Raw genomic sequence first — 144,179 nt, 5'->3', positions numbered from 1 at the left:
AGCATGGAGGGGAGGAAGCATGAGAGATGAGTGGAACCTGGAGGGAAGCGACAGGCAAGGTGGGGCCACAGTCTGCATTCACCCAACTTTCCCAGATGGAGGAGTCATGCACTGCTTATGCTTATGCCGGCAGATCAGGTAATATCTCACACCTCTTGGAACAGCAAGGAAGGACACTCTACATAATGTTTGGCCTAAAGTTGTGTGAATAGCTGAGTATTTGATTCAGTACCTAAGCCAAAAAATAGAAACAAAATTTTTTTTGGTTGATCTGAAACAAAAAATTGTCAATTTTCTCCCAGCAAACTGAAAAAAATAAAAATATTGTTTCAGATTGACCTAAATGCTTCACTCAACCCGAACTGAAACATTTAGATTAATTTGAGAGCTATAGGGATTTTAACCTTTTAAATTAAATTGAAGCAAACTTTAAAACAAAACAAATGATTTTGAATTAAAAATTAAGATATTTTGCAAAAAATGTCAAAATAAGACATTTTTTCTCATTTTTAATTAAAACAATTTGGAAAATTCAGTATGAATTTGAAATATGGAAATGAACATGAATTGTTCAATATGAAAACAGAAGCATCAACACTGCTTTTGTAAAAGGAAATCACACCTCGTCAATCTATTAGAATTCTTTGGAGGTGTCAAAAATGGGAGTAATGGTGATCCTGTCAAAATAATGCATTTGACTTTACAGAAAATCTTTAACAAGCTTTCTCACCAAAAACTCCTAAACAAACCAAGTAGTTATGAGATAAAAGGGCAGATATGTTCATGGATCAGTAACTGGTTAAAAGATAGAAAACAAAGGGTAGAAATAAATAGTCAGTTTTCACACTGGAGAGAAGTATACTGTGGGGTCCTCAGGGATTTGTCCTGGGACCAGTGTATTCAACATGTTAATTAATGATCTGGAAAAGGGAATGAACAGTTAAGTGACAAAGACTGCAGAGGATACAAAATTATTCATGATAGTTAAGTTCAAAGCTAACTGTGAAAAGTTACAAAGGAATCTTGTGTGACAGGATGACAAAATGACAAATGAAAGTCAGCATTAATAAGTGCAAAGTAGTGCACAGAGGAAAAAATAATCCCAACTACACATATATAATGATGGGTTCTAAATTAACTAGTTGAGAAAGATCTTGGAGTCACCATGGATGGTTCTTTAGGAATCTGAGCTCAATGCACAGCATTGGACAAAAAGGCTAACAATATTTGGAACTATTAGAAAAGGGACAGAAAATAAGGCAGAATATATCATAATGCCACTATATGAATCCAGCCATACCTCGAATACTGTGTCCAGTTTGGGTCACCCCATCACACAAAGAACAAAGATGATCAAGCACAATATAGGCACCAACTCAGTGGGTGCTCCAGCCCTTAGAGCATCTACAGAAAAACATTAGATGGTGCTGAGCACCCACCGGTAGCCAAGCTCCCCTTCCTCCCCTTTCCCCCACCAGTTGGCAGTCCCTGCCAATCAACTCTCCCTCCCAGTGCCTCCTGCATGCTGCAGAACAACTGCTCTGTGGCATGCAGAAGGCCCTGGGAGAGAACAGAAGGTGAAACAAAAGGGCCCAGAGCACCTGGCCTCTGCCACTGCTACTATGGCAGTGGCAGAGCTAGAACCACAGGCTCTTTAAATCTCTGCTGGAATGCCTCATGACATGCTCTAGGCATCATTAAGCATGCCTGGGGGGCTGCCCCCCTTCTGGGGTCACAGAGCAGCCCTCCTTCCCCCCACCTTGTCCAGGGGCCCAGCGAGGCTGTTGGCCTTGCTGGACAGAAGAATCTAAAAACATGAATGATGTGGAGACCAGGATTAGAGAAACTGTATTTACACTTTCCTATAATTCAATACAAAACCAAACCAAACGGGGGTAGCCGGACAAAATGGACAGGCAGTGGGTTTAATACAAACAAGAGGAAGTACTTTTTTGGCCTAATGGCAAAACTAGACAAGTTTATGGAGGACAGGCCCATCAATGGACAACCCTAAATCCCACGCTTGGACAGCCCTAAGCCTCCGACTGCCAGAAACTAGGAGGGAAAGCTGGGGTGAATGACTCCAACTGCCCTGTTCTGAACACTGCACTGAGGCTCTGGCATTGGCCACTGTCAGAAGTCAGGATATTTGGGCCACTGGTCTGATCCAGTACAGTCTTATGTTCTTCAGATGTTTCCATTGATCTACAGATGCAGTTTTCTGTGGAAAGAAAAGCTTTGTCTAAAAAATTCCACCCAGCTCTATTTTGGCCTAAGGGAAGGTGCCATGAAGCCTAGTCTCCCATTTCCCACTGACTGATGGTTATTCAGTGGCATTCACAGCCTTTATTACTGACTGAGGCTTTGCAGAAGCCAGGCACCTCTCATCCCCACCTTTTGCAAATGAGGAAACTCAAGGAGCTGCGTGAGGTCAGGCCAAGCAGGAAAGGAAATAGATAGACCCAAATCTTAACCACTTTGCCACACTGCATAGCAGAAAGAAAGTGCTTGGCCAGGGTCGGATTTCCAATTAGGCACAGTAGGTATGTGCCTACGGGGTCCTGAAAGTTAAAAGTGAGTTAAAGGTTAAAAAGCGAATACTTAGAACTCCCCTGCAGGCAGCTGGGTTCCTGGTGTGGGTTGGTGGCCACCCAGCATGTGGGGTTGGAGCAGGCTGAGTCAGTCTGCCTGGAGGTGCTGTGGATTGCAGCTGGGCAGGGTGGCTGCTGAAGGTGCTGGTAATATCCCAGCCCCTTCCCAAACATGACCACTCTCCGCCCCTACCCATGGCAGGGAGGGATAGGTGGTGGAGTGGCTGGTGCCCATTTACTTGCACAGGCAGAGCTGGAGCAAGAGGGATGGAAGACACCAGAGACCGGTCACCATGGGGAAAGGTACAGTCCCCCCCTTGCAGCTCACCTGGGGCAGATGGGCGGTACCCCAGCTCTGGCTGGGAGTGCCATGCACAGGAGAGGGTCTTGTGTGTTCCTGTGTTTATACTTCTTTTCATTTCGTTTTTTGAATGGAAAACAGGAAAGTCGGTTGTAGGCAGGGGAGGCACTGAAGATGCTATGCCTAAGGGTGCATGAGGTGTAAATCTGGTCCTGCACTTGGCTACCCTGTGAAGGCTAGGACTATAATAGAGTTTAAAGAGAAGCTGGATAAATTCATGGAGGTTAGGTCCATAAAAGGCTATTAGCCAGGGGATAGAAATGGTGCCCCTGGCCTCTGTTTGGTCAGAGGCTGGAGAGGGATGGCAGGAGACAAATCGCTTGATCATTGTCTTCGGCCCACCCTCTCTGGGGCACCTGGTGCTGGCCACGGTCGGCAGACAGGCTACTGGGCTACATGGACCTTTGGTCTGACCCAGTACGGCCGTTCTTATGTTCTTATGCTAACCACTGCTCCAAGCACTAGACATACTGCTGTCAGAGCCAGAAACAGAATCCAGCATGCTTAGTGCCCAACTAAGTGGCAAAGTGCCATGTCTCCCTCTAGGAGTTAGTCCACACTACAGACTAATTTTGGTATCAGTTACTGGGTTAGCTCCAGGGGATGTAGTCTGTCTGTGCTGTGAATATGAAGATCCTGGAATGAAACCCTACTGATAGTCAAAGCAGCAGGCAAAAATATTATATGGCCATGTACCTGAAGTCTGTCTGTCTCATAGTTCCCACACCCTAAAAGCACTGTAGTGCTGGTGTTTCCCAGCCTTTTAGTGCTTGACTTTGCAACCTTAACAGGCTTTGAAGTTTGAAAGTAGTGTTTCTGATGCAGTGTATGCGCATATGTCTCAACACCCTCTTCAATTAGCATTTGTTTGGGGCTAGCTGCTCGAGGCCTTGCTCATGGGCAACGAAGCTTTTCATCCACAGTTCTGAAATCAGCACCCGTGGGCAGGGAGCCACTTTTCCTCATGTGGGTTGGATATTGAATGGCCCCATCACCAACTCAGCCCAACTTGTTCACGAACGGGAAGACTTTACAGAGGGGGCCAACAATTATACAGCATATGGAGACTGGAGTCCCTTCGCTATCCCTAGGGGAAGTTCCCAGGTCAGGAGTGGGAAATGCTGGAAGGGCAGGGAGGAAACTTGCCTTATTGGAACCCCCCAGGACTTCATTCACTGGGATTATCAAGCCCGTGCCTTTCACCAGCACTAAATCCATACAGTTCTTTAAAGGGAAAGTGAGTCTATGCAATTTTTTGCACTATGCAAATTATTATGTTATATAATTAGCATACAATACCACTCATGGAGCTGCATGAAACTCTGCAGCTATGGAACTGTCTGATAGCTTTGGAAGAAAGCAAAGCAGAACAGATCCTCTTCCTAGTCGCCCCTCCCCTTCCTGGCCTAGCAAAGCCTCCGGGAGAGCCTGCCATAGGAAAAGGGGAGGGGAGGCAGCCAACCTGGTCTGGTGAAGGTTCCACAAAGAGTGTGCTGCCTCCTAACTATTGCAGTAGCTAGCACACAAAATAATTTGGCTGAAGCTGAAAATCAGGTTTGTCTGGCACTCATCCATATATCTATTCACAGCCCATCTCAGTGCAAGCCTAGGTTGTAGTAAATGCAAGAGAGGGCTCTTGTTAGCTTCCTCATAACCTTTAAAAGTATATACATTAATGGCTGGACCAGAGAACGTAAATTGGGATCTTCTTCTTTCCCATCTGAAAGCAGAAAAACAAGGGATAAAGCAATGAAACAGAAAAGCAGCAAACTCAAAACGGATCAAATGATTTTTTTTCCCATTCAGTGCATGATTAGACTTTGGAACTCATTGCCACATGATGTCATGGAGGCCAAGCAAACTTCAAAGAGGGATCAGACAGTTTTGTGGATAATAAAGTATAAATAGTTAATGATGGAAAAGAGATTTGGAAGGGACATAAAAGTTTTTTTGGGGGCAGATTACCCTACATCTGCCTACAGTTGAGTCCTTCTTGTGACGCATCTTTGCTTATCACTGTCAGGGACAATGGATTAGATGGACCATGATTCTGTTGCAGCCTGGCTTTTCCTCTATTAGCAATGCAGGTGTAGTGGCCTTACATGGAAAAAAAAAGAAGATTGCTTGTGCTGAAATCTTAACCTGGGCTTGCTTTGGACAAATACATCCAGCGCAATGCTCACATGGTGATCAATTAGATCATTTAATAAACCATCTCATTGTGTGTTGTTTTATGTAAAGCATTTTATTTGTGCTTTATTTATTGTACTGTTTTGTCTTTCTTTAAGCTCAAACAATACAAGTCACTGGCGTGCTGTTATTGTTGCCTCTAGAATGTTTACTCCTAGCTCCCTTTAGGACCTAAAAGGATGAAAACTGCATCATAATTGCCCAATTAGTCCTAATGCTGCGTAGTGTTGACTGTTTAGTTACCACATATTGTGTACAGAACTAATTGTGGTGAAAGCAAATGAATGGGAAGGAAACAAACAAGCTACTAGAAAATAATTACTTGGAGTGTTTCTTTTTAGTACCTGTACAGCAGATTTCATTATAGTCAACAGCTTCTAAAGCTGCTTGAAATAGTGGTATTTGTCATTTTCATAGAAACTTGATAATGACATTAATTTATCTTAATGGTCTGTTCTATTGTTATAAATAGTAAAATTAGCTTAAATTGTCTTGCTTTTGCTGGTTTTGGATGGCTCCAAAGGGCCCCACAACAGCAGATGAGTAGATAATTTGGTGTGCTTGACAGATTTCCAATAATTTGTTATGTGGAACATGAGTAATGCTAGTACCATTAATGTTCATTTTCCTCTAAATTCATTACTGCCCTTTTCCCTTTTATCTTTTTTAATGTCTGGGCCATTTTTCTATATTTCAAGTGGAGCCACAAAGCCTATTCATATTCAGCTACAGTAGCTATTAACATTCTGCACATAGTGAACATCCTGTAGAAAAACAACTCTTTATGAAATGATGAGGTTTGTGGCTATTTCTGATGGAAAGCAGGCAAAATGGGCTGCTTGCTGGTATTAGGGATTGGCTATAATTATGTCAAATGTAATTTTAAAGAAATTTAAATGTTTTCATTTTTATGGCAAAGGTAAAACACACTTCAAGGGGATTCTAAGAAGGTGTAAATGGATTAATAAAAACTGTTCTTCTCCTTTAATATCACTCCAGTTTAAATTTCTTAGAGAATGTTAGGCAAGGCTATTTCTCATGCAATGTTTTCTATACAATTTAATTCTAATTAGTCCTGGGAAAGTATTAACATTAATGATAAGTTTAGGTATATTTGCTGACATGATAACCATCAGGACAAATGGGAGAGCATTTCAGCAGTGAAAAATTATTTACTTGCTTTCCCTACAGCTGTAATAAGCTTTTATCCGTTTGCTGAGCTATAGAACCATCGGAAAAAGGGAAGAAAATAGATACACTTGTATGATGCTCTCTCTCACACATGCACGGAGCAGAAACAAAAAAAAAATACTGGAGCTGGCCAGTTATTACAAAAATGCCACAAGCTACATTCTTGAACCTTGTCATTAATTTTCCTTAAATATTTACAGCAGTTCTTTTGTTATCAGTACTCACAGAAAAGGAGCATCTGTGTGAATGTAGATTTGCAAGAAGGCCCAAAGCTAGTCATCTTGATATCAATTTCATTTTTCCTTTCCGGATTATAAAGGCTCCAGCGATGCTTCTGAAAGCAGAAACAAAGCTGTGTGTCTGAGGTACTCAATGCATCCACCAGGAATAACAGGTAGCAAACAGTTCAAGCAAATAGTTTTGCAAACAACTAATCAAGCTGAAAGGGTGTTTGCACCTAGTGTCCATCAAACAGATTGGAATCAGGAACAATGGGTAAAATTAAAGTCTGTTCATGGAAGATTCACAAAGAGACAAAAGGCGATTTGCTACTAAAAGTTTGCTATCTCTCTCTCCCCCTACACTTGTCTTCGTAGAGGCTCCTGAAATAATAAAGTACTTAGTCAGAATTACCAGACCTTGTATTTATTTGCACATTATTGTCAGTGCAGGTGTAAAACTTGTAAACCAGAGAATGAGAAAGTGAACATCTAGGGGAAATCCTAGCCACTTACTGGTGGGTCACAAAAGCTTCAGAAGAGCAGGTTAGACAGATACCTACCAGAGGTGGCCTAGATAATACTTAGTCCTGCCTTGAGTTTAGGTGATTCTATGCTTAACCAGAAGTCAGTTATCGGATTGTCCTGTGGAGTTATCTGCAGGTTGCTAAGCTCTGTGGCCCTGAGCTAAGAAAGTATCCCTAATCAGCACACTGCTTCAGCGCATACTTCAATTTAGCATGCACTTAAGTCTCCGGGTATATCTATCTACACTGCAGCGTTTTTCCGGAAAAACTATACTTACATCCACACTGCTATTGTGTTCTTTCGACAGAAAGTCGAAAGGATGAAGGAGTTTTTCCGACAGCAGTAAACCTCTTTCTATGAGGAAGAAGCCTTTTTCAGAAAAAGGCATGTGTGGACGGAGAAGAGGGAGTTCTTTTGAAAGAAGAGGCCTCCAGGAAATAACACAGGTGCCCTGGTGGCCACTCTGTCCATACTAATCACAGCTTAAATGTGAGATAGCATCCAGTCAATGTGGACGCTATCTTTCAAAAAAGCATATAGCTTTTTCATTGTGCTTTTGCTGTGTGGACGCGCTCTTTCAGAAGAAGTTTTTTCTTAAGATCTTTCCTGGAAAAGCTTCTTCCAAAAGAAGCCTGCAGTCTAGACTGTGGCCTCCTTGACTTCTAGGGGGCTTCTGTGGCTCCAGATAACAAGGAAACCTGAGTTCTGGGTATAGAACTCTGAGACAAGCACCTTAGGTGTGATCAGCACTCTGGATTGAGAGACTCCAATCACACCAGAAAATAAAGGGGTGGTCACTCCCTTCCCTGGATAAGATACCATGAGAGCTTAGGCATTCTGGTAGTCAAGTTACCTTCCTTTCATGGTAACTGACCCTCAGAACCCATACCTTTCTTTCTGAAGAACTTTGGACTCAGAAAAGAGATGTGAGGATCCTCATTTGCCTTGTTTGGGTCTTCTTTCATTTGGCCCAAGCACAACAGCACTGGATGTCCAAGTCTAGGGCAGTGGTCCAATTGATTGCCTCAGATAGCACCGAGTGCATGGCAGAGACACCACCACAATATGATGGTTTGGAACAGTTGTTGACCAGATTGTCCAGGCTGATGTTCCATTTCTCCAGTCACACATAGGATTGTGTGCTTCAGTCCCTGTTCACGGAGGAGGTAAGAGCGTTTGGCATGTGATGTGCAAGAGTGGATCAATATGGAACATGTTTTCCGTGGGAGGAGAAAAGTCACTAGGTTCTCCAGTTGGGTCCTCAATGTAATGCTTGCTCAGGACATTGGCATTTCTCCACTTTGTTCACCAATGTTCTTCAGGGAAAATCCTGAGTTTTTGAGATCATGTACTGAAAGCCAAAATGGTTTTTTTTTTAGATTTTAATCAAACTCTCAGTATGTTATTTAGGTTTGTGTGTACTGGTAGATCCTCATTCCCTGGAATGGATGGGATTCCTGAAGAATTCTCATGTTGTGACAAATCTGAGGGGAGTAGTTGTGCACCAGTATGGGAAGCCACGATCGTGGCACAGATTTTACTGCATTTGTTTTCTGAAAGCCCCTGTCACAGGATGCCAGCTTTAAGCTTTGCTCCTTGGTAATGTTTTATCTGCTTGAAGTTTGACACTAAAAAGTACACGGAAAGAATAGCAAATATGCATTAAAAGAGCAAGGGATTTTTTGTGCACAGCCTTTTCCCTTGTGATAAGAATAAATAGATTTTTTTAAAGCATCACAATCAATATGATAAGCAAAATATGCCACAGAGTGCAGGTGAAGCTTTCCTCATCCTCTTCTTCAGGGATGGAAGGTCATGCATTAATGATGCAGTAGACCAGAGATAAGTTCATAAAATATTTACCTAAAATAGCATGTGTCCGTCTGACTGTTCATTTATAAAATAATAGCTCTGAAGAAGCAAGCACAAGCTACAGACCTTATTCAATTTTGTTGACTTTGCTTAGAGTCCTTTACATTAGGTTATGCGTTATGCTAAGGAAGATGCAGCATGTCAGTAGCATATAATGGAACATGAGAGAGAAATAATTATAGGGTCACCCATGAGAGCTGCTCTAAGTAAAGGTCTCTTAGTATTTCCATTAGACATTCCTGTTTTGGTGCTTTAACATGCAGCTGTAAAACTTAGATTTGGTCTGAGATTTGCTACAGAAGACCACAAGTTTGTTTTATTCATCATTCCAGACGCTGGTTCAGAAAAGAGACCAACTAGAAAACGTTTCTAAATCCACCCTGGCATAAGACATTGTAATGACGAGCATGTCATGGTTTCTTGTGTCATACCAAAGAGTAAGAACGCAGACCTTGTATCTGCATCATTAGGATCTACTCTGTCAATAAGCCACCGAGTCAGGATTCCAGAAAAAAAGGAAGCCACAGATAGTCGTTGACACAGTCAGTGTCTATTGGGTCAGTGATACCCAGATGAAAGAGACCCTAAGAGTAAATGTACACAATAGACCATGACAGCTGTGCAGGGGTTTTTCTTTCTCTCAGTGGAAAAGCTCAAACATTGTAACATCTTAGATAGACACTCCAAAGTTGTGCTGCTGTTCTAGCTATTTATTTTATTCCCAATGAACACATAAATACAATTAAATGTAAAGATAGAACCGAACTTGGCAGTGCCCCAACAAGAATGAAGTTGTTCCAGACCCCTCAAATGGGTCTCAGTAGCCCATGTCCAGCTATGTGCCTCTATTACAGGTAACAGCATCATTTCCCCTATCTTTATATTTGGGAGAGGGACCAGAAAATGTTGTCTGTTCTTTCCCCCTCGGCTACATCTGCACTACAAGGTTTTTGCACAAAAATGGCTGCTTTTGCGCAAAAACCAGTGGAGCGTCTCAAGAGCACCTTTGTGCAAGAAAATCGACAGAACAGAAGGCTTTTGCCGGTAGAGTTATTCCTCTCCCCATGAGGAATAACTCCTTTTTGTGCTACAGCTCTTGTGCAAAAAGGCAGGCGTGGATGCTCCGCAGGGGTTTCTTGCACAAGAAACTCCTATAAAAAAAAGCACAGGTGCTCTGATGGCCATTCTGTGAATGGCCATCAGAGCTTTCTTGTGCAAGAGCATCCATGAAGTGTGGACGCTCTCTTGCGCAAAAGCTCATTGCTTGTGCGATGCGCTTCGAGGTCTGACACGCTTTTGCTCAAGAAGCTTTTGTGCAAAAACTCTAGCGCAAAAGGCTTCTTCTGCTAAAACCCTGCAGTGTAGACAAAGCCCTCTTGTTCAGCCGAGAGCTGCAGTTATTATCAATGAACGTGCAAATTCATCCACATATCACTGTGAAACTGAGAACTGATGAAAACAAAACCTAGCTGTATGTGGGTGATAACTGCGCTTGCTGATTCTTAAGAAACTCTCTTTATGGAAACTGTTTATAGCCTTCTGCAGTTTTGCAAAATACACTGGAAATTTTCAAACTGTAGGCCCCTCTCAAAATTTCTGAGCCTTGTCACACTGACCCTCACTCCTGCAGAAATTTTCAGCTGTCCTTGTAGGGGGACATGCATTATTATGAATTTGTATTAGTGTAGCACTTAGAAGCTCCAGCCATGAACCAAGATTCCACTGTTCTGCACAAACTCACAGCAGAAAACCAGACCTGCTGTCCCCAAAGAGCTAACAGTGTAAGAATGGGGCAAGAGACAACAGATGGAAACAAACAGACCAACAAGGGTATACTTGGAAACAATTGGGCAGCTGTGGTCACTACAATACGCAGTGTTCTCAGCATGCTGATGGCTTCACTTTTGTCTGTTTTTCCGTAGGCCTCATGGCAAAGGAGGAGTTGAAGACTGATAATGAGGCAACTCTAAAGCTGTTTCTTGGGAGCTCTTCCCAAGCTTGAGGTGCAGCAAGAGAGAAACCACAATGGTGCTTGTTTGAAAATGTAACAATTGGTTGATGGAGACTAATCAGAGGCCATGGTTGATCTCTTGATAGTGAGTGAGAGACATCAGTGGGACCAGGATAGGCTGAGAAAGGCCTAGACAGTGAAGATAAGTTACTTATATTGGAGGAGATGGAGAAGAGGAACCTGTGAGGGATGCAAAGCACTTTGATGTGGCCAATGTGACAAGCTAGGGAACTGATCCATTTTGGATGGATACGAGTGACGCAGGATGGGATTCGACTGGAGGATGTTGGGGATGACGAGAGGCGGGTTGAGCATTATAATGGCCTGGATGGATCAGAAAGGCCATATCTTAGAAATGTTTATGCAGAAAGAAGCTGCAGGATTTAGAGACAGTCTGGATGGGAGGACCTAGAGACATTGTGGGGTAAAGATGTTGCCAAGGGTACAAATCTGAATGCCAGGGAGACAAGTAGTGTTGTCCACAGTGACTGAGGGATGGAGAGGGGCAAGCAAGAGGAGACGCAGCCGCTAGCATGTGGAGACCCCCTGCTCTGCCTCTCTCAAGGGCTGCAGGGACATGCCAGCCACGTTCAGGAACAGCAATTACCACTGGGATAATGACTCCAGCCACGGCAGGTTAGGCATTTGAGAACTCACTACTCAACGAATTACATTTAAGTGTAAGAGAGAAATGAAAATTATGAAAATCACAGACCAGTCCAAAACCAAAAATAACCCACTTTTCAAGCAATAAAAGGACTAACAACAACCTACCACATATATGTTGGGTCAGGAGATGAGAGGGAAAGACAGCGTGTATTTGTGAGAATGACAGACACACATACACACACAGAGTGTGAGAGTGACAGAGATTTGCATTGTTAAGCTCCCTCCACTCTCTTCTCTCTGTGTGGAGACAGGGTACAGAAATGGGGGGGAGGGGAGGAGGGACACCCTGACATCAGCACCCCACTTCTCCCTCCCAGACCCCGCACAGCAAACAGAAGGCTCCCAGAGGGGCAGCTCCAAGGCAGAGGGCAGGAGCAGCATGACATGGGGTAGAGGGGCAACTGAAGTGCCAGCGCTTGATAGCTTCCTGGCCAAACCAGTCAGGATAACCTGTCAGAGGCTCCAAGATCTACCAGTAGATCCCGATCTACTGCTTGGTGACCACTGCGTTAGACCCTATAATTTTATATGTATAGTTGGGATTATGTTTTTCAGTCTGCATTACTTTCCATTATCAACACTGAATTTAATTTGTCTTTTTATAGCCTCGTTACCCAGTTATGTGAGATCCCTTTGTAATTTGCAGTCTGATTTGGGCTTAACTACATTGAGTGGTTTCATATCATGCCATCTGTACATTGTTACAATTGGCTTGAGCTAGAACACTAAGCCTAGATGTGTAGCCACTGGGGGTAGCACGAGCTAGCTGCTCAAATACATCCAAAGGATGCAGGTGGGTTTATATTCAGAATGAGTTTCCTCCTATGCCACCTAGACTATACTGCTTGTTTTAGCACACTAGTCAAGCAGAGCCAGCATGTTGGCTGTCCCTCTGCACTGGGAAGCAAACACCCAGCTGTTGCACAGATGCACTCGGCTTCGGGTTATCTTTGTGACAGGCAAGTCCCACATGGGGTTGAGTGTGGAGACTCTTCCCAGAGACTTCTAAGCAAATAATTGCTGGCTGTGTCTGCATCCATCCTGCCTTGCCTCTCCCACAAGCTAAAAAGCCTGGGGCTAGGACTCTACTCTGCAGGGAGGCTCAATGGAGCACAGGTGCTCAGCAAGGTCAGCTCTGGAGGTGAGGCTACTGGGGCACTGTTGCACAAGTATTCAGAGCAAGGGTCAGCGCACTTAGCTCAACAGGAAACCGACTTTTCTTAGAGATGTCAATGCCTTGACCTTGGAAGAGTTTCTGAGAGTCTGAAAATACCTGCAGAGCCGAAGTGTCCTGTACATGTCAGCATCAGCGGCTCTCTGGACTCTAGCTACTTGGTAGGAAAAGGGCTGCAATCAAAATGAGTGACTGAGTCAGCAGCGATGGTCAGGGTGTTTGTGGGCTGTCTTTTAAGCACTTCATTGCATGGCAACAAGACTCGTGGAAGATGTCTGGAAAGGCTAAGGCAGCGTGGTTGAGTGGATGAGGCACAGAGTGAGAATCGGGACACCTGGGTTTTTTTCCCGGCTCTGCCACTGCCCTGCTGTGACGCCTCAGGCAATTCCCATCACTTCTGTGCACCTCAGTTTCTCCTCCCACTCTTTGTCTGGTCCGTTTAGAATGTTTGCACTTGAGGGAGGCTTCTAGAGAGCACCATCATGATTCTACGATAGGCTTTGAAGGAGTGGAGGCTGGAAGCATGGTGAACACTGCTGGATATTTCTTCTGAAACTCTTAAACCCATTTGCTAACATATGAAGTGTTGGGTGAATTCCTGAAGGGCTGTAATGAGGGACCCTTTCTCTAGATCATGTCTCCTAGAGGTCAGGGCACTGGCTACTAATGCAGTGGTTTTATAATGCAGTGGTATATAATGCAGTGGTTTTCAGCCCGTAGCTCACATGTGGCCCACTCAGCACACAGCTGCAGCCCATGTGACATCCTCAGGCCATACAGTAGTTCACGTATTAGGCGGATGTGGCCCACATAACACATACCTGCATATGTGGCCTACAAGGATAAATAAATTGAGAACCACTGGCATAGTGGTTCAAGTCCAGAATTGGTGGGAGGGGAATCAAGGCCCTTCTGCGCTACCAGGCCCTCCTGCTCTCCCAGGCCCTAGGGCAGCTCTTTCAGGCGTATGACCTGGGTAACAGTACCACCCGGCCTAGTCCAAGACCCACCAGAAAGGTGTCAGGAGGTTCCCTCTCCCACACACGAGTGGATGCTCTGCTGTCTCTTCTGCAGTGGTTTGCAGCGCTGAATGGAGCTTGACTTTGGGGTGGCCTGAGGCTCCAACACTATCCCAGCAAGAGCTCCCAGTGCAGGTCTGCTCCATTGCACTGACCGCAAGCCGTAAGCTCTGCCACACCATTTTAAGTTCCACCCCCATTGAGAGAATGCCCAGCAGTCATGGTTGGGTGCAGCTTCCTGTTACCAGAGCTGCTCCCAACAGCCTGTGTCCTGTTCCTCAGTGTGGGGAATGAACAGCTCATCACAGGGGTTCATTTCAGTTAGCTTTAGTACTTCATATTCTTCTCCTTTAGGAGCTCAGCCAATGTCTGGGTGTTTGAGACCTTCTTCTGTCAAGTTTTTTTTCAATAGGAACATTTTCATTGTGTCCTGAATGGCCTTTGGTTGGACTTAGTTTGTTTGGTTTTTGTTTCTATCTTTGTCTTGATGACAGAATTTGTCTTATTTTAAAAAGCATCTCAATTTAATGTCCCTTGGGAAAACTGGCTCAGAATGGAGAAAGGGGAAAATACCACCTAATGAATCACTAGCTCCAAAGCATTTTTTTTTGTAGGACTCTCCTGAAAGTACTGAGCAGGCTCAATCCCATTTAACATGCAAGATCTGGCAAGATAACATCCCTAAGTAATATGGCTGCAAGCCAGATGACTTATTACGTTCCTCAACAATCTTGCATTCCTTTCTCTTCCATTGCATTTTCCAATTAGAGATAAGCAAATTGCAGAACGCGCAGAAAAAAGAAAATTTGCTATCTACAGTGTCTGAGTTTCACTGAGATACAGGAATTAAACATCTCCAAATCTCATGAAACTTGAAAACTTTTTTGCTCACATATTAACTTGGTGGATTTTTCAAGATATTCAATGAAATCCATTTGTGTCCTTCAGGTCAGAGTTTAGCTTTTCTTTTATGCATCATTTAATACACTGGCTTAGGGTGTTGCTTTTTTTTTTTCAGTGTCGTTTTCTGTGTTGGTCTCCTATCCCTAAAATACAGATGGGAAAGGAAAAGCTTTTTGAAATAGTTAATGATTTGTTAAACTGTTACATGTTAAAACTAGATACATCCAGCGTTTTAGGAAATACACACAAAAGGGGTTGCATTGTGTGAATTATTTTCCTATTTGAAACACAGAATCTCTCTCAAATGGCTTTAAAACCCATATTGTAGTAATGTATCCAGTTTGTTCCATTAACTACTCACAGAATCAACTGGAGAACTGCTGTTATTAATTTCAATGGAAAGCTAAAATGTGGTTCATTTTCTGTAATTGCAGGCCCATAGCCTAAAGAGCCAGCAAAAGCTTTTAATCTGAGGCATTTTTAGAAGGGTCTGATCAGAATTACATTTAACATCTTCATAAGGTGAGTAATTATGAAAGCTTCAATAACAAAGATAGTCAAAGAGCTGCACTCTGTATGATATAAATTTCCCATGCTGTAACCAAATGGCTCTCTTACCTGCCCGCCCACCCACACATACCTACAATTATGTACCACGTGATCGGCAACAGTCAGAAATATGGCTTTGTTTTTTGTTTTGGCATAAAGTGAGCTCCAGAAGATTATTAGGACATAACCTCAGCTGGCCTGGTAAATGCACCACCCTGAGATAATTACTAGTGAAGAGATTTACCTGGGCCTACGGGCCATCCTAATCCTTTCACCCATTCCTTCCTGTTGGGTCTTGTTACTCCCACATCCTACTTTCCACCTAGTGCTGTAGTCTTCCATCATTGTTTGGGCTACAGGAGACACCAGGGTTCTCCAGGGAGAGCAAACAATCTTCCATAACTAGCCAGAGGAGGGTGCTAATGTGTACTGCTTGTTGGTAGCAGTTTCAGAGGCTGTGAATGTGGACTGAGCCATATTGTGTGACCCACCGTCCCCTCAAGTCAACAAGAGCCCCGAGGAGGTTCTCGAGAAAAGGTCTCCCATATAAACAGCGAAGATGTCTGGGGTGGGGCAGTACCATTACAAGGATGGTAATTAAATAGCTACCTCCAAAGATGAAAGACACTGGCTTTTGAGTGTGCTACAGCAAACCCTCCAAGATCTGGTTTCTTGTACAAACGTGAGCTTTGGGCCAAAGAAAGGGAAAAGAAACCCTTGAAGTGAATGGAAAAGGTGAGCTAAAGCAGACAGCTCAGTAGACAAACACAGTTATGGATTGTTTGAAGGCAGTGAAATACATTAAATCATCCTAAAACCATGATCGCTGTATACTACACCATTAAAGTGTCATCTGGTGTAACAATATAAGCACAAGGTTGTTAATAAATCTCACATGGTTGGAATTACTCAGAGGAGAATTTCTTACCTATTAATTCCTTTCTGTGTCCAGGTAACTCAGTCTACCCCAATGAGTAACCCCTTCCTCCTGTGCCCAGCTGGTGTGTTGATCTTGCATCTCTGAGTCTCTGGTTAGTGTTCCCCCAGGTAGTAGCTATGCTGGAGAGAGTGCACACTGGTCAGACAGAATGGGCAGAGAGTAAAGCTGAAGATGAAAAAGGGAGAGGGCAAACCAGAGGAAGCACATTTAATGCTGAGCGATTGGAACATGCAAATAGGCATCCTTGAAGAGGCCACATCCAGATAGTCTGCTGGACTGATGGGCCTCGTGGTCTGTACTTTGGACTTCTCTCACCTCACAAATTGGTTCTGCCATTTTTAGTTCTGGGCAAAGGCCCTGGGGTTCTGCTCAAACAAACAACAGCTCAGAGTCATTTGCTTGTAACTACAGTGACTTCCAGGGTCTTGATGAGAAGCAATAGCTGCATGGTCCCGCTGGCAGACAGCATGGAATAGCTCCCAGAGCAGAAGGTGGCAGGGGGAAAGAAGAGTTCTGAAAAACCCCTCCCCTCTAACCAGCAGGGCCCAGGTGTGCTGGGTGATTAAAATCCATCCCTAGGGAACACCCACAACCCTCACTCCTTCAGCTGCTGGTAGGGAGGGAAGGCAGAGACTGACAAAGAGAAGTGCTGGGCTTGCTGGTGCTAAGGAAGGAGGTGGGGGAATCTTTGAAAAGGAGCATTAACAAGCATGGCTGAGACTGGTTTTGCTGGCTGGGGGTGCTCTTAGTTTGAGAATTAGAGCTGAACGAGGCTCTGAAGGAAGTGGGCCTCTGACACACTCCCCTATGCTGGGAAGAAGTGCTCAGGAGGGCTTCTTTCCTTCCTCAAGTCAACATAAAAACAGGACTCTTTAAAAGCAATTGCTGTCAGCCTTGTCTGGCCAGAAATGTCCCCAAACCAAGGCCAACGTCAAAGGCTGAGCAGCCCCTGCTGCTTGCAGCTACTTTAATGGCCTCCTGTGAAAGGTCACTGGTAAATGAACAGCAGCATGGCACTTCTGCTGCAGCAGAGCTGGAAGGAACAGATGCTGCTACCAAACTCAGTATTTTTCTGGTTCTGTTTTAATGCTACTTGCTACAGAAATGGGAGGGATTTCTGCTTTAAGAGCCAATGCAAAAGGTCGGAGAAGCCCAGGCTAACAAGAATTAATTCTGTGTGTCCCTATTGAGCTACTTGAGACAATAATCCTCTTTGTCTTGTCCCACTGCAGGCCCCTCAGCCTCTAGTGACTGCTGTTACTCCATATCTGGATTTCAGTGCAGTACCAACCTGGCCCAAGGTACCTTCCTGGACCATTCCATGAGGCTGCGGTTCCACAATGAACCGATGGCTGACGTTCTTTAGAGAGCAAGCAGGTTGTGTGTAGCAGAAGGATTTAAGGCTGGAGGAGAGGCAGGAGAAAAGACGGTAGCTTACTGCAGAGCCTGAGAACAGGATTTCGGAGCAGAAGGCACATGCCACCCACTTCCTGGAACAGGAATGGCTATGGGAGGTGAATAGAGCTCCACAGAGAGACCTGCAATCATGGCTACAAAGTCATTGGCTTCCGCTGCCTCTCCCACCCCGTGTCCTGATTCCCCTGCAATGTAGCCTCCAGCTTGTTGGGCAGGGGGCTATGCAGTTGGGCCCATGAGCAGCTCAGCAGAGCAAGTAACCCACCTGCAGCCTTCCATCTAGACCCGGGTTGGGAGCCTATGTCCTGTGGGCCAGATCTGACCCTTGGCTTACCTTGAACCAGCTTGTGGCAAGGCTCGGGGCTTCCTCCTTCAGTGGGACAAGCCGGTGCTCATGCTTCAGCCCCATGGCTGGTCTCCAAGCCTTGTTGTCCTCTTCCACCCTGTGGGGCTGGATCACAAGGGAAGTCCCAGGGCCCTGAGGGTGGTTGGGTGTGGCCTCTGACTGACTTTTCTGTGGGGTCACTGGCCCCCCACTGATCCAGACCTTCTCACCTATAAGTGCCTCCACCCTTCTCCCTTGACATTAAATGCAGAGAAAATAGGGAAAGAAGGGTAAGAAGAACATGGGGCCAGGTGATATGCAGCGGTAGACGGGTTTCTGCCATCTTTGCACTTTGCGACACGTGTTTGTTTTATTTAGAAAATGTTCTTTCGTAACTGGTGTTCGGGGTTAGTAATGGCAACTGGCCATGGGTGACCATTGTACCGTTTCAATGTGTTTACAAGTAAAGCTTTTTTATATCATCAAGAATGTGTATTGTTATCAGTTCATCTCATCAGACAATCAACATTTGGAATAAGAAAGTTAAACCCATGATCAGGGACAGTTAGGAATTAGTAAGCAACCACAATTCCTCTAGACACTTAGATACAGAAATTCACACCTCAAGAATTTCCCTATATGAAGCAATTTTGTGAATCATCTCTAACCCCTTCCCCATTTCATGTCGTCATTTCATTCATATGTACGTTGCAAGGTAATCAAGTCCCCATGCTCCTCAAGAACTGATCAACTCCCAAATCAATTAAGTTCACCCTCCCACACCAAGTACATTCAGAGAGGTATTATTTCTCCACCTCCAATGAGCCATGTAAATCCAAATATAGAAGCATAAAACATCCCTGACTTCTGTTGCTCTGGTGCATCCAGGTTCAGCAGTGGTAGATGCACTTTCTGGCTGAGGTTACTGATTCATTGTTCCTTTGGTGTCATAGGTGCATTCAGGAGGAAATGGCTCATCTCTAGCATCACAAAAATAGTGAAGAAAGCAGCAAACTACAGTAATGAGGACAGCACTGATAACACTGGAATACAAATGGGTCTGCTGACACCACCAACAGGATTTCAGCCTGCCAAAAACACATCAAGCCAGACCATTCTACACCTACAAAGAGTGTAATTAAACTGACTTTTCCCAAGGCCTCTAAAATCCAGGTACAATTCATAAGCCAAGGCAAAAAAACAAAAACAAAAAACACGGTACATGGGGCCCCAGAATAACGGTGGGGACAGTAACTCCATTTATGACAATATCATTTGATGGGAATAGTGTCCATGAATGTAGATGCTCAAGCAATGAAAAGTCCTAGTACCATGAACTGAGTGCAGCTCATGTTGATGTTCATAAATTGCCCTCTATAATCCATGAGGCTCTTTATAACACTGGAGTTATACCCTTTGCAGTTTATGGACTCATGCGCTCCTCAAGGCAAACTATGGGCACATAAGTCCCATTAGTAGCTCTGGTGCAATTTGAAAACCCCCATTCTCTCAAAAGTAGCACTTACCTCCAGTGGCAATGGAACTATTTTTAGGGTACAGGAGACTGAGCTGTTCATCTCACCATCCCAGATTGGGGGGTCACAACTTGGGTTGCCAACTCTCCTGGACCAGATGGTGCAAACATCATGGCCACAAAAAGCATCTGGTCCAGGAGAGTTGGCAACCCTAGCAACAGCTGGAGGCAGCTGCAGAGCCATGGGTTGGCAGCAGGAGCCTGAGGGGCAGCAGTGCCTCCAGGGCAAGTGGCTGGACCCCAGAGAAGGCAGGCTGCAGAGCCCATGGGACAAGGGCACCACACTGTGTGCTCTTCTTCCCATTCCCCTATTTAGGAGCGAGGGAAAGCACAGCTTGCGTCACTTACTCCTCTGCCTCCTTCCCTCACCAGCTGGGAGTGAGAGAAAAAGCACGTAAGCTGCGTGCTTTTAGCACGCTTTTCATGTTAGCCTTCTCACATGAGTGGGAGGGGGAAAATAAAATAATAATAAAAGCCAGAGAACTTGCAAGTGAGGATGGAGAATATTTGCTAGCTCTAATACAGGCAGGTGACAAGATTTCCAAACCTGAGCGCATAGGGACAAACGCCTACATCTATAAATAAGGCACATAAATAAGTGGCTTGATTTTTCAAAAGTGCTGAGAGTCAATGGGAGCAGCCTGGCCCTCTGGGAAGTCAGGCCACTTTGATATCCCCAGACGGGGCTTTGGAGCCTTTGCGGTACCCATTTCTTTAATCTTGGTGCAAGTCTTCTAATGTTTTGCCTGACAAGTGCTGACAAATGCAAAACCCTGGTTGGAACTGTAGATAGTGCAATGTGTGGAAAACACTTCTTGTTTTCTGGCTCTGGGCCAGACAGCTCCCCTGCAGAACCAGGTAAGCGGGTGGAGGGGAGGGGTAAGAGAGGGCTGGGACCGGTTGCTGAGTGTGTGTAGGGTTGCCAGGTGTCCGGTATTGCCCTGGAGAGTTTGGAAGTTTCACCTCCTGGCAGGGGAAAAAAAATCAGAAAATACCAGCCATTTTAGGTGTCCGGTATTTTCTAATTTCTTTTACCAGACAGGAGGCAAAAATACCAGACTGTCCGGGTCAATACCAGACACCTGGCAACCCTAAACTTCTCCAATGAGTAAGGTTTTGCAGGAAATCCATGGAAATCCACTGGCATGCTGTAACAATGGTTCACTAAATATATCTAGCTAACATAACAGGGTCCTTCTCCTTTAGTGACGTCCCTAGACATTACTGTAACTACAAATAATGATATTGCTTGTCTCTGATTGATCACCGAATTATTGCTTTTATTTAATTTGATGAAAGCCTCGCACAATACCTTAGTGGTAAAGATAACCTATCCATTATGTAAAATATTTAGTTTAAAACTGGATTAGGCTCTAGTGTACCTAATGACGGAAACAATCTGGACAAGTTAATCTAATATGAATTTCCTGCTCTAATTTCCACTATAATTTGATGTTCATATCTCTGGTATTTATCACTGTTCTTCAAAGACTGAAGCTCACACCATATGTAATTCACAAAATATGCCCAGTATTCCACCTGTACACAAAAGTTTGCAGTTAAAAAGATGTGTATGTCCCAGTTTTAGTCAAACTGCATTCTTCTTCCATGATCTTCGAACTTGGGTACTTAAGACGACTGTATTTAACCAAATATACCTTTTGGAATGTCACAGGTTTTACACTACATTCATCCTCAAGGTATCCAAATACCTCACAAATAGCTTAATACATCATCAATATTCAGCAGAGGCTGTTAGCTTCTCACACACAGGAAGTCTGAGCTCTTCTAAACTGAGAAAGATTGGTCCTTCCACTAAGGGGGGGAAGGGGAGGAAAGAATGGCCTAAATCTTTGGAACCAAATACAGGTCAGAAACCTGCTTAGGTATAGATATTTCACCTAAGGAGACAAGGAAGCCAGCACCTTGTACTTTTGTAGAAAGTCCTCAGTGAAAGTCAGCCATGGCCTGGAGGAAGAGCTGGTGAAAGAAACCATCTTGAACAAGCCCTGTACCTTGCTGAATTAAGTTTTAGACTTTTTGATGCAGGTTTTCATTTATTTGTTTGTAACCTGTTCTAACTTTATTCTTTACATTTGAATTAATTGTATCCTAGATATACTGTTAATAAATGTTTTTAATGTCTTAGCCAACTTGGTGCTGTGCTCAAAAGCTAGAGTGTGTTCACCCAGTTAATATAATAAGCCCTGATGTGTTCCTGTATTTGTAGTGGAGCAAATGAGCCACGTTATTTCTCTGAACTGCTCAGAAGAAGGCAGGACATTGCAGAGCTTACATTTTTAGGAAAATAGCGGATTAGGAGTATGTGTGGGCCAACATGCAAGTAATAGCCAAGACTGATAGAAGCCAGACTGGGGTTATGAACAGGATCCTGGGGTCAGAGCTGATGAACCCATCCACGCAACCAGACACTCAAGTGTGATCTGTATGCTTGTAGGCTGGCTGGGAGCTACAGAAGTAAGGCATTGTAGGGCACCCATGGATGCTGGGCAAGTGGTAACACAACCCGTCACTAGTCCGGAATTGCATCCTAGAACTTGACAAAGGCCCATGCATAAAGTATGATTTTGAAGAGAAAAATCTCTCTAATATTTAACAAGACTCTAGTGAAGATCACTACATTGAAACATACCAAGTTTACTGTCAGTAGCCTCCCCAGGAATTGAAATTGGGGTGTGTATGTTCGAATTTATAAGGGCTGATGAGGGGTGACACCATGAGGGTGAAGGTAGGCTGTATGGCACCATAGTTCACAAAACCAAGGGGGAGGGGTGTTGGGGAAATTCGGAGCGGTATACACCTCTATGGGGGGGGGATGTAGGAAAATCCCTGTTTACTGTATTGATTGATGACAAATCTGGGAAGTAGGTTTAGACTTTTCATTGCATCTGCAGGCATTTTACAACAGGAACTTTCAGTTTTGCAATATTGAAATTTTCCCTGTGTTGTTCCTGATTCAAATAGGAATTTAGCCCTCGAAATAGTGAAGCAGATTTTGCTTCATTAGTATGCCATGAGGCAAAGTAAACTGTTTTATACTCTTAACTGAAGATCCACAGGATTGCTTAGGATAACTGTTACTTCTGGGAAGACAAAGTATACAGATTACTAGGTCCAGGACTTAATGGAATGTGCGTATGCTCAGATGCAGCAGCTACATCTGTCTATACATGAAAACCCTTATTTTTTCACTGTCATACTAGAAGGAAGCACTAATACTGGCAAATTCTGCAGATCCTTTTCCATTTTTCAGGAAATCTCTTAGCGAATGTAAGGCTTCCTGATCCTTCTACCTACTGGGCCATGTCCTATCAAGAACCACAATCTAGGATCTGGTCAGTGCATCTAATGAAGTTTTAACCAGATCTTCAAAAGGTTGCTCTTTACCTTCCTTACAAAGAATCATTCCTACTTGAGGGCATAAAGCTGCCTTTCCAGTAAGGTTGTATGCATTTTCCTGTACCAAACCTGGATTATAGCAGAGTCCTTGTGATGATCAGCACCAAGAAATTGCCCTTGTGGTAGAGTACTGGAATGTGCAGGTTTTCCATTATTTTCTGAAGCTTTTTGGTATTACCCACTGCTGAAATGTGAGTTTGACAGATAACTGAGGTGTTCTAGTTTGGTAAATCTCATGTTCCTATTTTCTCATGAATGTGCTCTGAGATTTTTCTGTAAAGTTCTATAACTGTAACTTGTGTCTAACCAGAGAGAGAAATATATCCCTAAGTTGAAGGCAATTTCACTTACATATATTCTTTGTAAAGAGTCATACAATACTGAGCTGATGAAATGGATAAAATGGACTTTTATTTTCATTCATTCTTCAATAATACCACACAATTAGATAGAAGTATCCAAAAAAAATCTTGAAATAATTTAAATGCAAGGCACAGAAGAACAACCTGACAAAGAAATTGCAAAATCATAAGAGAGGGAGACCCTTGGGAACAAGTTTCCATCACAAGATATTGTGATCAAAAGCTACTGCCCAGTGGAATAAACCATATAAGCACAACTTAAGCTAAACCATGCTTTCATGATAAAAAAGAAAAAAGGGTAAAAATTAGATTTTTTTTTCAAATGTTGAAGATTCTGTCACTTCAAATGAAATATTTTAAATGCAACACACTGGTCAATACATTTCCTAAATGCTATGCAAAAATGTAGTTGGCAAAACTTCGCATTAAAAACAAAACATACAGTTAAACTATATTTGGATTGGAGGAAACCTTGTTCTCACCTTAGCTGGGGATATCAAAGAAAGGCAGTTTCTGTCTTCTTCAAAAACAAATATTCTCTATACAGTAATATACTGCATGGGAAATTGCTCTGTATCTTGATAGTGTGAAAGCAAACATCATACACCACAGAGAGGAATAAAACTACTTAATTCATAAGAGCTTTTACATTTTTGGCAAGAGATGGTAGCTTTATTTTTTAAACAAAGCTACTGGATTCACTGACATGCGATAATATGCCCCAGCAATATAGCTGCTAAGTTTGAAAATAAAATTCATGCTTCACAATTGAAATATGCAGTGATTATGAAATACATTCGTTGATAATTAATACCATCATTATTACAACAGAGAGGTCATTCATAAATTAGTTCAGATTCTGAACTTGGTTTCTAAATGGAACGCTTTTTCAAGTATGCAGAATATTAACAATATATAGACTTTGTTACAGATCAGCACATTAGTTGGTGTGCTTTTTAAAAAAAAAAAAGAGTACTTATCCTGCAAACATTATGGACAAAGCAAAACTTGCAAGTTATAGGTTTGCTTTAAAAATGCTAAATGTCATTAAAGATATAAAATATTATAGTTAACAGCAATTGAGTGGCAGGTGTTTGCCAAAGAAAAATTATTTCTCAAATGCAAGACAGGTCTTTTTAGTATTTTATATGAAGGCATTTCTCAGCAAGCAACAGAATAAGCAAAAATTTTGAAGTTAACTTTGCGCTTGGAGTCCCATCTTCTTGCTTTTATACAGTAATGTCCATTTTCATAAACAGCATTCGTCTTTTTCTAAATACCTCTCTGATTTACAAGTTGTCACAATAATATTTCTACACAAGAATAAAAAGAGCTACCGACAATCACAATATAAACTGTAAAAACGGTTTTAGTAAAAATGTTCATCAAAATTTTCTGACATAGCAAAACATTCATTTGGAAAGTAAACTCTAATACAGCAGGCCATTCGATCAAAGGTGACCCAGGCATTTTTCTTGTTGCCATCATTATGACTAATTATTTCCATATTCCTTTGCATTATAGGATACAAACTTTGAAACATATTAAATTATTTTCTAGCAAAGAGTCTGATTATTGCACTTTATAAAAATTCCAGTAATATCAGGCTTTTGTACTACTCTTTTGTGAACACTGATGACCTGCAACAAAAACTATGGGACGAAACACTTCCTTATGAGCAAGACAGGTCCTTAAATTATTTTAACATACTGGAACAAGATGGAAACACTCACAAAAATGAAAAATGCATTCCTTTTCATACCAGTTTTGATTCACAGCAGCAATGGGTAGAACTTTAACTGCATTACTGACATGAACCTTCTCTCAGGGAAAAGAGAGTACGAAGTTTACCATTTAGTGTTTCAATTTGGAAAAATTCTAAGAGAAATCAGAAATACCACAGAAGCTTTCTGCTGACTGTCAGAATATTACTGTCTGGGAAGGCTTAATGACAATAACATCCTAACCTGCATGTGTCAGCTCTTAAACAATGAGCACATCAAACTTGATAGATATGGCTGTTTCAACATGGCAACACAGGTACAGTAAGGAGGTTGAGTATCCCCCCCTTTAAAAAAATGAATGTAGCAGTTTTTGGCCCTGCTTATTACCAGCTCTATCAGTAAAAAAATGGAGGTTTTGTACCAACCATGTAGAAAATCAGCTTATTGAACCAAAACGGTTTTACAAATCTATATGAGGCTTCCAGGCCAGCAAACAACAGTCAAAGTTACTTTGTTTCTCTGCTCCTTTAGCATAGGGACTAGTGAGGAATGGCTCATGCCCACTGTGGATAGTCCATTTACAGCAACAATCATGTCACCACACCTAGAAAAAGAAACAAAATGGAAAGCAGCTGATGAACAATAGTACACAACAACTTAACACAATGAGTAACAGATGGCATTCTGTAGTTAGGGCCTGAGGTTTCTATTAGACTTGAAGTTCAGCTGCTAGAGCTAAAAGCATTCAATTTAAAAAAAAATGAAGTATGACCTTCCACTGTAAGTAGTATGTGGAATTCTTGAACCCCTGGGGTTCAGCTCTGGTGTAATTCCCACACTAACTCTAAGGCTATGTCTACACTTGCGGCTTCTTGAGCAAGTAATATGCAAATGAGGCTAAGCGTGGAATATCGCCGAGCCTCATTTGCATACCTAATGAGCCACCATTTTTTTCAGAAGAGGCTCTTGCGTAAGAAGGAGCATCTATACTGCCCCTTCTTGCGCAAGAAAAACCCTCTTGCGCAACGCCATTCTTCCTGAAAAGTAATAGGTGTAACGGCTTTGCACAAGAGGGGTTTTTTGTGCAAGAAGGGGCAGTGTAGATGCTCCTTCTTGCGCAAGAGCCTCTTCTGAAAAAAATGGTGGCTCATTAGGTATACAAATGAGGCTCGGCGATATTCCACGCTTAGCCTCATTTGCATATTACGTGCGCAAGAAGCCGCAAGTGTAGACATAGCCTAAGAGTTTGCCTATGGAAAGATACCAGGATTGATGCAAGAATGGAAGAGGGAGAGAGAAAAATAATCATTTTACCTGGGTTAAGTAGCAGATATAAATATTTATATGTATATATATTTTATGATAAAACATATACGTGTGTATAGTGTAACACACACTTACATATAATATGCATTTACTGCATATGGCTGTTAAACACTTTCCAACATAATACCCCGTTTATGGTTGCTTATAACTTTACCAAACTTAACTATTCAGTAAAGTTTCACATGCCAGGTGCCTGCTTCAGGATGTGCATGTAGTTTGAAAAGTTAAATTTGGTAAAGTCTCTCTCTCTCTTGCTCGTGCGTGCACACACATATACACAACTTCAGCTTTACTGGTTAAGTTTGGTAAAGTACATATACTGTATATAGGAAAGTTTTAACTAAAGCAGCGCAACTGTTTCTAAAAATGAAGTTAATAGAAAATATGTAGTTTTGCCCATGTTAAAAAAAATCCTGCAGCTATTTAATTGGGAAGACGTACTGTCCTCATGCTTTGGAGCAGGGATTTAAAATTAGGCAGGGAAAGCATCTTTTGCCATTTGTATGAAAAGTTGCCCTAATCTGGTCAAGTTATAAACATCTGAAAAATCTCAATTTGTACATGCTTGGTGGAGACTTGTTTGAGTTTAGCAACCACATTCTCTTTGGAGTCTTTCTGCACACGGCATGCTCTCTCCCTGCGCTGTTCCTTTCTGTGACTTCACAGCCCATGTTCTATTCACACAGCATGCTCCAAAACCATGTTGCAGGGGATGAGCAGTACTTCCCTGCAATTGCTTCTCCTGGGCATACCAGAATGCTCTGTTCTTTATTTTCAATATTCCTTGGGCTCTTCCATAGGCAGGGTAGGAGGAAGCAGCCTGACTCAGAGTGGTGAGAAGCAGATGGACAGTGGCAGGGAAGAACATTTCCTAACTTTTAAGGTTACAAAGTCACAAACTCAATGCTTTTTTCATATAGTTGTTTTAATGTAATTGTATACTAAAGTACAAACAATAATTTATAGGGCCATTTAACAACAAGTACAGTATGCTTAGGTACTTGAGAATATTATTTCATTTGATATTTAAGGATCTTTAAAACTTATTAGGCTACTGCTATACAGTATATGACCAGGGAAATCCCATTCTCTGGAATAAGGCATGCAGAATTATAAATGCAGTTTTTCTTAAGCTACTTTGTAAAGCAATAGTTATAAAGAGATTTCTGTGTTGTAAACTTTCATGAGTCACACAGAGCTCCCAAAACCCCAGAGTATCAGTCTTAACCGCTTGCTATTGTGATGATTTGAGTCATAAAATGACCTCTAGTCCCCATATCATTGGAAATGTGCATTAAGCTGTTCTGAAAATAAATGTTGTAATCATCACATAATTCATATCTACCCTGTATGTAAAACAAATATGGTACTATCTTCTACTCATGTTTTCAAACCTTCGTGGTCCAATTTACAAACAATGGAAGCTTTAATGGGCATTTCAAATTCTGATCTGGATGGACTCTAAGTTCAGCCAAAATAAACACCCAAATGCCAGATTTGGGGATCCTACTAAAATACCATGTCTGAAAATTGGATCCTACATGTTCATTGACTCTCAGTGATCTTGACTAGGTAACTGTTCTAGCCTTTTCTCTACACGCTTCCTCCCTGCTTTATTATAATATGAGGCTCCTCTCACTTTTGTAATCCTACCCGAAGTAGGCAGAGAGCACTGTGCAACAGGCTCACTTCCCAATTGCTCCCTTTGAAGAGGGAACATCAGTACAAGTTATGGGGGAGATGGGTCAAGTCAGCACCACTGGCTGATAGTAGAACACGTTTCCAAAGAAAGGCGGGGTAAGGAAAAATGATGGGGAATAAATGTTCGCACAAGTTCTGACTGATCCCACTTCATCCCAGCCAAAAATCCTTCAGACTTCTCAGCACAGCACCTCGTAGATGTGCCAGGCTTTTTTAGGGAGCTGGCCAGCTCCTAAAAAATACCTGGATATTAGTCAGTGTCCCCAGGATTGTATGGAATGTGACAAATCACTTCATGAAATATGCCTTATCACTTTGCCCATGCTACAGGCAGTCCCCGGGTTACGTACAAGATAGGGACTGTAGGTTTGTTCTTAAGTTGAATCTGTATGTAAGTCGGAACTGGCGTCCAGATTCAGCCGCTGCTGCAACTGACCGCCAGTTCTGACTTACATACAGATTCAACTTAAGAACCCAAAGTCAGCTGCTGCTGAAACTGATCAGCAGCTGATTCCAGGAAGCCCGGGGCAGAGCAACTGTGCCTTGGGCTTCCTGTAGTCAGCGCTGGTCAGTTTCAGCAACGGCTGACTTGGGGACGTCTGGGGCAGAGCAGCTGGGGTGCTGCTGGGTTGCTCCAGTAGCACCGCTCCTCAGCGGTACTGGACCAACCCAGTAGCACCCCAGCTGCTCTGCCCCAGGAGTCCTGATTCAGCCGCTGCCAGAGCAAAGCCTCAGAAGCGCGGGACCCCGCCGCTGCTGCGGGTTTGCTCGCGGTGCCCCTGGTCTGCTGGGGACCGTCTCCAGCAGACCAGGGGCACCGTGAGCAAACCCGCCGGGGCTGCGGCTTTGCTCCCGATGCCCCTGGTCTGCTGGAGACAGTCCCCAGCAGACCAGGGGCACCAGGAGAAGCTTTTCTCGCCCCGGAGGTCGAGGTGGCTGACCGCTGCCTGTGAGTTCCGGGGCGAGAAAGTCCCGTTCGTAAGTGCGGATCCGACATAAGTCGGATCCGCGTAAGTCGGGGACTGCCTGTATTTGTAATACCATTTAAAAAAGAAATGGTAATACTTACTTTAATCTTCCGTCAAAGTATGCTGGAGTTCCAAGAACAATCGTTTTAATGAAGAAAGGCTGGTTTGTATGATTCTCCTCATATCCACCAACAATGCTAAAGCCCCAGCTTCCTAAATTGCTCCTCCGTAGCACTACATCATGGCAGCTATGTAGGCAGCTGTGAGGTGAGAGTGAAATATGGAAGGAGAAAAAACACATACCATAGTAATGAATGTGTCAAATGTTTAATTAAGGAAGGAACATTTTGGGGGTAGAGTTATCCATTGCTTCTCTAAATGAATACTGTTGTGCGATGCATTGAAGCACAGGAAGCATAATTGAGCAGCAACATGTGGTCGTTTGTTATATGTGAGCAATAAATGACGACCAGATCTTGTGACACAGAGGTATTTATCAGAATTGAAAGCAGCTTATTGTAATTATCTATCTCACAAGACATTATGACTATTTTACAGGAAATTACATAAAGACATCTCGTACAGAAAAACCTAGAGGAAATGAAAGAGGGCCTGATCCTGGAAGCCCTTTTTACAAAGGGAAATGTTTGTTACTGTGTGTAGTTCTATTCACTTCAGATTTATATTATGGTCTCAGGGCTGACTGTCAGATTTGGTCTCTCCCATAGTTAGCTGCAATGGGAGATTAAAATGGATCATTATGTGAATTTATCTGACACAAGCCCATGTATGGTCACCCTTGAGCCATGCACACTAAACTGATACTGAACTCAATCAATCCTATGGGATCATCAGAAGGCCTTTGAAAGTGAATCCCGCATGGTTACTATACTGCCTCATGAGGACTGCATCATCGTCAGTGAGGAAGGATGCCTTCAGTAAAAGGAAGGCACAAAAACAGCTGCATGTTTCAAGACACCCACTGAATGGACACATTCCACCACTCAAGAGGCTGAAGTCCAGAAAGTGTTCTGCCTCTGTAAGTTCCTTGTCCCAAAATACCACTGTGCAAGGCTACAGTGCAAAAAACGGGGGAGGGAGATACCAATGGTCTTGGAGAAATTGGTTCCTTCAAAATAACTCCCACCAGCTACTGACCTTGAATGAAAACACGGCTATTCTCTAAATTGAGTGGGAGCTGGAGTGGCAAAGTTTGGTGACAATATGATCAAGTGGCAGCTGAGGAAAGACCCCAGATGTGAACGTGGAGAGTCTAGGCAAAACACTTGAATGCTGCTTCAGTGCCCCATCAACATCCCTTTTGCCAGAGGAACTATTCGAGATAAGTAACAACAACAAATTTTGGCTGTGGTTTTGGACCAATAAACTATGATGATGGTTTCAGGATTTCCTTCTGATACCATCACATTCTACATGCTTTCTGTGGTTGCATCTGCAAACTGTAGGTATTACCCTGGAAATCCTTACTATTAAGGATAGGGCTTACTATAGTGCAGAGTGAGTTTAAAATTCACAGGACTATGCACAATAATAAGCACTACCCTTGATAGTAAGCATTACCCAAAATTAGGCCCACAGTTTGTCAATGCAACTACCAGACAGTGAAGAATGGGATAGGTGAAATCTGGTGATATCAGGCAGTCCAAAAGTTGGGAAAAGGAAGTGGGTTTGTGGCAAATTTCAAATAGATATATTTGTGTTTGATGGAATTGATGTTTGGTTTTCTGAGTTATATATCTGTGATCTGTGGATGCAGATTGGTCTGTTCTAACTTTTTTCTGCATGTGTGCATAAGACGTGTGATAAAAGTCAATGATTTTTAAGGCTATATCTTTCTATTCTATGAAGTTATTCATTTGCTTTTCTAAACTTTGTTTTGTATATTAATACAGGGTGATTTGGGTAAGTGTTCTATGTTTCCTGTTTAAAACTTTATAACTAAGGAATAAAAATGACAGCTTACATTCCTCCTTACATTGAGATGGCTGTGTCACACTTTTCTCAAGGTTTCCAAAGGGATAATCAGTGTCGTCTATATTCCGGCTGCTTGTAAGTGGATTGTAAATTGAATGTCAGTGCAATAGATAGGCAGCAATCTAGCAGGTGCCATAACTAAACTGTTCTTTGCTTTAGCATTTAAAATCAGTTTTAACATCATATTATTAAAACTGCTGCAGCAGCACAAAATAAAACCACACTAAAATGAACTGTTATTGCGTCTGAATGCCTGTATAAGAAAGAAACCCTTAAGCATGTCTCTTCTCCCCTATATACGCCACATAGATATTTTTATAAAACATTAGGAGAGTGAAATAGCCAAATACAGCGGTTCGTGTAAACATGAGTTTAAACAGATCATTCACTAACGAGTACCTTGGAAGCCCCAGCCACATGACCCACGAAGGTGACCAGCTGGCATCATATTCATTTTCACTGATTGTGCTTGGTTGTCCCTCATTAGTTTGAGTTTTTTCTTCAACAATCTGGACCTCCAATGTTTTGAGTGCCACCACTGAAGAGGTAGCACTGGCTTTGAGCATAGCCACTGCCTCACTATGACTTAGATTGGTCAGATCAATGCCATTAATATTCAGCAATACATCACCTGTTTAAAAAGGCACAAATAAGAGTACAAGTCATGATGTGGCCTATTGAACAATTGTCTTTCTGTGCTAATACATGGCTTGTACTTATAACACATTACCCAGGGCCTGGTCACATCACTGTGTTATCTTATTGTTTCTCACTATCTAGGTCCAGGAACGATCAGACATGTGAACTGCAATGTATTAACACTATAGCCTCATGTGGACAATGAAACATAATTTGTAAGATCTTTCACGGCTGCATATTTCTGCAGAAACAGAAATGCTGTGCTTGGCTAACATGCTCTGCTAGCATGCCAGTAAGAGGTGTAAATGATCTATTAGGTCAAGCACCTCTTCTACCTTCAGTAACAGAACTTCCCTGCTTGGATTGATCCCTATGGTATATCCTCCAGTGCTTTGTTCAATCCACATTTAATGATTCAAACACTGGAGCTTCTATCACTCCCACTGGAAACTATGCTCACCATTAGAGATTTTTTCCCCTGACTTGTGTTCCTTTTCTGAATTTATCCCATTACTCACAATCATCCCGCAGTGTTTAAAAGGAAAAGGAATGGCACAAGCTGTAGCGTGAGGGAGAGGGAAAGTCTTGCAGAAGGTAGCACAGCAAGTGGGACATGAGAAGATTACCCCCACCTCCCTCACCACATGTCCAATCAGGAAGGACAAAATAAGGATCACACAGGACAGATTATTAAGGAAAAATCAGCTCTGGGAAAGCATGAGCATCTGTAAAAAGAGTATAATGATCTGGAAAGAGTCTAAAATACAAAGTTTTCCTAAAAGGATTTTTCTTGTGAATATCTTAAAAGAAGGAGAGAAACACTTATTGTCTGACTGGTTACAGTATTCCTGCTGCAGTGCAGAACAAAACCACAAAAACACAGGACTCAATGACACAAGATATGAGAATCAATCACTTTCCAGAAACTTTTTGCCAACTTCGCCAACTTTGGTAATGGTCCCAGGCCGGCTCTGCCCCCAGAAGGGGCACAGCCTCAGGCAGAAGAGGTGGTTCCCTCTAGGCATTGTGTGCCGCTGGGCGAGGGGAGAGGAAACTTTGCACACTCCTCTGCCGGATGGGGGAGCATGCAAAATCTCTCAGCCTCCACCCCCACCAAGTCAGGGGTGTGCTGTGCCCAGACAGAACCACCAACCATTTTGAACAGCTGGCTGTTTTATCTGGTGTGAGTGCCCCTGACAAGGGGGAGGACACTCTGTCCACGTCCTGATTGGCTTGGGGGCAGGAGAGCGTGCAAAGTCTCTAGCTCCCCCACCCCACCCTGCCAGGGCTGCGCGGCACCCAGAGCAAACTGCTAGCCATTTTGAACAGCTTTCTCATGTGCCCCTGGTGGGAGATGGAGGAGACTTTGCATGCTCCCCCGCCTCCAGACCCTTATTGGCCTTGGAGCAGGATGGACCGCGGGCCAGATCAAATGGTTTGGAGGGCCGGAATCATCCCACAGACCATTATCTTACCCACCCCTGGTTTAGGAGGTACTGAAGATATTACACAAGGAGAGAGCTGGTTTCTCAGACAGGTACAGGACCTAACTCATGTGACCAAAGCCCAAACCAGGAAGTGTATGCTGAAGTGAAAAATATCCGGCAAGACTAATTCATAGGGGGATTCCAGTCAGCTTTAAAGAATATAACCAGCCGTTTCCTGATCTCATCAGGCTTCCCCGGTTAGCCTTATCTACACAGTCATTTCCTAAGCCAGGGGAATGTGGCATTGTACAGCGAATTTCCAGTAGTGGAAATTTTGAGAGAAGCATTTATCATTGCTACATTACAGCTGTTGAGAAACCTTATGTTACCTCGCAAAACAAATTTATCAGAAGAATATTTGGAAGATGCGTACACTGCCATTTGAGTCAAATCCTACCTCGTTTGATCCTGCCATCTCTTGCAAGACAGCCATGAGGTTGCACACTAGTAACGAAGATTGGCAGTTCACCACTTTTGCTGCCTCGACCTCCTGCCACTGTCATTCCAAGGGATTCGTGTGGTTCTTTTTTCACAGTAATGTGCTTTTCTTGGCATGTAACACACTGGGATAGATCCTGCAAGAAGATACTTTATTTTAAAATTGATGCTTAATAGGTTCATAATCTATAATTAGGTAGTTAAACAGAGCAGCCTGATTTTCAAAAGTGATCAGCACTTTTGAAAAATCACACCATTTATTTAGGTACCTAAATATTGATTAGGGTGGAGGAGGAAGGTTGGGACTTGAACTGCAGCGGCGGGGGGATGGGGGGACGGGGACTTGAACCCACCACCCTGAACTCCCCAGGCAAATGCCCTATCCTCCTCCAGATGGTCTAATTTTAAGCATCCATTTTTAAAAACTCACTTCTAATTTACTTATAATATGCTTAGAGCCTTGGTGTCCAACCAGTTCTGAAGCGACACAACACTTAACCAGCCATATAGCCACATTATTCAAGACAAATAGCTAGTGGCTAGTGTGTTGGACACCATGGTCTTAGAGAGTATTGCACCACATTGAATACTGAAGATCTGCAATACAAAGTTTGTGCTGAGGCTCAAAATCCATATGTTCATATGGCTAAGTGTCCCAGCACTGAGAAACACTAGACTTTTGTGTTTTGGTGGAAGTCCCACATATTAAGTGCATCTTTTTTGTAAATATCTTAGGGACCAAACTCTACTGACGCAACGTGAAATGAAAGAGCACATGTACTTCAAGGGTGAAAAGCTGACACATCTTTTGAATAGTTTATTTTTATCCTTTCAATTTTTTCTTTTTTTTTACAGTTTGTCTCCAGAATCAAGTTTGGTTTCATACCATCAGGAGGGTTTAAACCTGAACTAAGGGTAAATCTACACTTGCACCTTAGTTTGAACTAGGGATGCAAATGTAGGCATTCTAAATAGTCAGTGAAGTGGGGATTTGAAGCAAAAAATGAAGAGTAACGTTAGTTCAAACCAAGGGGTTTGGTTTGAACTAACGCATCTCGGCACGCACTTTCACTTTCGAAACAGCTGTTTATCGGAGTAACGTGCCGGCGAGATCATGCTAATGAAAAGAGGGATATTTAAATCCCCGCTTCGTTGACTATTTTGAATGCCTACATTTGCATCCCTAGTTCGAACTAGGGTGCAAGTGTAGACATACCCTAAGAGCGTGTCTACACATGGAATTATTCTACAATAGCTATCCTGATTAAGTTCCTGTGTAGATGGTCTTTTTCTGGAATAAAACTGCCATATTCCCAATTAGTTTAATCTACTCTGGAAGTAGATTAGGCTAATTTAGCATAAAACATTCTTGTTTATAGAATAAGAATGTCCCCACAGCTGTCTTTAACAGCTATTCCAATTTAAATTAACCTTAATCCAAATTAATTTATGTAGAGAAGACCAAATGTATTTAATTTGCTTAAATGCCTAAAAACTCCCATACTTAATGACATATTAAAAACAGTCCACATTTACCACCACTGATCATTTTAAATGTACAGAAGGCTTAGAGGTAAGCTAAAATTTCATAAATAAATTATACAATCTATTATAGCCTTCCAGTTGCAGTTATTTCTTCCCCACACGTGAAAAACGAAGCAGTGTCCTTTTATATTCCCAATGCACAAAGCCAGGAGTAGTTTCATATTAATATGTCAGACACATGCCATTGTACATATATAAAAGCAGCTTATTTTTAATTCTGTCAGGCTTTGGGACCATTTACTTGCTGGTGTTGTATAATTATGAAAACACAGCAGTCTTTAAGACTGCAAACTTCAAAACCAACTCTGCTTTTCTTAGATGACAGAGGTGTGCAAATGAACTACATGATGAAACCCCTTTCAGCCCTTTTCTGAAATCTCTCAAATTTTGGAAGAAAATCCTTGCAAAAACATAAAGTGCTCACACCTTAAATGATGAAACAAAAGACAGGACTATGCAGCACTTTAAAGACTAACAAGATGGTTTATTAGGTGATGAGCTTTCGTGGGCCAGACCCACTTCCTCAGATCAAATTGTGGAAGAAAATTTTTCCACAATTTGATCTGAGAAAGTGGGTCTGGCCCATGAAAGCTCATCACCTAAATAAAATAAATAAATTAATGGAAATTGCCTATCTCTTAGAAGTGGAAGGGACCTTGAAAGGTCATTGAGTCCAGTCCCCTGCCTTCACAGCAGGACCAAGTACCATCCCTGACAAATTTTTGCCCCAAATTCCTAAATGGCCTCTGCAAGGATTGAACTCACAATCCTGGGTTTAGCAGGCCAATGCTCAAACCACTGAGCTATTCCTACCCCCCCCCAAAAAAGTCTTGTCTTTAAAGTGCTGCATAGTCCTGTCTTCTGTTTCAGCAATCATCTCTACAGCTACATCTCTATTACCTTAAATGATGGACATTGAATTAGGCTATCAACAGCATTTGCTGGAAAAAGGACAGAAAGGAGGTCTAGTAAATGCCTGACGCTCTAGGTACTTATAGGATTAAATGAACTTGAAGAGCCAGAAGTTGTATTTTTGGAACTACCAAAATGTCTGAAGCATAAGCTTGGAACAATCAACAGTATTTTATTTTTATAAGGGGTCTTGTGCATAATGCCACACTAGATCCATGGAGTCTCTTCCTTCTCTCCTTCACCCCATCATATAAAAGCCACTGCAATAGCCACAGATCTCTTACCTTTGATTCAGGGAAGAAAAAACATGACTTTTCTGCCAATCAAGGGTTGCCAGATGGTTTCAACAAAAATACTGGACACACTTGACATTACATCACAGTCTACATTACATCTTATTTAGAAAATACTGGACATTTATATTTTCTCATTTATATTTTCTCAATTTGTTTCCTGAACAGAAAGCTCAAATACTGGACTGTCTGGTTCAAAACAGGACTCCTGGCAACCCTACCAATCAATGACAATTTGTTTCTATGGCTGAGGAATATGCTCCAGCTCCTAGCATCTTGCAATTCAATCACTTGCACAGCAGGAGTCCAAAGGGTGCTCCTGAATGGTAACCCTCCCACATGGTAGTAACACATAACCCACTTTCCCACATGTGATTCCAGAAATAGTTTGAACTTATACACAAGACTTTCAGGTGTTGCTATAGCCAGCAAATCCAAATACTTGCGACTGCTATTACATTTTCTCTTCAAGTGGAGAAAGAGAGAAACACTAACCTTATGCGAACTGTGTCTGCTGTGGAACAGCTGTTGCGCTTGGTAATGGTTGCTGTTGTGAGTCCCTGCTTCTCTGAGAATAGCGACTGTCTGCGATTTCACTGGTCTGGAGATTGTTAAATTCACCCTTTCCCCACTAGCCTGAGGGATATACATGCAAAATGAAAATGACCATAAAGTTCACATTGTACTATTAGTAATTAGGAGACAAGGGAAGATCTGGGTTTGATTCCTGGTGCTGCCTCAGACTTCTTGTGTGATGTTGGGATAGTCATTTTTTTCCTGCCTTCCCATCTATACAATGGAGATGTTAATACTTTCATTCTCATCCCTTCTCTTGCCTATTTAGACTGTAAACTCTTTGTAACAGGATCTGTCTCTATGCATATGAACATCACCTAACACACCGAAACCCCCAGTTTCAGTTGGTCTAGGCCAGGGGTCTCCAAACTACGGCCCGGGGGCCGGATGCGGCCCGCGAGGCCCTCTCATCCGGCCCGTGGAGACCTTTTTGGATTCAAAGGCAGAAGAAGTGAGATTGTTTCAAAACCCATTTGAAGCAGATGTGGCCAGTTGCCCAGATGAACTGCAGCTGGAAGTCATTGAGTTGCAAGCAAATGACCTCCTTAGGGACAAGTTCAAAACAGGACTGGTGGGTTTTTACCAGTTTTTGCCCAAGGAAGACTTTCCTAATGTCAAAACTTTTGCATCAAGGTACCTTTCAATCTTTGGAACAATCTAGGCACTTCTGCAATACAAAGGAAATAACAAGAAAAGGGATGGAATATATTGAGACTATGATTTAGCAGTTTTCAAAACTACTCAACATTCCAAACCCTAATAGATATTTAAAAACATATTATTCTTCTAGAATCAGTAACTTTGTATGTAGTTGGAGATACTATAGAGTCAGATCACCAAACTGTGTAGTTTTCAGGGCTATCCAAAAGCTCAGTGGTTACCCTAATGTTCCAAAATTCCAACATCAAAATCTCCAAATGTAAAACTGACCTCTTCAAAATCTAAATAAATTGAAAAATTGACATTAAAACACCAGGATTATTAGTGTTTCCCCTTAATGATAAGAGATATTTAAGGGACATTTAAATTAAACTGTCAAATAATCTTCCTCAACATCACAAGACTTAAATTGCTATTGCTTTGGGTTAATCAAATAGTACACAGCAACACTCTATATATTCCTAGTGTTTAAGCAAGGTGATTTACTAGATGGATACATGGCTTAGAATCAGACACTCACCTACCCCTTCCTCCAGTTTTTTCATTGACTGGTTATGTGAATCTTGGAAAGTTATTTCCCTTTTAAATTCCCATTTTACAGACAGGGAAAGTGTGGTACAATGCTACCTACTTTCATAAAGCTTTCTGAGATCTAAGAACATAAAAACATAAGAATGGCTGTGCTGGGTCAGACCAAAGGTCCATCTAGCCCAGTAGCCTGTCTGCCGATAGTGGCCAGAACCAGGTGCCCCAGAGAGGGTGGACCAAAGACAATGTTCAAGCGATTTGTCTCCTGCCATCCTTCTCCAGCCTCTGACAAACAGAGGCCAGGGACACCATTTCTATCCCCTGGCTAACCTCCATGAAATTATCTAGCTTCTCTTTAAACTTTTTTCTAGTCCTAGCTTTCACAGCCTTCTCTGGCAAGGAGTTCCACAGGCTGACTACACGCTGTATGAAGAATAACTTTTTTTTAAATTAGTTTTAAACCTGCTACCCATTAATTTCATTCGGTGTCCTCTAGTTCTTCTATTATGGGAACTAATAAATACCTTTTCTTTATCTGCCCTCTCCACACCACTCATGATTTTATATACCTCTATCATATCCCCCCTCAGTCTCCTCTTTTCTAAACTGAAAAGTCCTAGTCGCTTTAGTCTCTCCTCATATGGGACCTGTTCCAAACCCCTGATCATTTTAGTTGCCGTTTTCTGAACCCTTTCCAAGGCCAAAATATCTTATTTGAGGTGAGGAGACCACATCTGTACACAGTATTCAAGAAGTGGGCGTACCATAGTTTTATACAGGGGCAGTAAGATATTCTGTGTCTTATTTTCTATCCCTTTCTTAATAATTCCTAGCATCCTATTTGCCTTTTTGACCGTCACAGCACACTGTGTGGAAGTTTTCAGAGAACCATCCACAATAACTCCAAGATCTCTTTCCTGATTTGTCATAGCCAAATTAGCCCCCATCATACTGTATGTATAGTTGGGGTTATTTTTCCCGATGTACATCACTTTATACTTATCCACATTAAATTTCATTTGCCATTTTGTTGCCCAATCACTCAGTTTGGTGAGATCTTTTTGGAGTCCCTCACAGTCTGCTTCTGTCTTGACTATCCTAAACAGTTTGGTATCATCCGCAAACTTTACCAACTCACTGCTTACCCCTTTCTCCAGCTCACTTATGAATAAGTTGAAAAGGACTGGTCCCAGGACTGACCCTTGGGGGACACCACTAGTTATCCCTCTCCATTCTGAAAATTTACCATTTATTCCTACCATTTGTTTCCTGTCTTTTAACCAGTTCTCAGTCCAAGAAAGGACCTTCCCTCTTATCCCATGGCAATGTAATTTACACAAGAGCCTTTGGTGAGGGACCTTGGCAAAGGCTTTCTGAAAATCTAAGTATACTATATCTACGGGATCCCCCTTGTCTGCATGTTTGTTAACCCCTTCAAAGAACTCTAATAGATTAGTAAGACATGATTTCCCTTTACAGAAACCATGTTGACTTTTGTCCAACAAATTATGTTCTTCTACGTGCCTCACAATTTTATTCTTTACTGTTTCGACTAATTTGCCCGGTACTGAAGTTAGACTTACCGGTCTGTAATTGCCAGGATTGCCTCTAGAGCCCTTTTTAAATATTGGTGTCACGTTGGCTACCTTCCAGTTGTTAGGTATGGAAGCCGATTTAAAGGTTAGGTTACAAACCACAGATGATAGTTCAGCAATTTCCCATTTGAGTTCTTTTAGTACCCTTGGATGAATGCCATCCGGTCCCGGAGATTTGTTAACATTAAGTTTTTCTATTTGTTCCAAAACCTCCTCTAATGACACTTCAATCTGGGACAGTTCCTCAGATTTATCACCCACAAAGGACGGTGCTGATTTGGGAATCTCCCTAACGTCCTGAGCCGTGAAGACTGAAGCAAAGAAATCATTTAGTTTATCCACAATGTCTTTATCATCCTTGATTGCGCCTTTTATACCTCGATTGTTTAGGGGACCCACAGGTTTTTTAGCCGGCTTCCTGCTTCTAACGTACTTAAAAAACCATTTTATTATTTCTTTTTGAGGTTTTGGCTAGCTGTTCCTCAAAATCTTTTTTTGCTTTTCTTATTACATTTTTACACTTGATTTGACAGTGTTTATGTTCCTTTCTATTTATCTCACTAGGATTGGACTTCCACTTCTTAAAAGATGCCTTTTTGTCCCTCACTGCTTCTTTTACATGGTGGTTAAGCCACGGTGACTCTTTTTTAGGTCTCTTGCTATGTTTTTTAATTTGGCGTATACATTTAAGTTGGGCCTCTATTATGGTGTCTTTAAAAAGTTTCCATGCAGCTTGCAGGGATTTGGCTTTAGGCATTGTGCCTTTTAATTTCTGTTTAACTAACCTCCTCATTTTTGTGTAATTCTCCTTTTTGAAATTAAATGCCTGGGTTCTGGACTGCTGAGGTGTTCTTCCCTCCACAGGAATGTTAAATGTTATTATATTATGGTCACTATTCCCAAGCGGTCCCAAGAATGGGATCCCAAGAATGTGACCGTAGTGCTGCTCACAGTGTGCTGGGTCAGAGCTGTAGTTGTACATAGATACTCAGGTTATAACCTACAAGCTGTTAGGCACTCAGGATTATGTGGCAGATAGACATATAACATTTTATCAGTCTGGATTGCACTCTGAATGTGACAGCTCTATACAACTATCTATAAGATTCCAGGAAAGTCATTCTACAGCCATTTTATGATTCATAGTAACATAGGGTCAGTGTGAAGTGACGGAATCAGCTACTAGCATGATTACAGCGCCTTTTGTTCAGAATATCAGCAGGTTGCATCCTCCCTGGGTTTTGTGGTCTGTTACCATCCAAATTTTAAGTTCTTAGGTATCTTGACTTCATAAATTACACAAGTAAGGCATGAATTTATCCCATGCCAAGAGTCCTAAAGCACTGCAATGAGAGAGGTAACTCAACCAGTAAACCATCATTACTCCACAGTCACTTGCATGCAACAATTTCATTAGCTGTATGAAGAAGACTGCACGGACCTGTGTACCCAATAGCCACCTGCACAAACTAACACAAATCTCCAAGCATAACTTCCCTATATATCAACATGTACCCCTACACAACAATACAATCAGCACACACACCATTAGGAATGTAAAAAGTTACCTGGTTAACTGGTTACCCAGTAAGATTTAGGCTTACTGGATAGGTAAGCAACCCTTGCAGCAGCCCTGACAATCCCAACCTGGACCCCAAGTGAGGAAGGGGGATCCTGTCCCAACCACATGGCAGCCCCAACCCCAATCCCGCCACAGCCCAGGCAGCAGCAGGAGGGGCCATGGCCCAATGTCATGGTGCTGCAGCTTTGGCTCTCAGATGCAGCAGCAGCCCCAGCCCCATGCCTGGGTGGAGGCAGGGGGACTCTGGCCTGGTGTCGTGGAGCTGCAGCTCTGACCCTGGCCCCAGTTGTGCCAGCAGCCCCAGCTTCGTGTCAGGGGTGGGGACAAGTGGACTTGGGCTGGGCAGCCCCCTCCCAACAGAGGATATGGTTTACCTGGATAATCTGAGCAGCAAGTTCCGGTGTTCCATGTTTCAGGTCATGTCCATTGATTGCGAGCACCCGGTCATTGCTGCAGAGTCTGCCGTCTTGAGCAGCCAATCCCCCTTCCAAAAGGTCAAGAATAAAAACTCCTGGCTCATCTGTTCTGCGCACTAATTTAATGCCAAGCTGTTCACCGGAGTCTCGTTTATGTAGCATCACTTGAAAGCCGTCCTCTCTCAGGGAAGTGCTTTCAGCATGGTTGTGTGTCCGGCTTCCAAATCGTCTTTCTCGGAGCACTGTGAGGTGCAGCACTGTGCAGGGTTGGGAAAGAACAGCTCGAGCATGGTTATGGGACACATTACTAATGTCAAAGTTATTGACCTGGAAAATAAGATGTAAAACAATATTCATCTTGGTTTAGTTGTTTCTAGATTTATCAATAAAATCTCTCTCATGTTCAGAGACTTTGTTACAAACCTCTAGCAACCTATACCTGAAATTATCTACTTATCCCATTGTGCTCCCTCCCTCCATTCAATTCTCTCTGGAAAAAACCAACACCACTTCATCTGTTGAGCCTGCAAAGTTAAATCACAACATTATACCATCACTACTGCAATTAATACACCACTGCATTCTAAATGATTGCCATTCTCTCTATCTCCCAGTGTATTTGTGTCTTTCACTCTGTATGCTCCTCAGGACAGGAGCTCTTTGTTATACTCATGCCTTTACAGAGCCAAACACACTGCTGTCACTTTTAATATGAGTATCTTTAAAATGTATAAAATACTTTAAAGAAAGGAAGGATTAGTATATACCGGTAATCTTACAAAATTTACAAAAAGCAGCGTTTCTGTGAATGGGATTACAGGTGTTTTGTATAAAAAAAACCCACCAAATATTTCAATAGTGGATCATTTCTAGTTGCGATAAGTGCTAAAACATTCATCTAGTCAGATTAACAGATTGGTTGAAAACTGAAAAAAATTATAAAATTTGGTCTACTGTACAATATGTTGTAAAATAAACTTTTTTTTGACTGCTGGAAAAGAGGAAGCTGCATACCAAATTTGATGGTCCTAGCTATTGCCATTTAGGAGGAATTCAGATGGACAGACAGATAGACAGATGCACATTTCTAAATTATATCGCTAGATTATTTCTAGATATTTGCAAATTGCTTAATTATTTGCTCCATTATTTTTTCTGGTGCTGAAATTAAGTTGACTGTTCTGTAATTCTCAAGGTTATCCTTATTTCTCTTTATATAGATGGGCACCATATTTGCCCTGTTCCAGTCTTCTGGACTCTCTCTTTCATCTTCCATGAGTGTCAAAGATCTCTAATAGCTCAAATATCTCACCTATTGTACCAGTGCATATCAAAGTAGTGAGTCAACAGGTCTGGCAGTTTATATATTGTTGGGTTTGATTTGGTTTTTAAATTATCAACAATATAGGCTGTAAGGGCATAACCTAAGCCCATTTATATCAACAGGAGTTTGCCATTAACTTAAACGGGACCAGGATTTCATCCAAACACGTCCATGTTTTAACTACTGAACTTTTTCAAGGTATTGCAATTTTTACCCTGCAATTAATCATAATCAGAACAAAACTTTTTCATAGAAGTATATGGGTTTTGATGAAACTTCAATCAGGAGAGGTTTCTTAGGTCCAGAACAAAATTCCTGGTCAAAATTCAAAGACACAGACTCACACAAAAATAACTAGTTGCTCAGTGGGCAGGGTATTCACCAGGGAAATCAGCCTAATGTCCCTGCTCTGCTTGTTTTAGCTCAGGGACTTGAACCTGGGTCTCCTACCTCCCAGGTAAGTGTCCTTCCCCATAGGATAGTCTGTGTCCCTGTTTTATTGTTTGTTGCTTTGTTTTTATGAAATGTTTCAAGAAGTCCCATTCCAATGTGCAGTGGGAAGTATTCCGCAGTTTACAAGTCCTGAAATACCTTTACCAGCCCTCCTAAGTTTCTGAAGCACCGGTGGGTGCTGAATTACAGAATTTTAAAGTGAAGTGACATCTGATTTAACCTTTACACTGCCAAAATGTTTGATTCTGTTCAATATCAAACATATAAAAATTAAGGGTGAGGATTTCAAAATGTGAATGTGCAAAGTTAAGCACTCGTTTCTGGAAATCTTGGCATTAGCTTCCAAGATCTTTAAGAACATGTACATGAATATTTGTACCTACTCAATGTTTGAGACATCAGAGAATCTGAGTCTTATGTTAGTACCAGAATAAGTAGTTTGCTTCCAAATTCAAGAAGAGTTACAATGATCTAAGTACATTAGAAAAAAATGTTGACTTTATGCTTTTTTCCTTCTAAGTCTAATATTTTCCTTTACTTAATTGTGCTGGGTCATTCTGAATGTGGAAACTGAACTGCTCAAGATGGCAGAAGTAGTATAAAATTCTATGGTTTTTTTCCATTTTCCTAGGTGAGACAGACAATTAACAACTTTGGTAACACATGACACAAAAATCAATTTATTCAGATTCACCATCTTTCTTCCCCTCCCGTTCTTACCATTTTAGCACCCAATATTCTAATATTCTTGAGAGTTAAAGATTAATGTTTTCAAAGCATTAGCTGAAATTCCAAGCCTTCTGATCATTTCCAGCATTTTTTCCAGGTCTAACAGTTCTCAGAAAGAAGCCAATAATATCAGATCATATTTGAGGTGTGACATTATTTGATTTTAATAGTAACATGCAGATCATTGTTATACCACTGTTGTGTATTTGCTCCAAATTCTGCGCAAAGTGGGCTAAGTGAGGTGCCTAATGAAAGCTTATGCTTTGCTGACTCTGTTTATGCTACTTATATGCATGTATGATTTTTATATATGAAGTCATGAGTATTGGCTCTGTACATGTATTTTAAATGTTTGGGTCTGGGAGACAGCAACGGGCATCACCCACCTGTTGTGAGGGGTGGCTACTCAGTGAATAGCTATGCTGCATGGACAATGGACCTTAAGTGTTGCCAATAAACACCTAAGAAATTCTGTTGGGAACCTGCAGACGACAGGTACACCATGGCTGTTTGCCTAAAAAGGACACGGACAGGTAACTTGATCATATGACCAATTCCAGTTTAGGAGGTTCCATCACACAGGAGAACAATGGATTTCCCTCCACATGGGCAAGATTATGCAACGATCTTAAGGGTTCCTCCATTTTTGTTTTCAATCCTGCTCTTGACTTGAAAGCATCCTTGCTATGAACAGAGGACCCAGAAGTATTTGTTGACCCATCCTGACAAAGGATATAGTCCAGAGACTTTTAAGATAGCAGTTTATTACATCTCTGCTAAGAGCCTGCATCAAGAACTTGGTGATTGATGTAGTTAATGTGATTTCTTTAACAATTCTACTCTCAGCTTTTTGTTTCTTTTTATTAATAAACCTTTAGGTTTTAGATTCTAAAGGATTGGCACAGCATGCTCTTCTGGGTAAGATTTTAGGTATAAATTGATCTGGGAATTAGGGATGTTAGCCTACAGTCGTTTAAACAATTAACCAATAAGCCTGCTCCCCACAAGCAATGGATCTCATGGAACTGCCTGTCCTTCTTCCTCCCCAACTCCTGTACTGTTGCCTCTATCAGAGGCAACAGCAGGGGGTGTGGGGAGGCAGACGGGAGCCAGTCTTAAAATTGGCTCCCCTCAGGGACCAGCTCTACCTGCCACTCTGCGCTGCTGCCTCTGTTACAGAGCGCACTGGCTACCAGACTCGCTCTGGGAGGATTATTTTAGTAACCATCTAAAAATTGTTGTGGCTACTTGATTACTAAAATAAACGATATCTAACATCCCTACTGGAAGTGTGGCTGGCCCTTTAGGATTGGTAGAACCTGTTCGGATTTGGTGAGTTTGGTTTTCATAACGTCTCATCTATATAAGGTGTGGTGCTAGTTGTAGCATAGATAAAGCTGGAGTGTCTACTGGGATTGCTTGTGAGACTTCCTGCTAGCCAGAGTGGCAGCTGAAGTGATCTTTGTAACTGGTTTGGTGCCTATAGAGCAGGACCTCCAGTCTTGAGCTGTAAGCAGCTCTGGTTCTAAGCAATTCATCCTGATTTGGCTCTCTCAGTGGTGCCCCCAGACCACCTGGTACATTACAGGGGGAAAGAGAGAACATGCCCCTGGTGGCTGTAAGCGACCTGGGGGGTTAAGAGAACAACCCTCTGGCCTCCAGCCTCCTGCACATTCTCCGCACCCCCCAAGGCCCTGTCATGAAGGACCTGTGTAACACCTGGTAAGTCTGCTACTACTTATATAATAGTATTAAACCTTGTGCCCTAAGTCAAGTATTGAAATGTTAAAGATCACTTGAAAAAGAAAATACTTTTCCATTTGGGTGGGCAAATGACTGGATCCAATCAACACCTGCAATTGCTTGGTTATGAACATAGGTTGGGTTATTTTTTTGACAACCTCTGTCATAATACTCTGTGATAGTAAAAGGGTGGGTTTCTTTAACATCAGGAAAAGAAGATTTTATTTTCTGAAGTCCATGCTAATTTTATTTAAAGGATACTAAAATTTCCCAACCATGTCTACCTGATGGATTTTTTAATTTTAATAAATAAATATCCACATCGATGAAATCACAGATCTTCCAAGTATTCCAAGTATAAATAAATATAAAAAAATCACCATATGATCAATCCACTAACTCTAGGTCATGGAAAATCAAACATTTCTATTAAAGTCAAGTTAAAGTGACCAATGCAACTAGTTTGTACCAGGAGGAATAGCCCAAAGCTGGTGATGAGGGAGCAATTACTATGGTATGTTAGATCCAATGAACGGTAATACTTAAGGTAGCTGAAAATAAAATTAAAAAACTCAATTGAAATAAAACAGAGTTAAAACTTTTAACCCTTTCTTCTGCTATTTTTTCATTATATAATTGTAAAAGATATAATTATAAAAGTTATTTTATCTTAATTTTAAATAGGAAAAATTAATAACTATTTCAATGTCCATGAAAGCTCATGATGCTATCTACATTTTTTTGTTCATCTCTAAGGTGCTGCAGGATCATTTGTTGTTGTTGAAGTTATTTCAGATCACATTAGTGAAGGACTTCACTACAAAATTTTTGTTTTTCTACATAATTATTGATTTGAAGTAGTAAGGAATAGCAGGGCAGATGTGGTTGGAAGGCTATATTACAACCTAGTTAGTATAATAAACAAAGCAAAGTCAATCTTATAATTCATAAATGCAGTTGAAGAAGGCAAATTATATTAATATCCTAGCCAAAAATAACCTTTGCTTTCTTTGGAAGGGGTGCCTATAATTCAAAAGAGGAGGAACATCTAAGGCTATTAAAAATAGAAAATAATACAATGAGACTCTCTTATCGGTTTTAAAGACTATTGAATAGAAATAATTATAGGAAGCCAAGCCCCATGAACTATGTCAATCACTGGCATCACTACTGGAACAACAGATTCTGCTCAGTCTCAATAATAATTTGTTTTTGAACTAATATTGCAATGCTAACATTTACACAACACAGACTGGCAGCAGAACTACCACCATCTCACGACATATTGTACAGCAATGAACGAATGCATGGAAGTAAGATAGACTATTTAATTCGATTCCATACTTGAAGTATTTGGTCTCCAGCAAGGAGTCTTCCATCTCTGGCAACGATCCCATCTCGATAAACCTCTTGAATGACAATGTTGATCAGAGGAGTTTCATTGCCACCCACTATGCTAATTCCTAACTCTATATAGGGATTGGACCGGTGAATTTCAATTGTAGTGATCTCTCCTTCAGGCAAGCTAGGTGACTGGTGGGTTGCTGCCAAGTTAAAAAAATACAGAAAAATGAATATATGTTATAGCCAGTACATTTTCAACACTACAAATTATTGTAGGATAATATAAGTATACAAGATGATGGTATAATACAAATAAAACAAATGGTATAATACAAATAAAACAAATTGGATTAGCTCCACTATTTGCTGACACACCTTGGTTAATAAAAAGATCAAGATCTAGAATAAGCAACCAGTATCCATGCACTAAGAGGAAAAAGTTAGGTATTACTTTAAAAGGAAGATATTCTGAACCCTTTGGGACCCAACCTTTAAAATAATTAATTATCTTATTTTTCATACATTTTCTTTTCAATTATCCATTTCAAATGTTTTTTATTTTCAGTTCAGTTTATAAAAGGCAATAATAGAAAAGAAACATAATATTGTGAGTCCTACTCCCAAGAGTTAGAATTACATATGGTCACTCCTTCCTTAACTTGCTGCACAACAGTAACAGCTGTCACTGATTTAGAAGGTCAAGGCAAGAAGCAAGCATACTGGCAGACACAAACACAGACAGCTACAATGGAAGAGGAGGATGTTAATGAATGGCAAGTACACAGGCTACAAACAGGAAAAGGAAGGGGAAAAACCACCTTCCTCTGTGGTAAGACTCAGTGTTTCCTCTCTAATATCACAGATGCTAGAGGTGTTACTGTTAGTTCGATGCAGATGGATGCAGGAGTTACTCAGTTGCCTTTTTGTTCGAACAGGACAGTATTCCATAGGTGGGAAGCCTGTTGATCCAGGGGAAAAAAATCTCATCTTAGAAGCCAATTTCGCCAATTCTTTAGAAAACACATTGCCTCACTGTAGCTATCGGACCATTAGCAGGCTAAAGACATTAACCTGCTCTACAATACCTGATCATTTCTGTGATAGCAACATGATACTATTACAGTAAAACAATAGATAGATCTTTTCCATTCAATTGGGCTTTCATACAAGTGAAATATTTTTCAGGTGAAGAACTCTTTGGGGAGTTTAACTTGCCAATAAGACACACTACAGGACAAGCACAGCTGTTGGAGATGTAGGATTTGTTATTTGTTTGCAGGAGGTAAACTTACAATTATATCATTTTAAGTTTCTAGGTTTGATTTAGACAGAACAGAGAATTAAAAGACAAACATGACATACTGTCTGTTACTGTGCTCTCTTCAAAGGCAGGGTTGTCAAGGCCAGGCTCATCGGTCCAGGCAGGAAGAGTAGTTGGTGTAAAGTTCTGCTCCACTGGCACTGTTCCTGTCCCCGTATGCTCCGTATCTGGAGATAAAGTACCTTGGTGATCTATTACGTTAGGCCCATTTTCATTCTCAGCTTCCATCTGCAGTTTGCTTGACTTCCTTTTCTCCAGTACAACCCTTCGATGGGACGCTCCGGGACACCTAGAGACAGACTGTCAAGTTACTTTCAAATATAGATGAGCATTGGCAATGTTACACAGCACAAAGCTTGAAACATCCCAGTTCCAAATTTCCTGCAACTCTCTTCCATGCCTCTTCTAGTCCCAAGCCCCCATCCCTTCCATGTTCCCTTGGTCATCAGCACACCTTCCAGTCTATGTCCTACCAGTCTCTTGCTCCCTTTCAGGCATCCTATTGTTTGTCCTTTCCTTTTTTCCAAGAATAGATACCATATTTCCATGCTACCCAATCCCTTACTCTGAATCTGAGTCTTCCCTCCTTGCTTGCCCCTGCTCAGCTTCCCTCCATGCTTCCCCTCCCCTCATACCAATCTATGCCTGGAAAAACTAACATATCCATTTTTATTGCTTAATTTAAAACCGGCTTGAGTCAGCTCTATAGAAGCATGGCTGAAGCTGTACCTAAAAAATAACAAATAAAATGAGGGTTGGAAGGGAAGAAAAATACTATATCCTGCTATCATTTGTGTTTATGTATGTTTTCTGAACAGAGCATTTTCTCTACCTTAGGTTAGTATACAGGAAGCCAAAACCAGGGCTTTCTTCAGCCTGGTTAAAAAGAAAGCAAGCAGCAGATAATTTCAGGGAGAGGAATAAGAAATGCACAGTCCTTAAGTTTTCTTTTAATTACAGGCAGTCCCCAGGTTACCTACAAGATAGGGACTGTAGGTTTGTTCTTAAGTTGAATCTGTATGTAAGTCGGAACTGGCGTCCAGATTCAGCCGCTGCTGAAACTGACCAGCGGCTGACTACAGGAAGCCCGAGGCAGAGTTTCAACAGGCTGAATCTGGACGCCAGTTCTGACTTAAATACAAATTCAACTTAAGAACCCCAGGCGTCCCCAAGTCAGCTGCTGCTGAAACTGATCAGCGGCTGATTCCAGGAAGCCCGGGGCAGAGCAACTCTGCCTCGGGCTTCCTGTAGTCAGCGCTGCTCAGTTTCAGCAGCTGCTGACTTGGGGACGCCTGGGGCAGAGCAGCTGGGGTGCTGCTGGGTTGCTCCAGTAGCGCCGCTCCTCGGCGCTACTGAACCAACCCAGCAGCACCCCAGCTGCTCTGCCCCAGGCGTCCTGATTCAGCTGCTGCTGAAACTGACCAGCAGCAGCTGAATCAGGACGCCTGGGGCAGAGTAGCTGGGGTGCTGCCGGGTTGGTCCAGTAGCGCGCAGAGCGGCGCTGCGGGACCAACCGGCAGCGCCCCAGCTGCTCTACCACAGGCGTCTGGAGAAAAGCCTGGTCTGCTGGGGGGGGGGGGGGGGGGCGCACTAGCTGCGCCCTCCCCCCCCCCCCCAGCAGACCAGTGAGACGCAGGCGGCGGAACGAGACGCACCGTGGTCCCGCCGCCCGGGTCCTCCGTGGCTTTGCTCTGCGTCTCCCTGGTCTGCTGGAGACCAGCAGACCAGGGAGACGGGGAGCAAAGCCTCGGAGGACGCCGACAGTGGGACAGCCGCAGCGCGTCTGGGCTGTCCTGCTGCCCGCGTACTCCGCTTTGCTCAGCGTCTCCCTGGTCTGCTGAGGGGGGGGCTCCCTCCCCCCCCAGCAGACCAGGGAGATGCGGAGCAGCTTTTCTCGCCCCAGAGGATGCGAGCGGCAGGACCGCGGCGCATCTGGGCGTCCCGCCGCTCCCGTCCTCCAGGGAGAGAAAAACCCCATTCGTAACTGCGGATCCGACATAAGTCGGATCCGCGTAACTCGGGGACTGCCTGTAGTATAAATCCTTTCATTTTCCAGCTCTTTTTGCTTCCTGACCTAGGGGTTAGGTTGGAAATGCACATTCTTCTGTTTCCCCCACTTGGGATTCTATGGACTCTTCTTCATAACTGCTTGAATGAGCCCTTAGTTAAGCTGTTAAGGCCTTTGAGGATAGAACAAGAAGCAGTGGGCTTAAACAACAGCAAGGGAGGTTTAGGTTGGACATTAGGGAAAACTTCCTAACTGTCAGGGTGGTTAAACACTAGAATAAATTGTCTAGAGAGGTTGTGGAATCTCCAGCACTGGAGATATTTAAGAGCAGGTTAGACAGACATCTATCAGGGATGATATAGAATGTGCTTGGTCCTGCCATGGGAGCAGGCGACTGGACTTGATGATCTCTCAAGTTCCTTTCCAGTTCTAGTATTCTATGATTCATGAGCTCTATAGAGACCACAGTTTGGGGATGCTGAAGTAATCTAGAATTTTATTTTGATACAATTAAAGAACACTTTTTTTGTTTTGTTTGTTTTGTTTTGTTTTTTTGTTTCACAATTTATGTGAAAACTACAATCTGGTGCTAGTTCTTCCATAGGGCATATTTCCTATATGCATTTGGCAGATAACTGAAGTCTTCTAAAAAAAACAGGTTTTAGTATTATTTTCCAAAATAGGAGCATTATAAACTGAAGTTAAAATGAGGAAAGTTTGATAAAATGTCAAGCAAATTCAGTGATCTCACTGTAATCCTTTCTGTGCAATACTCTATATGACAAAACCATTAGAACATAATTAATCCAGTTTACAGATAACAAATGCTTGTAAGAAGAGCCTCATAGATGAAGAAATGCCACTCAACCCCCAAAAGTGTTACTGGTCAGGCAGTCTTGTTGCCAGTAATGTTAACTGTCTTGTAAAGGCAATACATTTATTTAGTTCTGACATTGCCAACTCTTTAATAATCACAAGTGATCCACAAACCCTTGCACTAAAGCTTCAGGGGGTAGCCGAGTTAAGGATAAACTTGCACGAAAGTCATCTATTTGTTTTGGGAGCTGGAAGGAGGGCCTAACTAATCTTTGAGGCGGAGGGGTTGAGTTACAAAGGTCTCTCCTTCCCTTCTCCTTTTGTTGTGAAAGTTAGTATGTGACCTTTTATATAGACCTAGAATGTCTGTCTATCCTATTGCAGTATATAGATTCTGATTACTTATGACTAACTAAAAGTTTATGCTGCTGCACAGATATAATTCATAAAGTTGTGCATGTAAAATATCAAAAAATGTCTGAGACCTTAAAAATTGGATGGTAACAGACTACAAGTCATAATGATGATTGAAGTTGGTGATAGTCCAAATAAAAAGAGTTCTCAGCCACATTTCTAGCAGTGTCCATCACTTCAAAATGTTTCAACTGACAGTGTAGGCCTCAGAGTTATTTCTGGGGTAATTGTACGTGCTGGAGGTATTTCTGTGGGGTGATTATGCTAATTTGTGTGTGTTCATCTAGGAAAGTTGTGTGGATTTGTGCAAGTGGCAGTCGGGTATAGTACCTGGGCCAAATAATTCACTACTGTTCGGTTTCCCATATACCACCAAGAAGAGGTGGCATTAGCATTTTAAAAATCTTCAACATGATCTAAAATAGATTTTCCATAGATCAGGGTGCCAAGTGTATAAGACCTATCAGGACTACAAGCAGCAGGTCAGCAGCAAGCCTATGTGTTGGGGGGTATCTATTTGTTTTGAGTGTATGGTGGGGAGGACTTAAAAAAAGCCTTAGGAAGAATGATTTGCATTGTGGGGATCTATCATCCCTCCACCCTTTCTTGTGAAAGCTTGGGAGCTGGAGGAGAGGTAAGAGAAGCAATAAGGAACCCCTCAGTAGCCAGAAGGGGTAGGAGTGGGAAATGGATGAACCGTTACATAACGGATGAACATTTGGAAGGCAGGCAAAGCTTCAAATGCAGACACTAAGTAGCTAGAGGCAGATATGAAAGATGAGATCCCCCAAACAGGGTCCAGTGATAGCATCCTGACGGGAATCTCAGCAGTTTCTCCCTTCCCAGCAGTCAAGCATGGCAATGAGCTAGGCTTTCACCAGAGCATCTTGTTGATGGGAACCAAACTGAGAATAGGTGTGAAGTAAGGAACTGTCAAACTCCAGTGGTCAAAGCCAATGGAGCATCCTTCGGATTTTCCTTACTTTTGAATGGTACATTTTGCATTTTTTGTAATAAATTTTTCTGTAAATCTTGCTATACTCATATATGAATGTACACATTAAATATGCTTGTTTCCAACTACTGAGCAACTAAAATGATTCTCCGGCAAAAGAGGCTTTTATAAAAGGTCTAAATTTAACTTTCCACAAAAATTCCTTTTAAAGGAAGTTCTAAGTATTCAGTGATATAGGAAAGTGTCCTGGTACCTTCTGAAGTGGCTATACATTTTCAATAATGGATTGCAAGTTAAGACTTGGTTTAAATAAAATAATATTTTAAAAACTCTAATACTGTATAAGAGCTACATCTTCATATGAACGAAAACTGCATTGTGCTGGACCAAAGCTGTACCACTCTAGAACTGAATTTGACTAAATCTGAAAATAAAATAAATACGTTGATTTTAAATAGAATATTGCAGAAATTCAGTAAGATTTTCTTGGACTGGTGTCAAATAAATGACCTTTCATAAAGTAGGTACCAATATCATTGTTAGTTATTAACAAGGTTTCTAAATACTGCATGTTCCAGTACTGTAATAAAATATGAGATACTTGCAAGGGCTGACTAAGGCTCTGTGGTTCCCAAGCAAATTTGATGAACCTAAAAAATTAATAAATCAAGATTATTCTTATTAAGTAATGAGGTAACATGGGGTGATTATTGACCATGAAATCAAGTATGTCCCTTGTGTTTCTAATTTCCTTAACAGAGTAGTTAGCATTTACCCCACACACTGCCTGGTGGAGATTATGAAATTTCTTGCAGCTTTTATGCATAAATGAAGGCAAATATTATTTTACTGGAAATTTTAAGTTTGAGTTTGAATGTTTTTATCAGTGAGGTTAACCAAGAATATTTCATTTCTTTAAAAAGCAAGATAGTTCATTCCAGTGCTCACTGAAACTTGGTCTGTAGTATCTATGACAAAGATTACAACTGTATTGAATGTTACGTATCTCTAACATTTAATAATCACTAGTAGTTTTTTATTGGATTCACCACTACATATCAAATCCAATTCAAGCTATGCATTTATTTCAGCTTTTATGCCAGTAGAGGCATTTAAAATGTGGGACAGGTTCTGAGGAGCACAAGTCAACAGAAAGAAGGAATTCCATATGCATGGTGCACAGCAACTAAAATTTGGTAACACTGATTGATGGGAATACATTCTGACAGTTTAAATTAGGCCTCATGATATGATTTGTGCATTAGACAAACAGAGATTGTATATAGTTCTGAAGTGAGTATGCATGGTGTTTTATATCAAAGTGATAAGTCCCTGCTGTAAGGATCATACACCCCAAATTTGACTCAACTGAGTAAAAAAATGACAAATAATGGAAGAGGGCTAGGAAGGTGAGGGCAACAACAGTGACGTCATTTGAATTTAAATGTTCTGGATGCATCTTGTTAGTTTTATCTTTTTTTTTAATAGTAGATTTAATATATTAGAGTTATATGGTTAGACAAACCAGACTCCTCCCCCCACCCCGATAATGAATTTTAGGTGTGACCCTACCCTGAAAAACTGAAAGTTGCTGTCAGAAAGCTGAATGGAAATTAAAAACAGTAATTTCACTGGGGAGGGCGGCCTTGACCTTTTTTCAGAGTAAGGCAGAGAAAGAACTCTATGGAAACCTCCTGCTTTAGCAGTGTATGTAATACATTAAAACCCCAATGCGTATATAAAGAGGCTTGAATGAAATTCAACATCTATGGGTAGAAAAAAAATTCTGGGATCAGATGCATTCCATACTTCCCTTTTATCCATCACCCTCCACTCTTCATTTAATACTTGACTATATTCCTCTCCTGTTTTAAGACCTCAAACTTTTTAAATGTGACACTTACAAGGATTTACATATTCACATAGCTTTTGAGCACACTGAGCGGCTATAACCGTCAAACTTCAGCTTTCACACCAAATGCAAGAGGATGCCTGCATTTTTGTCCAGGACCCAAATTTGATTCTGTTTGGCTCCATTACTCCATAAGAATAATAATAACCTTCTCTAAATATTTACTGAAAATACCCTGAAATATTGTTTAAAAAACAAAAATAATAAAAGGTCACTCAGTGAAACAAAGAATGTTACCATTCTTCTTTACAAAAAATGATAGTTTATATTTACATGTGAAATCCCACCTAGATTACACAACATGGTGTTACTAGCTAGTACTGTCCTCAATTGTGCATATAGCAGATACTGGGGAAGGGGTCAAGTTACATAACTTCATCTTCTCTAGTTTGGTTGCTTGTGTTCCTTTTTCCCTTTATCCTAGTCTCCTTTCAATACTTCAAGATACTGAAGAGTGAGAGAGGAAAGAAATATAAAATTACCACAGTTAATTTAATTTGTGTAGCAAAATGCCCAAACATTTGAGTAATATCTTGCAAAGAAATTTCAAAGAGGCCATCACTTCACCAGGGTAGCAACTACAGTATAAATTCAGGCAGTCTGGTGGAGTTTTAAGGTTTTCACCTCCATCCTATCTGGGCCACAAGGCTCTCAAAAATAATCCATTTTAGGTGCTCTATAGCAGCCATTTTTACTCATCTTACAACTCACAGCAGCTCAGTTTCTTTCAGGTCTGGAAATAGACCACAGAAAAAAAATGAGGATACTCCACATTTTATGCTTTCCAGGCTACAGTACAACCCACCATGCCTGCTGATAAGTGGCCCAATCCTGCAAAGTGCTAAGTTTTTTTTAAATTTCCGCTAGACTCCTTGAGAGTTGACAGTTCGCCAGCACTCACAGGATGAAACATACCGAAAAATTAAACCTTTTATAAATGAATATGCTCTCTCTCTCTCAAAACAAAAGACAACAATAAAACCACCAAAAACAAAAACAAAACTAACACAGCTAGGCAAAGAGCAACAGACCGGTTCCTGGAACAGATTTGTCAATAAATATCTTCTATATTGAATATTTAACAAAGTTTTACCCTGTAAGACCGCACAATTTACACCACTATAAGACTATCCTAACAATGCAAAAAGCTGTACTATACAATCTCTCCATTGCTCACCTGTTTTTGAGATGTGCTTCCAGCTCACATCGTTGCATTACCTCCTGACATACTGAAGAAAAGGGACATAAAACAAACAATTTGTCTAACAGTTTATGTACGAGAATACTGGATTTTTTGCAGAGTTTAAAATGGAGCCTTTTACGATCCAATGGACAGAAATCCTTCTCCTGCAAAAAGTTTCTTAGGCACTTGTAACAGAATGTGTGTCCACAAGGGGTGTCTAATGGCTGCAACAAAGGCTGAAGGCAAATATGGCAGACCAAATCATCATCTACTTCATTCTGATAGTTGTACAAGTGATTCTCCCTTGTCCAATGTTGCTGGCCACATTCAAAACACAGAGGGTTCAAGGAGGAAGTCTGCTCTACTGAAACCATCTCACAATTTGTAGTACCCATTGTACAAACATATGGTGCAGGTTTTGTTTCTTTATTGGTTGGACTTGCTTGTGTAGTCTTGGTTCTTTTACAGGCGACTTATTCTTGTGGTCTTTAATGAAAGGTCATTTTTCTGCAACATACAAGAAAAGTAAAGTTACTCATTCCGTGTTATAAATGAGCAGTATGAGAATATTGATTAGAACAGTTTAAATCAGTGTTTCTTAAACTTTTTAAGATCGTGGAACACCAAACTATAATTTATGTGGAACACCAAGTGTTTTTTTGTTGAGGGGGAAAAAAAAAGCAGAGGGAAATTCGGTTGTGGCTGCTTTAATTGCCACGTGTTCCAACCGAGCTTCCATCAGAGGCCGGGAAAAGAAAAAAAGAGAGGAAAAGGTCGCGGTACATCTCCGACTGGCTCATGGAACACCGGTGTGTCATGGAACAGAGTTTAAGAAACACTAGTTTAAACTGTGTCAAATTATCAAAATATATTAAAAATGATCCAATTAGATTAACAGATATACATTTTATTTTTCTTTCCAGGTACCCATCATAAAAGGATTAAATGAAACAAATCCATAACATTAATTTTGTTTTAAATTAGAAACATTTTATTGCTATGTAACAGCTGCTTTATTGCATAGCTTTTGCCTCCAAGAAGATTAACAGCAAGGACACTACGTTATGCTACTTTAAATTAAAACAAAACAATAAGTTTTACCAATTAACATATATATATAGTCCATTGTGAACTGAGGATTATGAGATCAAATAATCAAATGTACACTCTAATACATGAAGAAATGTATTACTTCAGCAAGCTCAAGAGCTACCCAGTCTGTGGCATCCGATTAACAAAGAACTGTGCACACGCCACACTGTGCCTATAAATTTTTAATTAGCAGATTACTGCACACAGAGGGTAACTTTTCTACCCATGATTATACACTTGATTCAAAATATAGTGAAAGGCCAGGAAAAAAAATGTGCATAACTACTGACACCAGAGAACCAATATGTTTGCTTTTACATCTAATGTAATTAAACACATGTAACCCACACACCTTCTGGACCTGGTGTACTGTCCTTTCTTGTGGCTCTAAGACCACTTACAGGCTATGCCTACACTGCAGCGCTATTTTGTGTCTGTTGAGCATGCCCATTATTTCAAAATATAATGAGCTTGCTATTCCGATGTCCCTGCAAATCTAATTCCAAGAGGAGTAAGGGACATTTTGGAATAGTGATTTATTTCAAAATTAGTGCTATGTAGACTTTTACGAAAGAATTTACACCTAACTAGGATATTTAAATGTCAGTCTAAGCCAATGTTTAGCCCTTGCTTATTATGGGATTTATTTTCCAAACCCTAAGCATGGTAACTTTATTAATAATTAATGAGATATACATGGCCAGGAAACTAGACATCTGAGATATCCTATCACAGATGTTTCGGTTCTATAGCAGACCTAAAGTTCATGCAAACACTGACTGGGCGCCTCACCAATTCTTATTCTAATTTACTCTCCCTTAACAAAAAACTAAATAATAACCACTTCTGCCTCCTAGCAGCTTTGCCACTACAAATGTTTTTATTTAGAAAACAAATTTAATGTACTTTAGGCTTTTTATTTCTCTAAAAAGCTGTTTAGTTCTTTGTAATTTTCCTGCATTGCAAAAATGTTTTTCCTCCATTTTGCTAGACTGTACATTCTAACCTCACACAGCCAAACAGAAGAGTTTAGGCATATTTTGCAAGGATTACGATAGTCTTTGACGCAAAAAGGATTAAATAGTAATTTGTAATCCAGGATTCTATACTGCTTTGGAAACGGATGCTGCTCATTGCCCTATCTTGTAGTAGATAATGTGCACCTTCTGCAAAGGATTTCATGAGAAAACAGGGGGTAGCAGCTCTTTGTTACTAGTGCCAATGAATGTAGAAGTAAATGACATGGAAACTAGTCAAATATCTTTCACAGGAAATGTGACAAAAATTTGACAAGGAGTCTTGTGTCTAGAACCCTCCTCTATACTTTATGTTGACACTGGTCAATACAATTATATAGAAAGAGTGGAACTTTCTTAATGACTTCTCTATCTAGGGATGTGACTACTCGAGTAGTCAACTACCCGATAAGCTTAGGCTTATCGGATAGCTAAGTAACTACTCGACTACACGCTCTCTCCCATCCCTTAAAAGCCAGTTCCCCCCTGCACCGTCTCAATGGTGGGGGAAGAGGGGACAGATGGAGCAGAACCGCAGTCCCGGAGCCAGCACGAGCCAGGACTGCTTAGTCCCAGCTTGCACCACCTTGCTAACCCTGCTTGCACCCAGCTTGCTAACCCTGCTGTGGCTCTGAAGTTTAAATGTGCTAAAAGCCGGGCTGCCTGCGCACTCGGCTCCTACTACATTTAAACTCCAGAGCCGCAGTGGGGGGTAGCAAGCGCTCCCCCTTATCAACTAATCAAGTAGTCAATGGAAATTCCATCACCGACTCGATTAGCTAATTAACTGCTACTTAACATCCCTATTCTAGGGATGTGAACGGATAACCAGTTCCGATTAAATGGTGGGGGCTGGAGCAGCTCCCTGTCTGCCATGGGTAGGAGCTGCTTCAGCCACGCGGGGCCCACCCCATCCACGCACCCTCTTTAATCAGTTAGCCGATTGAACATCATGTTTAATTAAATGGGATTTTACATCCCTACTCTATACACCAAATCAGTCAAAAACATAAATGTAGAAAGTAGGATCACTTTCTATAGAATTATTTGGGAATTTACAAAACAGTCAAATGAAAAAGAGTCTCATTCAACTACATCATGTAATGTCAGATAGCTAAAAAAGTGACACGTTTTTCAAGTGTTCATGTACAAATGCTAGAAGTCTGAAGGATAAGAAGAATAACCTAGAGTGCCTCATTGAGCAAATATACTGACATAATAGGCATCACAGAAATGGGGTGGAATGAGGATAATCAATGGGACACAGTAATATCAGAGTTCAATGTATATTGGAAGGACAGAACAGGTAGGTGCTACAAAGTCAACATAAGAACTTAAGAATGGCCAAACTGGGTCAGACCAACAGTTCATCTAGCCCAGTATCCTGTCTGCTGATACCCTAGAGGGAGGGAACACAACAGGTAATCCTCACGTGATCCCTCTCCTGTCACCCACCTTCAGAGAAACAGAGGCTACAGACACCATTCCTACCCATCCTGGCTAATAGCCATTGATGGACCTAACCTCCATCAATCTATCATGGACCTAACCTCCATAAATCTATCAAGCTCTTTTTTTTTTTAACTCTGTTAAAGTCCTAACCTTCACCACATCCTCTGGCAAGTTCTACTAGATGTAAAAGAAAGCATAGAATCAAATGAAATAAAAGTTTTAAAAGAGCTGAACTGTACCATAGTAATGCTATGCTCTAAGATTATAGCAATAGCGATACCCTAACCACCCATCTGACAAGGATGGTGACAGTGACTGGAAAATGCTTAGGGCGTTTAGAGTGGCAGAGCTGCTTCCTCTCCCCACCAGGCAGAGCCCATGGGCCAAATGCAAACCAGGCCTGCGAGGTTCACAACTTCCCTCCTGCAGCAGGGAGCTCCCTGAATGGCTGGAGCACCAGTGTCAGCACACACTGCTGCAGGGGGTGGGTACCCTAAGCCTCACTGGCTACCTACGGCCTGCGGGCCCAGCGTGGTGGGTGAGGAAGCAATTCTGTCTTAGTGGCACAACCTTCAACTGGTTTTATTTTCTGTTGCAATGAGTTCTGCAGATAGGAGTAATCTAATAAATAACAGTACATTATCTCTGATCTCATGGAAGCGGAGTCAGAGGAGGTAGCAGACCCTTCTTGTTTTCTTAAGTGTTATGTTCCTTTGAAATTGGAGGTTCCAAAAGAGATCAGTTTCCCAGTCTTGAAAGGATCCATTCCCTCCATGGCTAGTGAAAGCCAATATTCAATATCTTATAACCAGAATGACTTTGTATAACTGCTAAGATGTCTCATGGAATTATAGTAACAGGTAAAGAAAATTGCAAACAAGTGAAAAAAAGCTGAGGGGGAAGCAAAAGTTTTCTAACTTTGTCCTTTAACACATAAAATTCACCCGAAAATAAGTCTTCTGGGTTAAAACAGTAGAATAACAGAGACAATATACTTTTCTCCATAATAAAATGCCTTGTCTTTTTGTCAATAGTCTGTATCTGGATATCCAACTGTGCAAAAAAAAGTTGTCTAAAATTGGTTTTCTTTATGGATCTTTTGGTTCTGATTTACCGACATAACCAATTCTCAGTGAAAATTCCTGCAGTGCTTGAAACTTTAATTTTTTTTTTTGCATAGATTAAAATACTATGATTTTCACCTTTTTTCCTGGAACAATACTGTAAAAAAACATGCCATGAACAAAGTTCACAGCAATAATTACATCCTCCCTCACACTAGCTTACTGTCCCCTTCACTTACCTGACATTTTAAAGACGACTATGTATTTATCAATGAATGAATTTGAACTAGACATGTTGAAAATCTAACATTAAGAAATTATTGCAGGATTCAATCTTAATCATTATTTATCATTTTAAAAACTGTACAATAGTTTTTCCATGGTCCCAATATGCAATTTTTTTTTTTTAAAAATAACTGTTTTACATTTCCAATTCCTCTTAAAAGTTTCAAGTTTTACATTACAGTTGCATGCGCTACTCCGTCTGCATCTTGTCTTTCAATGAAAAGAAAGACAAAATGAGAAACCTCTCAATGATTGCCACTTTTGCTCCTTTGCTGTACTCTGTGGCCTTCCTGCATGGCGTTAGCTTCTCTCCAAGACTAAAATGACCTAGATTCCATTGTTCTGTATCTAATCTATGTATCAATTTATTTTTGGAATGGACGTTTTCTCATTAAATATAATGTATATAAACCCAATCAATATCCAATTTAAAATTATGAAACCAAACCGATACTGGAAAAATAATCCCAGCCCTATTTCAGGGATGTTTTATGCTGTCTTATTCCCCCAGACCCTAAGCACTTCTAAATTTGGGCTGGCTGCCAACAGCCCTAAGGAACTACTTTACTTGCGGAGGCACAGATATGCCCAAACCATACTCTCTTTCCCCAGCAGCTCTGGGAAGGGAAGTGTAGGAGTTAGTGTGGAGGCTATACATCATCCAGAAGTGACTAAATTACTGCAGTCAAATAGGCAAAATATGTTCAGACTGGCTGATGCAGAGCTGCTCTAATGCAGTCCAACAGATAGCCCTAAATAACTAGATAAACAATCACAATCCTTCATTTATCAACATGCTGGGTCACAGGATAAATTGACTAAAGACAATATAGGTATTAGAGTCAAAAGGTCCTTTAAAGATTTCTGAATTTTCTTCTATTCTGGTTATTGTACCTTCACCCATTACCGTACCAGCTGAAGCGACGAGGAGTCCAGTGGCACCTTATAGACTAACTGAAGTGTAGGAGCATAAGCTTTCGTGGGCAAAGACCCACGAAAGCTTATGCTCCTACACTTCAGTTAGTCTATAAGGTGCCACTGGACTCCTCGTCGCTTTTGCAGATTCAGACTAACACGGCTACCCCTCTGATACTCGTACCAGCTGAGTACATAAAGTTAGCTGTTAAATATTCTCCAAAAATTACATATTTTTTACATTTTCAAACCTTTACACAAATATAAACTAATCCTAGTATAATTCAAATGGCAGAGGTAAGCACCACCCCTGTATCATGTAGACGAGGAAACAAGGAGAGGTTGAATTACTTGTCCCAAACCACTGCAGAGACAAAATAAAAAATTTCTAATATGGTTTCATAGTTTCAGGGTAATCACACCTGTATTTCACTGTTCCATGGGTGTACTTCAGAAATGCCCACTCACTCCAGCCATCACCTGTCTCTGTACAGGCACTCTTGTCTTTTGATTGGTGGTTTTACAAGCTGCATAGCTCCCTGCCTTACACTATGATCCCACCAGTAAGCCAGTCTGCTGAGACTAGCACTTGTGCTTTGCTTTCTCTGCAAGGGCTGTGAACTGTGTACTGCCAGCACTTCCAAGTTACTGCACAGCTCTTTCTAGGCAAGCACCTTTATTCTTATGGTAAAATAAGAAAGAAAACAAAAAAATATTAAAGCACACTAAAAGCTTACCAGAGATCACCATTAGTCTTATGGGCCAGGGCCACAGTTAGCCAAAGTCTTTCCATTCTTTCTTCAAGAGCTGGGGCCCCCCCGTTTGGACAGAAGAACCTGTTCATTTGCAGGATCACAAAGGAGGCCCCAAGTCAGTTTAAAAACAGCTTTTTAAAATCAAAAGCCCTTGATCTCTTGGTGTCTGGAAACCACTTTGAACCAGTATACGTGAGCCTCCTGAGTGGGGGGAACCTCACTGGAGTATGGTTGTGAATGGTTAACTAGCAAGCCTCCCCCTTAAATGGGTAAGGATTACCAGTTCGGGTTAAATGATATGGACTGGAGCAGCTCCCCACAGACCCTATGCAGGCAGGGGCTGCTCCCTTGTCCATGGCAGAGGGGCTACAACCCTTCCCCACATTTAATCGGTTAACCAGTTAACCAAATAAATAGGATTTTACATCCCTCAGGAGTTATATGCCTCCCCAAATGATTCATCTTAATCACCTGCCATTGTTTTTGGTTTCTAGAGACGCTGCAGTAATTCTTCCCCCAGAATTGCTTATAATACCTGGCCCACAGTGATACACAAACCATTTATAAACCGAAAACAATATCATTGACACATATACTGCATTGGATTCAGAGGAGCCAAAAGACTTGCGGGGCCCCTGGACAAGGTGGAGGATGCTCAGCTCCATGCTCCTGGAAGGGGTGGGCCCTTGGACAGAAGGGTTGGGGCTGGTGGTAGTTAGCTAGCCCTCAGCGCCACCCGGAGTGTACCATGCAGGTCTCCAGTCCCTCCCCCTGCCAGCCCTGAGACATCCTGGAGCACACTGCCTGGCTCTTCAGTGGTGATTTAAAGGGTCTTGGGCTTTGGAGCTGCTGATCCTGCGGCAGCAGTAGCTGGGTGCTTCAGGTCCTTTGGAAACACTAGGCCCCATGGCAATTGCCCTCTTTGCGCCCTCCCCCTCTGTCGGTGGGGGTGGTAGGATTGCAATGTCATACCTGGTTCCTAATGCAATGTTTGGTCCAGTATCATGCTTAGCAGTAAATACAGTATCTAATTTGGTGAACAGTGATAGAAATGTAGCCGTGTTAGTCTGGTCTAACTGAAACAAAATACAGGACTATGTAGCACTTTCAAGTGCTACATAGTCCTGTAATTTGGTGACTGAGATAACAGTTTCAAGTAAGAAATAGCATGACTAGATAATTAGATATGGCAGAAACTCTTCCATATTTAATCTCATCATATTTTTCAGGACAAACATCTGGTGCTCTAGAACAATAGCAGTGTTGCATGTCAATTCCCACTGCCTACACTGGCTGTCACCTGATTTAGCAGGCACAGTTTGTTTTGATTATTGAAACTGTGTAGTAGAAATACTTATGTAAATGAAGCAAAACTAGAAACAACACTCTGATGGCTTTATAACATATGTTAACGATTCAGATATTCGGGGTGCTCCTATATTCATGTGAAGGAATTCAGATTTTAATGTCATTTTAAAGTATTCCTGTAAGATTTGACTTGGAAAATACTAAAAGTTTTATCTCAATTCTAACTTTGTGTAATTATTATTATTACTACTACTACTTACAAGCACTGGAGCCCCAGGATCTTACTGTGCAAAGTGTGGTACAAGTATAAAAGAAAAAGACAGGTCCTGCACCCAAAGGTAAATATAAGATAAAACTAACAGCTATAGATAAGCTGACTGGGCAGAACAAGGAAACGAGACAATACTGGTCAGCATGATAGATTGTAGCCTCAGCACACCAGCAGCTTGACAACTGTCAAGTTTTTGCAGGATATAAACTATTAAAATGCTATGAAGCCACAGGCAGCAGGTTAGCAAGTCAAAATCAATAACATTGCTAGAGATGTAGAAGTGCTGTGACCTGGCAGATTTCTGTTAAGGTATCAATAATAGAAAATTTCAGATGGATGTTCAGCCCTATCATGCAGGAATATCAAAATATTACGTTCACAAAAATAAGCAGACCTTTTGTATTCAAGCAAATAAAATTGCATTCCAATGTTAAGTTTTGTTTTGGTCAACATTATACTAGAACGAAACAACATTTGGCTCAAACTACTGTCATCTATTTACACTATCTTTCCCCCCCTATGCTAAGTATCTACATTCCATAAAAACAATGTGCATATAACAATTATACTATACAGTTAAAACTGTGCAATTGGACAGTGCATCAACCTCACAGAATTTCAAGAACACACTGCAAACAGTGCTTTTTATTTTTATGCTTCAGGAATTCAGGCTTAGGGTTTTAAATAAATCACATCTTTTAAAAAAGCACTTCCATTACCTTCAGCAGGAAGGCAGTTTTGCTCGCTAACAAATGAAGCCTCACCTAAATCTGAATGCATATCATGCAAGAGTAAACACTACTAAAACGTGCATTTCGTATTTGTGGTGTGCTATGTTTCCATAGTAACAAAGAGCTACATGCTTTAATGAGAGCATCTCCTTTAAACAGAGGGCTCCTGCAAGGACTCCTACTGTATGTTTTCTTATAATCTCTGGAATAATTGGATCAATGGAATATCATTGTAACTTTATGTTCTGTGATCTGCTTGTTTATACTGATAGGATCCAAGTGAGCCTGTCAACTAAAGGAAAGATGAACAGGAAGGAGAAGGTACAATCTACACGAAAGTAGCTTAAAAGGTGCCAGAAAGGAACCCTGTTAAACTGGGCACTAACTACGCTCCAAAAAACTCCCACCAAAAACAAAACACAAATATTTTTCTAGACATGTTTGTTCAAAGTAAGGATGTTAAAATGAGTGTAATTAACATGGTTACATGAGGGGTGACAGTTGGCTTCCCAGGAGCTGGTGCATGTGTGCATATTGACTTCTGTTGCCACCCCAGGGAGCCAGTGCACGCAGGGAGCTGGCTTTTAAGTTGGCTCCCCGCACATAGCAGCTCTTGACTGCCACTCCATGCTGCTGCTTCTAATATACAGGGTGGCAGCTGGCTCCCCAGGAGCTGGTGTATGCTGGGAGCTGATTATTAAGGTGGCTCCCTGCACATACTGAGAGCCTGAGTATAACCGTGAACATTACCCGATGAGTCTGGGCTCATTGGTTAAGCATATACACAGTTACACATTCACATCCCTAGTTTAAAGTGTGCAAAAATCATCAAATGGCCACCTTCCACAATAGATTTAGCGGGAACCCTCATTTTTGGACCAGGAGATTGCAATAGACCTATTCTAGTCAAACATATCTTAGTGGAAACAGGTGAGAGGAGGACTGGTATTTTATAAGCCTCTTGGTGATGCATCACCAAGTTCATCATGACAAACAGAAGCTACATGAGAAATCCATGACTCAAAAGAAAGGGGAGAAGAAAGAGGAGAAACCTTTAATTAGATGTAGGAAATCTGGAAAACTTACACCAAGCAAGAGGCCCTCAAAAAGTTGGAGAAAAAGAGAAACCAAGATATATCAGCAGAATAAACAATGTTGTGAGTGAAGGAAAAAGTTAATTTTTAAAACACTATCTGTGTGATGCAAATATACCCAACCTCACTTAGTGACAATCACCAAAATTATGAGCTTTCTCTCCTTCCATCAAGGACTTACTTCAGCCACTCCTGACTGAGGCAGAGAGCAAAGAGAGATGCAATGTAGACATATATCTCAAAACAAGCTACACAATTTGAGATATGCAAGTTGTGTAGCTTATTTTGAGTTAATTTCGAAATAGCTTATTTTGTAATTTTGCACTGTCTATACAGCGCCAAATTTTGAAATAAACTTATATTCCAAAATGTCCCTTAATCCTCGTGGAATGAGGTTTACAGGAACATCAGAACAGCATGCCTATTATTTAAAAAAAATATTTAGAAATAACAGGCGCGCTGTCAAGATGCAGAATAGCTATTTTGGGATACTGGCAGTATCCTGAAATAGTGTCGCAGTGTAGATGTATCCCAAGAGACTCAGACACAATTGTGTAACCCTTGCAGGCATGCCCATTAGAAATTTAAAAGTAACCATTGTTGAGCAAGAGAGCACACAGTACTTCATAAATAAAAACAGTAAGAGTGTCTCTATTCAAAGCATAAACAAGTTTTTATGCCATTTAAAGAAAACAAATGTTCTATCCAGGCTTTGTTATTAAAAATTCAAAACAAAATCTCATAGATGGATAAAGAGCTGTCTAAAATATACAAGTTTTCTAAAAAAGCAGGCCCAAGTTACTTTACTCTAGTGCTTCAGACCAAATTAACAGCACAGTAATCTGAATTATATTAAAGACAATGACCATCTGTTACTGTCAAATACTAAATTTCAGTAGATCAACTTAAAAAGCAAGAGCAAGCTTGATACCAGAATCAGACATAAAATACAAATCATCTGCATAACAATGAAATCTTATCTCAAAACCTTTAAATAATGGCAGAATATTTTGAAAATACATAAAGAGCTAGAGTCAAGAACAGAACCCTCAAGAGATGCTCCATATGCCAGTAGTCATATCTGGACATATAACCACAAGTATTTAAAATTTTACATTAAAAAATCACATCAAAATAAGGGCACAAGAGTTCAAACTAAGACCACAAAAATTCACAGTACAAGGGCCTCTCTCTTTTCCATATCTGTACTGTGACCCCATGTTACAACTCACAAACGTTATGGGAGCTCCCTCCCATCTAACTAGGAAGATAGGGAAGTGATCGTGAATCCTTGTTTATAACTTCAAGGTTCAAAACCCACATTATAGTGGAATAGGATATGAAAAGGAAAGCTGGCAATTCTGTGGCCACAACAATTATATGTCATAATGCAAAAATAAATATACAGAATTTTACAGACATTGCCCCAGCTTGTATTATACTATGAAAATAAAACACAGGCCCCTATGGATGTGTCACCATTATGCTTCAGGCAGATGAAACTAGAAGGTGAATTTTGTTTCTCTCGAACACCGTGCTATGTTCTTCTATCAGTACAAAGAATAAAGTACATTATTTCAAAAGTAAATGGTGTTTAATCTAATAAGGAAAAATCATTCAAAACTGTACATTCACCAAGTGTGAGGATTTGTTTGTATTAAAAACAAAGGATATTTTTTAAAAAAGAGTACAAAATTTAAATAACTTGACCGCTCTCTTAGTTGCAAAAACAATTTCCCCAAGCTTAAATATTTCAGATAAACATGGCTTTTCTCCAAAGTACTGAAAAGCACCAACACAACCTTTGATTAACATCACTAAGGATTTTGTGTCCAAGAAAAATTAGTATGCCTGCAGTAAAGAAATTAACAGCAAAGGGATAATTAGTCAGACCACTTCCTTCTTACTGATTTGCGGAGGATGGCAGAGTGAAAATTTTGCTTATCCATGCATTTATTTCCTACAAGACAATCTAACTAACAGCTTAAAGCATCTGGGTTGCCCTTTTTGCGTGGAGAGATTTAGGCAGCAGAAAACCATCAATCAAGAAGCTAAACGTTCTCTAAAGCCCACTCCCATGTATCCAGTTCCCAGAGGACAGCTTCCACAGAAAAGCAAACAACATTAACTACATTAAACATAATGGGTTCTTGGCTACCCAGAATGTAACTCATAAAAGACATGATTTGATTAAATTAGATTAGAAAAAGTTAGAGGCAGGCAAGAAAAATAAAAAGAGAAGTGTGGCTATATTCCCTTTTCATGTTGCTTGAGAGGCATCCCACTTGGAGAGCATGCCCAATCATATCAAGAGTCTATGAAGAAACCCTCAGGGAGATAACTATATTGGAGCCACCCTGGAGAGAGGTATCACGACCCCCCATGCTTTATGAAAACTGGCTTAGGAATATGCATTATTCAAAGGCTCTTTGTGCAAAATGCATCATATAACATATCAATTAATTACAATCTGATGAATCAGTATATCCTATTTTTCTACATGTATCATCATATGTGAAGTTAGACATATGAAGTGTGAATCTGATTTAAATGATAAATGTGATAATGAGGACCATTAGTGATACTTTAGGAACTTAATGTCTCAATACTCAAACCAACAACCTGTGAATGGTCTTGTTTGTCCTGTAAAAACTGTGGTTGGTCCTCGAAACCATCTAGAACCTGGTATTTTCCATGGGGATAGGGAGTGCTAAACAAAAGGTTTCTGCCCTGGGGAAAAATCCATTAAGGAATGGAAATCAATCAGTCTCTGTCTTCAGCTGGCCTTTGCCCACCCTAAGAGGATACACACGAAGAAACCTGGAAACAAAGAACTCTGAAAAAAGTTGTAGTCCAAGACCAGAGTAAAGATCAACTCTGCCTTGAAGCACATTACCTGATTAAAAAATCAAGTATTTAGGTTGAGAATTTGCATACAACCAGGCCAGTGGACAGAGGGGGACAAAGGGGTAAATTGCCCTGGAACCCAGCAATTCGAAGGGGCCTGGGGCTCCCGTCTGCAGAGGTGGTGGCCAAAGCCTCAGCCCTTTAAATTACTGTGGGAGTGATGTCCTCTGGGAGTCACTGTGGACTGGCTACTCCAGCGCCACCCCTTCTACTATCTGGGAGCATGGAACATGGAGCTGGGCCCCCCCACTCACCATGCCCAGGGGCCCATAGAAGCTGTCAGCTCCCCTGCATATAACAAGTTTCTTAGTATATTAGAATTAGCTGGCGTTTTCTTTATTTTAACTTAGTAACTTACTTTGATCTCTCTGTTTCACTTGCAATCACTTAAATCCTACTTTTTATACTTAATAAAAACACTTCTGTTCATTATCAAGTTCAGTGGTAAATAACTGTTACTTGGATGGAGCAACCAAGGAGCAACCACTATGCATCTCTCTATTCCATTGATAAAGGGGGCTGACCTTATGGGCTTTCCCTGTGTAAAATTTTTATACAGAGTAAGATGGATTTATTTGAGGTTTTAGTGGTTGGTTTCTTGTGTGCCGAGCTTCTATAGCTGAGCCCTCCTGGAGCTGAAATGGTTCAGTGTGTGTGTTGCTCTGTAGGGAGTAGTAACCCCAACTTTGTGCCTTGTCTGGGGGAGAACAGACCTTCTGGCCTAGCAGGACTGGATGGTGGGGGGCCCCAGAGGGCAAGAAGTAGGTGTCAGTAGCTTGATCAGCACAGCGGGGTATAACCCCTAGGGGATTCCTGTGATCCAACCTGCCACAAGAGGTTCAAGGTTTCAGCAGTCACAAGAGGTAAACCCCAAATAAGCAGAAAAATAAAGGGAGGTCGGGGAGAAAGAAAGAATCAATTGCTTCCCAACCCTACCACCCCTCCCCCCCAAGGAAGTAGATTCCACAGTAAGAGTTTTTAGGTTATCTGTAGACAGAAATAGGAAGCCTGATTCTTCAGACTAATGTATACCACCTTCCATGACAGACACCTGCCTCCTGTTTGGCTTCCCCTTCTCTATCAGTCAGTTATGATCTAGATGGCACTGGGAGCTGAAATCCTTCTATGAGGCAAATTATGCCCAGTAATAGGCTCTTTGGCTCAAAGAGGTAAGGGAAAGGGTAAAAGGGTAAGGGAAACTAAGTAGAATATATGATCAAATGAAAAAGTACACTTATCTAAAATGAAGAATTTCTAAGGAGCTCTAAACCAGATGGGTGGAAACTCTTGGCTCTACCCTCTCTTCTTGATATGAAGGATGGACTCTTGAGACACAGAAAATGTCTCAAGACATTTATAAATGACTGAGAGCTATACACTGCCATTAGACAGGGGCAATCAATATATGCCAGATTACCAAACATATTCTCAGAGAAGTCCAAGAAATACTTCAGACTGCAGAGCTTCAGGTACTTTATGCTATGACCAAGTGTGAGGATTTATAGAAAGGAAACAAAAGGCATCTTGGGTAGAAGGGGATTTTGCACTTCAGTTACTTATCTTATCTATACTCAAGTTAGCCTGCATCCAATAAAAGCTGCAAATTAGCATTTGAACTGCATCGAGTGAATGTATTAGCCACAGAGTGATTTTATTTAGTCTGCAGCACAGTGTAATTATATTAAAGCTAACAAGTTTTACTATACTCCCGGATGAACCAGTCAACTAAAGTTAAAAACTACCAACACACTGAAGTTAAGCGGTTTTAATGTGTGGATGGGACTTAAGTTACAGGCAACCTTTGAGTTTACTCTGCAGTGAAAACAAGCCATTAAACAGTGGCTGGTCACACCTGAATTAGATCAACTGATGTGTTCACATCCAAATGCAGATCACCTGAGTTAACTCTGCAGTGAAGACATAACATATGGGTTATATTGCAATACAAAGTTTCTATAGTAAAATAGTACATGACCAGCCAAAAGATAGAAAATAAATTAGAATTCTGTACCAAGACATCCTAAAAATGGCCTGATCCAGCACTTGTAAAGTCAGTGCCAGGTGTGTCATTGGTTTCAATGGGAACAGGATTGGCCTGGCTTTAGGCCCCAAATTTACACAGGGTAGATGTTTCCTATCCAGAGCCTCACTAAAGTCAACAGGGCTCTACATAAGAGCAGGGAACCGCTCATGACGAATTCACACTGCAACCTCAGGTAGGGTTGCCAGATACTTTCACAAAAAATACCGAACAGGGCAGGAAAAAAATTGGTCGAGAAAAAAAAAATCCCCATGCTCCCCGTTCCTCCTGTCCTGCCAGATGCAGAAGGAGAAGAGTGTCCCAAGTGGCCTTCTGGCGGAGAAAAACAGAAAATACCGGACATTTTACATGTCCAGTATTTTCTGGTTTTTTTTTTTTTTTTTTTAACCAGAGAGAGGCCGCAAATACCGGACTATCCGGGCCAATATCGGATACCTGGCAACCCTAACCTCAGGAACACAGACTATAAAATTCCGTAAAGGCAAAGACAGTGGCAAAACTCCCACTGACTTCAGTAAGGCCAGGATTTCACTTCAGGTTGTCTTGTGCCTTGCACGGACCCCAGCATGCTGTTGGTGTGTACACAAAAATAACTGCCACAAAAAAAAAAAGGAAAATTGATTAACTATGGAAAGACACAAGACAATTTCAGGCAGTAATTGTCTTTTTGTTCTGCATTTGTACAGTGTTTAGCACAATTAAGTCCTGCTCCATTACTAGGGCTCCTAGCACTAGAATAGTAATAAAATAGCTTTTTTTCTTCTTCTAAATAATATTCCATTCACTTCACAGCCCTACGGATGTTTTCAAGTGTAACATGTTTTAGCAATCAGCATTCTGCAGAAACTACAGATCTTTCTGCAAAAGTTAAATCCAGAATGCCATGGAAAACACTGGGATATCCCAGTTCTGAATAACTGGATATTCTCATGCTGCCTGGCTTTTAAATCAAATCTTTATTGCATGCAAAATAAATTCTAAGGACAAAAATACCACACTGAAAATAAACATATGTATGTGATACAAATCTATACAGTAAGAACTGGTGAAAGAAGGCTTAGAAAGCTGGGACTTGGACACTCTTTGGAAGATGGGAGACATGCTAAGTAAACACTGAAATGGGTACGTGAGAGGGTGGGGAGAGAAGTGAAAACAAGCAAGGCTAACAAAGAACTGTCAGAAGACAGTGACAGAGAATGCTGAATGTGCTGGTATGACTTGGGAAAAAGTATCCCAATTAGCAAGCAACTGTAATCAATGGAGGATACGGACTGTCCAATGTGTCAGCACAACAAGACGAACTAAGGTTACACAGATACGACTCAGGGATGCTCTAAAGTAGGGTGGACAAATCCCAGCCCACAGAACAAATCTTGTTCGCCGCCTAGCGGGCTGGTGCCACTATATTTACCTGCGCTTCTGCAGGTTTGGTTGATTGCAGCTCCTGTTGGCCACAGATTGCCGTTCCCAGCCAATGGGAGCTACGGGAAGCTCTTAATCTTGGGTCCAGATGTTAAGAAACTTGCTTCCACTTGATCACATGGAGTGAAAGCCCAATTTTCAAAACACTGGACACAGAAGGAAAGAATAATCAGTCCTACATACCCACAACATCTCTGCTTACTGTTTTTGGAAGTCTAATTCTTCTGTTAAAACTTAAACAGAAAAGGAGCATGGAAATGAAAACTACTACTTTGTTATTAAATTGTAGGCAGTCTTACTTTCATAGGTGAAACAAAATACAGGACTATGTAGCACTTTAAAGACTAACAAGATGGTTTATTAGATGATGAGCTTTTGTGGGCCAGACCCACTTCCTCAGATCAAATAGTGGAAGAAAATAATCACAGCCATATATACCAAAGGATACAATTAAAAAAAATGAACACATATGAAAAGGACAAATCACATTTCAGAACAGAAGGGGGATGCAGGAGGCGGGGGGAAGGAAGGTGAATGCCTGCGAGTTAATGATATTAGAGGTGGGGAAGGGTAGATGTCTGTGAGTTAATAGTATTAGAGGTGATAATTGGGGAAGCTATCTTTGTAATGGGTAAGATAGCTGGAGTCTTTGTTCAGCCCCCCGCGGAGAGTGTCGAATTTTAGCATGAATGCCAGTTCAGAGGATTCTCTTTCAAGTGCAGATTTGAATGTCTTCTGAAGTAGGATGCAGGTGAGTAGGTCATTGAGACAGTGTCCTTTCTGGTTGAAATGGCAAGCAACTGTTTTTTCTTTGTGATCCTGTCTAATGTCTGTTTTGTGGGCATTGATTCTTTGGCGAAGTGTCTGAGACGTTTGTCCAATGTACATAGCAGACGGACACTTTTGGCACATGATAGCATAGATTATATTTCTGGAGAATACATATTCCTGCGCCTCCAGAAATATAATCTATGCTATCATGTGCCGAAAGTGTCCGTCTGCTATGTACATTGGACAAACGTCTCAGACATGCTAGTTCGAATTTGTACTGAGACATTGCTAGCTGCTCCCCTTTATCAGGGAGCGAGAGGAAAGTGCACAGTTTGCTACATTTCTCACTCTGGTTGGGGAGCGCAGGGGACCTAAGCCTTTCATCCCCTAGGTACTTTTTAATGATAGTTTGCACCAAAAAGAGGTGCAAAAAGGACCTCAATTTAAAATGATCAAATATCACTGCTTTAGAATACCCATACACTATCTCTCGCATGAAGTTCCATAAGAGGGACTGAATTAGCAAAAAGAAAACGAAATAATAGCGGAACACACTTTTGTTCCAAAATATTTTGATTTACTTTTCTTTTAGAATATGTTGTGCATTATTCTGAGTGAAATTTTAGGGGGTGCTTCCTGGCGTCAAATTTTTGTACTTGTTTTGCAATGGACAGAAAAATTAAATCAAAACCTTTTTTCTTAAGGTATCTCAAATGACTATATTAAAGTTCAACAGTATTTCTGTACTGGCTACCATGAAACCTCATGGATAACTGTACAACTATTACTGTATGTATCCTAGGAGACCAAAGCAATCTTGTGTTTAAAGACTTCATTCCCTCCCCAACTCCCAATACAAATCACATGGATCTATAAATAAAACAAGTAGCCTTGACAAAAGATGAAGTTGATGTTTTATTTGGGCCAGAATGCATATTAACCTCTTCTTATAACTTATAAAAATATTATTTCCTTTCATATCACTTCCCTTTCCTCCCTGTGCTCCCCACTTTTTTCTGACTACAAATGTGCTAGAAATCTCTTTTTGGCTTCCAAAATATTTTATATTACATATTTATTTTTAAAAACGTAAAGAAACCAGGATTTTTCAAATCAGAGTGTCTAGAAGTCCCTGATCTTAAAAATATATCTTGTGAAAATTACCAGAAGATCGTATGTTATCATGTAATTCAGGTTATTGACCAGGCTGTTCAGCAAAATAACCTACAATATACAACATGCAGAACCTAATACATTAGGAAGGCATCTTCAAAATACAGATATTTAAAAAATGAAATAAAAGGGCATAAAACAGCTAATTTGAGACAGATCAGATAAATGTAGATTTTACACTTTAACTATTTTGTGCCTTTGAAACTGCAGGATCTGAAAATATTTCAGATTTTTGTTTGTCATGAACATTACTGGTTTTAACATGCAATTTGATAATCTAAGTCCAGCCTCTGAAGCACAGTCTCTTCAAAAATGCAGAACAGACCCTAGGAAACACTCAGGTAGAATTTCTTACAAATTATCTGCAGACAGGGAGGCAGACAGCAGAGAGGATGTATTGTAAAACCTATAAACATAAAGCATGTCGGTATCCTTCCTTAATCTTCTGTTTAGTCACATACGCTTATCCTTTCATTTCAGAATTTCAACAGAAGTATAAACATACCTGCACAATATAAAGGAAAAGAAGAACATGCATTGTTCCCAATGGAGGAGGAGGAGATCACATGATGACAGTGAACTTCAAGGGAAAAGGTTGTCAGCATGCTGGTGTAAGTGAACACACCAGTGGGTAATTAAAATAGGACCAGCCCCCTCTGTAACTACTGGAGTGTAACATAGGCTCTGATTTATTTAAAGCAAGTAAACACATCTGATTTAATAACACTGTATGAATGCTAGTTCAGCTTCAATAGCTGGAGTTCAAATAAATACTAGCATAGCACCTGCTAATGTTAAAGGGTCTGTACTTAATATGGCTTTTTAAAAATACAGATCTATAGCAGATGGTAAAACGAGCTTCAGGGTGAAATTTGGACAACAAGTTCCCATGAACATGTAATGAAATAGCATCATGATGTGCAATGTGCAGCATTTTAAAGATACACCCAGAGCATGTATGTATCACAAATAGCAAGAATAGTACCTCATAAATATTAGCTGTACATCACTGACAGCATATTTCTGAGCCACTGTAGTATATGCTATCCTACCGTGTTAACAATATTATGTCATTGGGTACAAACCGCACTCTGGGCTGGAAAAGGTTAAAGGACAGACAATATTGGGCCCAGGTAAAAGAGACATTTACAATCCCCTTTAAGGTACATGCTTATTTCTGATTCTTTAGTTCACTTTATTAACAAATACCAAACAGTAGAAAATACGCTCCAGTTCTAAAGGGCTCAAATTCAGCTTCTTGGGGTTGTTTCTACAGACTTTTGAGGCCACTCAATAGCACAGTCTGGTCTCTTGTGCTGATGGGGTACTTTCCTCTCAAGCTGTCATGTAATGATTAAAGCAGCACAACAGTGACTCATCTCTTTCCTTCCCACTTGACATAAGGTCACAGGAATGACATTGGAGAGATGTCATAACCAAGGGTGTTGGTATCTTCCTGGCTGGTAAAAAGGAATTGAAAGGTACAGATATAATATCTTCTTGGTTGATAGCTTTGGAGTCATCGAAATGAATATAAAGTCTTGTGAGGTTGATAGTGTCATCCCTGCACTACCACAAGACAACAGAAGAGATATAGAAGGTGTTAAGGAGCCCTTATCCTTTAATTAGGGATGATGTTCTTACACATAGCAGTGCATCTTACATCAGGGCTGTCCAAATGCATTTATTTTTGTAAAGATGTAAACATGGACATTTACAGCAGTTATATGTAAACACGCAGGGGGCAGGCGGCTGCTGCCTCTGTATCTGAGGCAGCAGCATGGGGGGCAGGTGGCTCTGCAGGAGTTGCTACGCACAGGAAACCAGCTTAGAACATAAGGAGGCCATACTGGGTCAGACCAAAGGTCCATCTAGCCCCGTATCCTGTCTGTTGACAGTGGCCAATACCAGATGCCCCAGAAGAAGGGAACACAACAGGTTATCTTCACATGATCCCTTCCCTGTCACCCACCTCCAGAGAAACAGAGGCTAGGGACATCATTCCTACCCATCCTGGCCAATAGCTATTGATGGACCTAGCCTCTATGAATCTGTCTTGCTCTTTTTTGAACCCTGTTAAAGTCCTAACCTTCACCGCATCCTCTGGCAAGGAGTTCCACAGGTGCGCTGTGCGCTGAGTGAAAAAAACCTTCCTTTTGTTTGTTTTATACCTGCTGCCTATTAATTTCATTTTGTTATTCCCTAGGTCTTATATTGTGGGAATAAGTAAATAACGTTTCCTTATTCACTTTTTCCACATTAGTCATGATTTTATAGATCTCTATCATATCCCCCCATATGCTTCTCTTTTCAAAGCTGAAAAGTCCAAGTCTTTTTAATCTCTCTTCATATGAGACCCGTTCCAAACAGCTAATGATTTTTGTTTCCCTTTTCTGAACCTTTTCCAATGCCAATATATCTTTTTTGAGATGAGGCGACCACATCTATATGCCTTATTCTAGATATGTGCATACCATGGTTTTATATAGAGTCAGTAAGATATTTTCTGTCTTATTCTCTATCCCTCTTTTAATGATTCCTAACATTCTATTTTCTTTTTTGACTGCTGCTGCACACTGAGTGGATGTTTTCAGAGAACTATCCCCAATGACTCCAAGATCTCTCTCAAGTAGTTGTAGCTAAATTAGTCCCCATCATATTATATGTATAGTTGAGATTATTTTTTCCAATGTGTATTACTTTATATTTATCAACATTAAATTTAATTTGCCATTTTGTTGTCCAATCACTTAGATTGGGGAGATCTTTTTGAAGCTCTTCCCAGTCTGGTTTGGTCTTAATTATCTTAAGCAATTTGGTATCATTTGCACATTTTGCCACCTCACTTTTTACCCCTTTCTCTAGATCATTTATAAATAAATTGAATAGGACTGGTCCCAGGACAGACCCTTGGGGGACCCCATTAGTTACTTCTCTCCATTCAGAAAACTTACCATTTATTCCTACCCCTTTTTTCCTATTTTTTAAGTTACCAATCCACGAAAGGACCTTCCATCTTATCACATGACAACTTACTTTATTTAAGAGTCTTTGGTGAGGGACCTTGTCAAAGGCTTTTTGGGAATCTAAGTATACTATATCCACTGGATCCCCCTTGTCCACATGTTCGTTGACCCCCTCCAAGAACTCTAGTAGATTAGTAAGAAACCATGTTGACTTTCCCTCAACAAATTATGTTTATCTATGTGTTTGACAATTTTATTTTTTTACTACAGTGTCAACTGATTTGCTTGGTACTGACATTAGACTTACCAGTCTGTAATTGCCAGGATCACCTCTAGAGCCCTTTTTAAATATTGGTGTCATGTTAGCTATCTTCCAGTCATTTGGTACAGAAGCTGATCTAAAGGATAGGTTACAAACCACAGTTAATAGTTCCACAATTTCCCATTTGAGTTCTTTCAGAACTCTTGGGTGAATGCCATCTGGTCTCAGTGACTTGTTACTGTTAAGTTTATTAATTTGTTCGAAAATCCTCCTCTGATGACACCTCAATCTGGGACAATTCCTCCGATTTGTCACCTAAAAAGAATGGCTCAGGTTTGGGGATCTCCACAATATCCTCAGCTGAGAAGGATGAAGCAAAGATTTCATTTAGCTTCTCTGCAATGACTTTATCATCTTTAAGTGCTCCTTTAGCATCTTGCTCATCCAAGGGCACCACTGGTTGTTTAGCAGGCTTCCTGCTTCTGATATATGTAAAAATATTTTATTATTACTTTTTGAGTTTTTTTAAAAGCTGGCTCCTCATACACACCAGCTCCTGCCTCTCTACCTTCCTATACAGAGGCAGTGGGGGAGAGGGGCTGCCTAAAGCATTAGGATTAACTGATGAACCTGGGCTCATTGGTTAATTGTGTAAATGGTACACATTCACATCCCCATTTTACATATGGACAAAGTTCCTTTCCCAAAGAGCTTGCCTTCTTCATAGCAACTGGGTGTGGAAGCTTCCTTGAGGTATCAAAAGTGAAATAGGTGAGCTCCTCCTTATATAAATGCAGGGGGGAGGAAGACAGCTATAGCTTTTTTTCTTCTACTCTCCTCTGCCCTTTAACATGGGTGTACACGGAGGTTACTCCATAACCTAGCACTTGCCTGGATCTAGTCCCTGAGGCTCAAGGCTCTTCCCCCCCGCCAGCATCGGAGAGCCTATTCTGGTGTTCCAGCCCCTCCTGCTGCTCCTCTGTGGGGGCTGGAGCATACAAAATCTACTAGTCTAAGCCCCCGTAGGCTCTGGTGTGTGAGGAGAATGTGGGGAGTGTCTTTCTCCTTCTCAGTTGGGAGTCACATCAGTGAGGGGTTTTTTCCTCCCTTTGCTTCTCACTTTTGAGAAGCCCCAACTGACTTTTCTGTGGGTCAGCAGCCCCTGACCCAAAAAAGTTTCTCCATTCCTGGTTTAAAGAGGAGAGAAAACATAGATCCAGAACAGGGAGCACTTATGTACTGAAGAATGTAGCTCATTTATACTACTTCCCCTTTCCAGAACACCATACACATCCCACATAATCCACTTTGGAGTATCTTGAATAGATATAAACTCCTTTTACAATTCCTCAACCTTTGTCTTTATGTAGAAAAAGCGTCCCTTCAACTTCTGGAATCTTCATTAAAGCTGAAAAGAACCGGCCTTTAACAAGCTAAGAAAATATAGCAAAAAACATGCAAGGTGTTCCTCCATTTTTCTATAGTTGGATTTTTCTGTGGTAAAAACTGAGCTGTCTATTGATATTCCTTCTTGCATTCACAAAACTCAAATAATTTTGTGTTCATACTCTTAGCTATCAAAGTCAATTTGGCTGAACATGAAACAGAATAACATCTCAATTTATAAGCCATCCATCTCCCTCTCCAACAGCCTCATGTAAAACATTCATTTATACTTGTTATGGGGCATGCATAATTTAAAACTGAATGGCATCTTCAGGCACACCAGTCTACACTGAAAAGTTGTTGACTAGACTAAAAGCATTTCCTAAAAGACCTTTAGAACACAGATACCAAGATAAGTCTCTGTGGCTTGTCACTCTAGTAACTTTGCTATACCACGACATCGGCTGTTGCTGCTTTCTAAATCAATACTTAAGGATTAGCGATGTAAATTCCCGTTTAAAATGTTAACTGGTTAATCTATATGATTAACTGGTTATCCAGGCCTAGGCTGGGCTGGAGCAGTTGGCCCGAGTCGGGCCTGCCTTCCTGCACTGAGCGGGAAGCTGCTCCAGCCCATCCAGGCACAGGCTATTTGGTTACCAATAAGCATAATCCTGTGCTTAGAAGGTAATTGGTTAACTGGTTACCCATTTGCATCCTTACTACGACTTTCTGATCCCACCTCTTCTCTTCTCTCACCTGCCCTGGGATGATATAAACAACTTTACACATAATTAGCTCACTTCCCATCCACTGTAGGACAGGCATTTCAGAATAAAAACTACTATTTCCAGCAGTCACTGTAAACTAGGTCTCTAGTTAAAATACTTAATTAGTGTGTAGTGATTTATATGTAACAATACCTGATCTAATAGAGAAATCATCACTTATAGACATCTGCTATTCATGTTTACTGATACCAAAAAACAATCTCAGTCCTTGTGTCACCTATCTTTCATATTAGCTCCCTTTTGTGGGCATTATCCAGACTCGTGCACTTACACAGCTTTATTAACTGCATTGTAATAAACCTACTAACAAAACAAGGTGAGTTTAAATTTTATTTAATTTCATTTAAAATTGTGAACATTACACAATGGGGCGGAAATATGGTTTATTTGCCCCCTTCTTGCAAAATGTATAGAGTGTAAAGAGCATTGGTTACGAATGTCTAATGGAAGATTGTACAGATCCATACATTTAAAGATGAGATGGGACCACTAACCGACCTTCTTACATCACAGAAACTGAAGTAATTACTTTAAGTATAAGTTGTGGCTAAACCCACTTTCAATGGTAAAATTACCTTGTTAAAAGTTGGATTTTGTTTCTAATTTGATCTTATCTTCTAGCCACTTGATCTTATACCTATGTCTGCTAGCTTAAATAAATCTGGTACAGGTTGGACCTCCCTGGTCCAGCACCCTTGGGGCCTGACTAGTCCCAGATGAGGGATTTTGCTGGACCAGGAGAGATAATTTCTGGATTCATGCCACCCCCCCCCCTCCCATCCGGCCCAGTCGCTGGCCTCTTGGCTGGCTCCCCATCTCCTGCCAACTCACAGGGATCACTGCTGTGACTCCCGAACCTGCTAGGCAGTCCCATGCTGCAGCTCTGGGACCTGCTGGGCAGCCACATGCACCATATTAGGTCTCTGGGACCTGCTGGGCAGCTGCGCGCACAATGCTGGGGCTTCAGGGCTGCAGGACAGCTGCATGTGCTGCACTTGAGCTTTGGGAACCTCTAAGCATCTGTTCACCGTAGCTCCCTACTCCACCAAGCTACTGCAGCTCACAGACCCACTGGGCAGCCACATGCCAGGTCTTCCATCCCTGCTTGCTGCAAGCAGACCACTGCCCTGCCAACCCCACAGGGATCCTTATCACTGCCCCTTCACCAGGACTCTCTGGTCCTATAACATCTGTGCTAGACCATGCATGTTGCTGGACCACAGAATCCCAGTTAAGAGAGTTTCAACCTGTATTTCATATCTTCACCCTGCACTGGTACTTACTGATTGAGCAAATCAGTTCGTAATTGTCTGTAGGATTGTCAACACTCCCGACCAGACACCATATGAGGCAGTAGCCTCTGGTCTAGCAGAGTTGGCAACCCTAACCTTCTCTCTGGAAAAAGGAAGAGACAGAGATCCTTAAGTCTGTACTTGTAAGGTAGGTTTTACAGACTACAAATCATTTTGTACCAGGAAAGACGATGGAACAAATAATAAAGCAATCTTGGAAATGGCAGAGATGCTCAATGATTTCTTTGTTTCGGTCTTTACCGAGAAGTCTGTAGGAATGCCTAACATAGTGAATGCTAGTGGAAAGGGGGTAATTTTAGAAGGTAAAATAAAAAAAGAACAAGTTAAAAATCACCTAGAAAAGTTAGATGCCTGCAAGTCACTAGGGCCTGATGAAATGCATCCTAGAATATTCAAGGAGCTGATAGAGGAGGTATCTGAGCCTCTAGCTATCATCTTTGGAAAATCATAGGAGACAGGACAGATTCCAGAGGACTGGAAAAGGGCAAATATAGTGCCCATCTAGAAAAAGGGAAATAATAACAACCCAGGAAACTACAGACCAGTTAGTTTAACTTCTGTGCCAGGGAAGATAATGGAGCAAGTAATTAAGGAAATCATCTGTAAACACTTGGAAAATGGCAAGGTGATAGGGAACAGCCAGCATGGATTTGTAAAGAACAAATCATGTCAAACCAATCTGATAGCTTTCTTTAATAGGATAATGAGTCTTGTGGATAAGGGAGAAGTAGTGGATGTGGTATACCTAGACTTTAGTAAGGCGTTTGATACGGTCTCGCATGATAGTCTTACCAATAAACTAGGTAAATATAACTTAGATGGGGCTACTATAAGGTGGGTGCATAACTGGCTGGATAAACGTACTCAGAGAGTACTTATTAATGGTTCACAATCCTGCTGGAAAGGCATAACAAGTGGGGTTCCACAGGGGTCTGTTTTGGGACTGGCTCTGTTCTATATCTTCATCAACGATTTAGATATCGGTATAGAAAGTACGCTTATTAAGTTTGCAGATGATACCAAGCTGGGAGGGATTGCGACTAATCTGGAGGATAGGGACATAATTTAAAATGACCTGGACAAATTGGAGAAATGGTCTGAGATAAATAGGATGAAGTTTAATAAAGACAAATGCAAAGTGCTCCACTTAGGAAGGAACAATCAGTTTCACACATACAGAATGGGAAGCGACAGTCTGGGAAGGAGTACGGCAGAAAGGGATCTAGAGGTTATAGCGGACCACAAGTTAAATATGAGTCAGCGGTGTGATGCTGTTGCAAAGAAAGCAAACATGATTCTGGGATGTATTAACAGATTTGTTGTGAGCAAGACACGAGAAGTCATTCTTCCACTCTACTCTGCGCTGGTTAGACCTCAATTGGAGTATTGTGTCCAGTTCTAGGCACCATATTTCAAGAAAGATGTGGAAAAATTGGAGAGGGTCCAGAGAAGAGCAACGAGAATGATTAAAGGTCTAGAGAACATGACCTATGAGGGAAGGCTGAAAGAATTGGGTTTGTTTAGTTTAGAAAACAGAAGATTGGGGGGGGGGGGGACATGATAGCAGTTGTCCAATATCTAAAAGGGTGTCATAAGGAAGAGGGAGAAAACGTGTTAATCTTAGCCTCTGAGGATAGAACAAGAAGCAATGGGCTTAAACTGCAGCATGGGAGGTTTAGGTTGGACGTTAGGAAAAAGTTCCTAACTGTCAGGGTGGTCAAACACTCGAATAAATTGCCCAGGGAGGTTGTGGAATCCCCATCTGTGAAGATATTTAAGAGAAGGTTAGATAAATGTCTATCAGGGATGGTCTAGACAGTATTTGGTCCTGCCATGAGGGCAGGGGACTGGACTCGATGACCTCTTGGGGTCTCTTCCAGTCCTAGTATTCTATGATTCTCTGATTATATGAAATCATGTCAAACCAATATGGCAGTTTTCTTTGACAGGGTAACAAACCTTGTGGATAGGGAGGAAGCAGTAGATGTGGTATATCTTGATTCCAGTAAGGCTTCTGATACTGTCTTGCATGAACTTCTCATTAATTAACTTTAGGGAAACAAATAACCTAAATGGATCCACTGTAAGATGGTGCATCACTGGTTGGATAACCATTCCCAGAGAGTAGTTATCAATGGTTCACAGTAATGCTGGAAGGGCACAATGAGTGGGGTCTCAGAGGGATCAGTTCTAGGTCCAGTTCCATTCAATATCTTCATCAATGATTTAGATAATGGCATAAAGAGTACACTTATAAAGTTTGCTTATCAATTCCATGTTAATCAACTGCATGCATAAAAATAGGAAATGACTGCCTAGGAAGGAGCACTGCAGAAAGGTATCTGGAAGTCATAGTGGACCATAAGCTAAACATGGAGTCAACAGGGTAACACTATTGCCAAAAAGGCAAAATTCATTCTGGGTTGTATTAGCAGGAGTGTTGTAATAAAGATACAGTAAGTAATTCTTCTGCTGTACTCTTCACTGACAAGGCCTCAATTGGAGTAATGTGTCCAGTTTTGGGAACCACATTTCAGAAAAGATGGGGACAAATTGGAGAAGGTCCAGAAAAGAGCAACAAAAATGATGAAAGGTTTAGAAAACATGACATATGAGGGAAGACTGAAAGAACTGAGTTTGTATAGTCTGAAAAATAGAAGACTGAGAGGAGACATGATAAAAGCTTTCAAATTAAACAAACACCTGTCTGGGATGGTCTAGTGTGGCTTGGTCCTGCCATGAGTGCAGGCGACTGGACTTGATGACCTTTCCAGGTTCCTTGCAGTTCAAGTATTCTATTAGTCTATCTAAAATGTTGTTACAGGGAGGAGGGAGACAAATTATTATCCTTAACATCTGATGATAGAACCAGAAGGAGTGAGCTGGAGTAGAGTGATAGAACCAGAAGGAGTGATTATATATATAATTTTTTTCCCCTGTAGGACGACAGAATAACATCAGCATGTCACTCTGTGTCCACAGGAGCCAAGCCCCACCCATTCTCAGCCTGGCCCTCCCCAGGGCACATGTGGCAAGCTGGAGCTGCCATGCTGTGGCCCTGGCCCAGACCTCCTCTCCCCAGAAGTTGGGGGAAGGGCCGAGAAACCGGGGCAGGTATGCTGAGGCCTCAGCCCTCCGCCACAGGTTGGGGTATGTGAGAGAGACCAGGGCTGGCATGCCAAGGCCTCAGCCCTGGCCCTGGCCTTCCCCTGCAGCTGGGTGGAGGGCAAGAATTGGGTCATCTATGGCCCTCCCCATCGGCTGTGGGGAGAGCCGGGGATGCCTACCCCCAGAGAGAGGGGGGTTGGCAAGTGTAGTGAGCAGGGGGCGTAGACCCTAGTAATGCAGCAAGGAAGGTTTAGGTTGGACATTAGGAAAAAATTCCCATTTGGCAGGGTGTTCACACTGAAATAAATTGACTAGACAAGTTGTGGGATCTCCATCATCGGAGATTTTTAAAAGCAGATTAGGTAAAACACGTCAGGGATGATCTAAATCAGGCCTGGGCAAAGAACCCTCCACTGGCTGGATCTCAGTAGCTCTAAGCCACTGGATCTGGCCCATGGAGGCAGCAGAGAGCCTCAGGAAGACTCCCCAGCTTACCCCATTCCGGCACGCCGCTCAGAAAAACAGCTGCAGGGCAATTTGTGCTCCACAAACTGTGAGCCCAGAGGGAAGGGAAGAGTAGTGACCCATGGCTGCTCCTGCCCCCAGCACAATCTCCTTGGCCAGTTTCTGGCCAAGGCAGCACAGAAAGCACAGGAAGCACCACTCTCTCTTCCCCTCATGCTCTTCTTCACAGAGCATATGGCCCTGAAGCCCGTGCACGAGTGGGGCGGGCTCCTGCCTGAGAATGAGCTGGGCTGCTGGTCAGGAGTCTCACTGGTAAGTCTCCCCGCCAAAGCCTGCCTCTGGCATTCTAGCCCTTCACCCCCACTCCTACCCCCCATCCCACATAAGCCAAACCCTCTGCCCCCCTCCTGAGCCCATACCCAATCTCTGCCCCAGATCACAATCTCCTCCTGCCATAGGTCACAACTCAAACCCCTGCACCCTCTCCTGCACCTCAGTCCCCTGCTCTAAGTCACAACCCAAACCCTTGCACCAGTGTTCCCTCTAAGCTGCAGGGCAGCACAGCTTCACAGTTGATTAATCAGCCCCAGCAATCAGTGAGCTCTGTGCACAAAGCCTTTAGAGGGAACACTGCCTTGCACCCCAAACCCATGCCCCAGGTCACAACTGCCTCCTTCACCCAAATCTCACAGGTCCTCCTGCCCCCGAATCCCTTATTCCAGGGGTGGGCAAGACAGCCTCAGGGGACCGGATTCGGCCTGACAAGCAGGTTGATCCAGCCCACAGCTGCCCTGCCACTCTTCCACTCTCAGGCCAATTGAGATGTGGGGAAGAGGGAGCATGCAAAATCTCCTCCCCCTTCTAGGGGTGCACGGCACCAGAGGGAACTGCCAGCGGTTCTCTCTAGGTGCTGGGAAACAGTGGACAAAGACTTCACACTTTCCCCCCGCCCCCAGACTAATCAGGGTCTGTGGGCAGGAGAGCATGGGAAGCCTCCTAGACCCGCCCCTTTCGCTCAAGGCCCCACCCCTTCTGCGGCAGCCCACAGCCACTTCAGAAATTTGTGAAGTGGCCCCCCTTCAAAAATTATTGCCCACCCCTGGTCTAAATGGTGCTTTGTCCTTCCATGAGTGAAGGGGCTGGTCTTGATGACCTCTCAAGATCCCATCCAGTCCTATGATTTTTGTATCTCTTTTCTGAATTTTCTCTAGCTTTTCTCAACAGCCTTTTTAAAGCATCAACTCCAAAAGTGGACACAATATTCCAGTGGTTGTCTCGCCAATGTCATATACAGAGATAATACTACATCTCTATCCCTGTTCAATATTCTCCTGATCATATATCCAAGGAGAGCATTTGCTTTTTTTGCCTCAGAATTACCCTGAAAGCTCATGTTTAGTTGATTACTTGTAATGACCACTAAGGACTTTACAGAGTCCCTGATTTCAAGGCTACATCCTGTAACTATGGCCTACATTCTCTGTTCTAAATGTACACACTTGCATTTGCTCATATTAAAAACATGCTGTTCAACTGCATGCAGTTTACCAAATAATAACTGTATGCAGTTTTCCAGACTGTTCTGTATTAGCAATTTGTCATCATGACTTATCATCCCATCAAGTTTTGTGGCCTTCTGCATAAACTTTATCAGCAATGATTTTTATTTTCTTCCAGGCCACTGGTAAATACTGACATGCATTATGTTGAGAATTGTTTTTTGCATAATCCAACAAAAATCACCCCTTCTGTTTTGTGGACAAATCCCCAATAACAATTGCATTTTGAGTTACCTAAATGACCTTCGTCATCATATTGTACTCAGCAGGCACCCGTTGTCACAGTCAAAACACATGGCACATAGATTTCACTGTACTGGATATTTCTGCAATGAGCATTATTAAGAAAGGCCACTGATGAGGTGGGGGAGTTTCTAGGTGAATATATCTCACAATTGCACTAGGGATATTAACTAGTGGTTAACTGCCTAGTCGAGCAGTCGATGGAATTTCAGTCAACTATTCCAGTAGTGCTCAACCTTTTTTAATTCGCAACCCACAGGGCTGGGAAAATTTTGGATGAGCAAAAAAATTTAAAAAAAGGCACTGGGATTATTTTGTTGCGGCCCCTTTAATTTAAAGCACCCCTGCATATGTCGGGCACTGAGTCAGAAAAACAAAATGGCCAACAGTCCAGCGCTACAACCTCCCAGGACCAATTAGCTGAACTACTCAACTAGTTGATAGGCACTTCTGCATTCCTCTTTTGAAATGTACAAGAGCCCCCATTTCAAAGGAGGAATGTCCCACTGATTCTGGGCTGCACGCGTGTGCCAGCTTTGAAAAGCACAAGAGTCTCCCACTGACCCTAGGCTCCATGCTGCACTGCCTCTTTGAAATGCTATGCAGAGCCAGGGTCAGCTAGGGACTCCAAGCTCCAGTGTGGCATTTCCCCAGCTGATCCACGGAAATGCCGGACTGGAGCCTGGAGTCCCCAGCTGACCCGGGCTCCGCATGGAATTTCAAAGCAGCAGCGAAACATGGTGCCCGGGGTCAGCGGGTTCCGCGCAGCATTTCCCCAGAACCCGGGGTCAGCTGGGGACTCCCCAGCTGATCCCGGATTCCCTGGAAATGCCATGCTGGAGCCCAGGATCAGCTGGGGAGTCCCCAGCTGACCCCAGCTCTGCATGGCATTTCAAAGCATCAGCGCAGCATGGAGCCCGTAATCCGCTGACCCCGGGCTCCACGCTACGCTGCTGCTTTGAAATGCTCAAGAGCCCCTGCTGGAGACTCTTGTGCATTTCAAAGCTGGCACCCATGTTGGGTGTTTTTTTTTTTTACATGGTTAGAAATGAGTGTTCTGTTATGCTATTAGGATCACCAAAAAACTCTGCCCAAGAGAATGGATACAGAAAGTCTCAATTCCTGATGGCCTTGGTGAATTCCTTTTCTGGTGGGTGTTTCTATAAAGGCATCTCAGTCTAGGAGTATCATCTATCAAGGCTATATAAACTACATCATTCCACTACTGTCACTTTGCTCTTTTACCCTTGGTATCTCCCTGTCTCTTCCATTTCTGCCACCTTCTACTATTATGTAACGTTCTGCTATTCCTTTAAGCAACCGGCCAAAAAGCAACAATGCACAGAGTGTGGTACATGACTGCAATGTCTATTCAATTAATGCCATTTATCTTGTATGCTTACATGACATTCTTTTCCCCATTATAAGAAGTGAATTTTGTTTGCAAATCAACTACCCTTGTGGGGCATGAACTCAATTCGTTTCTTACAGTTTTGTTTTTAAAAGAAGGAAATAACTTCACTTAAAAAAAGCCCTAGGCAATATTTAATGAATTTTAAAAAATTCTCCACCAATTTAATATCACTACAAACCTCGAGATCCAGAACAGTTAAACTCTGAGGCTTGCTTATGAAACTTACTATTTCAGCAGGTATCAAGTAGCTGAAGTCCACAAGTAAAAATTTTCACCCTCAGCTTTTTGCAGCCATTGGACACATTTCCATAGAAACAAAAGGCTGGATGCATGGAGGCAAGTATTAAAATATACATTAAAACCCTCCTGCCCTTAGATATTATATTATGGGAAATATGGTATTTCCAAGGAAACAAAGTTTGATAATTGCAGCTTCTACTTTAATTTCTCCTTTATTAAGTCACAGCACAGTTGAATGATTTAAATCCAGGTTTAAAAACCATATGATTTAAAACCATAGCTTACATACATTTTAATGTAGAATAGTAAGAGCACACATTTTCAAGTAATTACATTATACATATGGGGATTAAACTGACATTTAATTATCACTATTGGTAAAGTATTACATATTACAAATGTGCCACTGATAGACAACAATATTGAAGTTTCTCTCTTATTCAAAACTTCTTTTATAAATCTCAAATGGCATGAAATCAGAATCCCTGCACTGTTATTGATACTAGAAATGTGTTCAGAATTTCAATTAAGTTTGTTTTAGATATGTAAAATTCTGTTTAATCATAGAATCATAGGGCTGGAAGATACGTTTAACTGGCTGACTATTAAAATGGGATCCTGTGGGTGAGGGACCCTGTCAGCCAGGCCTGCCACACTGCGCTGAGGCTGCTATGGCTGGGGTGGGGGTGGAGCGTGGGTGGGCTCATCCAGGCTGGAGCGGCCCTCCATCCATGTCGGGTAGAGGGCCGCTCCAGCTTGGCTGGGATTAGAGCTGTAATAGTATAGTTGATTAACTGATTAATTGATAAGCAAAAGCTTATAGGTTAATGCTATAGACTACACATTCTCCCCCCTTCCCCACCCACCAGTAAATTTTTTAGCAGGCTGGCCAGCAGCCTGTCTCAGTCCTGGCTTGTGATGTGTCTGGACCACCCCCAGACAGGGGATGCTGCCACCCCGCACTGCAGCCTCTTTATCAGAGGCAGCAGCACAGGGCAACAGGCAGCTGGTCCACGAGGGGAGCTGGTTTTTAAACTCCAGTGCAGAGTAGCAGGGTGCTCCTTGGGAGTGAGACCGGAGCGCACTGGCTGCCAGCCCTGACCCCAGGAAGTACAGAACAGTCGACTAACCAAAGAATTAATGAGATTACTCGACTATTCAATTTAACCGATATTTAACATCCCTAGCTGGGATCCTGGTTAACCAATGGCATCCCTAATTTGTTTGCAAAAACTTTTATATACACACCCTGTCCTTGGCGGAGGGGTCTGAGCTCCTGGATCCAGCATGAGCCGGAACTGAGCTGGATTGCCTGCCCACCTGGCTCCTAATACACTTTAAATGCAGAGCCGCAGCCGGGGGTAGGTCCAAAACCCAGTGCAAGCTGGGACTGAGTTGGGCTGCTGGCCAGTCTACTAAAAAATTTACTGGCAAGGGGTATGTTTTGGGGAAATGCATGTAGTCTATAGTATTAACCTATAAGCTGTAGCTTATCAGTTAATCAATTAATTGACTATACTATTACATCCCTACTTAAAAGGGTATCTGTTTCTATGTGGTTTTTAATCTTTGGTTCTCACCAGAATAAATGATGAAAATAGTCATTCAACATAAGCAGAAACGGTAGCGCAAAGGGTTCTAAAAAATGGAGGTCATGACCTCTCACAGAGTTGCTCAGTGATTACATGGAGGAGGTGAGCTGTCAGCTCTGTGGTGCTGTGAGCTCTGAGTCCCCATTAAATTAAAATTATCCCCCCATTAATTAATTAATAAGTCAGAGGCTTGCTGTGTGAAGAGATCAATACAAAAAAAACCCTGAAAACCTCTTCTGTAGTGGCTAATAGCTGACATAATACTATCATTATTGCTTCCTTGTTTTTGCTTTCCCCATGTTTACTAGAGATTTCTATCACTGGATAGCTGATATGTTTTTCAGTATTTCATTGAGAACACGACTTTTGAAATGGAAAAGACTTGGCTTGCAATTTAATTATTGTTGGCAGAAACCCACTTCCAGCATAAACCTCTTCTGCATATTCAAAAGCCTCTGTGGTGAATAGAAAATTAGACTATATTAAAGCCTGACCACAAAAGTTTTTCAAGCTTCTTCCACACTTCAATAGCTTCAGCATTTTAATGTGAATTCCACTGTACAGAAACAAATGTCATTGCTAGTAGCTTAAATATATGAAGTAATTCTTCTGCACATCAGTTCAAATCAATATTTTGTTAACTTCTGGAAAACAACAGACTAAATATTGTCAATACTCTTCAATGATTTCCATTAATGTGAGTTTTTCCAAAACAAACTTATAGGCAAACTCCAAAGGTATTCAACTTTACTTTCACAGCTGCTAAATACAAACAAAATGATTGGTGCAAACGCAATTTAAATCATACAAAGTAATCACCAACATACCTTCTTTCTAAGCCAATTGACAGTAAGCCTGTGCCATGTACCAAAGCCATTGGTCACCACATAAAATAAGATTTTTCAATCATAATGGCTGTACTGTCTCAAAACGAATCACGTGGCACTTATACTCTCCTATCATTAGCAAATGTAATAAAATATTCAGATGACCCACTCGTACCCACACCCCATACCTTCTCTAGCCACCAAACTCCCTTCCAGACTCTGCCCTCCTCAACCTGTCCTGCACTCCACTTCCCACCCAGATCCTGCATCCCAAACTCACTTGCTGGCAGCCTTGTTATGCACATTGAGCCCCTCACTTTTGTTCCCACCCCAGTGCCTAAAGGAGTCCACAAAATCCACTAACTCCAGAATCCCAGAAAAGTTAATCTGGCCTATAGGAAGCCCTGAACCTCAGTTCTCCCTGTCCCGTCTCCTCACCCCGTGGGGGCTGGAGTGCTAGAAAAGGGAGGCGTCTCAGTTGGAGGCCATATCAGTGAGGGTTGGGGGGTTTGGGAGTTTTTTTGCTTCTTGCTTGTATGGTTCAACTGATTTTTCTGAGAGTCAGTGGCCCCCGATCCAAAAAAGGTTCCCCACACCTGCCATAAATAAAGAAAACTTTGAAACCTTTTGTGTTGGACATATTATTTTACTTTATTTAAATTGAAGTTTGATGAATTAACATGATAAAGTTAAAACGCTTAATCTATTTAATAATTTAAATTAAACCATTCTCCCCTGCTGTAGCACTAGCAAAATGGTTCAGGCGTAATTATGTAATGAACAGTGAGTTTCCATTAGCAACAGGTAGTCTGAGGAAATGTTTGAAGAGGGAGGGGCCTCAAGGAAGGGGTGGGTCGATCCTGGCATGCCCTGACATTTAAAAAGTGATCTTGGGTGTAAAAAGGTTGGAGACCACTTCTGTAAGTTGTCTAAATGCCTCTACATGGGACAGTACACCACACCCAGAAGGTGTGTGGGTTACACCGACACTTCAAAGTTCCAGATGTGGGCCTTGCAGAATAACTGCCCATATCTTCTTCAAATCACAAAATGCAACTATAGGACAACCCACTTCCTCCCTCTGTCCTTGTTTTCTAAATCTGTGTTTGCAGAACTGTCCCACAGACCCTCTGAAGAAATATTAACTGCTTGTATAACAAGAGGCTATTTGCATACTTATTTTAAATCTGAATTTTGTTTTTCCCACAATAGAGATAAACAAAGACTGACTTGTGTTTTTACACAGATGAATATTTTAAATATTCAGCTTTCTTTATAGAAAAAAAATCTGTATATAAAATCTAAAATTCTACTAACAATCAGTAAATTAATGCAGATGATCCAGAATATCTAATTAAACATTGACTACAAAGTTACAATAACCAGAAACAAATAAAAAAGGTTTAATCTTTTAAAAACCGATTAAAAAAAATAAATATGTATCCATACTCAATTGTAATATTTTAAATCTTATTTTCATTTAAAATATTCCTTTGCCTTATTTTTGCCCATGAAACTCAGACTGCCTGTGATACCCATAAAACTCTAATCTTGATCCTGGGAACACTTGGGAATGAGTAGTTCCATTAAAATCTGTAATGTCAGATGCTCTCTTTTGAAAACGCCCTGTTTGCATTCAAGAACGCCTTTTTTTGAAAGAGCACTTTCGAAAAAAGGCGTTCTTCCTCGTGAAATTAGGTTTACCGCCATCGAAAGAAAAGCCGTGTTCTTTCGATTTAATTTTGAAAGAACGCGGCTGTAGTCTAGACACAAGTGAAGTTTTTTCGAAAAAAGGCTACTTTTTTCGAAAAAACCCTTGAGTCTGGACACAGCCAATATGCTCCCACACCCTCCCTCCTTAACCCCACACCTCCACTCCATCCTGATCCTCCACCTTGCCTCCTGCCCAGATCCTCCACCCTCACCCAGTCCTGCATTCTACCTCCCACCCAGACCCCGCATCTCAAGCTCCCTCCTACACCCTCTCTCCTGCCCAGTCCCCACAGCCCCTTCCCATGTACAGAACCTCCCATTTTTGGCCCCACCCCAGAACTTAGTGTCCCCATAAAATCTATTAACCCTGGTCCCCAGGCTCTGGGGTAGAGCTTGAGAGTAGTAAGATATGTGTTTTTTTTCTTCTCTCAGTGGGGGCCACAGCTATGAGTTTTTTATTTTCTTCTCACTTAAGGACCAGGTCAGGGAGGAGTCTGGAGGGAGTGATTTTTTTTTTTTTTGGTTTCTCACTTGCTTGTGGCCTCTGATCCAAAACAGGTGTGGTTTTCCCCCCTTTTTTCTAGCATCCCTGCAACACCTAAGCTGGAGCTGGAAAACTCTATCTTGTGTTTCTTATGGCTATTGACAGTATTTTCAGAAGAGGGCCTTCAACTCTGGACTTCTCCCACTAGCTTGGAAATTAAGTACATTAACTGTCAGGCACAGTGCCAATCCCATCTGTTTACTTAGGCTTTTATTAGAAAGGCAGGATATCATTACTTCAAGTTGTCACCAGAAGAGGCGTCTAATTTGCTTATCTTTGTTATACAGGGTATTACGCCTTGTATTTGAGTTTATATGTATGCTGGAGAACACTGGGATTAGGAATTTTTTAAATAAAAATCATTACAAAAACTGCCAAAATAACTGAGAATGAACATTCTAAGGTCAGGCACACAACACTGCCAAAGCACAGCACTCTTCACTACTTCCAATTCCCTAGGTATACTGGGAACACCTGGGACCTGTCAGAGCAGCTGTAATGGAGAAGTCAGGTTGGGCTTAACTTAACCATCCCTACCCTCTAGGTTCAAACACATGGCCCTGGTGGCCCATTTCTCCCATTCAAATTCTTTCTGCAGCCTTCTAGTCCTCCTGATCAAGAAGGACTGAAAGTTCAGGGTTCAAATCTTGCTGAAGGTACCTCATAGGAGAGGTGATTATTATAACTGGATATAATAATGATATTTTTGCTTGCTGCATTTTTTAAAAAATGTAGAAAAATACATGCAACCCCCCGCCCTGGTTTTAAGAGAACACTATTTAAGTTGCAAAGTCAAGCAATCAACAGTTACAAAATGGCAGCTTTAAAACTGCCTACTGAACCTTAATTCTATCTCCCTCTCCTACAAAAACATTGTCATGTCATCTTCATTATGATACAGTCCCTAAATACGCATTCATAAGCTATTTTTTTCCACAGAGCTCCTTATTCATTCAATGCCCAGAATGGGCATATAGAGAGGGAGAATTATGGTTGCACAAGCCACCTTAAATATGGCATACTCTAACTCTTGACTTTGCAACCCAAACAACAGTCTTTTAATTAATGCTCTTGGACATAATATAAATAGAAGACAATTTCAGATGATAATGTCTGATAGAATCACAGCAAATCAGAATCAGGCTGTGAGATGTTATCATATTAAAATGTGGCCATACAGTTCATTGTTGCAATTACTGTTCTATGTTTGCAGCAAATTTTGTACAAAGTGGGACAAGTAAGGTATCTGTGAAAAGCTTATAATTTGCTGGCTATAATTATGCCATTTATATGCATGTATCATTTTTATGTTTTAAGTTATTAGTACTGGATATGTACTTGTATTTCAAGTGCTTGTTTCTGGAAGACACCAACAAGAGATTTGGCCAGGTTATTGTGAAGGGACTGTTCAGGTTGAACAGAACTACTTCATTGACAATAGACCTTGGGAGGTTCCACTCCACATCTGATGAACTTTGCTGTGAATGTTCAGATTAACATGGGAGCAATGGTTTATACCTGTAAAAAACTGAATCATGCATGGACAGATGACTTGCTCACGTGACTCAAAACTAGGGATCTTAAGAAGCAGGTATTTCACTAATCATGTAGTTGATAGAATTTTTATCAACTACACAATTAGTCAATAAGGCAAGTCACTCGGTCTCAGGTTGCGCCAGGTCCAGGACCTACCTCTGCTGCAGCTTTGCAGTTTAAATGTAGTAAGAGCCAGGTGGGCCCTCCCACCTGACTCTTACTACATTTAAACTGTAGAGCTGCAGTGGGGGTAGCTCCCAGACCTGGTGCAAGTCAAGATTGCTCAGTCCTGGCTCGCACTGGGTCCAGCTGCCCCATCCACAGCAGCCTCCCTTCACCCACCCCCAAAGCTGCTGCCTCTGATACAGAGGCAGCAAGGGGGGCAATGCGAATAGTTGACTACTTGATTACTCACTTATATCCCTACTCCAATCACCAGTTTGGTACAATGAGATTCCCTCCAAAAGGATATATAAAGGATGCTGGAAATCCTTCCATTTTATCTTCAATCCTGCTTCTCACCTCTGAAGGATCTTTGCTACAAACTGAAGCTATAAACAAAGGGCTGAATGACCCATTCAAGCTGCAGACGTACTCCAGAGACTTGACTTAAAATAGCAATTTATTCCATCACTATCACAAGCCAGAACCACAAACTGATAAAATGATAAAAGCAATATTGGTTCAGGAGGAGGAACTCTTCCCACTTTTAAGATGTAACTCAATACTCCAGCATGGTAATCAGGAGCATCAGACTACAAAAAGATACATTCTTCAGATGAGACTTAACAAGGTTTGATTATATGTGGTCATTAATTCTTCTGGCACTTAGCAAGAGACCCGATGTCAACCCCAGTATGTGCTAACTACATTTTTTTTATTAAATTGATTACATTCTGCCAACTTAATTTCTTCCCTAAAACTCCAAGTTTTATTTCCCATTCTGAAATCTTCTATTTGTATGTGTGTGTGTGTGCACGCGCGCACGCATATGCGTACCATGTCTGTGATTTAGTTATGGGTACACTGGAGTACCCAGAGACTTGGTTCATGTAAGCCCTCATTACAGCACTATGTTTGAGCTCCATCATTTATTGAAGCTGAACAGCTCTGTAAGAAAACATTAAAAAACCCTGAGGAACCAACTCCTGCACCTCATATAGTCCAGAAGGAACCAACTCCAACAAGAACTTATCACATATTCCCATCCACCACGAGGGAAAAATATCAGGAAACCTACTGGAGACTATACAAACAATCCAAAACAACTATAAAAAAAAATTTGATGACAGCCATGTAACAACAAAACAAAAAGCTGAACCAACCACAACTGCCGAAACCACAGACCACCACCTCCAAAAGAAAGCATGACACCAGGGCCCACTACATGGACACTACAACTGCATCAACTTATCAGTTACCCCTGGGGGAGCTGAATTATCTGTACTCTCCAAGGAACTGAATTTCTGCCCTGCCACAAACCCTAGCTCCATATTAATATGTAGAGAACTAGAAGAACAATTTCACTGTTGTTAAAGAGCTCTTTGAGGATTCAAAGATGACATCAGCTACAACTACCACATCCCCTCTAACGGATATATAAAAAAAGAATCATTTGACAAAACTCAGCAAATGAAGTCTCACACACACTTGAAAAAAAAAAAGAGTTGAGAGTAAAATCTTTAACAAACATCACATCCATCATAATCTCTCTACCGCCAAGAAGACAGCTATACAGTCCCTGAAATCCCACCATTAGATAGCTAGTAGACAAAGGGAGTGCCAACTTTATCTTTAACTGGGATGACTACTGTATATCAAACAAGGCCAACTGACAAGTCTGTAACCTACTATAAAAATTCAAAGATGACACCACCCACAACACAATTCACTCAGCAATTTAAGGACATCATCAAGTTTTTCCCCAAACAACTCCAAAAGAAATTCTACAACCTCATCCCCCACAAACCTGTTTCCCAAAGTACACAAACAAGTGAACTCAGGCACACTTACCAAAGCTAGCCACTCTTATGAAGGAATACTGGGGACTCATAGTAATCATCTCCAAACCATTCTCCACACAAAGGACCAGCTTCCTCCAGGACATAACCAACTTCCTCCAGAATCTCTGCAATGTTATAAATTTCCCTCAGAGCAACACGTTTGCCATCATCAGTATCTTCTTTCTATATACCAACATCCCTCTTATTGATAGAGTAGATGCTTGCCTCATATCTACAAGCAAAGGTGACATCAGAGGAACATGACAAATTATAGAGCAGTAATACTATTTTTCAGAGAATGTGGAATTTTGATTTGATAGAATATAAAAAATGAATGAGAAACACACATGAACTTATAAGTAATTCAGAGAAGCTTTCCATTAGTCAGTCAATACAGCTGACCCCAAATAAAAAAGGTCTAAACTGAGCCATAACAGGAAAGACATTGAAACTTGGCTTATAAAACAATCCTGAGTTCCTTCCTTCTCGCCGGCAATTAGAAGTGATGATCCAAATGTTTATCCAAACTCTGTGGAGGAAATTGTCACAGTACACTGCAGCAAAATGACAAAAACAAAACTATTCAATAGAGACACAGGACAGTCAAATTCAAAAGCGTATGTTTTAGAAACAACTAGTGGTCCTGTGGCACCCTAGAGACTAACCAAAATATATAGAATCATGAGCTGTCATGGGCAAAACCCACTTCATCAGATGAACAGGAGCCCTGCGTGCTTCTCAGTACAGCATCTGTCAGGCATGTTTTGGCAGATTTGGATTGATCTGGCTTATCTGTAAAAGCCAGAAGTCAGTTTCCTCTTGAATGGTGTGACCTTGCCTTCCTTCACAGACTTCACCTTTTTCTTTAGCTTGTTTGAAGTTTATGAACTATGCTGATTTTTTGTAATCCCTGAATAAACTCTGCTTCTATCCAGAAGAATAGGCAGTGCATCAGAATCCCATATTCTGGTAACTCATAGCTGAAGCAGAGAAGTTATTATGACTCTGGCTGAGCTCCCCCTTGTGAATAGCCATCAGGTTGCTGTACTGAATCAGAATCTCAATTGTTACATGCTTTTAAGCCTACTGTCTAGAAGTGGTTCAGATTCACTTATTTTAAGCTGGCCTTTCAGGCACACTCCTGGTTACAAACTCAAATGTTCTTACCCCCTTTTTGGGATGTGGAGTCCAACTGCGCTAGGTCCCACAACCAGTGCTGCAAGGTGGGAGTGTTCTAGAGCTCAGGCTGCAACCCAAGCCTGAATGTTTAAATATGACATAATTAAACAGTCCTAAGTCCAAGTCCACAAGCCTGAGTCAGCTAATACAGGCCAGCCACAAATTTTAATTGCAAAATACTCCATAGAGTTCTGAGAGATAAGTGTTAACAGTCCCAAGATTGCTTCGACTAGGTACTTCATTATCCTGATGTATGGTGAACTTCATCAAGTCCTGCCAACTTGAATACAGCCAAATTACCTAAAATATTCTTTAGCCCAAGGCTGCTCAACACACAGCCCGCAGGCCACTTGTGGCCTACAGCCCCTTTGTTTGTGGCCCACAGTACAGTTTAGGTTGATATGTGTTTTTGTAGTTAAATTCCTAGACTGTTGTGAAGCCAAAACAAAAAAGCAGTCAATATAATGGTCTTCTGTTGATATGCGTTTCAGTAGTTAAATTCCTGGACTGTCATTGTTCCTTAAAAGTGCTGTCCTATGGGTGGAAATGGGGTAAATACTGCATTTTATTAATATCAGCAGAACTGATTATATAGGGCCTGCATGTTGTGTAGTCTTGCCTTAATTTTTGTATTCATGCCTGTCAGTGTGAAAAAAAGCTATTTGCATATATTTACATGTACATACAACCACACTTAAGTTGTGGCCTTCAGCATGTGTTGTGAGTATCATTGTGGCCTCCGGGGCTTCCAAAGTTGAGTAGCCCTGCTTTAGCCTATTCTTTCCCTATTTCGCCTTTCACTCCTTCCTTCTTTGTTATTATTAATTGTGTTATAATTAGCTTTTTGGTGAAGACTGAAGAATACTTCAACCTTTTTTATGTTGTTCATTATTAGCACTTCTTCCCTGGTCAGTAGAGGGCTTGTATTTTTCTTCATCTTTCTATTGCTCCTAATGTATTGAAAGAATCTCTTCTTGCTTTTTATGTCCCTTAACAGTTGTAACTCATCTTGTGTCCTAGTCTTCCCCCCCCCCCCCATTTTGTCCCTACATACTTGTACTAGTCTTTTGTATTCATCCTTGACAATCTGTCCATGTTTTCACTTTTTGCGGGATTCCCTTTCTAATTTCGGGCCACTGAAGGATTTCTGATGGAGCCATTGTGACGGCGCGTTGGGGGTCCCCCGTCTCCTGCACCCCGAAATGGCACAAACAGACTGCACCAGCCAGTGGAATAGAGGAAGTTTATTGCCTCTGCAGGATACAGCACAGCACAGATGTAATCTGGTCACAGAGCTGGGCTAGGATGCCTCAGGCCCCCTTGAGATGGGGGAGACTGGGCCCCTAAACTCCAGCCCCTTTCCCTAGGCTGTCTCCTCCATGCTTCCAGCCAGCAACTCACTAACCCTCTTCCAGCCCTGCCCCCCAGCCAGGGCAGCATTCCACCTTCCTTTGTTCCTCTCCATGGGGGGTGTCTGGCCATACTGGTTTGCATAGTGACTCATCCTGTTTTGCTAGGTCATGGTACCTACGGCAGCCAGTGGGGGTTACCCCAGAGCCAGCAGCATAGAAACCAGCCAGGTACCCCCACTACGTGACAGCCATACTGGCCTTTTATTAGTTTTCCTATTTTCCGTATGTCCTGACAACATCCTACCAATAATGAATCTGGGACCAATTTACAAGATACATAACAGTGAAAAAATATTCATTTATTTTAATGGCTTTGTAACAAGTAAAAACTGATGGCTATCTGACTTCACCTGAAAGTTTCTCATCCAATATAATCTTTGAGATGTTATGGTACCATGTAACAAGCATTCCTGACCTTGACACTTGTTGGGCAGTTCCACTCTTTATCAGAGTTGTGGTTTTATGACATATATAGTTGGATTCAGAAGAAACTATACTGCACAGCTTCATTTCACCCTCTTGTAATCCAAGATTTTGCCCTTTATCCACTTCAGTGATAATTTTCCCAAAGATTCTCTTTTTCTGCTTACATGGCAAGACATCCTAGACAAACTGTGCTGCTGATTCTCCCTTTCATTGTATCACCTTTTGTTTTTCTTTAGTGGGAAAATTCCTTCCTCCCTCCACCCCATATGAATTAGAAGAACCAGATCTGATAAGTGACCATCTTAGGGATGTAAGCCAGTAGCTGAGTAGTCAACTACCCAATAAGCCTAAGCTTATTGGTAGTCGAGTTGAATGCTTGCTTCCCCTGCCCTTGCTGCCTCTGTATCAGAAGCAGCAAGGGAGATGGGACCAGGAGCCAGTGCTGGGGGAGGGGGGGGGGGGGAAGAGCAGGCTTAAAAGTTGGTTCCCCCTAGCACCATCACCTTGGTTCTGCCTGCCCCCTCCCATGCTGCTGCCTTTATCAGAGGGGAGGGGATTGGGGAGGCTTCTCCAGCAATAGCCCCTGTTCATGGTGGCCAAGGCTGGCCATAGAAAGGGGCTGCTGGTCCCGGCATGAGCCGGAACAGAGCAAGCTCAGCTCATGCCAGTCCAGGATCACTAAGGCTCTGTCCCAGCTTGTGATGGTCTGGGACAACTCCCACTACGCCTCTGCAATTTAAATGTAGTAGGAGCAGGACTGCCTGCATGCCCAGCTCCTACCACATTTAATCTGCTGAGCCACAGCAGGGATAGCTCTTGGACCAGCACGAGCTATCCCTTATCGACTAATTGTGTCATCGATAGAAATTGTATTGATGACACGATTAGTCAATTACTCGTCCCTTAACATCCTTAAACCAACTGAGCCAAAATGTATTTCAAAGTAAAATAATTGTAGAATCATAATACTATTTGTGTTACTTGCAACTACAATTTTACAAATGGACTAAGACAACTTATTGCTGTAAATGCAACAAGAATTGAATTCACTCTATGTTACTTCAATTTAGAAGCAGACGCATTCTTGAATATTCTATTGTATCTATGTGTAAGAGTTGCACCTACTGAGACAGTGTGCAAATATTAGGTGTTTCTATTGTAATTAGTTTTGCCAGAGCAAATAAAGTTGTAAATGAAAAAAGTATTAGTGATGCTAAAACAAACAAGTTCAGTTCCTGTGTTTATTCAAATTGTTTAATTTGTATGAATTATTTTGCATTATATAAAAGAAACATATGTAAAACAATTGATGGTCAATTGTTACAAAAATATAAATGTAACATGCAACATCTTTACTCATAAATAAAGCTCATTGGCAGGAAGACATTCAAGTGCAGTGCACTGACACACTAGTCCAAGTCAGCATTTATTTTACCATTTAAATTGAATTAAAGTAGTTAAGAAGCACATCCAAATTCTGAAAGGATTACAGACTAAAGAAACCTTTCACGCTCTTTTAGTACAAAGGAATGGATGCTGTTACATTTTAAAAAGATAAATTCTTAATATGTAAAAACAAGATAATTTAATTAGGAGCAATGTGGGAAAACTGCTCTGAAGTCACTGCATACTAAACATTTAAATATTACTTAATATAAATGAAAGAGAAGGGCAGGATCCTGTATGGATGCAGAGTTATTCAGCTAACTCACCCAGGCAGCCAGATCAAATGAGTCCCCATTTAATAGTTCCATTTAGTAACATAACAGACTGAGTGCGCCCATGTGGGGCAAGAAAGAAATAAGGTCAGAGAAAGGAGGCAGTACAACCTGTCCAGGAGAAGCTTGGAGGTTGAGGCCTGTCTTCAAATTATGAGTATTGGTCTACCTTAAAGACTTTGTTACTTGAATTAAAAGCAAAAGAAAACTTAAGTGAGGGGAGTAAATTTAGACGACTGCCATTGTGTGCTGGGTTAACACATCCTATAGAATAGATTTGGAACTTACATGTCTATATAGCTCTGACACTGTTATTTTAACCAGGAAGTTATTTCTCTACACAACCTTACAATGCCAGTCTACTTTTACCTTAAAATTATATTAATTTTATTACAAACAAGTTTCCGCAATTTGATGAGAACAAGTATCTTGCAACAAAAAAAAAAATAGTAATATGTGAAATGTATATTAAGTATAATCCATGCCAAACAGTAGCTGTGTTTTCACTACCCTGTAAACTAGGATGCCCTTTACAAAGGCTCGCTGCAGTAGTTTACAACTTGAACTGCCTAAAAAAAGAGACTCCAGCATTTAAGTGACTCTAAGCTAAGTCTGTGTGTGTTGCAGCCAACCAGCCACACCTTGGCCCTTAACAGGTTTAAAGATTTCTACAGGGTGATCCCAACAAACTTCCAGTCACAGGTATTCCCTCAGAAACAAGTCCTGTGTAGGGATACTAGATAGCATGTAACTGAATAGTCATGTAACCACATCAAATGTTAGTGGTTACGTGATTATTTGATAGCCCCTGGAGGTGGGGCCACCAGTCAGAGTGCTCCTGGCTCCACCCCTGGGGAGCCCCCTGCCACCCCACCCCTTGCTACCCTGTGCTACTGCCTCTTTATCAGAGGCAGCAGCATGGGGAGAGGGGGAGGTGGAACCACAGGGCCGGTGCTGGGGGAAGCCAGCTTTTAAGCTGTCCTCCTCCCCAGCGCTAGCTCCTGATTGCTCCCCGTACCCCACTGCCTCTTTAGAAGGCAGCAAGGGGGGAAAGGTGGGTCCATGGAACTGGCATTTGCAGAGAGTCAGCTTAAAAGCCAACTCTCTGGCTGTGTCTAGACTGGCAAGTTTTTCCTTGCAGAAAAACTTGCCAGTTGTCTACACTGGCCGCTTGAATTTCCGCAAGAACACTGACTTCCTACTGTCTGAAATCAGTGCTTCTTGCGGAAATACTATGCTGCTCCCATTCGGGCAAAAGGGCCAGTGTAGACAGCTCAGATTTGTTTTGTGCAAAAAAGCCCCAATCGCAAAAATGGCAATCGGGGCTTTTTTGCACAAAAGTGCGTCTAGATTGGCATGGACATTTTTCCGCAAAAAGTGCTTTTGTGGAAAAGCATCTGTGCCAATCTAGACGCCCTTTTCCGCAAATGCTTTTAATGGAAAACTTTTCCGTTAAAAGCATTTGCGCAAAATCATGCCAGTCTAGACGCAGCCTCTGTGTAAATCGGCTTTCACCTGCCCCCTCACCCTCTGCGCTGCTCTCGGCCTGCCCCCCTCACAGTCTGGAGGGGAGGGGGGAGAAATGTGTGTAGTTGACAGGATTAACCAATAAACCTAGGCTCATCAGTTAATCGTGTAGTTGTCTACACATTGACATCCCTAGTGCTGTGTTCCTCAGCCCTCACCTAGATAGTGCAAATATATTATGACCATTATTCCTTTAAAGGAATAATATTCACACAACTTCTTACCATAAATGGAGTTACTCAGACACTTGAACTCACTGGATTAGATTACACAATAAAACTCATTTATTATCTACAAAGAGAAAGCTTTTAAGTGAACACAAGTAATGAGGCATAAAAGTCAGAAATGGTTACAAGAAAAATAAGAAGAAAGTGTTTACTGGGTTTACTCTCATCACATGTTTTCAGCAGTTTTACTGACTAAAACTCTTTAGGTGAGGGCTGGTCCCCAAGAGTTCAGTGGCTGCTTTCTTTGTTTCTTCAGGTGCAGTGAAGGTGATGGGCAAGTAGAGAGAGGTGTCTCTTAAGAGTGTTTGCCTCTGCTTTTTATAGTTTCAATCCCCCCCCCTCCCCGAAAAACATTTCCAGCTGACAGCAAGGTGACAGGATGGCTGTGTAGAAGGAAGAAAGCAAAGAAACAGCAATAGATTTTTAACCCTACTACTTTTCCTGCCAAAGAATAGCCACTTAGACGGTAATAGTCCACCAGCCTTGTTTACACCTGGCTAAGGTGTCAGCTTACCCCATATCTCTGAGGAGCTAGTTTAGCCACTCCCCAGACTTATCTAGAAAACATACTTTTAGTCATGATTTCGGTTTATGTTTATAACTTCACATAAAACATTGCTACATCCATTTTGCCATGGTATTACTGATCTGCACATTGTAAGTTTTCATATTACTTAGAAGCATATTTTGTAGAAAGATTATTACACTGTGTAGTGTGTGAAAACAGGGGACTATATGTCTACATAGCAAAGAAAAACCTGTGGCTGACCCTGACAGCCGTCTCAGGCTCACTGGGCTCAGGATGGAAGGCTGTTTCATTGATACATAAACTTCCAGACTTGGGCTGAAGCTGGAGCTTTGTGACTCAAGCCTGGAAGTCTACATAGCAGTGAAACAGCCCCACAACCCCAGCTCCACGAGCCCAATTCAGTTGACATGGGCCAATTGTGGGTTTTTTGTTGCTATGTAGACATATCTAGAAAGTACAAGGAGGGATAGGGAACAGATATATATGCATTAAATCCAAAATGAACACAACAAACCAGCCACATGAGTAATCTCATATTTCAACAGCTGTTTCTTAGATTTTTCTCTGATTAGAAACAGCCTAATGTGGTCCCTACTTATGTGAGTAATACTCAGTGCACTATAGATAGGTTTAGGATTAGTTCTTTTTATTGGTGTACATCAGTTGATTTTGCCATCCATGCACAAACCAAAAGAGAAATAATTCCAATGGTAAGACTAAAATTTAAATAATTGTTTTACTTGAAGGATATTTATTTTATATATTTTGATGTCACGTTGACAAAATATTTTAACACTTATAAAACTTTAGGTTTTTGACACTATGTCTAGTGTGATTGGTTGTTGTCTATTCCCTCTACTTCCCTGCAACTATTAACATTTAAATTGATAAATATTTAAAATTAAGATTGATATTACCTGTTGAAACTATTTTTTAAAATATATTTTGCCAAGCCCAACCATCCATGAGGCATGTACTATTACCAACAGCCCGTAAATCCTCCTTGAAATCTGATTTACTGTATAACTTAACATTACAGAGCACTCACCTTTAAGAATCTATTCCTCTGGTGTGTTCTCGAGGAAAAAACAGTACATAAAAGGCCTTTTAAAAGTGTTATTCTGCACACAGAGTGAAACAAGCAGCAATAAGCACCTGTACTGGATTCAAAACACAGTTGAACTGGATGTCTGAGAAACAGTGGGTATGTCTGCACTGCAACTGAAAACCCATTATGTCAGTTCACTAAGGTTAAGGGACACTGGTTAAAGAACTGTTTTACGTTCAGGATAGATATTCAAACTTGAGCTGGAGCCCAAGTTCTGTGACCATGCATGGTAGGAAGGTCCTGGAGTTTGGACTACAGTCCAAGCCCAAATGGCTACGCTGCAGTCAAATAACCCCTTGGTCCAAGTCCCTTAGCCCAAATCACCTATCATACGCCTACTGCTGGTGTCTAATTGAAGTGTAGACATAACCAGTAAGAATTTACTCTGAGACAAGAAAATGACAATTGCTTTGGAAAGGCAGCTAACTGATGAAACAAAATATACTTCCAGATGTTAGAAAACAATATTTTATTTACATATCAGAAAAATGTTCCATGCATTTCACCTTTCAAATAATTATAGTTTTGCCTGTATTTACAACTACCTCTGTTGCTTAAGAAAACTCTGTGGCTACCACCTGAAAATTTACTGTTCAGACTCATTTTAAATAGGAAAGAAAACCACAAAAAGTAGAATTTGGAATCCACTGACTGCAGTATTCATCTGCTGCCAATTTTAAAGGGGGTATTGTTCGTAACTCAGGACTCTGAGGTGGAGTACCCTGCATTCAAGGGGAAGTAGCGTGCTCACCATATGTTAGTACAGAAGCAATCAAAGCAATAACAAAAGAGGTTGTAAAACTGGAATAGATAAGAAATATTGACTTGAACCTTATTGCAGGTACTGATAGCAACTGTTTTTATTCCAGAATAGTCTTCTGATCAAGCATTAAAGAGATGTAATACAGACTTCCTGACAATTTCCATTGGACCTGTGAAAGCTCTAGGAAACTGAAGTTTCATATTCTCACGGCTACCAATAGAAAAGACGGCAAAACTGTAAGATATTTCAATATCACTCCCTGTACACACCCAAGGAAATATTTCTCTCTATGCTTTGATGCACAACTGTGGGGAACACAATCATTGTTCCCAAAAGCTACACAAAGAAGAATATTTAACAAAACTGCCACACTCGAGAGAGGAAAAACTAACAGCTATGCCTTTCTAAAACTATTTTTTCCCCTCTTTGTTCCCTGAACATACCCCTTTTCCATTGTATTTTAATCCAATAAACATGTTGGTAGGTATAAGTACATCATAAACATCACATTTCCTTAATGTCCTTTTTATTTTCTGTATTTATCACTGTTTACACCTCACCAGTCACCATGACTTTTGCACCTCAGCCAATAGTTCTTACATAAATACTTGTCTACTTTATCTACCATTAATTAATTGTTCTCAAACCTCTGCAATGGAATATTCCTTTCTCTTCTCTAAAGGAATGGGGGGAACATTTAATTATCTATCTTTCCAGACCAAATTAAGCCAACTTCATCAACTGGACAATTAAAATTAAATGTGCAAATAGGAGATTGGATATCACTTAACTTACATTAGCCTGTTTCCTAAAGCATTTCCAGCCTAGACAGCTTCCTGTCTAAACAGGATGCCATAACTTACTCATTGTCACAATTTCTATTCTGTGAATTAAGTACTTTTATTTTTTAAATGAATCTTGAAGAAAATGTTTGCCATGAAAATTCAGGATATTGACATAGAGATGAAAAATATAATTTTAAATGAAAGATTTATCAATAGGATATCAAACCTTAAGTTCTAATAGGCTTTCCCCCTTCCTTTTAAATGACAGGAAAAGAAGGGAAGAAAGGTTCCCTATTGCATATACTAATAAAATACCATGCATACATATTTATAGTATTGGGACCATAAAATGCATACACAGACAGATTCAGTTGACATTCGAGTCAAACATCTGATTTGTTTTTGTTATTTAGGGTAATAGAAAGAGATAATAAATTTATATTTCAGGAAAAGTAGGGCTTATGGAGATCCAAATCTATCATTGGATCATCATTTCTAGCTTCATTGCATTTATTTTATTTTACTTTATTATCTTTTTTTTTTTTTACATATTTTGCTATGCACTAATGGTAGCATAAATAAAATTCAGCTTTTTAAAGAGCCTAGAATAGATTTACACTATTTTATAAAAAGTGAGAATGAAGCTATTTAAGAGGAGTTTGTGAGGCTTAATTCATTGAATTGTGCAACAATTTGCTAAGTTCTTTGGGTGGAAGATGTTGCAGAAATGCAAAGTATTATGTTAATCTTTTAAACCTCACAAATGAAATGCCATTCCTCTGAAAGAGAGCATAATTGTACGTATACAGCCATACCTTTTTAAAGTCTAATCCCTAAACTCTCCTACAAATGTATATTTAGAACTTGATTATGAGTATGTGGACCTCTAGAAACAAGAAAAATGCTTAGATCTTCAAATCACATGCTGTTTTACATTCTTGCTGTACTGATCAAACATTAACTTAACCCAGGATCAATATGTACTTTCTGGAAGCACATGACTGCACCTCTACTCTCTTTTCCCCATCCAAAATGCTAAAAAGAAAACATGAGATGGACACCTTTTTGGTTATTTGTGGCACTAATATTCACTGACACAAATGTAAATTTAAAACAACATAAAAATCATGCAATTAAAAACATTTAAAAATAAAAAAAACTATAGCATGTTTATATTATGGCAAACTATGCTGCAAATATAAAGTCGGGGAATATCCAATCATACTACCAGCAATAAGACAACAATACTGCTAACACAGCTATGAGTTGGAAAAATATTTTGGAGCTAGCATGCCCATTAAGCAACTAGTTGGTTTCCAAACCAAGTCATTTATCCATGACACATACCCATACAAATGACAGGTATCATGAAAAATGGGAAGTGTTTTGGTGTTAAGCATGGATTATTAGGTTTATGCCACTATATGTTTTCCTGTTAAGCATAGATCCTGCAAACACTTATGCACAGGTTTAACCTCAAACACAAGAGTAGATCCACTGGCTCCCATGAAAATACTCATGTTAAAATTAATCTCATGAATAAGTGTTTGCAGAATTGGGGCCACAAAAAGCATGATATACAAAAATACAGAGTTTTCAAATATGGAAGTCCAAACATTGACTGATATTTAATATCCTCTGTTGTCTTCCACACCTCCTATAAAGAATATTTTGTTTTTAAATAACTCCAATTTTCTTTGTAATTACAACTGCTAATAATTAATAAACAAACAAACAAACTACATCTTACTGCTTCCTGACATCAATTTAGATTAATCCAATGACTAATAAACCTCTATCTTCATATGTTTTGCTTTTAGTTTTAATGTGACACTCTCAACTTAAAAACACATTGGTCTGAAAATATTTTACCTTCTATAAGCAATACTTCAGATTATTATGCGTGAAAGACAAAAATAAAATCTACTTTGTTCAGTTTTCTTGCTAGGTGCATTTGATTATACATAAAAAGTCAATTTCACTACTTCCTCTGCTCTGTCAATTTCAACTACCTGAAGATCTATTTTAAAAAACACAAAAATGAGACTATAAAACACATGATTGAGCAGGGAGATTTAGAGGCTTGAAACTACTTTAACTTATATTTTCAAATAGATTAAACATCAGTGGAATGGTGCTCTTTTATATCAGAAGCTAACAAACTTGCTTGTTGTCAGCAAATAATTATATAACCTAAGATACATGCACAGATATATTTTGTTGTGGTGGTTTAACATACAACCTATGCATTACAGATCTGATTCTTAGATGTTCTGTATGCCACTATGTTGAAGTTGAAAAGGGTCCTGAGAGAAAAGAGCCTTTGCACAATTACAAACAGCTTGCAGTACCATAGCCTATATTTCTTATAATCAATAAGAATAAAAACATTGTGCCCAATCCATGTTATATGAACAGATTCTAGTCTATCAAAAGAAGCAAAAATATTTAAACCCCGATATTTGAAAATCATTTCCTCTTTTACTTACTTGCCCTAAGTTCAGGGTTCTCTACCTAATACAAAGTTAAAGATGCAGACAGATTAGGAAAACAATACAGAATATTTTAATTTAACATAAACTTTAATTCTTACATCTATCCATGTATTTTAGTGGTTTAGTAAAGCAAACAGTCTTTTTAATACATCATTTCAATTCACTTTCAGATGAACAAAGTAGTTCCCTTTGCATTTTCTTGTCAGCCTTTTCAAACTTTCCTTCACCAAATCACTGTATCATTTTATGCAGAACCAACCACAAAGGAAGATAAGACTCCTGCTCCAAGAAGCTTAATTACAAAAGCAATGCTAATAGTGCTCTATTAAGTCATGTTAATATTCTAAAATGTGTATTTAGCAGTGTTGTCTTCAAGTCGTCATTGTCAAGTCCAAGTCGAGTCTCAAGTCACTACAGTTCAAGTCTCAAGTCAGGTCTCGAGTCCCTAAAGTCACTTTCGAGTCAAGTCCCTAGTCGAGTCTCAAGTCTTAATTTAAAAAAATGTCAAGTCACTTTTGTACAAGCCATCAATATCGGCATTTTCGGACAATTATTTCACCAAGTCCATTTAACAAAATTAGCAAGTCTCAAGTCGAGTCTCAAGTAACAAACAATGAACCCGAGTCGAGTCTCAAGTTGAGTCACCTAGGTGACTTAAGTCGGACTCGAGTTCAAGTCGTGGGACTCGAGTCAACAACTCTGGTATTTAGCTTACCAAGTAGGGATGTAAAAGTGTAACTGCATAAACCAGCAGTTTCCAACCACCTGTCCGCAGACTGGTGCCAGGCTGTGAACCACTAGCTGCCGGGCCATGGCGGCTCTGGGGCCAGGACACACTGCCCAGCACCTCCCCTCCCACCGTGACTGTTGGGAGAGGTGTGTCCTGCCATGCCTCTCAATCAACCAATGCCAGGCAGGGACAGGGTCTCCTCCCAGACGTTGAAGAGTGGTTTGATGTATGGTGAGAGGGCCCTGCGGAGCCCACAATGTCAGCCTTAGACCAGCTGTGACCTGGGCAGCAGCGCTCAGCTGGAAACTGGGAGTCAACGCAGAGCTAAGTGGTGAGGGGGGAGACACTGGGGGCTCCAGAAACAGAGATAGTGCTGGCCAGGCTTTTGGCGTGGGATGGCTCTAAGAGGTGGGGGACTGGCACTGGGGGACTCTGGGGGTGAAGCTAATACTGGAGGGCTTCGGGTGTGGGGCTAGTACTGAGGAATTCTAAGGGGTGGAGGGCTCTAAGAGGCAGGGAGCTGACAGTGGGGGGCATTGGGGCATCCAGGGTGGGAGCTGACACTAGAGAACTCTGGGGGTGGGGCTAGTAGCAGGGGAACTACGGGAGAAGGGCTGACACTGGGGGGCTCTGGGGATGGGACTAATATTGGGGTCTGGAATGAGGGAACTCAAGGGGCTGTATGCAGTGGGGCTCTGGAAACAGGAGGCTAGCACTGGAGGGTCTGGTGGTGGGGCTCTAAGTGGCAGGGGTCTGGCACTAAGGCATTCAGGGTGGGGGCTGGCACTGCGGGGCTCTGAGGGGTCAAGGTTGGCACAGGAGGGTTGAGTGCAGGGGACTCTGGAGTCAGTGGCTGGCACTGGGGCGTAGTGGAGGGTGGGGGGCTCTAGGGGTTAAGTCTGGCATTGGGAGGCTCAGGGAGCTGGGATGTACCCTAACCCTGGCCCCCAGAGCCGCCATGAACAGTCAGCTCCAGCTGCGGCAGCTGCCTGCCACATGACAACAGCCAGAGCTTAAGCTGGCTGTTCACAGCACCTCTGGGGGCCGAGGCTTTTGGTGGACCTGTAACATTTTATTTGCATATTCATTATTAGTTTGTAAATGGGTTTGCCCATCCGCAGTATAAAAGAGATTAGGAACCACATGTGCACATGGTTATATAATGAGCCTGGGCTCATCAGTTAATGTTCACGGTTACCCGCAGGCTTTCAGTATGCATCGGGAGCCCACTTAAAAGCAGGCTCCCCACATGCGCCAGCTCCTGGGGAAGCATCTGCCCCCTCCACCTCATACTGCTGCCTCTGCATCAGAGGCGGCAGCATGGGGGGGAAGGGGGAGAAAGGCAAGGGGAGTTGGTGCGTGCAGGGAGCTGACTGTCCCCCTACCACATATAACGGCTGAAATTTTCAGTAGTTACACATTTACTTAGTTAAATACATTTTAACACCCCTATTATTTACCTTGTTTCCATTTTGAGGAAATTTGTTTTAATAAAGTAACAGCAGCATATGGCACTAGCATCTTTATAGTCTAAGTGGGTATGGAGTTGGACACTATTTCAAGCCATCTGATGTTTCTTCCTAAGCTTCCTTGATCTGCTATTTGACTGTATACGGAGGGTAAAAATCAGCAAACCAAAAGAACTGGAATGAGAATAAATATCAGCCATTCACCTTGTTTAATGAAACAGAGTCTATACCAGAACAGCTTTTCTATTTAAGAAAAGGTCAATACTTTTACAATTTTTTATTTATTTTCAAAGACCATCATCAGCATTCATCAGAACTAATCTGTAACAAATTTCAATTGTGCATGAAGACCAAAAATAAATCCCCAATATAATGTAATTAAAAAGGAATTAAATTAAGCTCAAAAGAGCTTAATAGTGGATTTTTAGAGATGTAAACAATCAAATAGTATGCATTAGCAACGTGGTAAAAGACAAGCACGTTTGCCACTGCCAAACCTAAAATAATTCATTATTCACTTAGCTGAGTACTAATAACTTTTCAAGATAAAAAGTATTCCTTGGAAAAGTTCAGTAGTTTAGCCTAATAGAGATTAGATATTATTTTTCTGATCGACTAGAATCCAAAAAAAGGAGAAAGTGTGTGATATTTAAAAAGCACACATCTACACTGAAGTTTTGAAATAACTGTCTGTTCTACATGCTTCAGGGAAAATTTACATATATGTCCATGATTTTCTTTGGCAGGATTGTAAAACACACAACCTTAACCCAGTTCCTGTAACAGGGTCTTGTTTGCAGCTGTTCTTTCTTCCTCCCACACACTCAGTAATTCAACTCCTTCTCAGACCTTAGTGCTCTTTTACAAAACTATATCACAGTAAAATAGATTTAGTTCAATATCTGAAAGAAATGCCACGTGACCCCCGCCCCCCCCCCCCCAGCTCAGGGATGAGCTGGGAAACCCCCCTTCATACCTTGCCCTGCCTCTTCCCCCAACCGATGCAGCCTGGTGTAGAACCAGGGAAAGGCCCCCATGCACTCAACAGCAGTGGAGGAAGTGGAGCAATGTGGCCCCAGCTCACTCTGCTCCCCTTGCCCCATCACTCTGCTGGTGAAGGATGCCTAGGGATTCTGGCCCCACTGGCTGCTATCTGGCCCCCTGCCCGTCCCACCCATGGCATTTGGGGGGCAGATGCCCCCTAGTGCCTTCCCACACATCACCTCTGCTTCTGCACATAAGCAAAAAACACATCAGTTTTAGCACGTGTAATTTAGGGTTAAGTACAGTCTTTAGCACATAATGACAATTCAGGTTTGATAAGAGAATTGTTGTAGTTCTTGGAAGACACCTAGTGTGCACTTTCATACAGAAAATATCAATTTTTTCCCTCTTTCGGTGTGTTCAGTACTGCAGGGGAGCACTAGGAAGAAAACTCACTTCTCTACAGCATAAGAAATGGCAACAGCCAAGAACAGGAGGCAAGGTAACCTCCCTTCTTTCATTATGCATTTGCAATGATGACACTGTCTTTGCTTCTTTCTAGCCTCAGAATATGTAGGTTTTATTGCTTTTGTTTTGATTTCCCCAAAGGTAATAATGGATTATTTATATTCAAATAAAAATTTGAATGTGTACATAGTCAAGCTGATGGGCAACAGACATATTTAGGCAGCCTCTGCTTGCAATGCAGGATTTAGCTAAATCTTCTCACTGTGAAAGGTATGAAACATGGGGGAATTCACCATCTCCCAGTGAGAGTGATGGGATATGCAGTCTGTCATAATTTGAAGAAACACAAAGGAAAATCACCATAAACATATCTTAACACTCTGAGTAAATATCCCAGACCTAAAAAAGAGCTCTGTGTAAGCTTGAAGCTTGTCTCTAGTTTCTCACCAACAGCAGTTGGTCCAATAAAAGGTATTTTCTCACCCAGTTTGTCTCCCAGTAAGGGACAGACTCACCCAACCTACTAGTTTCTAACATGGAGAATGGGCTGAGACAACTATGGGGAGTAGCAGGGGGAAAAAATCACTATTTTTCCACACCCAATCTTTAATTCAATTGAGAACTAATGTAGATTGTGGATACTTTTCTTTACATAAATAAAGAAGAAAACTTTAAACTAATTCAGAACTTCTCAGGTATGCCTATTATTAGCCTCTATAAATGCATGTACTTTTAGTACAGTACTATGTGGGGACAGGAGTACACCCAAACAAATCAGATTTCAGGTACTGTATCATTTTATGTGTTTGCACAATGCGGCCCTAAACCTGACTAGAACCTTAGGGCACTACTACTATAACATACATACATACATACACACACAATGGTTTTCCAGGGAGAGGGGAAACACAATGGGAGATGGGTGAGGAGCTATTACTATCAACACCCTCCTCCCATCTGCCACTGAGTGGGGACTGGGAGAATTGTACCCACGTAGAGGAGAGAGTAGTCATCATCATCATCATCATCAACAATCCTTCCACACATTCTCCCCCCCCCAAACGTCCCCTGTACCCGAGAGAGGGGCGAGGACCCTCCCTCGCACACAGCCCCTTACGAAACAGAGCTGGGGAAGAGACTGTTTCCCTGCCTTCCGATCTGAGGGACACTCACTTTCTGTTGTCCTGAGCTCAGCCTGTTACTCCCCCGGTCTGAGGTGAGCCTAGCGTAGCTGCCAGTTAACACGAGCACACGGGGGTGGAGGTGTCGGCACCAGCCAGCCCGCAGAGAAGAAGCGGGGCGCCTGGCGAACCACCGGGAACGGCGGCGCCTAGCAGCGAACTTACTCACCCCACCGGCTGCCGCCGCCTCCAGCCCCGGCTCAGCACGGCGCCCGGGTCCAGCTCATCCCGCGGCCGGGGGCTGGCTCCCTGCCCCCGCCCGGCAGCTCCGCCTCCCGCTGTCACCGCCGAGCTCCTGGCAAGAGTCAAACGGCCAACTCCGGGCAAGGACTTCGCCGCGCGCCTCACCTGGGCGGGCCGCCTCCTCCGCCGGGCCGCACCGCGGCCCGAGTGACGGCGCGGCCCAGCCACTCAGCCGCCAGCCGGGGGCCGGGGAGGGGGAGCGGAGGAAGCACCGCAGCCTATGGGAGCTGGGCCGGGGCGGGACCCGGCGACGACGGTCGGGCGCTGGGCTGTCCCCGCCGCTCGCCTGATTCCAGCAGGCGCGCCCTGGGGCAGCGGGGCAAAGGAGTGTGAGGGCAGGAGAGACGTAGAGGCGGGTCGCTTGATAACGGGAGGTAGCGCATGGGAGAGGACTGAGTGAGGGGGGAGAGCGAAAGGACAAGCAGGAGCGCTAGATACCTGAAAGGGAGGGCTTGTTTCTCTTTGCAGTCGCCCCATCCTACCTTACCCCAGAGAGCTGCGACTAGCTACAGGCCTCGCTGCTGGGAACTACGCTTAGCTTTCTTCGCAGGGCGCCCCTGTGTGCTGGGTTACATGCCAGGCGAAGCCGCAGTTGCAATTCCCCTTTACAGCCCGGCGGTTGCATCGTGTTTATGCATCGGGTGCATTCTCACTGCTTGGTCAGTGGCAAGTGAGTCACTGCAATCCCACTCACCAGCCTGCTGCCGCCCCCCGTGGGGATACCCGCGTGATCAGCTGGCAGCCTCTGTAGCATCACTGTGCACAGACTGGGGGGCAAGAGAGAGGCGCCTGCTCTGGGGATGGAGGTTTTGAGTTAACTGTTGGGATTTCGCTCTGGGACACATAACTCAGCAAACCCCTCTGCGCCGGTGTTTGGAGCGGAAGAGCCTAAACACGCAGCAATCCCCAGCCTACTCCACATCTCCAGAGGGGAACCAACACACACCAAAGGGGGTGGGCAGAGCCAATGGGCACCCGGCGTAGCGCGGCCTCCTCACGCCTCCCCAGTGGGAAGAACTGGGGTCGGCGAGGCCACGGGGGACCCGAGCACCCACTTCCAGCACCTGGGGCAGCACCAGGAGCTAGGTCTGGCGGAGGGTGGGTGGGACACGAAATCGCTGCCCGCTCCTGTAGGAGCGGAGGTTCCGGGCACCGCTAGGGCAGGGAGGGTGAGGCGGCGGCAGCACTTAAGAGTACGCGCCGCCCGCTTCCTTTCTAGCTCCGGCTTGCTCCGCCCCTCCCGGGGTCCTCGCAGCGCTCGCCCCGCAGCTCCGCCCCTCGCTCCTCCCTGTCCTCAGCCGCGAGCAGTAAACGGGTCGGGCCTGCACCTGAGCTACTACTGCGCCGGTGTCGGTGGCCTAGCGGGGGCGGCGTCGCATCGCCCTTCTTCCTGCCGCCGCCATGGAAGAGGACCTGGAGCTGGAGAGGTGAGAGGCCGGGGCGCGTGTTCCCGGGCACCGAGACAGGGCCCGCTGTGAGCTGCCGCGCCTGCCTGGCGCAGTTGTTCCCTTCCCCGGCCCACTTCAGCACCGGGAGATGGGGGCAGAGGTCAATGCAGGGATGAAGAGTTAGAAGGGTGGGGGGCGCCTTATCTAGGCAGATCCCTCTTCAGTTTTGAAAGTTTACTTCTGTACGCGCCCCTTGACAACTCCCTGGTGGGATGATCACTCTTGTGCCAGGCCTCTGGGGGACGCAGCCCCAGGAAGGGCTAGTGCTGGACTCAGTAAGAGGCCCATTAGTTATGTCGGTTCCCTCCTTAGACTGGCAGAGGCCAAGCTAATCTTCCTGATTTAGAGCCCGTCTGCTGGATCTGTTGTGGGGCATGATATAAATTATCTGCTTCAACAGGTAATATTTGTAGTGCTTCGGGACCATTAGAGAGCCTTTACAAGAGAAGTGGATCCTATTGTCTGTTCATTGTTTATTGTCTGTTTGTTGTTCATTGGTGCTGATGAAAGTGTTTAAATTTTCCACTTTATAACATTACATGCCATATAATAAAAGTTTATTTAAAAAAGGGGTGGCTTCATTTAAGTGGATGCTTCTGGTTTCACTTACCTAAACATCAAGACATCATGGTTTGGAATATTTGGGAGAACAGGGTTCCCAGTTTACAGTACACAGACTTACACACAGGAGACCTTTGACTTCAGTTTGAGAAATAGAATTGGTTTTCTATTCCTATTACATCAAATATATTTTACTTTTACCTGTCTTAGATTGGTGTTGAACCATACAATGTATATTACCAAAAAAAAAAAAAAAAATTAAGACTAGCTCATTCCATGTACTGCAAGTATTCTAGGATTGCAGAGGCTGCTGTTCCAGTTATAGGAGCCCTTCCTCTACCTGTTGCAATATCATTCCCCTGTCCCAAGACAGTAATCTGATTCCCAAGTGGATGTAATCAGAAGAGTATCTTATCACAGGGAACTCAGATTATTGGTGAGAAAAAATAGGTGTAGTGAAGATACTGCTGACTTCCAGTTGAATTCTGAAATCCTCTATAGGATTGGCTCAAATTACTTCATTGCCTCACTGAATCCCATGATTTGATTATGATCTCCTGGAACAATATAATTGCCAACGTTAGAAGTGAGACTAGTGCGCTCAGAAGACTCGTTGGAAACCTGGCCCATGACTGTGGAATTTGCTTCTGGGAAGACTGAACCTCGGTGTCTTCAGAATAAAATAAAAACTCAACTTTTTTCAAACCTTATTTTGTTAAGGAAAGGCATACTTGTATAAATTAAATTACCCCCCACCCTTATTAAATGAAGAAAAACAGGCGATTTTCTATTTTCACTTTAATAAACTTGGGTTGCATGCCAGTACCTGTTACGGCTGCAGCCAGATAACTGTGGAAGTTGCAAAATTAATAAGCCCTGTTTTGTTAATTGAAACAAAGCCTAATCTCTGACTGTAATTATTATAGTAAACTTGTGTTTACATTGACAGTAACAACTTTCAGGGAGAATAAAATGACAGACACTTTGCATTCTGTTGGAATGAGATCATTCATTCTGCTACGCAAATTGACCCATGTCATACCCAAAAGAATAGTAATAGAGAGGTAGCTGTGTTAGTCTGATCTTGCTAAAACAAAAGGAAAAACTATGTAGCACTTTAAAGACTAACAAGATGGTTTAATAGGTGATGAAACCTCAAGTGCTACATTGTTTTCTTTTGGGTATAAGAAAAGGAAAAACTTTCAGTTTAAATCCAGGTTCATTTAGTTGATTATTCAGACATAACAGACCTGTGTTTTACTTTCTGGTTTGGAAATGGACCAGAAGCACTTACGTTATTGGTAAATCTTGTTGGTGTTTGTTGTGGAATTGTATGAGAGTAATGACTGAAATAACAGTTCTGCAGTATGACTTGTCAACACTACAACTAACCCATGTGTAACAGATTCTCATGTGAGATTACCTGTTAGCAATATGTCTAACAATGATAGCGGCAATGAAAGCTTCTCTCACTGCTTTTCCAGTGTATCTCTCACCCAGTTAGAAAGTCCTAACTCTGTGGTTTCATTTACAAAAATAACTTGTTGCCTCCCCTTTCTGCCTCCAACTGATAGCGTAGATGAGACAAAGATAATATTGTGTTGGCTGAAGTGAAGTGATAATTGGGCCTAAGAGAATGTAATGATCTATTTATCTCCATAATTCTTCAGTAAAACACTTGTCCCCTATGATGTTAAAAAAACAGCTAGTATGGCACGTCTGAAATATCAGACTAAATAAGCATATGTCGTTGTGTCAAGATTTTATTGGAAAAATGTAGTGACCACATTAATTGCTGTAGTAAATCTAAACTAGACCATCATAACTTCTACATGTGCCTCAGTTACAGAAAAGCTATTTTAGGGATTTGTAGAGAGTTTTTAAAATATTTATTTGAGCTGTTTTTAGGTACAGGTTGGACTTCCATTGTCCGGCACTCTCAGGACCTGAGTGGTCCTGAACCAGGGAGTTTGCCAGACCAGGAGAGGCCAAGGCTCCTCTCTGGGTTGTGGGGTCCCTGCAGCCTGGGCTTCCTTCCCAATTGCTGGCCCCCTGCTGTAGCTCCTGGGGTCAACCTCCTCAGGCTGTGGCTCTCCAGCTGCCGCCAGTCATACTTCTATTGGGGTTCCCAGCCAAGGCCAGGGATTCTCCCCGGCCGCTGCTGGCACCACTGCCACCAGGATTCCTGGCTTGGGATTCCTCCCAGCTAGCACCAGCTCTGCTGCCACAGAGGTTCCTGGCTGGGGATTCCCCCTAGCTGGGGATTCCCCCTGGCCAGCGCCAGCTTTGCTGGTGCTGGGGCTCCCAGCTAGGGCCAGGGATTCCTCCCAGCCACCACTGGGGCTCCCCAGGGCTGGACTCCCCACCTACCGCAGGACCAGGGCTCCCCAGAACTCCCCTGGACTCCCAGCTGGGCTTGTGCTCCTGGCCTCTGGGGCTCCCTGGTCCAGAAACATCCATGGTCCTTCTGGACTTAAAATAGTGTATTCTTAAAATTGTACATTTAATGTCTGTTATGGACACTTCCTAGATCTAGAGCAGCCCCTGTCCAGAGTGGTTCAGGCTGGCCGCTACAGCCCTGGCCAACGCGGGCAGAGGCTGCTTCATGACAGCCTCCCCCGTTTCCTACCCCTTCCCGCCTGCAGCCTCTATCCATGGGGAGCTCAGACCCCCACAGCTGCAATATCCCTACTGAGTATCACTGTACTGTGTTCTGATTCGTATTACTGTACCAGTTTTATTCACTTTTATCCTCTTTTTATCCTGGCTCTAACTCACTTTGTTCTATGTTCTGTATTTTTTTTTTTCTTGCTTTAACATGAACTTGGCTACCCCTCTGAAGATTTTAATTTACCAGGAATAATGGATACTGTATTGGGTAGCTCTTGTCATGAGACCCATGCAGAGTCTGAGATTTAAAGCAGTAAATAAGCAGTGACTATAAATACCCTCAAGCTGTAAATAAACTAAGATTTCCCATTCATCTTTGCCACTGCCTATGGCAAGTGTTTGATTGAATCCCCATAACCTGCCCCCTCCCCCCCAATTTCAAATCTTTTCAGCTGGAAGTCAGAGCCTGGCAGTTTCCTCTGGACATCCTACTATTAATTATAATGGAGAATATCCAGAATATAAACCTGAAACTTTTATTAGCTTTATTAAAACACGAGGCTAAATTCCAGTGAAATGTAATTGATGCTGAGAGTATAACTTACACACCAAGAGATAGGTACACAGGGGTTATAAAGCAACTAAGAGAAGAGTGTTGAAGTGTTTGATGGGGCAGATTATTTTTTACTTCCCCCGTTCTTACTGTTTCTGCCAGCCTTCCTCCTTATATCCCTTTGGCATGTTAGTTATTCACAACACCATTCATGTCCCTATCCTGAAGATTTTGCATTTTAAACAATACAATCTCCTGCAATTAAGATATCCTTGCCTTGAATCCTAGAACAGTACAGCAATATGTGGTCTTCTGGGAATATATTAGACGTGATTGGAGAGAGCATTAGATATGCATTTCCTCACTCATGATCTCTTCCACAGTTAAAGCTGCCTTCTAGTTGCCAGAAACATTTCACAACTCCTGAATAGCATCTCCTCCTAGAACTGCCATCCAAACCTAGTTTGTGCATCTACTTGAAATTGTTTGTTGTCCGATGGGATAAGACTCTTAGCATCTGGAATAATCTCCTTATTATGCTAAGAACAGTCTTTTTGAAGTGCACAAGTTGTACTTAAAATCTAAATTCTTAAGCTATAAAGTTGCATATTAGAAAGGAAACAGAATTTAATATCTAAAAGTAATAAACTATAGATCTAACAATCATGAGATCTTGGTTCTGTATGTAGACCTGCTAATTGACATTGGATATGTAACATAAAAGGTGATCTGCCAGATAAAAACTGAAGATGAATTTCTGTGTGAAATCTTCAGTAATCAGATTGTGGGGATCATTAGCACAGAAAAAAGCTTAAAATAACACTTTTTTAAAAAAGAAGGGACCTATTGTCAGTCAGCTGTTTAAAGACAATGGAATTCTAAATCAGATTAGTTAACTCCAGACTTTCCTAAAACATACCTTCCATTTGATTCTCATATGTCGATGTTAGGTACGTGAACATGTACCCGAGTACACGGTTTACCAATGAGCCTGGGCTCATCAGTTAACTGTCTTGGTTACATGCAGCCCCACTCCCCACTGATACAGAGGCAGCAAGCCTGCTCCACATGCATACCAGCTCCCACTGATCTGTCTCCTTGCCACCCTACCCCATGAGGCCTCCTGTCCCCTGCGCTGCTGCTTCTGATACAGAGGCAGCAGCGTGGGGGAGGAGGGAGAACAGGAGCTGGTGCTGGTGGGGAGCCATCTTAAAAACAGATTACCTAGGAGCACTGGCTCCCACTTCCCCTTCCCTTCTGTGCCCCCTCTTCCCCCTCTCCTCCGCAAACTTGTAAATATGTAACAGCTGAATTTAGTCATACTCACATCCGCAGAGATATTCTTGGTCGAATGAGCCTCTCAATGGACAGTCATCAGTACTGTAGAAGGATAATTCCTGCTAGGGTTTTCTCATAGAGTGGGAAGACCCAAGGGAATACCTTTCTCAACCAGGAAACACTCTTGTATTTTAGTTCCAACCATATCTAACGCTGTATGCACATGCATGAAAGGTGTCAACCTTACCGTTATATGAACTTCCACACCATATAAATGTGATGTCCATTTTTCATAGGTTGTTTGTACTTCCTTTATATACATGACACATACTTTGTGGTCAAGATAGACGTTCAAAGATCTTACAGTCAGGTGTCTTGTGGTTTTGGACACCTGATCCATTTTTCCGTAACCTCAGCTATTGGCACATTTTATGACTTTTCTGGCATTGATTTAGTCCTAGATTACCCAGTCATGTCTAGCGTTATCAAGACTATGGCCTATTCTTGCTAAACTAAAATCTTAAAGATCTGATCCTGTTGGCCTCGTGTTTTAGCCATGCAGGAGATGTTAGTCTCTATTTCGTGGATAAAGTGAGCCGTTTCTAGTTGTTCAAGACACCATACTGATTTTGGTGCCCACCCTATAAATGTTTGCACTTTAGTAGTGAAGCAGTTCCTGTGTCTATATTACCTGTATATTCAGTATTGTCGTAGCAATGATGGTCTCAGCATATTAACAAGACAAAGTGAGTGACTTCACCTTCAAAGGTGTCTCGAAGTATGTGCAAATGCTTTTTGGTGAACGATCTGTTCTACCTTGTATTTAGCAGTAACACTGAGTCCATTTCCCAGACCTGGAGAAGAGCTCTGTGTAGCTCAAAAGCTTGTCTTTCACCAACTGATATGGGTCCAGTAAAAAAATTACCTCATGCACCATGTTTCCATTGCCTGTATAGTTTATAATGCATTTTAGGATCCTGGCTGATGAAAGGTGCTAGTATAGTTGAAATTAGCAGTGATGGTTAGAATTCAAATTACCTAACATTTTCCATTTTAAGAATCTGTGCTTATATCTTAGTTTAACTTACTTATTTGGTCTACATTTTTTTCACGCTTGATGATTTTTAGCAAAAGTGAACCATCCGTTTCCAAGAATGAGACTAGGGAAATGTATGTTCTTTGGCTTGGTTTTATACCTTAACTTCCCTTTTTCTGTATATATGGAGCCTTACTAAATTCACAGCCATGAAAAACATATTATAAATTGTGAAATCTGGTTTTCCCCCTATGAAATCTGGTCTTTTGTGTGCTTTTACTTTACACAGATTTCATGGGGAAGATCAGCATTTCATAAATTGGGGGTGCTGACCTACAAAGGAGTTGCAGGAACATCACAAAGTTATTTGGGGGCAAGAGGGGAGAGTTACAGTATTGTCACCCTTACTCCTCACTGCCTTCAGAGCTTGGTAGCTGAAGAAGAGCAGCTGTGAGCCAGGTGCCTAGCTCTGAAGGCAGAGTTCCACCAGCAGCAGCACAGAAATAACCCTGTCGGTACCATACTATGCCCTTCTTATTTCAGTGTTACTGCTGGTGGCTTTTCTGCTTTCAGAGCTGGGCTCTTGGCCAGAAACTGCTGCTCTCCAGCTGCCCAGCTCTGAAAGCAGCAGCACCACCACCACTACCAGCATAGAAGTAAGGGTAGCAGTACTGCAAGCCCCCCTACAATAACCTTGAGATCCCTCCCACCACTCTTTTTGGAGTCAGGACCCTTACAATTACTACACCATGGAATTTCAATTTTAAATAGCTGAAACCATGACATTTATAATTTTTAAAATCCTCTGACCATAAAATTGACCAGAGTGGACCATGAATTTGGTTGGACTCTGTTCATATCTCATCTTATTATATATTTTAGAAATATCTGTCTGTCTGTCCATCCATCCGTGAGTCTGTTTGTTCAAGAACTCCTCCAGAACAGATTTATTGAAGCATAAGCTAACAGATTTATAAATAAATCTGTTAATCTATAAGGTGTCACAAGACTCCTTGTCGCTTTTGCAGATTCAGACTAACACGGCTACCCCTCTGATACTCCTCCAAAACAGAGCTAGGACCACCTAATCTAGTGTGCACCTTCCTCACATTATAACTTAAAACAAGGTAAGGGTTTGGTTGTGCCAGGATAATGGGATGTGAGTTGAATTCAATTGTTTTTCATACAGTGGAAAGGGAGGGATCTGGCAAAAGGGAGTTATACTGAATAATGACCACAAGGGGGCAGCAAGAGGTCAGAGGTGAGGACTGGGACAACCATTGGGCCAGCAGGTGGCAGAGGTGGAGAAAGGAGTAGCTATCTATTATATTTCAGAGAGCTTCTTTGTGTGTCTGCTTCTCTGTGTGTCTCTGTCCCCCAGCTGAGCTGTTCCCACTGAAGCTGTAGCGGCCATGGACAGGCACTTCCTGCCTGGCTCCAACCTGCTGCAGAAAGAAAGGGCTGGGGTTGTTATCTCTCCCTGGGTCAGCCTGCATACTGAACACCTCATCTCCAGCCCCACCCCAAAGCCGTGGTTTAAATGAAGATAAACAAAACTTAATTGAATTAAGGACTCAAGCAATGCCGGGTAAATCATCTAGTACAATATAAATGTAGGTTAAAGACACTTTACACAATTTATTCTTTGATCGTTGCTTAAAATATGCAGCAAAATTTAATCATTCAGGAATATAAGGAGACAAGGGGCTTCTCTACACTACACGGAAGATTGATTGCAGCAGCAGCAATCTTTTGGGGTTTGAATTAGCGGGTCTAGTGAAGACCCACTAATTCGAACTGAGAGGGTGCCTCCATCGGCACCGGTAGTCCTACTCTTCATAAGGAGTAAAGGAAGTCAAAGGGAGCATTCGTTCCCTTCAACCTCCCACTGTGTGAATGGAGTGAAAAAAGATTTAAGATACGTCGACTCCAGCTACATAATTAACATAGCTGGAGTTGTGTGTCTTACGTTGACTTTGCCCTTTAGTGTAGACCAAGAATTGTTCTCACCAAACTTATCTCACCAACAGACCGATCTATTGTAATTGTTTTAGTCTGCTTCCAATCATTCAAAAATATTCAGGTTTTGTATGCCATTAGCTGCTCATGTGATAAATGATGCCAGAATTCCCAGTTGTGGTGCTCCTAAGGGAGTGTTCCTTTTGGACCAGACCATGCAGCTGTTTTACTAATCATAGTTCCCTGATTGCTTTAGGTTCTTCTCTTCATGCAGAGGCTTTAACTGTTGGTTGCTGCTCATTCCCTGCATTTATCTAGCACTCCTGTTCTAATCATTCAAGAGTTGCAAAAATGTTTGCATTATACCCAGGCTTTATAACTGGTGACAACTAGGAGAGCTGATTCTCCAAGAGTCCTTTTAAAAGTAAATATAGAATCCTGTTTACAAAACTGGGAAGTCTTTGGCTGATTCATTGTAAAGTCAACATGTGGAAATATATTATATGGAAAATATTCAAATGTCTGTCTTTTTACCACTCTCTTCGGTTGACTTTTCATAGTCCTTATCAGTCTGGAGAGTGCCCTGAAGGCACAGCCACAAAAAAAATAGCGTATTAAAAGAGGATTTTATGGATAGGACTATAATTAGCCAGGAAAAGAGAGACCAATGACAGACTGCTAGGGTGGATGTCAATCAATACGAGTTGAAATATCAGATAAATACAGGCATTTTGATTTGTATGTGTTAATTTTCATGTAATCCAGTTCTACTAGCTTCACTTAATTGATTAGTAAGTTTTTCTAAATTATATTATAATATAATTATATTATGTATAATTATATTACTGTAAAAATATATTGTTTGACATACAGGCAGTCCCCGGGTTACGTACAAGATAGGGACTGTAGGTTTGTTCTTAAGTTGAATCTGTATGTAAGTCAGAACTGGCGTCCAGATTCAGCCGCTGCTGAAACTGATCAGTTTCAACAGTGGCTGAATCTGGACACCAGTTCTGACTTACATACAGATTCAACTTAAGAACCCCAGGCATCCCCAAGTCAGCTGCTGCTGAAACTGATCAGCGGCTGATTCCAGGAAGCCCGGGGCAGGGGCTTCCTGTAGTCAGCCACTGGTCATTTTCAGCAGCTGCTGACTAGGGGACACCTGGGGCAGAGCAGCTGGGGTGCTGCTGGGTTGGTCCAGTGGCACCCAGAGCGGCGCTACGGGACCAACCGGCAGCGCCCCAGCTGCTGTACCACAGGCGTAAGGAGCAAAGCCGCGGAGCACGGGGGCAGCGGGACAGCCCAGACGCGCCGTGGCTATCCTGCTGCCCTCGGGCTCCGTGGCTTTGCTCTGCTTTGCTCCCCGTCCCCCTGGTCTGCAGACCAGGGGGACGGGGAGCAAAGCGGCGGAACACGCGGGCAGCGGGACAGCCCAGACGCGCGTGGCTATCCTGCTGCCCTCGGGCTCCGCGGCTTTGCTCTGCTCTGCTCCCCGTCCCCCAGGTCTGCAGACCAGGGGGAGGGGGAGCAGAGTAGAGCAGAAAGGCGGAACGCGCGTCTGGGCTGTCAGCTGGCCGCGCGCTCCGCTCTGCTTCCCCCCCCCCCCCCGGTCTGCAGACCAGGGGGAGGGGGAGCGGAGCAGAGCAGAGCGGCAGAACGCGCGGCCAGCTGACAGCCCAGACGCGTCTGGGCTGTCAGCTGGCTGCGCGTTCCGCCGCTCTGCTCTGCTCCGCTCTGCTCCCCCTCCCCCTGGTCTGCAGACGGGGGGGGGGGGGAGCAGAGCGGAGCGCGCGGCCAGCTGACAGCCCAGATGTCTGTACTTCATTCTTTATAGCATGATTAAATAATACATCAATATGAGGTTCACTGGTTTTTAATATGCCTTCCAAACTAGGGATGGAATAGTGTAGTTGATTAACTGATAAACCAAAAAGCAAAAGTTTACAGGCTAATGCTATAGATTACGCACACTTGCATCCCTCTCTCACCCCCACCAGTACATTTTTAAGCAGGCTAGCCAGTAGCCCGACTCAGTCCTGGATCGCGCCAGGTCCAGGACCTACCTCCAGAGCAGCTCAGCATTTAAACTGTATTAGGGGACAGGCAGTCCAGTTCAGTTCCCACTTGCGCCAGGTCAGGGAGCTCAACCCCCAACCCTGGACAGGGCTGACATCTACTTGTGTCATCTATACATCTCTCTGTTCCATTAGGCCTATTGAATCATGAGAGGTATGTTCTGTAGTTTCAATGTTAAGGACCTGCTTGTAATTTGAAACTTCTTATGGTGTAGAACCTGCCTGTTCTTCACTGTCTCCAGCAATGTAGAATGCCACTGTAATTTCTCGCCAGTTGTGGTTATGAACTGCCAGGCCTTCACTCTAACTTCCTGTCTCTCCAGTTCCTTTGTGACTAGCTCATTTTTTTCCCCTTAACTTGGCATCGTGGTGTTTCCTAACCATGTATGATCGATCTCAGCTTCTCAGTATCATCTCAATTTGCCCCTCCAATACAAGAATCTTTTCCTTCAGCACAGACAACAGCTTGCATTTAAATCACAGATCTAGTGAGAGAACCAAGGGTTTTGGGTTTTTTTTCCATCGATAGAGGTAATCCATCTATTTGAGAAGTGGTAAGTAGGTTGAAGGAGGAATTCTTCCATTGACCTAGCTATGTCTACAGTAAGCAATTTTATATGTGAAATTTAACAGCCCTGTGTGATGAGCTAGATTGCCCTAAGTTTTAGATATAGACCTGTCCTTTGTGTAGATGAGGCCACTGAGAGAAGTTTCTAAAAGGGGTACGTCATGGTTGCTAAGAAACACTATTGTTTTTCAGTTCCATGTCCTAGGGCAGATTGTATTTAGAGTAGTAAAACTTTCTGTTTATTCAAAATTGGAAATAAATAATGTATGGTGATGTGGCAGATAAGTTTCTTCGATGGCTTTTCATATGTACAAATGTAAAATTATGTGTCTTTGTAGTAGGGATGTCAATATGTAGTCGGCTACACAATTAACTGATAAGCCTAGTCTTATTGGTTAATCTTGTGGACTACACACACTCCCAACTCTTGCTGCCTCTGTATCAGAGGCAACAAGAGAGGGTGGGAGCGGGAGCCCAATGCCTACGATGAGCTGACTTTAAACACGCTCCCTATGAGCACCAGATCTACCTGCCCCCTCACCCCTGCACTGCTGTCTCTGATAGAGAAGCAGCAACACAGAGCATAAGGGCGGCTGGCTGGAGCCAGTATTTGTGGGAAGTCGGCTTTCAAACAGACCCACCTCCTTTTCCTCCCCTCCCTTTTTCCTCCACTGGCAGACTGGGTTCCACCTGACACCCCATGCTACTGCGTCTGTATCGGAGGCAGCAGCACAGTGTGGCAGGGGGCTTCCCAGAAGTGTGGCCAGGAGCACATTGGCTGCCACCTCCGCCCCCAGGGACTATTGAATAATCATGTAACCGCTAAGATTTCATGCAATTACATGATTATTCAGTTACATAATATCTAAGATCCCCATTTTGTAGCTATCTTTGTGGGGTTTTTTTGCCTTGTTAGGTAAAGTTTTGGACTATGAAATGAAAGGAAAATGATAACTAGTTGTGACCTCCCCCATTTGAATCGCTAACTTATGCAAATTGGTGGCATTGTCACTTCAACATAGGAGCCGGCTTTCTGTACTTTCAAGAATTTAGGGTGGTTTTTTTAATGGTCTATGAATCTAGAAGTTTTTAATATTTTTTTTTTTCCTTTTTCATATCTAGAAAAGCAGTAGAAGAGCTTCTTAAAGAGGCAAAACGGGGGAAAACCAGAGCTGAAACAATGGGAGCAATGGGTTGGTAAGTTCTAATACAGTAGATATTTTTAAATTTCATTTGTATCTTTAAATATAGGTGGAATGAAAAAAAAACCACTAAGCAGTGTCAAAAAAAGAGCCATAAACTCTACACTGAACATATGGCAGAACTTTCCTCTCTAACGTTTAATTTTAATAATATTGTATTAAAACATTTATTTTATTGATTTTTACATGCAGATTTCTCCAAACATCATAACAAGAGGTGCAAAAACTTTAACTCTGCTAACTGAGGTGGAAATTGAAGAAATTTCTGCCTGATTGAAAATTGCCATACCAAGCATTTACAGAATATACCAGTTGGAGAACAAGTGGTACTTCTTGTGGTACTAAATCTTTATCACAGTGCTCACTGAATCAGATTTCAATCAAGATATTTATGAGATTGGGACATATTTAATAGTCAGTTTCAACATAGATATAGTAGTATTTTGGCCAATAAATGCTTTTTTGTTTAGATTAAAAATACTAATTAATATCATAAAGAAACTTTACAACACATTTTATTATAAATTGTCCTTTTGCAGTACATTTCTGTTTAAACTACAGCAATCTATAAATTGAAACTAACATACACTTTTGGAAGCTAGTGTTATTTGCTCACAATTTTTAATGTTAAATCTTAAATAAAATGCAAGGAATTTTAATTGCCCTCCAATTCATGTTAATGGAAAAAAAACTAAAATTCTTGTTTCTTTTAGCATATATTATAACAACTATTAATATCATTAATTTGGAATAAAGATCAGTATTTTAATTTTCACAAAATACAGGACTATGTAGCACTTTAAAGACTAACAAGATGGTTTATTAGATGATGAGCTTTCGTGGGCCAGACCCAGTTCCTCAGATCAAATAGTGGAAGAAAATAGTGGAAGAAAATAGTTACAGCCATATATATATATATATATATATATATATATATATATATATATATATACACACACCAAAGGATACAATTAAAAAAAAATGAACACATATGAAAAGGACAAATCACATTTCAGAACAGAAGGCGGATGCGGGGGGGGGGGGGGGAGGGAAGGAAGGTGAATGCCTGTGAGTTAATGATATTAGAGGTGGGGAAGGGTAGATGTCTGTGAGTTAATAGTATTAGAGGTGATAATTGGGGAAGCTATCTTTGTAATGGGTAAGATAGCTGGAGTCTTTGTTCAGCCCCCCGCGGAGAGTGTCGAATTTTAGCATGAATGCCAGTTCAGAAGACATTCAAATCTGCACTTGAAAGAGAATCCTCTGAACTGGCATTCTGTTCTGAAATGTGATTTGTCCTTTTCATATGTGTTCATTTTTTTAATTGTATCCTTTGGTGTACATATATATATGGCTGTGACTATTTTCTTCCACTATTTGATCTGAGGAAGTGGGTCTAGCCCACAAAAGCTCATCATCTAATAAACCATCTTGTTAGTCTTTAAAGTGCTACATAGTCGTGTATTTTGTTTCAGCTACACCAGACTAACACGGCTACATTTCTATCATTAATTTTCATAGTTACTCCTTCAAAGTATACTTATACATAGTACAGTAATATAATACAATGATTTAATCAGAGGAATAGTTCATGTTCTCAAATTGGTTTGGATGTCTTTGTTATCAGGAGCTCTTAAACAAATTTAAGACTGTTCACACATGCAGACTGAGACTAGTTTCTAAGCAGTTTGAATCAGTTTGTAGATCAGACAACCCTGACCCTTGCAAATGGTAGTGATATATCCTAAGTAATGGTAGGACCACACAATCAGCAGACTTCTCATGGGATTTGTTTTTAAAATAGCTGCAAATGGGTTAAAATAAAGTGGTTATTTTCTTAAAAGAATCATTCTTTTTACATAGGGTTTTGTCTAGACTTAAAAGTTACATGTACACAGCTACGTCCGTGGGTGTGAAAAGCCTTACCCCGGAGAGATGTAACCATGCCCATCTAACCCCTGGTGTAGGCAGGGGTAGGTCACCAAAATTATTTATTCTTCTGTTGACCTAACTACTGCCTCTTGAGGCAGCAGACTATATTCACCCATGAGAGAACTCTTATCAATATAGGTAGTGTCTACACGAAAACAGTGCAAAAACCCAGGTGTAGCTTTGCTGCTATAGCATTTTAAGTGTAAACATCCCTAGTCTTACATCTGGTGTGCTCACAGTGATTTTAATAAATTATACTATTTTGGTTAGAAGTGTGATTTTTTTTTTTTTTTTTTTTTTTTTTATTAATAACAAAATGGTAAAGTTATAAAAGGCAGAATCACCTTTATATCAATATAACTGCATCCTCGATTTAATTACAACTGTTTCTAAACCACTGTAGGCATGCTCTAAACTTAAAACTTATATCAACATAGGTACAGCATTCAGGAGTTTGAAAAATCCACACCCTTGAGCACTATAAATGCAGTGTAGGCACATCTAGGGCAATGGAAGTATGCTTCTCTTGACCCAGCTACCTTCGCTCAGGGTAATGGAGTTCCTGCAGTGACAGAAAAACCTTCCATCTGTATAGCCTGTTCCTACACTACAGAGTTACAGTGGCATAGCTATTGTTCCATAGCTCTACTGCTAGAGCACTTGTAGTGTGAACATACCATAGTCAAAGAGACATGAAAATTCTCTTTACTTAGGTATTCTTTAGGTTTGGTCTTCTAAAGGTCATTATGGACTTGCATTATAATCCCGTGTCTACTATGAAAGCTTTTCTAAAATGAACCATAGAAAACTGAATGGTTTGTTGGTTTTTTTTTTTTTTTTTTTAAATTTTGAGCAAAATCTGTTTAGCTGAATGTGTTATAAGAGAACAGTTGGAGAAGGGGCAGAAAGAAGAAAAAGATAATTAGAAATATTAAACATGAAATTATACTCTTCATGGAATCTTATATAATTCCTATTTAGTGTCTATATATGATTTTCTATTCGGCACTAAATAGAAATCCTCTGTCAGAAACCTTGTAGAACCCCAAAATTGGGGATAGGAATGTTTTCAGAGCATCTCTGTTGTTGTTTATGTCCCTATCCTATTTCTCATCTCTAAATTCAGGCCTACAGTTGCAGTAGAAGTGTGTTCCTATGCTCCACATAGAAATGCAATACACAAGGTGCCCATTGTACACAGTGATTAGAATGTCCTGGCCTTAGTGCCTTACTCAGTGTTACTAATAGGAAACAGCACAATATGCTGGAATGCAGGCCCGGCCTTAGGGCAATGTGAGCAAGGCAGTTGCCTTGGGCCCCGCGCCTTCAGGGCCCTGCGCTGCCTGGCGCCCACCCAGCTGCTTGCTCACTACCCTGGCTGGGAGCCACCTGGAAACACGGTGCAGTAAACCACAGCATGCTGCCTTAGGCCCCGCAAACTCTTTGGCCGGGCTTGCTGGAATGCAGTGCTATTCTTCATCTGCACTTGTTTGGCAGATACTACTTTGAAAAGGAAGGTGGCTCATTGCTAATTAGGACTACAAATATTAAAATGCCATTAAGATTTTGATTTAAACCCACAAGACCAGTGGCACCGTTTTTGTCCATATGATGAAGCTGTCGCAGCCTCTTTGTCTTTACGGCTAACGTATGTTTAAAATTTATAAAATATACATTCATCTTAGCCTGTGGAAGCATACAAAATAGGTTTTCAAAAACACAATACTTTTAAAAACATACAACCACATTGATTTTGTGGCGTGAAAGTGGTGTAATGGGCTGTAAATCAGGCTCAGTGATATGATCATGTACGCTCCCCCACCCACTACAGAACATGTGCTTTATGCATACTTTAAAGTACTATTTTTAATTTCTTAGGGTTTTTTAAATGAAAAACATAAGCACAGATTCCATTCTGTGGAACTTTGTGCTAGTCAATACAGCCGCTCCCCGAATTGCGAACGGTCAAGTTATGACTGTTCGCACTTACGACCAAAGCTCCCATGGAGCGGTCGTAAAGGTGGTCCCCGAGTTATGAAAGTGTTTGGTCCGTAACTCGTTCGTAACTTGGAAAGAGGCTGTAGTAGAATGCTCTGTCTTGAACAAAATCCATATTTGCTGTCCTGAATCATTTGAAGTCAAAGACACGATTTCCATTAACTTCCCTAGATCAGACCTTCAGAATGGCGAAGGCTAAAGGTGTAGAGGGGTGGAGAACCTTTTTTTTTTTTTTGGGTCGGAGGCCACTGACCCACAGAAAAATCAGTCGGGGGCCACACAGAAGTGAGAAGCAAATAAATAAACAAATCCTCATTGACGTGGCCCCCAGCTGAGAAGCAGAAAGACACTCCCCACGTTCCCCTTGCACACCAGAGAATGGGGGGCCCAGGTTAGTAGATTTTGTGTGCTTTAGCCCCACGGAGGTTGGTGGGGGTTTGGAGCACTACTGTAATCTTCCCAAGCCTTTGTGGCCCCCAGCTTGCCTAGACCTGGCCCCCATCTGGCCCCTGGGCCTTAGGTTCCCCACGCCGTTGTACATCTTACTAAATAAGGCAAGGGCTTGTGCCTCAGTAGGCTTCTCTATCTTAAAGAAATATTCTAAAATTTTTGCTTACACTGGTGAAGCCCACAAGGAATATGGGTCACTCCTAAACTTTATTTTTCATAGTACCACTGTGTACATGCTACACATTTTTATAGAAAAACTTTAGAAGTGCTCCTGGGATTATTTATTATTTCCTTTCAACTAGAAAGCTACAATTAAGGCTGCAATTTTTTCACGGCAGTCACAGATTCTGTGACTTCCAGCAACCTCAGTGAATTCAGCCCCAGTGGCTGGGTTCCCTTGCCACCCAGTGGAAGTACACTGCAGGTACCCACAGCAACAGGGAACAAAGGAACCTCATGGCTCCTGGCCACTGCATGGCAGGATGCCTTCTGGAGCTCTGAGCCACTGTGGAGGATGGTGCCCACAGAGCTTCAAGCAGCCCTAGAGCTGTCCAGCCTCTGTGGGCTGTCTGGGTATCCCACAGATGAACTCCCCATTTGTCATAGATATTTTTAATAAAAGTCGGGGCAGATCACAGACTCTATGAATTTTCTATATTGTCCATGACCTGTCTGTAATTTTTACTAAGAATGTCCATGACAAAATCTTAGCCTTTAAAGGTCTGGTTTAGTTACCCAGGATAGAAGTGGAGAAAAGAATAAAACTGACATTTGCAGTGCCTTTTAAAAATAAGGTAAAATAGCTATTTGTAGACATACAAATGTCTTGACTTTAATAGTGAGAGGTCTTGAAACTTTCTGGTGCTAGAAGAATAGTTTCTTTGTGATGGAATAGTACTTTTAACTCTCATTTTGCAGCATTGTCATATAGTATTCAGACCAGGAGAGATACTGGCCCAAGACTTAATATACTGTCAGCCTCCAGTGTAATTTTGAGCGCATGGAGAATTGCATTTTTGAAGGAGATAAGAAGACACTAAAATGTTGAGACCCTGTGAAGCAGAGATTTAGAATATTACAATATATGAGGGAGATTTCAGGTGATGTTGTCAAAGGTAGAATGTTGTCAAAGGTAGAATGTAATATAGATATTGTTACCATGTGAAAGTATAAGAAATGTATTAACATCTGGTGATGAAATGGGAAAAAATCATCTATTTGTTTAATTATGGAATAAACTACCTAAAATTTGTACATCTGACCATTTCCCCACTCATCTGTCTTTTCTGTCCTACTTTAGCAGTCAAAACTGTTCACATTCAAACTACCACGCTTTAAAAAATAAATACATACATCAAATGCTTTATTCTCCTCTTTTCAATATGTTAGCATGACAGGAGCCTGGATTAAATCAAGAAAAAGCAGGGAATACTGTCTTGAAGATGATAAAAACCAAAAGATTGCTATGGATTGGAGTCTGTGCTGGCATGAAGTGAGCCCTCTGAGCTTAGTAGCACATAGATAAAATAACCCATTCCAATGAGATGATAAAAACCAAAAGATTGCTATCTCATTGGAATGGGTTATTTTATCTATGTGCTACTAAGCTCAGAGGGCTCACTTCATGCCGGCACAGACTCCAATCCATAACACCTGCAGCTCTGCTTCAACCTCTTTCTGATCTTTGGGCTGTTGGATTCCTCCCATTAGTTTTGCACAGAGGACTGTTTCCTTCATTCTCATTGTTGTGCAGACAGCAATTGTACTGTCAAAAACAAACATTAAACAAGATGCTATTTATTAAAGGAGATGGTTTTACAAAGGCAGGGACTATCTTGCCTCCTACTACGTCATGTAGATCAGTACTAAAACAGTACATTTGCTTAAAAATAATTAAAAAGCTAGCACAAACAGACAAATGCAAAGTATTTAAAGTTTTCATTTGGGTATAGGATGCAGAAAGCTGCCCTAATACTTTAAGAAGCTTAAGGTACAAAAGTTAAAGCTGGTGGTAAGCTTTCTGACATCTTGGAAAACATTTTGAACTTGATCATTGAGGCTATGTCAACTATCATAGCTTGTTCTTCCAGTCTGTGCTTCCACAAAGTCTCCTCTTTCCACAAGCTGTTTGGCTGTTTTATACAGAGAACAGACTCTTTACAAAGGAAAACAAACAACTATCCCGTCTCCTCTCTTGAAACCCTTGTGTTATCTGCTCAGACTTGTTCTTTGTTTACTTCTCTTTCTGTCCTTTGCCTTATTCCCCATCCCTCAGGAAGGGTTGTCAACCCAATCCAAATCTCTTTCACCATGTCTGATCTAGGGCCTCATTCCCTTGCACTGAGAAGCCATTGAGTCGGGACAAAAGTATGGTTCACATAACAAAGCAAATATATACTGTTCTGTGTTGTACAGTACTTCTGAATGTATTTTATATTCCATCATATCTAGCAACACAACCTCTAATTTCCCGGAAGTAGCTCTGAATGACCATAAATTATCAGGATGTATTTCTTGTATTTCATACAAAACATTTTGCCTCCAACAGCACCGTGGTCCCTAACACGATTCTGGGTCATTCAGTGATAATTAGAGGATAGAGTACCACCTATTAAATCAGCACTACTAATTTGTAGAGAGAATTTTTGAAGGTTTTCAACCTGCACATGAAACCTCAACAAAGAGCAAAATTAAAATGTTAGTGCAGATCACAAGGGTAAAGCAAATCTTCAGAAACTTTCACTTCTTACAGGTAGGGTTACATTCTTGTCCCGGGCAGTCTCGTATTTGCGGCCTCTGTCCGGTTTAAAAAAAAAAACAGAAAATACCGGATATGTAAAATGTCCGGTATTTTCTGTGTTTTCTTAGACGGAAGGCTGCTTGGGACATTCTTCTCCTGCTGCATCTGGTGGGTGGAGCATGGGGATTTAAAGGCACAGTGACAAGTTTTTGTGCAGGGTTGGGGTTGTTTGTTTGTTTGTTTGTTTGTTCCTCCCCCCCCCAACCAATTTTTTTTTCCCTGCCATGGTATTTTTTGTGGAAAGTATCTGGCAACCCTACTTACAGCAGAAGAAAATTCTAAATCAGATACTGAACAGTCTTAGTTTTATTCTGGGCATGTGTTAGTAGATGACATGTGTAGGGAATAAAAGATTGTAAATAAGAGCACAATATTTGGGTAATAAAAACTAGCTGATAAAAAGACAAATTCTGTGTTCTAGAGACTACTAGATGTGCTGCTACATAACAAAGATAAGAAACATAAAAGGGGGAAAAGGATTGGTATCTTGAGTTTTTTGAAAATTAAACTCTTCTTTTGAAAGACATTTCCCAAACCTAAATTAAGAACTTTAATAGCCTGTCTCTTTTATTGCTATAGCTCCTTGATGTTCCCCATGCAAAAATGTTTTTTACTTTCTAAATTTTTCAATTAATTAAATAAACTATACTTAATATAGTAAAACTTGATCTTTCCCTTTCCTGTCAGACTTGGAATGTATTATAATTATTCAAAAATCAGATAACGATGTAAGCATTGATAAATAATTTCTAATATGAGCTAAGCAGGTTCACATATATAGAATGGAACATAAACCTCCATCTCCACATCTTTTTTTTTTTTTCTTCTGTATTTCTTCCCTACTAAAGTAACAACCATTCAGTTTCGAGCCCCATGACTAAAATAAAAGAGGAATGAATTGGGAACATCCTGAATGTCTTTTCCTGTACTCAGAGTTTACACTAGGTGGCATACAAGGAAAGCCAAAACCACAAACTTGAATCTCTCTAAAGATTGCAGAGAAGTCTCCTATTGAACTTTTATATTTGTGAAGATGTTGTTTTATAATTGCTTTGAAATGTCTTTACAGGATGAAGTGCCCTCTTGCAGGTACAAATAAGAGATTTCTTATTAATACTATTAAGAACACGTTACCCTCTCAGAAAGACCAAGACCAAGACCAAGACCAAGAACATGAACATGAACAGGAGGATGACAGAAAGCAGCCTGAGCCAAGTGAAAGCAGGAAAGAAGAAAAACCAAAGAAACATAGAACGTATCCTTACACACCCAGCTTTCAGGCCAGAAGAAGAGTCAGCTATTCTCCTCCTAGGTACCGGAGCAGGAACCGGCACACAAGGGATAAGTACGAAAAGTGACCAAGCAAACAATGACAAGGTGAAGAATATGTGCTGTGATAAGCCAAGAATGTAATTAAACCTTGGACTGTGAGGATGTTTATTAATCTTTAAAAAGAAGATCTTGTTCAATACAGATCTCTTAGCTGGCAATTGCTTTTGTGAGAAATAATCTTGGAGTGGTTTTATAAGACTTTATTTGGGGATCCTTAAAATAAAGTACCACATTAATTTGTGGATTAGTTTAGAACTATATATATTTTTCCCCTCCCTAATTAAACTTAAGGACTTTATCTCAGTGGTTCTTGCGAATCAATATATTTTACTGTTTAGCCTTTTAGTCTGTTTACATTTTTGGAGACTAATGTAAGCAAATGTGTATTTATATGCAAAATTGATGGTTATTTTGATACTAAACTCAATTTTAAAAGTTCATTTCTGTTCATGTTAATTTTGCAGGATAGATCAGATCTGAAGAAAGGAAGACTCAAGCATGCCTAGCCCACATGTATATTTTATGTAGTTTGTAAGAGGTTAATGTCCATCTACTGAGAACTGCTGACTTCTGTAAATACTTCCTTTATTGTTAAGAACAAATTTGAAATGGGCATTGTTAGCTTTAACAATGTAGGAGGAATTATCCGTAATATAGATTGTATAATATGGTTCACTTGTGCCCATATGTGCTACAAACTGATCAGAAGTGATAACAAACATTAGCAGTAATAAACTATAGATGCAATAATTTTGTCTGTGTTTAGACTTCCTTCTTCAGAGGACTGAGTTTGAAAAATATGAAAACATGGTGCTTTAAAAACAAACCTCAGCACCTAAAATTAACATGTCACTACACAGGGCTATGAATTTTACAACTAGATATAACACTGCATCCACATGGAATAAAAAATTGTTTTCTAACCACTGACATAACTTTCAAAGCCTGTGAGACAATTTTGTAGTGGTATAATTCTAAATTTTCTGACTTTCACTATTCATAAATGTAATTACACATCAATACTCTGTATGTCTTCATTCTCTGTGTTCTGGTTACTTGTTTTGTGAAGCATTTGGGATTTAAATATCCTCAGACATAACTATCTGAGTGAACATATGGCTTAGCTTTATGAATTATTTCAAGTGAGTTGAGAATAAATTTGAAATACATTAACTGAGGACGCATTATGTATCATTTGTAAACCTGGAGAAAGTGAACATTTAAGATTGCTATGGTTCTAACTTTATAATAAACCTAAACATGAATAGCTGAAAAATACTCTTGCATAAGAGGACTCAGTCTTTTAAAAAAAAAAAAAAAAAAAAAAAAAAAACTTTTCATAGGCCCCATATAATTGTTAAACAGTATTAATTTTTCATTACATTTAAAATAACATAAGAAAAAATACTGTAAATACAAAAGTCATTAATTTTCTCACCAGCTAAATTCTACTAATTTTATCTTCCAGTGCTTTAAGTGAGCGTTCATTTCAGAAATGTATTAAATTAGGATTGTGTCATATCCAAGAGGCGATCTAGAGATAAAAAAATAAAAGCTATGCCCACATTTTTTTTTTCACTTCAGAATTGCTGAAGTCATTGTTTCCCACTGCTGCGAAAGATCAGACCATATGGACTGTCTCCCCTAGGAGTGAACATGGACTTTGATCTCTCTTGTGAGGGGAAGTGGTTTTAACCAAGTCCTCACAGGTTTCTAGAAGAAAACAAAAGTGAGAGGAAAAAATTTCCTACATCTTCCCACAGTGAGGCTCCCTGTTTTTGCTGTGGAGCTAGGGGGAGATGGGAAGAGAACTCTGTGAGCTATGGTGGCAAAGGATCCTGGCTTTTGTAGGTAGATTCAGGGAAAAGGAGTGGGAAGGGTTGTTATTGGAGGAGAAATTGGGAGGGATCATAAGTTAGTGGCTCTGGGCTTCTGACAATGGTTTATCAATTTTGTGTCTTGTCCTTTTTAGTTTGTAAACTAGTGCCTAAAACAATGGGGCCTGCTCTTTGCCATATCTTTCGGGTGTGACCAAAATGTCCCCCTTTCCTAGGAAGCAGTTCTTATGGTCTGATGAGGTATTGTTCCAGATGGGATTCCTTCTGTGTGTGTACATTATGATGCTGGCAGACTAGGTGCCAATTCCTGCCAAGGCTTGTAGGCCTCACTGAACACTGACCGATGCATAGCTAGAAACCAGTCTGGCTCTTCTCTGTGTTGGCATTGCTAAAATAATGGTCAGTTTATAAGTAGGGCCCAACACAATTCACAGCCATGAAAAATGAATCATGGACTGTGAAACCTGGCCTCCTCTGTGAAATCAGGCTAGTGTAGGGGAGTCGCGTTATTGCCACCTTTACTTCTGCACTGCCTTTGGAGCTGGGTGGCTAGAGAGTGCTGGCTGGGTGCCCAGCTCTGCAGGCATTTCCACTGCCAGCAGTAGTGCAGAAGTGTAGGTGGCTCATATAAGGAAGAGAATCGTGACTTTTTAAATGGGGTTAGGGCCGGCCTTGTGGTAGGGTGACCACCCAGGATGCCATGGTCAGGGAAGCGCCATAGTCATCCCCAATATTCAGACACACACTGCCCAAGATCCCTTTAACCCTGATTTCTGGGCCAAAGGCCAAAGAGGGGCAGGTCTGGGAGCTCCTACGATGTGCCAGGCTCTAACTGCTAGTCCCAGCCACCCTTTAGGACTGGGAGTAACCTAAATATTACTGAAACAAAAAACAGGCCACTGTAGCACTTTAAACACTAACAAGATGGTTTATTAGGTGATGAGCTTTCATGGGCCAGACCCACTTCTTCAGATCAAATAGTGGAAGAAAATAGTCACAGCCATGTATACCAAAGGATACAATTTAAAAAAATGAACACACATGAAAAGGACAAATCAAATTTCAGAACAGAAGGGAGATGGGGGGGGGGGGAGGTAAATGTCAGTGAGCTAATGATATTAGAGGTGATAATTGGGGAAGCTATCTTTGTAATGGGTAAGATAATTAAAGTCTTTGTTCAAACTTTACACCTAAGTTTGAGAGTGAGGCTGCAGGTACCCCTTCCAACACCCCCTCCATTACCTCTCCTAGGACACATCCATCCAGCATGCCCCAATTGTATCTAGGGTTGGCAACCTTCCTGTTTTTGCCTGGATTCTCCCGGAATCAGGCTTTATCTCCTGGAGGCTCCTGCAGCCAATCCGTAAGATTGTAAACTGCTGAAAGCCCAGCAGCACTGCAAGGCTTAGTCAAAATCCCTGCCTGCCTTGGCCAGTGCAGCTCCAAGAAGTAGCCAGCATGTCTTTCTGGTCAGGGGCTCGCCTCATGCTACCCCCACTGCAGGTGCTGATTCTGCAGCTCCCATTGGCGAGCCGCTTCCAGGAGTAGCACAGGGCCAGGGCAAGCTGCCTTATCTCTGCTGCACTGCCAGCCAAGTTAAACGCTGCCTGGCCAGAACACTCACCCACAGTACAACTGCCTTCCCCAGCCCTGAATCCCCTCCCCTACTCCTGCCCTGAGCCCCTTCCTGGATCCTGCAGCCTCTCCCCTCACATGAGTGAGTGGGGAAGGGGCATGGCAGGGGGGCAAGGATCTTTGGGTTTGTGTGATTAGAGAGTTGGCAATCCTAATTACCCCCTTCCTCTGGCAGTGTTTTCTACTTGGAAACCTATGATAACCCTGCTTTGCTGCACACTATGATCTGTGGCTGTCAGGTCCTCTGGAGCATCAGCCCTGCAGACCTCCCAGGGGCTGGGGTTGGTGGTGCCACACAGTTTGTTTGGAGTCTACAGCATGTTCGGGACCATCAAGATAACAGCTGGACTCAGAGCACCTGCCTCTGCCCAGAATTGGGGGTCCTCAAGCCCTTTCTCATTCCCAGGGAGAGAAGATCTGTGATGTGTACCAGGGTTCTGGGTGGATGACTGGGGAAGGACTGCCAGGTCATCTGCTCAAGGCCCTCAGCAGGCTGCTGAGGTGGAGGATGTTGGCTGGGGCTGGCTGGGGTCTGCCTAGTTTCTTTGGCCTTTTGATAGCCCTAGTCCTTCCTGAGGCGAGCATCTGTGCATGTCCCATGGGGCATGTGTGTTAATAATGGGCCATACTGCAGCTGCACAGTTGGGCCTCGGGAAAAAATTGGGGGAATCCCTGCTCTAGGTTTCCTCCTCCCCAACATTTTGTCATATTTTGCTCTCTTCTTCCCACCCTATTTTTCCTCCTCTTTCCCAAAATGCTTCTAATCGAGATGTTAGATTGATGTGGGCAAAATACAGCCCATGGGCCCGATCTGGCCTGCCACACCATCCAATGACCCAGTGGGAGCCTCATGCTCTCTGCCTGCCACGACCCTGTGGGCTACTCAAAGCTGTCTGCTGCGGAGGTCATGTGCTCTCTGCTCACTGTGTGCCCCTGGGAGGGCTTTGCACACTGCCCCCAGCCCCAGTACAATCTCACAACTCTCATTGGCTGGAAACCAGCCAGTTGGAACTGCCTGGGCCATGCTTGCAGCACAGGCAGCATGCAGAGGGCCCCCTCCCTCTTTCAATTCTACAATAAAAGTGAAATAGGAAGGGGGGAGAGTATTATTTTGGGCCTTTTCAGGTAGACATACTGAATGGACTGTGCTTCCAATTTACTAAGTTTCACTCGCCGTGGGAGGATATTTTTGGCTGGTAGCCACTTAAGAGAAACCTCCATCATGGGACTGTTTCCTAATAGCAACAGGTAGAATACTCTTTCCTGTGCCTCTGCTTTTCCAAACACAATGGCTTCTGCATGCTGGCGGAAGTCATAATGTGGTGGTACACTTTTGTACTACTCCTGAGAGAAGATTGGAGCCCTTTACACATGCTAATTTTGCTTTGTAGACTATGTGAGCTAATGAAGGGAAAGAGAGAGAGAATTATTTCAGCTGTCTTCAAAAAGGCAGCCTTCTCTTGGTTGGAAAGTGATAGGTGGTTAACAGTTTACACATCTTACCAAACTTATACTGAGAATTCAATTATATTATTTGATAACACATTCAGTTTTTATTTGTTGTTTGACAAGCTTAAGATAGTAGAAATTCATCAGGGCTAAAAACAAAGGCTGTGAGCAGCAGAGTTGGCCAAATAATGGGGAAAGTCATCACAATCTTATTTGGTGGAAAATGCCAATATTTGTTAAGTGAATCATTTACAATCAGTAAATCATCCATCAGATGAATGAAGATTCATCAGATCTAAAAAAGCAAGCAATCGATGGTTACTTCTATTGCTATGCTGTCTTTCCATATTTGTTCCATAGCCCGGTCAGCTCATAGTAGTATTGGTTAAAATGTTGTTACCATCTGAGAGCTGGTTCAGTCCAGTGCAGTTGGCACCTCAAATAATTCACAGTCATTACAGCTGGTCAGAGAAGAGAGGAAGGATAGGTTTTAAGAGGTTCCTCCTTGGTTTAATTCCTAGCTCTGTCACAGATTTCCTCTGTGACTTTGGGTAACCCTATTACTCTTTCTGTACCTCAATTCCCCACCCATAAAGTGTGGATGATGATCATGTTTCCCCACTTCAGAGAGGTGATTGTGAGGCCATATGAATCAATGCTTGTGACATGCCTCAGGTGCCGTGGTGAGGGGAACATACAGGTATCCACACACATAAACAGATACAGCTGGCACCAGCGGGCTTTCCTCCTGTGATTACCAGCAAGGGTTCCACGGGCTGAATGAGGCTGGAGACACATCTGCCATTTTACTGCTGTTCGTGCTTGAATAGTGTTTACGGACATCACTGGGAGAATTTGGGGAAATATACATTGCACTGGCCTTGTTCTTTCTCCAAGGATAAAGGACTAAATTTTTCTTATAAGAGAGGCACTTTTTTACTCTCAGTATGTTTGAAATGTCTCTTTCAGAAAGAGGGATTTCTCTTAATTTTAACAAAATCATACTGCAGTGTGATAGGGTGCATCTACACTGTACCCATAGCTTGAAATAAGCTACGCAATTTGTGTTATGCAAATTGCGTGGTTTATTTTGAGTGTGTTTCAAAATAAACCACTATTCCAAAATGTCCTTTAATCCTCATGGACAAGGTTTACAGGGATGTCGGAATTGCGAGCCCGTTATTTCACAAGGTATTTCGAAATAACAAGTTTGTTTAAAAGATGCAGAATATTCAGGATACCGGAAGTATGAAATAGTGCCGCAGTGTAGCGGTACCTGGCTGACCTATAAAACAATAGAAAAAAGAAAGCAGGAAGGAAAGATGAAAGTTTGGGAGGAAAGGAAGTACCATAACAATGTTGTACCGCTTTTAAAATAAAATAAATAAAAGAAAGAAAAACAAAACAAGCCATTTGTTCAGAAGTTGTGTTGTAGTTTATATAGCTTTTTTTAAATAAAAAATATAAATGAAAATGTCAGTATAGTAATAAATTGAAAATATTTCCTTTTAACTTGATAGCCATGGGCTATTAAACTTTTTGTCCTTTGGTTTCAGAGTTTGCTTCAAACAACTGAGGGCTTATTCGGTATAGGATAGCACTATTACTATAACTACAAGAATTTTCAAGAATATTTAAGTTTTTAGTTGAGGAAAACAATCCCTAAACAGTACATTTCTACCAAGGTATTGTATTCAACATTGAAAACAAGTATAGATGTAATCAAAATATGTATCCATGGATTTTATGGTACACTTTTCTGTGCTTTGCTATTCATTTTTTGTTTTAAAGTCCACAACAGGAATATTACAATGTTCAATTCTTCTTAACTTTATTGTACATTTATTCTCCTTTGTAACATCAATTTGAGTTATTTACAGTGCTTCATAAAAGCCTCGCATGTCTATGAAAAGGCTGACAGATTTGATGTATGATAGACTTAAGTTTAAAAACAGATTTTTTTCTAGCTGTGAAATAAATTGTGGTTCTACAGTGAGCAGCTTGTTGAGGTGCACTTATAATAGAGTTGCACAGTGATTATGAAACAACTGCTGAAGACTAGTTAACAAAGGAGATGTAAATGTTTTTAGATCAATGGAATAATGTAGCAGGAGGGGGTTGCTTTTTTCTGCACAAACAGAACTGTTTTTTGTATCTGTCTGCAAGTTGATTACTGAGAAGCACATTTCATTTTCTTCTCTATCAGAATGCCCATAAATAGAAAAAATTCAACTAATGAAACTGGATCAACACAAATTAGTCTTTCTTTGGGTAAGTAGTAACAAAATGGATTTTGATTACATTTGGAGAAGAATATTATTCTATTTGCTAATATAGGGCCTGATCCACCAATCCTTTATGTGAATGTTACTTGCTTATTAAGTGTCAGAGGATTGCCTGTATTAGTTTGTAACTTTAAAAACAACTAGTCCTGTGGTACCTTGGGGCATGTGTACACTAGGAAATTATTAAAATAACTGTTTCAATATAGTGTGTCCACACTACAGGGAAGCCTTGAAATTAGTCCGAGGCAATCTCCCTTAGTATGGATGTGCTACCTTGACTTAGAGCCCAAGGAAGCAATGGGAAGTAATTACTTTGAATGACTCTGGGGAGTAATTATTTCAAAATAGCAGCAACGGAGCATCCACAATGCCACTATTTCAAAATAAGTATTTCGAAATAAGCGTTATTCCTCGTGGAAAGCAGGAGTTGTTATTTCAAAATAACCAGCCCCTTATTTCAAAATAACAAGCTTGGTAGTGCGGACGCTCCATTTGTTAGTTTGAAATAAGGGGAGTTATTTCGAAATAACTCCCTATTGTAGACCAGGACTTAGAGGCTACGTCTAGACTGGCATGATTTTCTGCAAATGCTTTTAACGGAAAAGTTTTTCCGTTAAAAGCTCTTTGTGGAAAGAGCGTCTAGATTGGCACGGACGCTTTTGCGCAAAAGCACTTTTTGCGGAAAAGCATCCGTGCCAATCTAGATGCGGTTTTGCGCAAGAAAGCCCCGATCGCCATTTTCACCATCGGGGCTTTTTTGCGCAAAACGGTTCTCAGCTGTCTACACTAGCCCAAAAGCATTTGCGCAAGAGGGCTTTTTCCCGAACGGGAGAGTCATTGTATTTGCGGAAGAACACTGACAATCTTACATTAGATTGTCAGTGTTCTTGCACAAATTCAAAGCAGCCAGTGTAGACAGCTGGCAAGTTTTTCCGCAAAAGCAGCTGCTTTTGCGGAAAAACTTGCCAGTCTAGATGCAGCCAGAGACTAACAAAAATATATGTAATATCATGAGCTTCCTTGGGCAAAACTCACAAAACCACGAAAGCTCATGATACTATATATATTTGTATTAGTCTCTAAAGGTACATCTACACTGCATCCCTAGTTCTGACTAGGGATGCAAATGGAGACGACTGAAGTAGTTAATGAAGCAGGGATTAACTACTTCGCTTCATTAACTACTTCGGTCGTCTCCATTTGCATCCCTAGTCCGAACTAGGGATGCAGTGTAGACGTACCCTAAGGTGCTACAGGACTATTCATTGTTCCTTGCTTATGTCATTATTCCAGTAATTGCTTATAAAGGAGGATTTGCACAATTAAGACCACTCTGTGTGTAAATCTACCTATTTTTGTTTTAACATGAGCTATTCCATTTGCGGTTGTTTAAAACAGAGGTTCTCAAACTGGGAGGGGAGGGGCATGGAATGTATCCGGTGGGGAGGGAGGTGTGAAACAAGCTTTAGGAGAGCTGCTGGCTGGGCACCCAGCTCTTGAAGGCAACACTGCTTCCAGCCATAGCAGAGAAATCAAAGTGGCAATGCCTTTCCATACCACCCTAACTTCCATGCTGCTGGCAGTGGCACTGCCTTCAGAGATGGGCACTTGGCCCGCAGCCACCACTCTCTGCTCTGCTGGGCAGTGGTATATGTAGTTCTGCAGCAGACAGGGAGCATAAACAACTACAGACATGAAGAAAAGGAGCCACAATCAAATAAGTTTGAGAATCACTGGTTTAGAACACAGTTGTTGTTGCTTTATTTACTATTGACTGTCTACATAAAAGGGGACATCGGGTCAG

General features: G+C 41.7%; 2 protein-coding genes across 9 annotated transcripts; one reads left to right on the top strand and one right to left on the bottom strand.

The window, feature by feature from the left end:
* Positions 1 to 24,234: 24,234 nt before the first annotated feature.
* Positions 24,235 to 114,456, bottom strand: LNX2 (ligand of numb-protein X 2). 7 transcript variants are annotated; one of them, XM_075919226.1, is made up of 12 exons: positions 113,290 to 114,456; positions 72,203 to 72,359; positions 55,855 to 56,367; positions 48,614 to 48,861; positions 48,070 to 48,210; positions 47,252 to 47,451; positions 41,617 to 41,985; positions 36,797 to 36,937; positions 33,511 to 33,688; positions 31,387 to 31,618; positions 29,094 to 29,252; positions 24,235 to 25,601 (listed from the first exon to the last, which is right to left on the bottom strand). In XM_075919226.1, exons 3-12 carry the CDS (start codon positions 56,253 to 56,255, stop codon positions 25,466 to 25,468), a joined length of 2,205 nt encoding a protein of 734 aa, XP_075775341.1. In that variant the 5' UTR covers positions 56,256 to 56,367; positions 72,203 to 72,359; positions 113,290 to 114,456; the 3' UTR covers positions 24,235 to 25,465. The 7 variants fall into 7 exon arrangements, with proteins under 7 accessions (XP_075775341.1, XP_075775342.1, XP_075775345.1 ...); XM_075919227.1 differs by lacking the exon at positions 72,203 to 72,359; XM_075919230.1 differs by lacking the exon at positions 48,070 to 48,210 and having other exon boundaries at positions 113,290 to 113,557.
* Positions 114,457 to 114,622: 166 nt separating this feature from the next.
* LOC102456362 (uncharacterized) lies at positions 114,623 to 136,341 on the top strand. 2 transcript variants are annotated; one of them, XM_014581474.3, is made up of 4 exons: positions 114,623 to 114,790; positions 126,577 to 126,651; positions 134,906 to 135,213; positions 135,633 to 136,341. In XM_014581474.3, the coding sequence occupies exons 1-3, from the start codon at positions 114,765 to 114,767 to the stop codon at positions 135,192 to 135,194; spliced, it is 390 nt and encodes a 129-aa protein (XP_014436960.1). In that variant the 5' UTR covers positions 114,623 to 114,764; the 3' UTR covers positions 135,195 to 135,213; positions 135,633 to 136,341. The 2 variants fall into 2 exon arrangements, with proteins under 2 accessions (XP_014436960.1, XP_014436959.1); XM_014581473.3 differs by having other exon boundaries at positions 134,906 to 136,341.
* Positions 136,342 to 144,179: the final 7,838 nt, after the last annotated feature.

The sequence above is a fragment of the Pelodiscus sinensis genome, chromosome 1 (genome assembly GCF_049634645.1).
Source record: "Pelodiscus sinensis isolate JC-2024 chromosome 1, ASM4963464v1, whole genome shotgun sequence".
NCBI classification, from domain to species: Eukaryota; Metazoa; Chordata; order Testudines; family Trionychidae; genus Pelodiscus; species Pelodiscus sinensis.
The sequence above is the reverse complement of the archived record's forward strand: the minus strand, read 5'-3'. Positions and strand labels throughout refer to the sequence as shown.

Excerpts from the sequence above, each read along its gene's own strand:
- LNX2 (XM_075919226.1), bottom strand. The coding sequence starts at position 56,255 with ATGGGTACTACAAATTGTGAGATGGTTTCAGTAGAGCAGACTTCCTCC. Across the intron at positions 48,862-55,854 it reads GAAGCACATCTCAAAAACAG|GTGTCCCGGAGCGTCCCATC; the intron begins GTGAGCAATGGA and ends GTCTGTCTCTAG. Across the intron at positions 29,253-31,386 it reads ATGTGGCTGGGGCTTCCAAG|CTGCCTACATAGCTGCCATG; the intron begins GTACTCGTTAGT and ends CTCACCTCACAG.
- LOC102456362 (XM_014581474.3), top strand. The coding sequence starts at position 114,765 with ATGGAAGAGGACCTGGAGCTGGAGAG. Across the intron at positions 114,791-126,576 it reads GAGGACCTGGAGCTGGAGAG|AAAAGCAGTAGAAGAGCTTC; the intron begins GTGAGAGGCCGG and ends TTTCATATCTAG. Across the intron at positions 126,652-134,905 it reads ACAATGGGAGCAATGGGTTG|GATGAAGTGCCCTCTTGCAG; the intron begins GTAAGTTCTAAT and ends ATGTCTTTACAG.